General features: G+C 39.7%; 2 long non-coding RNA genes across 2 annotated transcripts; one reads left to right on the top strand and one right to left on the bottom strand.

Annotated features, from left to right (window-relative positions):
- Nucleotides 1-19407: 19407 nt before the first annotated feature.
- LOC143156572 (uncharacterized) lies at nucleotides 19408-102289 on the top strand. The gene is made up of 3 exons (XR_012994653.1): nucleotides 19408-19525; nucleotides 101675-101789; nucleotides 102246-102289. It is a non-coding gene; the product is annotated as an uncharacterized LOC143156572 (long non-coding RNA).
- LOC143156569 (uncharacterized) lies at nucleotides 22260-29288 on the bottom strand. Its single transcript, XR_012994648.1, has 2 exons — nucleotides 28553-29288; nucleotides 22260-24151 (listed from the first exon to the last, which is right to left on the bottom strand). It is a non-coding gene; the product is annotated as an uncharacterized LOC143156569 (long non-coding RNA).
- Nucleotides 102290-106070: the final 3781 nt, after the last annotated feature.

The following is a 106070-nucleotide window of genomic DNA, read 5'->3' on the forward strand; positions in this document are numbered from 1 at the left end:
TGACTCCTGTAAAGTCAGGTACACTCTGGTGGTAATTTTCCTGGAAGAAAACCCTGCTGTTTTCATTCAAGCAAAAATAAAGGCTAGGGAGGAAAGATTTTTTTTCTGTGGGGGTGAGAGTGAATTGCATTTACTTGCTTGTCAGGGTTGGAGGAAGGAATAGAAATTTGAAGGACTAATCTCATGGCAATTCTCTGCCTTATGCTAATCCCATGAAAATCTGGCTAAGACTAATCGAACCTTTTATTTTGGGTTCAGCTGAAGGTGAATTCCCAGACATCTTCCACTTTGCATAAAGTTGATCAATGCTGCATTGTTGTATAAACAGGATAGTTCCTTCAAGCATGATGGCGTTCATTTTTTTTTTTTAGAACTTCATTTCATCAATGTAAACAGCTTAATTTTTTCTATTTTCTCACCCAGTGGTCATTCCAGAATGGAAGGCCACCAGAAGAACTGTTTCACCATTTCTGGAAAACACAACCATCTTAATTCTGAGGTTCTAAACAGCTGTTCTGTCCACGGCCTGGAAACAGGGAACCAAGTACGGACCAGCATAGCTGTGGTTTTACCGATTTCAGTTTTACAGAAGCATTAAAATTGAATGCTTTGTCATGGATCCTTAGACCATCTACTTAACAAGAGTGATAGATTTGCTGAAATTACTGCCTGTTTCTTTTCCATTTAATGAGTTCCATAACCTGATATACGTTCCTACTATGACACCTCTTCCTCGTATGAATGTCTGGCTTGCAATGAACCCTGAAGATTTGGGTTCTGTATATTAACTCGCATTCTAAAAACAATAGCTCTTGATGGAATGTCTCACAAGCCAATGGCATGGCTAATTAGCGATAATGAACTACTTATATTCCTGTGAGTGTTACTTAGGCCCTTTGACAAAGACATAAGATAGCTGTCAGAAACTCCTTAGGAGAGTAGCATCAGTTTAGTAAACAACGCTGTTGGTTATTTGAAACAGTTAATTATTAGGAAGCCTGGGTATTTCCCTCCCACTCCCATATCCATCTTCTACTTTTCCGTGTGGTTAGTTTGCTTTGCAAAGAAATTGCATGAAGAAGCATTAAAGGCTAAGTCTACTTTAAATTAGCATATTCTGTTAAATATTATCCTGGCATCTCTTGGTTGCGGAGTAAAAGAAATGATGGGTCTATATTAAGTGAACTCTCCTGCCAATAACTGTCTACAAATACTGAAAGATTCTCAGGGGAAAGTGAGATGGAAAGGTGCATTTTAGGGATGAGTTCAGTGTTTCCTTTCCCTAGCAAGAAGTAAGAAACATAGTTTCTGCAGGATTAGGTGCTGCTTAATTGAAGTCAAAACTGAGGAAGCACCTATACTTGAAAAAAAACAGTAGACTAGGCAAGTTGCATAGAAAATTGATTATGAGTTAATTGGAATTAACAGGACAGTTTGACTGCCTCCTCCTGTTTGTTCAGGAATAGACTTACTCTGGAACTGTGGGTGTATATGATAAAACTTTTTTTAAAAAGCATACCCCACTGAAATTCATAGCTCTAAGCTGAATCATGGATTTCTGATTATCACTGGCATGGATTTATGAATTCATTATCTGCATTTAATCATGCACAAAGAAACCTTGATCTGTGTGATTCACAACTTCAGCTTTTCATCATAAATTAAGACTGATACCAAGAGTGCAAAGCTAAAATTCTTGAAATAATCATCTTTTGAGTTTTTGCCAATGACAATAGTTTCCACTCAGATTATCAGCTTTGCCAAACATGCTGATGTGTTAGGTTAATATTTAGTAAAAAGAGAATGCTTCTTGATATGTTATTTTATTAGAAAATGAGTTGCTTTGAAACATGATTTTGGTTGATACCTGTTCTTTTTATAGTATTTCCCCCGATTTTATTATAAAATTTAAAGATGCTCTATCTAATCGGATGGCTATTTCTAGCTGTGCTTTTGGAAATAGTTCTGTTTTCACATCTATTTCTTCTTTTATCTCCGAACGCACACAGTTGCTGTCTAAAGTTCTCATGCATGCTACAGGGAAGGTGTGTATTTTCTTATAAGTCTGTATCTGAAAGATATATTTATGAGTCTAAATAGGATATATTTGGGGCCTAATAACCTTCAGAATTTCCCTAGCAAAAATTAAATTATTTACATGCATTTATTTATATACATTTTATATTTACCATTGCTCCAATTCTCTCTTTTCCTTTCTACAGCATAAGGGAGATGTCTGTAGTTCCTCACTGCACGAAAGAACAGAGGTACTTAATCTTTTCTACAGTCCAGCTGTGGTGGCAGTAGATATCTGCCTAGGCTGTGGGGACCTCTGCACAGAATAGCAGAGAACCAAACCGAGCTAGACCAAAGATCTGTTTGGTCCATCATCCCGTCTCTGACAGTGCTAAAATGTCAGAGAACAAGAGCAGAACAAGCTCAGATGTATTCTCAACCTTCAAACATTTTACAAGCACCAACGCTGAATACAGCGGGATGATCACCCCTTCTGACCGGCTGGTTATACTGTGTTTGATGCACCCCAGGATGCGGTTTGCCCTCTTGGCTGCCAGGGCACACTGCTGACTCATACTGAGCCTGCTGTCAACCAGCACCCCCAGATCCCTTTCTGCAGGGCTGCCCTCCAGCCACTCCTCTCCCAATTTATACTCATGCCTGGCATTACTCTGTCCTAGGTGCAGGATCTGGCATTTGGACTTGTTAAATTTCATCCCATTAGTCATAGCCCAATGCCCCAATCTATCTAGATCCCTCTGCAAGCCAGTCAAGAGGTGATTATCCCGCTGTATTCGATGTTGGTGAGGCCTCACCTTGAATACTGTGTGCAGTTCTGGGCCCCGCAATTTAAGAATGATGTGAAGGTCCTTGAAAGTGTCCAGAGGAGGGCAGCAAAGCTGGTGAAGGCCCTGGAAGGCATGTCCTGCGAGGAGTGGCTAAGGACTTTGGGCTTGTCTAGTTTGGAGAAAAGGAGGCTGAGGGGCGACCTCATTGCTCTCTACAGCTGCCTGAGGAGGGGAAGTGGAGAGGGAGGTGCTGATCTCTTCTCCCTGGGATCCAGGACGCGTGGGAACAGTTCAAAGCTGCGCCAGGGGAGGTTTAGATTGGACATGAGGAAGCACTTCTTTACCAAGAAGGTGGTCAAACACTGGAACAGGCTTCCTAGAGAGGTGGTCGATGCCCCAAGCCTGTCAGTGTTCAAGGGGCTTTTGGACAATGCCCTTAATAACTGCTGATAATAACTGACTTTTGGTCAGCCCTGAATTGGTCAGGCAGTTGGACTAGATGTTCCTTGTAGGTCCCTTTCAACTGAAATAGTCTATTCTATTCTAGTCTAGTCTAACATTTTAGCTTAGGGGTTCTATGCATTTATAATGTCTCAATGGATTTACCCATGAACTTACCCAGACATTTTTTTAACATTTGGTGCAAAATTTTAACATCCACCACACACCATGGTAAATTCTATAGCTTAACTGCACTTTGTGTGAACAATCAGGCCCTTCTGCTTATTCTGAACCAGGCAACTGGTAGCTCTATTGAAGGCCTGCAGCCCTTACATTGGGAGGAGCAGGGAGCAATTGATTCCTATCTATTCCTATCACTATACACAGATTTTACAGACCTCTGTCATGTCCAACTTTTCCCAGTTGAAAAGTCCTAATTTGTTCTGGTTTTTCTTTTGGAAGCCATTGCATGTTTTAAACCATTATCGTTGTCCTTCTCTGAACCCTCTCTGAAGGGAAAAGGAAGGCCAGTGTTGTATACGGTGTTCAGTCATGATCATGCAGAATTTGAGAATGATAGTATCCGTTTTGCTATTTAATCCCTTCCTATACCTAGATCTACCGAATACCTAGCATTTGGTTTGCTTTTCTGACATTGAGCATTGAGTTGATAGTAACCCCAAGAGCACATTCTGATGGCTGGAAACCCTTTGTTCTATATGTGAATACAGGACTGTTTTCCCCATGTTGCTTTAACTGTAATAAAGCTACTTTATTTCTCAGCAACTTCACGAGAAAGCTCAGACATGCTTGCTTTTGTTTCAAAGGCTCAAAGTCAACTGTAGGAGAAAATCAGAGAGGAATCCTTAAGGGCACAAGAACTGAGTTTAAGCTGGTTTTATATTCTATAATCTCAAGGGGTGTCATATTAGAAAGTTTGTTTTTTCTTTTTGTTTTTTTTTTCTCCCCTCAAAACTTTGAACTTTTGTTATACATCCATGATACTAAATGGTGCCTATGGGCAGCTGTCAATCTCTTGCTGCATGTTGATGCATTAAATTTCATGTACTGTTAGAGGTGAAATGGTGTCATTAAGAGTAAGCAGTCTTCCTTTCTAGCGTATTGGATATAAAACACTGAAAAACAAGGAAGGAAGATGAATATTTGAAAAAGATGCAGGATTTAGGCTGTGTTAGCAAAACCTCTGCTGAGCATTCAACCTTGTCCACCTCCGTCTCTGCTCTTTTATAATGGCTAGGCCTTCAGAAGTGAACTCCATTTTGTGTTGAGCCTTGCTTTGCAGTACAGCTCTTGTGTAAATGACAGATTTTGTGCCTGTAATGTCAACAAATCTGGAAAAGAAGCTATCATTTTGAGGCAGACAGACAGATAAAGTTGCCAGGTGTGTTACTGGGACTATTCCTTCACTCCTAAAAGTTGGTCTGCTTTATCAAAGCCCCATCCATGTTACAGATGTGTATTTTTAAAGTGTGGGGAAGAAGTAGAAAAGATAAGGGAAGACAAAATGTTTTATTGGCTTCTGGAAGCAGACAGATTTTTATAAAATCTCATAAATAGCTCTGTTCCCAGCATACGGACTTACAGAAAGATTTTTTTTTTTTCTATTTCTGCTTACAGACATCTGTTCACATTTCCTGGTGGGAATTCTGGGATTTAAACAGCCATCTGCTTCCTACTGTAGCAGCTCAACAACAAAGGGAATTTTCTCAACTAAGAATCTTTGACTAATATAAAGGCACTGTTAGGAACATATGCTACCTTTTAACCTTAGTCAATATATTTTTCAGTCCATTTAGATTACACCAATTTACCAAAACAAACTGAATAAAGTGTCCAGCATCTCATGCAAGGAGTCGAAACTCTAAATAAAGATTCAGGTGTGCTGCCATTGTGTACTTCTGCATGAGCATGTTGCTAAATTCCGCAACCTAGTAAAGATGAAGAAATTCAGTGGGGTTGTACCACAGGCTTATTTGTTTGAACAAGACGGGGAAAAAAGTACATGGCTTTTACAGTAGAAAGCAAACCAGGCCCAACCTGCCTAGGAAGCAGAAGGCATCTGGAAGCTGTATAGCTGTCTGTGTGTACTGTTCCACTTAAGCCTAACTGGTCAGCATGAAATATGAGGCTAACGGGGCTAGACAGTTTCTGACATGTGAGCTTGTCTCCACAATAATCAGAGTAGACATCCTTTATGATAGGCTTATGGGCACTGTGTTGTGTATTAACATCCTATAACTGGTACGTACTAAATATAATGTTAAAAGGGTCAGTCTTCCCCCCTTCGCCCCGAGGGCATTCAGAGTATTATCGACAGTGCTTTGTATTATGTGAATAATCACATTACACTTCCAAGATACAATCTTTCCCTGAGCACTAAAGATCTTCAAGGATTAATTCTGGGACTGATCTCCATTTAAAGTATGTAACATATGCATTATATATATATATTTAATGAACCAAAATGAAGTGATAGTTACTGTCAATACAGAGGAGATTAAAACAGATGTCCTAGTTTCGGCTGCGATAGAGTTAATTTTCTTCCTAGTAGCTGGTACAGTGCTGGGTTTTGGATTTAGGATGAGAATAATGTTGATAACACACCGACGTTTTAGTTGTTGCTAAGTAGTGCTTACACTAGTCAAGGACTTTTCAGCTTCTCATGCCCTGCCAGCGAGAGGCTGGGAAGGGGCACAGCCAGGACAGCTGACCCAAACTGGCCAAAGGGATATTCCATACCATATGACATCATGCTCAGTATATAAATTGAGGGGAGTTGGCCGGGGGAGGGGTGACCGCTGCTCAGGAACTGGCTGGGCATTGGTCAGCAGGTGGCGAGCAATTGCATTGTGCATCACTTATTTTGTATATTCTTTTACCATTATTATTATTATTATTATCATTCCCTTCCTTTTCTGTCCTATTAAGCTGTCTTTATCTCAACCCACAAATTTTACTTTTTTTTTTCTGATTCTCTCCCCCATCCCACTGGGGAGGGGCCATGAGCAAACGGCTGTGTGGTGTTTAGCTGCCTGCCGGCTTAAACCACAACAACAGAGAAGAGATAAGATGACCTAGAAGAACTTAAAGTGATAAAAAGGGGATATAATACAAGGTCATGAACAAGAATTTCTGCCATGCAGTAGGCATTTATTAAATAGAAGCTATGTATATACTCATTAAATGATTCTGATTCTTGGATGCAATTTTAAGTTGTACCCAGACATGTATTTCCACTGGTCACATACAGGACATCTGTGAGCCTTGTAATGTAGTGTATATTGGTTTTGTTACTGCACTCGGGAAAGATATATTCCAAACAAACTAGAGAAGAGATAGAAGGCTAGTCAGAAGAGTGGAGCCTTGGACTTACAGGCGAGACTTTAAGTTTGCACTGGCTAAAAGGAGGTTAAGAAGAGATGGGTATGCTGTCCATAAATTCAGCAGGAAACAAGCAGCAGGGAGAGTAAACTGTGAAGTAGTCTGGAAAGTGATTTTGGCACAAGAACAATAGGTATAAGGTAGCTATGAAAATAATTTATAAAGGATATTAGATTCTGGAATAGCTTTTCAGTGGGAGCAGTAAGAACAAAGAACAACAACCTTCAGAGAGACTTCAATCAGTTTACGAATGGGATTAAATAATGTATTTTATGACAATGACCCACAGTGGTTTCCCATAAGAATTTGGGGGAGGTCTCACTCCTGCTCTACTCTGCTCTGGAGAAAGACTGGGAAATTCTTTGTGATGGACTTGCTTTCAGGCCATAAAGATGTGTAAGTTGTCTGTTGTTAAGTTCTCTATCATAGTTTTCAACCTTTCTCTCCTCATCTTTTCTTTTTTTTTTTTAACCTTTTTGCAGGCTCCATTTGATGCTTATTGCTCCATTTGCAGTTACATCTCTTCTCTCCAGCAAACATTACAAGGTTTGTTTGGCATGTATCTCCTCTCTTCACTGTACCTGTTCTTCTTATCCAACTTAGCAAAACTATTAATGTGACTGGTATGAGTTTGCCCATCGCGAGATGTGTCCAGCTCTGGATGTGCAGTTGAATTGTTTGAAGATATCCTCTGCAAATGTCTTTTGCCTATGCTCCCTAGGGGACATCCTGAATCTTCTGGGCACAGGAGCCCATCTTTTGAGAGATCTATGGTGTCTCTATATCTCTTCCACTTCTGAACTGCATACTTTTAAAGCTACCTGTGGGAAAATAACGGAAGATTGACGAGGAGGATTGTAAACACGCTCAAGTGACTTGCAGCTGGGGTGTCAAAAACCACATATATCATACTAACTGTTGTTTGGCCTTGTGTGTTGGACAAGTAGAACATCTGTGTTTAGACAACATAGGCCTGTGACAGGCTTAGAGGCACCCTATTGAACATGCTTGAGATTCCTGCCCTGCTGTGGGAAAGATCAAAGCACAGTGGTAAACTACACCTGCGCGAATCCCTGATATACAGGCGAAAACAGCAGGTTCAGTGATCCTCTAGCATGGACCGAGCTCCGCGGTGCCTACATCCCCACTTCTGTGCCTTTGCCTGGGTGCTGCTTCAGGGATCCCCCGGTTTGCGAGGTAATGAAAGTAAATTTACTCTTTGCATTTCATCCATGTTTTTGTGGTTGTTCCTGCATCTTGCCTGTGCCAGCTCACACACTGCTTTATTAGCCACCTGGGGGCCAGTTTAACATCTAGCCAGATGACAATTATCCAGATAAATTCTTGGCTTTAAAAGGGCTTATAAGGGCCAGCAAAAAAAAAAAGAAAAAACCCCCCAACCACCAAAAAAACCTTGTGAATATGCTGTTTATCATTTTGCTATGGATTTAGTATAATCTGCAGATCGTCTATGTCCAGAATTCTTACAAGGCTGTTGATATTCTTACGCCATGTGTCCTGTTATCACGAGAGACCAAGTCTCCTGGTGCTTCTCATTGCATGTCCATAATGGATTTTTCTCTGGGTAATTCTGGCTAGGGCATTTGGGGGACCAAGGTTCCTACCATATTAAGTCTTATACTCACGCTGTTGTGGGTAAGTTTCTGTGATACAGATCCATACTTCATCTTACCTATACTCGCTGTTGGTCCAAAAAAATGAAATGAAGCCCATCTTAGTACACCAAATTTTAAAAAGTGTCAATTTGTGTAATTATTGAGGATAAAACCTCCACAGTCCACCCATTTGCTGGACTTGAGCTTGGCAAACATAATCCAATTCAGAATCTTGAAACACAGTGAATGCTATCTAAATAAAGTATTTTTCATGACAAATTCCAGTAAGTCTGTTGCTACGGACTACTAGCGGGGCACAAAGATTAAAGCGTCATGGCCAGCCTCATGTGAAAGGTCAATGGAAGAAAAGTCATTTTCTTTGCTCTCAAATTCTCTATAGGCAGGTCATACCATAACCTTTATGCTGCTTTTACATCTGTATGCCCAGGTGGGATTTGGTTGAGATTTATGTTATCACTCCAAAGCATCCCATTGCTAGAAATTTCTACATATGGTCCTCTTTCCAGATCTACTTCAGTTATGAGTGACACTAGTTCTACCACAATTAGAGGACCACCTTAGAGAAGGGATATGCCTATTCTACTTGGAAATGGGCATATAACCTAGAGTTTTGGAAGTAGCTATTGACTTCTGAGGAGTTAGCTGGGGTTTTTTAAAAGCACTGACTCCTTCAATGATCTGCTGTTTTCTTACCCACAAGACCACCCAGAAATCATTACTCATTTTTAAATCTTGGCCACTGTTATTCATAGACTATCTTCCTCTCTGTCCACACAAAACCTTATTAAGGTACTGAATTATGGCAACTGGCACAGCTTGTCGGTCAGAAGACTGTTCAGTCTGGAGTCACTTAAAATCAGTGGATGTTGGCCAGAGGGTCTCCAGAATACACGGGAGCCCCCTCCCACTGGTACTAGAGCTAGAAGATTAGGTACATCTCTGGTCTAAGCTCTCTGGTGTTGGGCCTAGGGAGGAAATAGGAAAAGTGACCTTTTTACTGCATATACAACAAACAAAAATATTTAGGAGGGAAATGGTATGCATCTGTTTCAATAAGCAAAACAAGACAATTAAAAAGGAAAAAAAAGGCCCAAAAGAATTGAAAGTATCATTAGATGAGACAAGTCCAAGATGCTGCTGGGATCCACGTACATGCACACAGACCCTGACACTGAATTCTGAGTGGTTACTAGAGATTAACTGTCATTTCAAAACCACTAAAGTTGTCCATGCAAATCCACATTTAATATCCTACTGAGATGCATTTAAAACCCATTAGCAAGATAATATTCATATGCCTCATAGAAAGGACATGAAAAGAGTAGATTTTTAAAGAGATGAATCCTCACTGGTTTTGCTGGAAGCTTGCCTAAGGAAGGACAGAGAAAAGATTTCACCATCTCTGTCAGTACTGGTGAACGGGGCCAAAGGGCCAATCTTTTTTGGCAGCCAAGACTTGGCAAAGAAGCAAGCCCTTGAATTCCTTCCTCTCAGGGGGGGCCTAGAAAGCTGCTGCCCCTACCCAGTTAAGCAGCTTTTTCAGTGGAAACCCATGTACCTAGCCTTCCAATGCTGGAACAGTCTATTCAAGGTCTGTCTCAGGAACAGGTCAGAATATGAGGTCACACATCTTCACCTAGTTGTGCCTGAATGCTTCCTAGTATGTTTTGCTGAAATGTCTAGGGCCTGATCCCTTGTTGGTGATCAAAATCTTTTCATTAGTCTAAGCAAGGGAGGTTTGACTCTCTCTTACTGGTTTGTTTTTGATGCACCAACTCAGCAGAAGAGGGAGGGTCTCTTATACTTTAACCAATTTATTTGCTATCACAGTAAGGCTTACTTGTCTCCCTAAACCAGAAGACAACTTGCCCTCTGTTTTGTGTGTGTGTTTCTCAGTACATCACTTGTTATCCTCTGTTCCTAACTACAGCAGTCAATTTCTATGGGAAACACATTTTTGTAACTGATTTCCCTATTTTGTCCTTAGATTCCTTCAGTGCTCTTAAGCATGGTGTTATCTCAACGTTATGGTCTCACTTACTTTATATAACCAGCATCGTTGCCCCACCACTGTTTTAACACTTCTCTGACAGAGACTTATTTTATCCATTCGGATACCTTTCTTCCAATTATTCTTGCCCGCATGAGTTTCTGACATAAGAAACAAAACAACCTTCCTTCCCTCAACCAAACTAAGAACAACTTTAGGAGCAATCTGGACTTTAATTTTACAAAAGTGCAAAGAGAAAATTTAGTGTTATAACTGTTGGACTGCAAAATATACTTGGGCTGCTACAGAAACATGCCCTTGACACTAGAGCTGCATGAAAAATTGTTTATGTGGCTGTTTTTCTGTTTGACCATTCAACTCAAAACCAACAATGGAACCCTACAAGACAAAACTGAAATTTCATTTTGTTTAGAAATGTACCATTCCAATCCAGAGAGTTGAAAAAAAAAATCAAAAGAGAAACAGGATAACTTCTTGGAATCTGGGGTGGGGAGGGGGTTCTCTCTCCACTTTTTCCTGTAGTCCAGGACTACAGGAGTTGTGCAGGATTTGGGATGAACACCATTGCTGTGGGCAAGACAGTCTTGACTTCAGGAGTTTCACTTAATGCCAATTAACAAACTTTAAGTTACTGATTTGGGTATTGAAAAAAAACAAGATGATAAACAATTAAACACTTAGAGAAACATCTTTCTTCTCCCTTCCCCAGGCTCAGTTTCAGTCCAGTACCTGTCCTCCTCCCTTTCTAGTCTCAATTCCTCGTTTTCACCGTGAGTTATGTTCAGTTCCCTCTCGATTCCTTCTGTGAGGGAACGGGCGGTGCTGGAGGCTGGGGTCAGTGCATAATGGTTTCCTTCAGCTACTTCTTGCTTCTTACTCTTTTTCACCTCCACTGCTCCATGCATCTTACTTACAAAACACAGAACCCAGAAGATTACAATAGTTTGCATAACTATCCATTACAAACTCCACCCCTTATTTCTACACACTAGACTACATAATAATCCAAATTTGCATTACAAACATCTGGCCTTCTCCGTGCAAGACTCACAGCCAAGAACACTACAGCAGTTTGATTACACATGCATTACAAATTCCACACTTTGTCACTGCAGTGGGGTATCTCCCTTGCAGGAGCAGCAGGATCAGGCCATCACTGATCCCAAGGTCATCTTGCGTTCTGCAGGGCAGTGTTTACAAGGGGCACAGCCCCCAAGTTACGCAGATGGATGCTTTCTTAAAGCCATCACCTGTATCCCAGCAGCATCAGTTCTCCAACATTGCCACTGCAACAGCATCTCCCTGGGATGGTGGCCATATATCCTGCATTTTTGTAATTTCACTTTGAGCAAAGGACCGATGCATAGTTGCACCCTGGGAAGCAGTTTCCCATAGGTCTGCTCAATCACTGTAAGCAGGGCAGCCTGAAAAGGCTCAATTTTCAAGCCTGTCGCTGCCCTCTGTTTCCCCACCAGAGATGTCGTGGTGCTCCTTGGGGCGAGTCCTTATTTCCCTCCCTCCCAGCTTTCCGGCCGCCCCGGCAGGAACCCGGGGACGCTCAGCGCCCATCCGCAACTGTTCCCGACTGGCTCCCCCGGCTCAACTTCAGTACGACACCCCCCCTCTCTCCCTCCAGGCCTCCACCCCCTGGTTGTCGCAGCGCCTCCTCCAGCCCCTTCGGTGAGAAGACGAGCGGCGGTTTCCGTCTGCCACGTCCTGCTTCTTACTCATTTTTGTTTTTTTCCTCTCCCCTACTGCTGCTTTGCTGCTCCTCCGCCTGGGCGTGGGTCCTCCACGGCCACGGTCCCCTCACGGCTTCCCCTGCCCCGGCGCGCAGCGCCCGCTCTCCTCGCGCGCCTCTCCGCGCGCCCCAGCCGGCTCCTCTGATTGGCGGAGGTTCTAAAGCGCGGCGGTGGGCTTCGTCAGCCGCGGCGTCGGCGGCTGCGGCGGGCGCGAGGCCTCCCCCGGCCCCCGCGTACCCCCGTCGGGACCGGGGAGAGCTGAACTGAAATCCCCGGGGCCATTCTGTGGTCCCTGCAACGGGGACTTCCGTTGTGGGGCTCTGGCTATGGGCGCTGTTCTACCTGCGGTGAACACTGACATACTGGTCGCCCGAGGGACGGTGAGCCAAATGGGGCGACCTTAGTCGCTAGAGTCAGGGGAGTCTCTTCCTCCATGGTCCAGGGAATATTCATGTGATCTGAGAGAAACAGGGGGTCGACGAGGGAAACGGGGAGCCCTCGGTCAGTACTGGTGCAGAGTGAGGTACAGAAGACCCTCACAGGAACAGAAAGGTAAAGCCCAATACAGAGAATCGTGCATACAGCGAGTTCATTTCAAAGGTCCAGTGGAGTGAAATGGGAACAGTTAGCCAGCAGTAAAAGGAATGGGGGAACATTAATATTTTTTTCTCAAAAAAAAAAAAAATCTTTAGGAACAATCTGTACTTGTGTTTTCCTCTTGAAGTTTTGTAAAACTATTTTTGTTACAGTTTTTAGATGGCAAGATACTTTTATCTCACTAGACCTATGTATTGTGGTAGCTCCTAAGTGATTCCTGCTACTACAGACTACAATACAGACTGCAGAGTAGTTCTGTGCAATCTCATTCCCTGTCTTGACTCTTTGAGAGGCAAGGACAAACTTTTCTTGACTTGGCTGGCAACAGAATTGGATCCTTACTTAGCAAGAGTGATGTAGTCTTTTAGGTTTCACTCTTATTGATCCTATTAGCTTTCTTAGCAATTCGTGAATATTTATGCCAACATACAAGCTACACAGTTCACTCAGTTCCCTTAGAAAGTTGTATTAAATTGGATATAGTTCAGTGATTTGCAGACATCAAATATGGCATGTTTTTAACCTCATGTATTTATGCTGAGTAAGTCTCCAAGTAAATATACAAGTGGTATGCTTTAGCATCTCCCCCTTTCTGTTTTCAGTTGAGCCTAGAAGAGGACTTGAATTTTGACCTTAGTCAAATTCTGATTTGCTTAATGAAAAAATCTATGCTGTCCCATAGGGAGCCTCCAAGGGTTGGAAATAGCTTTTTTGCTACTGTTGGAATAGATTACTTCTTTAATCCTGGTGTTTTCTTTTGAGAAGGATTTCAGTTGTTTGAAGTCTCATGGCAATATCCAAACTGGGAGCTAGATTCTTAAGCACATAAGGAAATGCCACATGTAGCTGACTGAGGGTAAGGATTGTGAATGTGACTCTAAACCGTTCCTGTACACTCCTCATCCTTGTGCATTTTGGAGTTTAAGTCGTCAGCACTAAACTGAAGGGTTCCCCATATATGCAGCACTTGGGTTAATACACCCTTCTCACTATCAGTACCTTGCTTGATTTGCATGCAGCTTTAGAAAAGAATGTAACTTCTCATACCTGTGAGCTGCAGACTGAAGCTTGTGAAGTGTGTCAAACAGACTTCAAGCTATGTTGCAGATGTCATTTCTGGTACTGAAGGTACCACTCCGCATACATACTGCAAAAATAGCAACAGCAATTCCCGGCATCTACACTGTAGTGGCCTTTCTGCTGTTAGACATGCCCTTTTGTCTACCTGAACACCTCTCCCATCAGTAATTTTTGCTGGGGTGTGCTCTCACAGACAGGATTCTGCCACATATGGTGCTGAGTCATTGCCGTATGAGTTGTACTTTGGAGGTTTTAATTTGGTGTAGGAATCTTGTGCTTAACTACTGGGGCTGAGCTGAAGCGATTAAAACTGCACAATTAAAAAGAAGGGATAGCTGGGAATGCAACCCACAGAAACTAGCCTGCTACTGCAGCGGTTTCACAGCTGACTGCGTGAGTGGATATCTGAAACAACAAATGTTGCTTTGAGCTCTGTTCTCTGCTGAGCCATGGCAGTGATTCCATGGAGGCTTGCTTGTGGGTCTTTATTATTAAAGACTTCTGATTAGAAAAATTAAAACAGTAATGTTCTGACTACTCGGTATCTGCCTTTGCAGAAATGAAGGAAATAATGAGGTGAAGACTAACAGGGAGGGGTAAGATACTGGGGACTGCTGTGGTGATGGTTTCTCAGCAGGCTCATGAACTCCGTCAGTCTCCTGCTCTGTAAGAGGCGTGAAATTGTAAAATGCAGGGAATTTTGAGAGTGTTTTTCAAGTCTGTGGTTCACAGATTAAAAGTGATCTTCAGGGGTGGAACTATGAAATGGTTATCCAAAGGGGGGGTGGGCAGAAATGGACAACTCGCCTCTTTCCAGGAACCCAAACTTGCAAACTCTAAGATGGCTGGTAAATTTTCCAAAGTCTGTCCGTTAAAATTAAATTTTGCAAAATCTCTGTGTAACTATACAGAAGGTTTAGGCCAGGCCAGGCTGATAGAAGGGAATTCAGCACAGAGGCTGGAGGAAGCATCTGCCAGGGAAGATGAAGAAGCGAGAAGCGACGGTGTATGTTGAGGTTCTGAAAGATAAGAAGCAGGCACTGCAGATCAGTTCAAAAGGGAACAGAAAAACATGAAAATTGTTCAATTTATTTTACTTACTTTTACCTCAGTGTTATTGGAAATAAATTTTAATCTCACCCTTTTCAAGGTCACAGTGTATCATTCGCCTTGATGAGAATCCAGGTCCAGGCATTGAAATGTTTTCTACTTGTCCTATCACAGATGTTATGGGATGACTTTCCTATGGACCGTTTCAGAGAGTGTAGTGGTGCCAGTTAAAATAATCTCCTACTATATCACAACAGATGAAAAACCCGGAAGACTTTCTGACCCTAATAGATAGTAGCTTACATGCATTATTGTCTGAGATACTGCAGCAGTGTTTTGATATTAAGGTGAGAAATAATGGGGCTATTAACCTAAGAAGAGAAAAGACTTCTTGTCAGCCTAGTGCAGAAAAGTACATTATAGACAGGAAAACAAAAGCTGTCATTTTACAGGGAGAGGATTGCTGGAAACAATCCAATGTTGTTCTTATTTCTTTTGTAGTGAAGTAGATAATGGTAATCAGTTTGCCCCTTTTTAAGTCTTTATTGCCTTTGCACTTATTCTTAATTATGTAGTTGGAACCTGTGAATCTATCTGATGAATATTGAAACTGTCACTTCCATTAGTGGCAGCTGGAACTTACGCCACTTTCACAGTAAGCCTACTTCAATATTAATTCAAAAAGGATTTTGCACTTTTAGCAGGGGAGATATGGAGATATTTGTCTGAAGGCAGAGTTTTAGTAGCTTAGTGTGTCTGGGTTGTCAGATGGTAGCTTGCTCCTAACCTGTCAGTACAGTGAGGACCCGAAAGTGTAATGTAGTTTCTCCCCTCACCCACACATATATTCACAAAAGGACATATGGGCAAAATGGTGTGAGGAAAAGCAGTAGAAAGCTATTTCAAAGTCATACCATAGACAGTCCATCAGTTGCTAGAGTTATTTAAGGAAGTGATTACATAAATGCTGCAGTTGGCTTCTGATCTTTTAATGCAAGCTCCTTTAGACAGACTTTAACCTTCTTCCTTTCCTTTTCAGTGTGTGTACTTATGTGTGTTTTGCTCTTCTACAGTGTCTTAGAGAGTTTTTTCCTCCCAGGAATGGCAGTCACCACTTCATTCCAAAAAGCCTAAAGGAAGATCCATTGCCATGAGTTTTTGGACCCGGATACATGATGGGAGAAAAATCAGATTGTAGGAGGGGAGAGAGGACTTAGAACTAATTAGCTTTCTTGAAAAAGTGTCTTCCAGGGATTCTTAAATTAGATGTACAAAATGATCCATTTTATGAAAAATGAGGCTTCTGTGAATACTTATGGCTAGCCAGGCTCTCTGAGCAGTATTGGTCACACTCTTTGATCTTAGAGATGGAGCAGCTGGGAAGCCTTGCCAGCTGGAACACAGGGTGGGTGAAGTCCTCCTTTTCCCTGTACTGGGAAATGGACTGAGGCAGCAGAGAAGAGCACTTTGGTTAGACAAAGAGAGCCTTGGCACTGCACTTAAGATAGCTTTTTTCTGTCAGTTTTCCTGGCAAAACCAAATACAGCACAGCAAAATAATATTTTCTGACAGTTTTTGGGCTAAGTTCACAACTGTAACTCCAGTCTTATGGCAGTGTAACTTAACTGATGATTTCCAGCAGTGTGATAGTGGAAAGTCAAAGCAGTTAAGTGATGTGCTAATAGCATACAATTATGTAACTTTTAAGTTTTTAAAAATGTAGATCTTTCAGGTAGACGGAGATTCTGGAGTGAGGGTTGCCTGAAAGTTTTGTCCTTTTGTTGTGGATGGTATGATGTATAGATGAATAATGTGGTCCACCTACTCTGGTTTGTTTATTATAGGTTTCTTTCCCCAGACATTGCTGTTTTTAATGCAGTCTCGAGAATGACTGATTTTTCTCAGTGTTGTGTTCCTTAGCTTACCTACTTTGAGTAACCTGCTTATATCCCTGATCTAGGTGTTCTTTGATGTAGATGTTTGAATTTAAATTTCCTTGAAGGTAGAGGGTATGGAGAGCAATGGGAAGGAGGAGAGCCCCGAGGAATTACATCATGGAGAACGATAAGACTGGCACAAGCTCAGGGTGCCTTGGTGTACTGCAGACCTTGGTCGTGTGACCCCGTGTAGAGCAGGAAGGATGTGATGTGTTGCTTGACAGTGTTTCAAGTCTGTCCTATGTGATTCTGATTTTTTTGGAAGACACTGAAATGTTAGCTAATGTTCTCTTATTTTTGAAGCAGGGATGTGAATATAGATGTCTGACATTGTTTCTTTCAGGTTTTCTATTCTCTCCAATCTTCTACCATTTTCAGACTGTTTTGGTTATGCAATCTGGATAGGTTTTCTGGATAGGTTTTCTCTTGCTGATTGAAAGCTGAGGAAAACGCTTTAAAATGGCCAGCAATTCTGTGGGGCTTTGAGGGGAATCGAGGCCCTTTTGCTTCTGTTGGGAGGATTTAGTATCTCCTGTCAATTGGACTAGAAGCCCCGGGATATCCTAGCAAGGGTTGTCCTTGGCAATAGCAAGCTGGTTGATATCCTTGTTCCTTCAGCTCTTCCTTAGGGCGCTCTCTTTGTGAGAAAACAGCCTGTTGGAAAACAATTAGCCAAAGTAGCTCATTCTAATAACATGCTATGTGTGGACAGGACCACAATCTACTGGAGATTTTAGTTTTGCTCTTGGGGAGATGTAAACCATTCTTTCCTAAGGAAGCTTATGCTTTCACCTGACTATTACCAGGGATAATTAAGCTAATGATGGATTGTACCTTAATGGCAGCCATATTTCTGTCATGAAGCACTCCCCTCAGACACCTTAAGAGATCTGGTATCTTTTGTAATCCCTTCATTTTTGTCTCCTTTTGAAACAATTTATTACACCCTTCACAGCACAACTATCTCATTATGGAGTCTAGTCTAGTTTTTCACTCACTATTTTGTTAATATAAACCCTGGAAAACATGGATTTTCTTTTAAGGCCAGCAGTTTGGTTGTTCTCCCCACCCCCAGCCTAAGTTTTATAATGTTATAATGCTTTTAACTGCTTCAGACTTCACAGATGATGGTAGCAACAAGGCTTGGAAAGTAGCTGGTGAAAAAGCACCCTTCTCCTCGTGACCCCCCTTTCCTCCCTTCCTTCACTGCAGCCTTTACTATATACAGTTTGTGTACATCTTTGTATCCATCTTCTGTGTCTAGGGAAGTGGTTTTTGAATAAATACAAGCTGATGTAGCAATATTTTTAGAGAGCAATTATTAGCTACTGGATGGAGCACTAGACTGAAATTCAAGAAATCTACACTGCCTTAGACTATGCAAAGTGGTTTACAGTGAAGCTTTATAATGAAAGTGGTAAAAATGATTATGCATTCCTTATTGTGTTTGATTTTAGACAAAGTGTGCTCAGTTTTAAAGTAGAAAGGAAATGTGTGAATCAGTCACCCCAAGAACTCCCTTTGGGACCCAGAGGTCAAACTGGTGCATTGATTTACACATCATTGCCAACACCAGAAATTTCCACTGGCAAAGTTATATAGTTATCCCATGTCTTCCACCTATACAGCCCTGATTATACAAATGAAAGCTTCGTCTGTGTGGTATACGTGGCTTTATCCATGATGTTTATTTATTCTGTGTACTATGCTTTCATGTTTTGAAGAATTAGCTGCCTATAGCCCTGGGCAAAGAAAGACGGAGATCAAAGAGAATCGGAGGCACACTCTGTTCCTGAACAGGGACTTCTGATGCCTTAAGTAGCTGCTGTGGGTACTTACCATGTTTAAATTACTGCTGAAAGGCTAACTTGAATGCAGTTGGGGTGTCATTAAAATGTACTAATGGATTATGGTTTTCATTGTGTTGCACCAAGGTGGATGACTACAACTCCTATGACCTGCGTTATGTCCTGTGCCAGTCCAGAGGAGACAGAAGAACTTTTTATTTTAGCATAATTTATTTGAGCTAGAGCTTAGGGTAAGGCCTTAAAAATACCTAAGTGGTCTCTGTCTGTAAAAGACATCTTGTGAAGAGCAGCTGTTCACTTTTCACAGGTGGGAAGGCCTGGCAGGGTGGAATAACCTGTTTTGAAATTGTGCCCTGTTACACCTGTGACTATGACTGTGAGTCTGCATAGATGCACTTAATTGTCTTCAGTGGGACTGGGGTTTATGGAGAGTAATTGGCTCAGCAGGTGAAATTGAGGCAATGCGGTGACGTGTCAGAATTTATATATTCAAACAAACAAACCATACTTTCCTCATCTGTAGCTATGTTGGCTTTGCAGCGCGTGCATGAGTAGAAAGCACTTCAATGAGTCAATTCAGCAAAGATGATTCTGAATGTTCTTGGAAAGTAGGTATGCACAGTGAGCAGATGCCATCTTTACATAGTGTAATTGTCTTGCATGGAGATTGAAGGTAGGCTTGCTGATGGGGAAGGTATAGCTAAATGTTCAGACTGCTTCAGTATTTGTACCTACACTGTTTGCAGCTGCAGGCATGGGAATGTGCAGCCTGCTGGTGCTTCAAGAGGGTGGGAAGTCCCATCCAGTTAACGCCAGGCACTCCAGGTCTTGGTGCTTGCACAGGTGGAGTTGGATTAGTTCAGAGCAAAAGCTTGTGTGGTGTTGCTTGTTGTGACTGCAGAAAGGCAGGTAATGTGTTTGTGCTTAACATTAAAGGCTCTTTTGGGTGGAGATCTAAGGTGGATTTAGAATGGAGCCTGGCTGGAAGGACTGTTTGGGAGCTTACCTTGGAGGAGGTAGGAGGCTGATGTTTTTGACCTATTTTCATGAGGAATATATTAATAAATAAAGGTTAAAATGATGGTTTGCAGTAGAAAGCAAATAATCTGTTGCTGTTACAAAGTCTCCGAACTACTATATCTGGAAACATAAGCATAATTGAGTACTTGATGTTTTTTATGTTTGTTAATAAAGAAATTTCACTCAAGAATGTCCTTTTTTTGACCTCTCTTTTGAAAGTCCTATCAGCTGGCTTGATGCAGAATCCATTTGCATGGATTGTTGCTATTTCTTGAAAGCTGTCGTTGTAGCAGGAAAGACTTCTCTGCTAGAGATGGTAGAACAGCTGATGGCTGTAGAGATGAGAGGATGTGGTTTGCTAACAGCGATTTCTGTAGTATAAGAAGAGTGGTATTTTGAGGGAAAAAGAATAGGGACAGACAGTTCTTTGCCTTCTTTTTTAAGAATGTTATTTCACAAATATTCTGTTCACTCAAAAACACTCTGAAAACATTGTAAGTGAAATAATGATTCCTTTTTTCCTTTCCTCAGTTAAGTAATAAACCCTAGACTGAGAAACTACATGGGAGCAGGGTCACAGGGCTTACCTGGTAGATCTGGCACCAGAAATAGTAATCACTTTGTGACTGGGCCCGCTAGATGAAAGAAGCAATGGTAGGAGCAGCCTTTCTGTGTCAAAGTCCTGGCATGTCTGGAGGGGAAGGTACTCCTCCTGCTCTGAGGAACGGGCTGGCTAGTTGGAAATGGCAAAGAAGGAATATACCGTCTTAGGATGCATAGCCCTTCAAGACATTGATGGTGAGACTGACTTGGTAGCCTAATAGTTGGGGCATTCACTTGAAAGAACAAAAATGAGTGCCTAATGTTTGAGAGCTTGAGAGATCCCCTTGTTTAAATGGCATAGATCAGAATCTGTAGAGCTGATTGACTCTTTCTGGTCTGACAATAAGTCATACTGACTATTCCTGTATTAAAGGAGAATAGGTGTTGCTTACTAATTCTACAGAATGCATAGAGGAAAACAAATTTGCTGTGGTTAAGCTTCAGACTTGCTTTTATTGAGTCAGATGTCTGTAAACTAGCATCACATTTGTTTTAGACTATTGCTGATAATTTCTGTGTATTTTCAATTAACTGGTATGTACCTGTCTCCTCCCAGTCTATACTGAAGATCACTTGTTTTCTTTTGCACTGAAACAGCAGAGGAGTGCTCAGGCAAGCACAGAGAGCAATTCACCGAGTCCCTTGCCAAAGTATCTGTACAGTTCACAGCTCCTGCTGCATAAAGGGAGAGCTCAGTCTTCCCTGGCAACCTGACACACCCTTGGTGTTCTGTTTCAAGAAGGCTTCCAGATACTGGAAGAGAACAGAAACTCTGGAAATGCTGGGAGGAATGGTCTGAAAATTAAGGCTGAGATTCTAACTTAAATGGAAATTTGTCTTGCAGAGTGAATATGCCTGATGTTAGTTTAGAGTCCTACTGCGTGTATATACTCCTGAACTATTGAGTTCAGTGTAGATGAATGGTAAATGAATGTAAGCATGTTGAATTTAGAGGTTAATTTAAACAGTATTACGTGCGTTGCTGAGGGCAGAAAAAATGCATGTAAGTTTATATTCAGCAAAACTGTGATGGAGTTGTTTTATATGAACCCTCAGCACTTGTCAATGTTTAACTTAGATGGTGCTCTTGCATACTATACTCCCTCTAATTTTGTTGTACTGGGCCTGAGTTAAATGGAGTCTGAAGTGTGGGGGTTTTTATAGATAAATGTATTGGTGGATAGCTTTTGTGAAACTCAGTAGGACAAAAACCCAAAGTTTAAGAGCTCAGCAGTACAAGGGACAGGAAATCTGTAATGTTGCTGAATAAAACTGCTAAAAAGGCCTCAAGAGATACTAAGGAACAAAATAGCGAATACTAGAGGCTACTAAGAAGTGATCTTGATGACACGGCCTCTGTGGAACATGAATGCCACTACCAAAAGCGTCTGTCTAGGCTTTTTTTTTTTAATTTTTTTTATTCCTGTTCTGTTAATGTTTTACAAGGGCACGATTGTCAAATTTCCCAAGTCATTGCCTGTAATGAGAGGGCTTTGGATCCCACCCAAATCTTATATTTTATTTAGTAAGTGAGCAAGCAAGATTCTCACTTCTTGGACTTGATGGCTGTATGAATAACTGAAGAATGTTTCTGCTGTTAGTATGTGTTTTGCTTGATGATGTTTTGAAGATACGGGCAATTGTAACTCTGAGACCTTACTCTCATTATGCTATGGAACAGATGACCTGTGTGGTGTAGCAGTTTGGGTACCGAAGGCAAACGTAATGCAAACATAGTACAAACATAATACTTTTGGAGACTAAAAATACGTGAAATTTGACTGGGATTGCAGTCTTGTCTTTCGGACTCAAATTAAATGTGGATTTTCAGAGATGAGTTGGACGATCCTACCTATTTAATAACTCGGACTTCTTCCCTTCCCAAATAGTGATGGCGAGGAATAAATAAAAAAGAAATTGATTAATTTTTTTATTACAGAGAGAGAGCACACGCGCTCTGTATGGAGTATTTTCAAGCTTTTCCTTGCAATTGGAAACTTTATACTGAAAGAAGAGTTGCTTACCTAACAGTTGGGCTCCAAAGTCTGGAGCTTTCAAAAAATATACACGTACCACCAAATGTAGTGTTACCGTAAGTCGGCAGATGAAAAACTCTCTAAGACTCAATTTGGAGTTTTAGAAAGCAGGCATTCTTTATTGCGGCGCCGGACGCACAGGGGATCACTCCACCTAATGTGCGCGCCGAGCTGCTTAACTATAGGAGTTAAGTACAGTCAAAATATACATATTCATTAGTTTTCCGAGGCATGATTAACATATTAATGTTAGTTCATTAACATATGTAAAAGTCTTTACACATGCGCTCTTATGTCCATTGGTGGTCTTTCAGGGTCCTCTGGTGGTCGTCGATAGTCTTCCTCACCATGACTGCTAGTTGAACTCAGTTCTTGCGCATGCACAGTTCGTTCTTTGGCTCGGTTTGCACACTTTTACCTTCACAAACTAGCTGTCTTCAGCATCACTTTCTTATCTACAAAGTTTCAAGGTCTTCTGTCCTACTGAATGTTTAGCTTATCTATCCAGAGAGTATACCCCTACTGCACAGAGTAAACCCCTACTGAATGTTTGGCTTATCTATTCAGAGAATATGTCAAGCTTGGCTACATTATGTCCAGTGAAGAGAACCAGATGTCTCTTCAATATTCCTTTGTACTCGGTATCAATCCCTCCTTTTCTTTTGAGGATTCGTAGCTAGCAAGCTACAATCCTCATCTCATTAAGAGAGTTGACAAAGCTATAGTAGACAGGGTTAGTATATGTCAAGTTGGGTTATTCGTTTCATCATGTACCAAACCTTTGTATACAATATAACTACAAGTAACAGGCATACTACAGTTAGAGTTAGTAAGACTATAATTGGATGAAGCATAAGGTTAAACACTCCCGTTGCAGTCGGTGACCATCCAAGAAGAGTTTCCCACCAGTGGTGTTCTCCATCCTTCTTTACTCTTTCCAAGACATGGTGTATCTCTTCTGTATCATGGTGAACGGTGATTAGAGTTTTGCGTCCATTGTCTTGGGCCCGTTCTAGTAATTGACACAGGTCATTATGTTGCAGTAGTTTCTTCACCAATGTGAGATCCATTCCGATGGGGGTAGGTAATAAATCTTCACTCAATGTATAATTAGATTGCAGTAATTGATAAGATGTAACAGGAGCTGAATAATTAAAGTCGCATCCTATAATGTTAGTAAAGTTACAGACACAAATATTTGAGTGATTGCTTGTATCTACAGTAACGCTATCCACAAATATACAGTCACAAGGGGTTCTCATACAAACACATCCTTTTCCAATATATATGAGTATAGTGTTAGGTGTCTCATCAGGATGTATTTCAAAGTGACAAACACTTTGTTCAGTGTCAAGACAAATGTCTTGGGCTTTATTGGTGTTACTCTCACAAATAAATCCTTGCTGTTCCCGTACAACACATGCGTTAACATCAACAGTTTGCCATTTGTTTCCATTCTGTTGGGCTCATACTCTATGTTCTGATGGATAGAGTATAGTTCCATTGTGATTTAATCCTAATGCAATGATTGGGTATATGGTGTATACTGAAGCATTGTGAATTGTTAAGACAAAAGCTGTGGCCTTATTGTTGATGGGATCAAAAGTGAAATTAACTAAGTACCACCAGGATTGGAATTCTTTCTCAAATTTAGTTGCATTATCCCAAATTACCTTTCGAATTTCGGTGGGTAAGGTGCCCTCTTCCCCTTCTCTTATAACTGCTGCTACCATAGATTGAATTAAGTTCTATTACTCCCAGATATTCTCTTAACTACTAGTCGAAGAGGTGATCTTGATTCCACTTTCCATTCTACAGGAGCTTTCTTAATTCGAGAGTAGTGAATCCACGGTCCTTTTCCTTCTAGTTTAACTGCTGTATGTGTAGTTAACAAGATTTGAAATGGTCCTTTCCATTTTTCTTGTAGTGGTTCAGAAGTCCATGATTTAATGTATACCCAATCTCCGGGCTGGAATGGATGCGCTGTAGGTGTAACTGTCCATCCGTCTTCTCGCCTTTCTGCTTGTAAAGTTTCGATTAATCTTTTATCTTGTTTATCGTAAATAGGGTTTTCTTGAAGGGAGATTCTTTTTCCTGGCACTATTGCTAATACATTTTCTTCTATGCCTTTTTCTGCAGCCCGCTTTGCGGCCAAATCAGCCAGCTTATTTCCTCGGTCCTGAGCGGTTTGTCCCGACTGATGAGCTTTACAATGCATAACAGCTACAGCAGCCGGAGCCTTTATGCTCTCCAGTAGGCTCAAGATCTCTTCTTTATGCTTTATCTCCGTACCTTGTGAGGATAACAATCCTCTTTCCTTCCAAATTGCTCCATGTGCATGTACTACTCCAAAAGCATATTTAGAATCTGTCCAAATATTCACACACTTATTTGCACTTAACTGTAGAGCTCGGGTGAGAGCTATCAGTTCGGCCTTCTGAGCTGACGTCTTGGTGGGCAGCGCTTGTGCTTCCACCACCATTTCGATGGTGGTGATTGCATATCCTGATACCCGCTTTCCTTCTTTCATAAAGCTGCTGCCGTCCGTGTATAGCTCCCAATCTGGATTCTGCAAGGGAACATCCTTTAAATCGGGTCTGCTTGAATAGACTTCCTCAATGGTCTGCAGACAGTCATGTTCCGGTTTGCCGCCTTCTTGTCGAGTTGAGAGAAACATGGCAGGATTAATCACAGTAGTAGTCTTTAAGGTCACATCATCTAGTTCTATTAGTACTACTTAATATTTTAGCATTCTACTAGGAGACAACCAATGTCCACCCTTCTGGTCCAATACTGTGGTCACCATGTGTGGAACATAAACAGTTATCTTTTGTCCCATAGTAAGTTTTCGAGCCTCCTGTATTAATAACACTGTTACAGCTACTGCTCTTAGGCAACTCGGCCATCCTTGGCTCACCGGATCAAGTTGTTTAGAAAAGTAGGCCACAGCCCTTTTATATTCCCCCAACCGCTGGGTTAAAACTCCAAGGGCTATTGCTTGTCTTTCATGAGTAAATAATTCAAATGGCTTTTCTAAATTAGGCAGTCCCAAAGCTGGGGCCTTCATCAGAGCTCTTTTGAGTTGAATGTATGCATTTCGATCTTCATTTGACCATTGCAGGGAACCTTTTGATGACTTCAATAATTCATACAAGGGTTTTACCATCAGTCCATAGTTAGCAATCCATAAACGACACCATCCCACCATTCCTAAAAAGGTTCTCAACTCATGAACATTTCGAGGTTCTGGAAGCTGACAAATAGCTTCTTTCCTTTCATTACTTAATTGTCTCTGTCCCCTCAGAATTTCAAAGCCCAAATATATTACAGTTTCCTGTGCAATTTGGGCCTTTCCTTTTGACACTCGGTAACCACTAAGTCCGAGGAAATTTAATAAACTGACTGTCAATTCCAAGCATTCCTCTCGGGAGTTCCCAGCTATTAGTATATCGTCGACATACTGTAGCATTACTCCATTTCTGTTTTCTTGTCTCCATAATTCTAATTCTTTTGCTAGTTGATTTCCAAAGATTGTCGGACTATTTTTGAATCCTTGCGGTAATACAGTCCAAGTGTACTGGGTTTTCCTTCCAGTCTCAGGATTCTCCCATTCAAAGGCAAACAATTCCTGGCTTCCGGAATCAAGTGGGACACAGAAAAAGGCATCTTTTAAATCTAAAACTGTAAACCACCCCTGTTCCTCGGTGAGTGCGGTTAATAGTGTATATGGATTTGCCACTACTGGATATATATCTTGGACAATTTGGTTTACTGCTCTCAAATCCTGGACTAATCTGTAAGATTTTCCATCGGCCTTCTTAACAGGTAAAATCGGAGTATTATACTTAGATTCACATTCTCTTAATAACCCATATTTCAAAAACTTTTGTATAATAGGTACCAAACCAAGTTTAGCTTCTAATTTTAAGGGATACTGTTTCAATCTTACCGGTGTTGATCCTGGTATAAGGTCTATTCTTACGGGTTCAGCCCTCTTTGATTTTCCAGGTATTTCTCCTGCCCAGACAATAGGGATCACTGCATCTTCAACTTCAGTCGGGATTTTCCTTTTCATTTGCTCAATTTCCTGCAATAATAATATTGAAGCTTGGACAAATTTAGATTCAGGTATTGACACTTCTACTTCTCCATTCTTAAACTTTATTTCAGCTTCTAGTTTTTCTAGTAGATCTCGGCCTATTAAAGGTTTTGGTGCACCTGGTAGATACAAAAACTGATGCGTTACCCATTGTTTTCCAATTTTAAATTTTAGAGGTTTAAAGAAGGGCCGCATCTCCGGCTTTCCTGTCGCACCAATAATTCTTACAGTATCATATCCTAACTCATGTTTCTTTGTATTCAAAACCGAATAAGTAGCTCCTGTATCGATTAAACATTCTATTTCAGTTTCATCTTCCCCCAGCTTAATTTTAACCAGAGGCTCTGCTGGGGAAGATTCCTCCGGTTTCCTTCAGTCTTCCATTTCTATGTTTAATATAGAGGTTTCAGACTTTCCATTTTTTTGTAACAACGGACATTCTTGTTTCCAATGTCCCTCCTTCCTACAATAAGCACATTGAGTTTTTCCTAATGGGGGTCTAGAGTATCCCCTACTGCGACCTTCCCGATGTCGACCCCCCCCAAATCCGTCTCTTCTTTGGCCTCCTTGTGAACCACGAACTCCTTCCAATGCTGCGATTAGCCTAGCATTCCCTTTTTCTTTTTGCTGGTCTCTGTTTCTATATATTAACCAAGCCCGATCTAAAAGCTTTCCCAAATCTCTAGCATCTGCCCCTTGTAGTTTCTGTAATTTCCTGCGAATGTCGTCTGCAGATTGTCCAATAAATAAAGTTGCCAATTGACTCTTTCCCTCTTCTGATTCAGGATCTAGTGTTGTATATTTTCGGGCTGCTTCTTTTAACTTATTTAAGAAGTCTGTGGGTGACTCCTTCTTGTCTTGTTTAATTTCATATAATTTTGACCAGTTTATTGCTTTAGGTATAGCATTCCTTATCCCAAATAGGACCCATTTTTGATATTGAGTCAGTAATAATTTTTCTCCATTATCATTTGGATCCCATGCAGGATCAGCTGAAGGGAAATGATGCTCCATTTGTCCCTGCAGTGTTCCCGCAGCTATTTGAGCTTCTACCTGAGTTCTAGCTGTTTTACGAATCATTTCCCTTTCTGTACTATCAAACAATACTTGCATGATAACTTCAATATCTTTCCAATCTGGATCCTGAGTTTTTATCATCATTTCAAAGGCACTGGCCACTCGATCGGAATCATCTCTATAATTGCCGGCAGCTATTTTCCAGTTGTTTAAATCTGTGATCGAAAAAGGCACTTTTACTACAACCGGACCCTCATTCCCTACTGCTTGCCTTAACGGAGCTTGCAACACGGTTCCCTGTCGGTTACGAGTTCTCCTTGCCACCGGCGTGGCCCTTGTAGCGCCTCTCTCAGACTCATCGTCCGATTCGCCCTCCACCCTGAAGGGCTCAAATCCATGATTTTGGGATCTCTGCCTCAATCCCGGAGCCACTAACATCTCTAAATCCTCTTCCTGCTCTTTCTGAGTCAACTTCAAACATCTCTGTCCAATACTACATGCCGAACAACACCTTTTTAACACTTTCCCTTTTTCTCTCTCTCGTTCATCCTTTTCCAATGCCAATACCAAAGGATCAGTTGGGGCCAAATTAATTCCACACTTCTTTTGCCACTCAGGATGCTGCCTCAATGTAAAGAACATATCAGCATACAATATCTCATCCCATTTTCCTTCTCTCCTCAGAAACAGCATTAGTTGTAACAGGGTATTATAATTCAAAGTACCATTCCTTGGCCACTTTTCTCCATCTTCTAGTTTATATAGTGGCCACCATTGATTACAATACTTAATTAGATCATCCCTTCTTGTGACCCCACCAGGGGATCCTGCAATTTGTTTCCAATGTATTAAAATACAACCCAAAGGTGATTTCTTTAAAATTCCCTCACCCGTGGATGGTCCGGCACCCATTTTATACACAGGGAATCACACACACAGACAAGTCTTTCATACAACAACACAAATAACCAATCACTATAACAAACAGATGAACTATAACAAACAGACAATACTTGCAATAATAGACAAGTTCTTACAATATTTGTTACCGCGGTTGCTAGCAGGAATTCTAATCCCTTTTAAATCAAACGGGGACTTTAACCCCTTCCAAACCAAACGGGGACATTTAACCCCTACCAAACGGGGACATTTAACCCCTACCAAATGGGGACTAGCCCCTACCCGGGTCCTAAACCCAACCCTGCGGAGCTTTCGCTGCGTCTGACGGGCAGGTAACCAAATTTCCGAAAGAATGCCTTATTACTCACAAAGCAGTAGTCTTCGCTCAGGGGCTCTTCGGTCCGGGGATCGGGAGAAGTCCTCTCCGAGAATCCCTCGGTGCCGGCTGAGGTTCCGCGATCCCAGGATCCGTCGAGGCTCAAGAGCTGTGTCCCATCTGGGTCGCCAAAACTGTTACCGTAAGTCGGCAGATGAAAAACTCTCTAAGACTCAATTTGGAGTTTTAGAAAGCAGGCATTCTTTATTGCGGCGCCGGACGCACAGGGGATCACTCCACCTAATGTGCGCGCCGAGCTGCTTAACTATAGGAGTTAAGTACAGTCAAAATATACATATTCATTAGTTTTCCGAGGCATGATTAACATATTAATGTTAGTTCATTAACATATGTAAAAGTCTTTACACATGCGCTCTTATGTCCATTGGTGGTCTTTCAGGGTCCTCTGGTGGTCGTCGATAGTCTTCCTCACCATGACTGCTAGTTGAACTCAGTTCTTGCGCATGCACAGTTCGTTCTTTGGCTCGGTTTGCACACTTTTACCTTCACAAACTAGCTGTCTTCAGCATCACTTTCTTATCTACAAAGTTTCAAGGTCTTCTGTCCTACTGAATGTTTAGCTTATCTATCCAGAGAGTATACCCCTACTGCACAGAGTAAACCCCTACTGAATGTTTGGCTTATCTATTCAGAGAATATGTCAAGCTTGGCTACATTATGTCCAGTGAAGAGAACCAGATGTCTCTTCAATATTCCTTTGTACTCGGTATCAGTAGGAAGTGTCATGATAAAAGCAATGTAACATCCAACATTAAATAATCCCTTTCTCTGCAGCTGTTATGCACTCAACCTCCTTCCTTTGAAGTTTGTAGAGAAACTTTGGTTTGGATAGAGGCATGAGAGGAGCACATCATCCTGAGCAGGACTGAGACTTATTCACAAAAAACCTAATCCTTGCCCTGCCAATTCTGTATGTTTTTGTTCTTTCAACTGAAATCAGACCAGTATTCACTTTTTTTTAATCATTGCTTTTCTATATATCTAGTAAGATTTCTAATACATCCATTTGTTATTATGCAGACTTTAAATATTACATGTTTGATTAGGCCTCTAGTTACTATCTCCTGTTGTTTGAGATGAGGTTGTCTTCTGGGCTTGTGTTTTTTGTTGTCTGCAGCTTACAAAGCTGTGGCTAAAATAATTCTGCATTCTTCCAAGGTGTTTCATAGTCAGAGTAGTCACATATATCAGAGACAAGATACTAATTCATTTAGTAAGTGGCTGTTACTGTGAGATGGCAGTGAAATCACGTGTCTCTTAAGAGTAAATAAAGAAAAAATCCTTCTTCCTGTCTCCTCCAAGCTATCCAGCTCTCCCCTGCTTCCACAAAATGTTTAGAGCTAATATATACTATTAGAGAGACACACTGACAAACTTGTCAACTGTAGAGTGGAAAGGAAGGGTATCTAATGTGGTGGACTTGGCAAAATTAAATTAAAAAAATTAATAATATTTTTGGGGGATAGCAAAAAGGTTTTTTTGTACTGCTAATAAGTAAAATAAAAATTAGTGTTTATTTCATCTTTCATCCTTTTTAATTTGTATTTTTTCTGTGTGTTTTAAAATGTACATAATGTATTAGTACAGTAGTACATGTACGTAATTTTTAAAGAAATCAATACACATATATTGGGGGTGCACGCTCAAATTTTTTTACCGATAGGTGTACATGATCAAGAAATTTGGAGACCACTGATCCAGAGAATAGACACTTAAAACAGTAAATAACAGATTAGATCATTTGCCTTCATTCATTTGGTGTCCTACAACGCTCTAGACTGTTGGTGTTCTGGGGAAATTGAAATTTTCCTGTGGTTACCAGTTTGTTTTACATGGGATGTTTCAGAGTTGAATCAGTTCTGTCATGTACAGAATGCAGTGTCCTGTGAGGCTGCTGTTACTCTGAGGCACACGTTGTGCAGTGTCTGAGTAATGAATTCGGCTAAAGAGCCTATGTATTAACTGCTGGTATTTTGTCGAGTTCATTAACAGCCTTTTTTAGGTTTTAGCTTTTCAAAGTTAATGGCTTTGACTGGAGTGATTAGCACTAACCTTGGTGCCTGTGGCAAGGTTAAAATGACATAAAATGTTTTGGAACACAAACTTTGTCATGGTCCTTATTATGTGAAATACCACTGTATAAGTCGGCCAAGGACACCTTGATTAGTCTGTAATGTCCTTCTATTAACAGTTTCTTTTTTCCCCCCAATGATAGATATTTATTAATACAAGGTACATAATGAAGATTTATTCCTTCTAGAGAGCTATATACGTGCTCATGTATTTCTGATTATATAGCAATTTTAGAACCAATGGTAAAAGACTAATGACCTGAGGAAAGACATGTGGAGATTCAAAACTTTGCCAACTCTGAATGTATAACATGGTGCTTTTTATGTTCATTCTATAGGAATGAATGAATGTATAATCATGTATTTACATGTGAATATCAAACATTACTCTGTGATAATGAGTTAGCACATTACATTTTGAAAGTGTTGCCCAGAGAAATGCAATCAATGATATTTCATGTTCATTTCAGCTAACGTCCCTGGTTTTATAGGGACTTCTCTCTAGAAGTCTAATACTATTTTTGTGTGTGTGTGTGAAGTAAACCTAAACCCACATTTATTAAGGGCACAACTTACATGCGCCCACACTAATTCTAAAATTTGAACTATAGGTATGCAAGTTAGGGCCTGAGATACTAGATTTCCTTGATGCAATTATAATTTCTGGGCAATGAAATGCCTTTACCATGAATAATAACGACGAGAGTAGAAAATACTGTATTTAGTGGGTTTTTTTTCCTTTTTTTTTTTTTCTTAAATGCTTTTTCTAGTAGTTTCCATCATACTTGGTATGCTCTATTCAGAGGAAGTGGGAACAACTCATATCCATAGATAACCAATACTTCAAAAGGAGCTTGCTCTAATTAGCATGAACTGAAATTGGGGTAATAGACTGAGACAGAATTATGCAAAAAGTGTTCTGTACATCAAGTTTTCCATCTTTTTTCCTCTGTGGGCAAAAGACACTGTGTAACTTCTGGAGTTACTTTTCCTTATTTGGAGTTTTATCTTTTTGTGGTCTTCCTGTGCAGTTTTTGTTCTGGTTCACTGTAAAGGCAGCCCCTTTCCCCTTGGTTAGTTATAAACCTGGAATACCTTTCTCTGTATCACCTTTATCTGTGCCTGTGCACCATTTTTCTATGCTTAGGCAATCGCTTTGCCCTGCAAAACAACTGTAAGGATCATACGGACCAAGCCTCTCCTCCTGTGGATCCACCACCCCCTGCACTGATTAAAAATGTGGTGCTGCGCACAAAACAGAACTTCTAGGATGGGCTGTATCCATTTCTTCCGTGCAGGTGACCTCTCTAATGCTAATCTCCAATCATGGGGTGTGTGTGTGTGTGTGTGTCTAGAACATGTTGCATTGCTGGACTCACTCAGCTTGTCCTAAAAAGAATTCAGGTCTTTTTCTGAAAGTAGGAGGAGACCAGAAGAAAAATTGTTACTGTAGTTTACTCGCATATCGTGGAGATAACTGGTGTGCCCCTGCTGATTCTGTTTTCTAGAAAATGCACTGCCAAAATCTTCATAAAGATCTACTGGTGGGTGGAAGGAGAGTGAGAATGAGTCTTAGAGGATGTAGTTCAACAGAAACCTGGAAGGTTATTTACTTGCCACTCAAACACTGATTATGTCAAACTAATAGGAAGTTTTTCTACCTTCTTGTTACAAAAACCACTGTTTCCAGGTTTTTAAAAATAGTTGTGTATTTTTCAAAGCTCTAGTGTAGTTTAATTTTTTTTTTCTGTTGTTGTATGGAAGAAATTGTATCCATTCTTTATTTCAAGACTCATTCTTACCTCACAATGGCTTAGTTTTAATAAGAAAGTTTGGTTCTACTCTTCTGTGGGGTAACTTTCCAACAACTTTTTTACACTTGTATGTTTTCTTCTGTTTTGATTCAGTTCCTGAAACCCTATCTACTTCAAATTTAATTGTGATTCTGAGAGGGGTTTTTCCTAGTTCTGTTGTGTTAAATATTTGTGTCTAATAAAGGGAAATAGTGGAAGAAACAGAGAAAGCTGGGATCAGTTACCATTGTTACCAAATGGTACCCTGGAGATGCAATGAGTAAGTCAGATGTTTACTATGAAAGAGTGATCAGTTTCATTTCTGCATCCTTAGAATCTGTGTATAATCATGTAATTTATCAGTAGTTAGCATAAAATGACAGTGGTGACAATGTATTTGTTATAAACAAATTTTAATTTACAGATAAATGTTAAAATATTGAATGTTGAGGAAGGAAATTAAACTCCTTTTTCTATCTGCTTCTGTGAATTCCCACAGTTATGCTGGGAGTGCAGAAGCATGAACATAAATTATGAGTAAAATGTGTTTTTTAGTAACATATAGTGCTCAGCTTTTAAGGGAGAGGAGAGTATCTGATTCTGCTCTTCAATTTAAAATTCAGTTTTTAAAATCATGGAGATTTAACTTTGGGTTTAAAAGCGAAACAAATCTAGGGTCTGTCCTGTATTTCATCCTAATCTTGTGAGCCCTAATTTTTATTCAGAATAAAGCGCCACTGAACTATAATACTGAGTCCTTCACTCTTGCTGTTTCTCTCAACCTTATTTTCTCCAATTCCTTCTCCTGTTCTAAAGTAACTGGGTGTGTCTTTTTAAGTTGTTTGAGATGAAGCAGCAGAATAAGTGCAGATTATCTTTCTTTCCTTAGGTTCCAGTCTGCTGGTGTGATTCTTGAACTGAAATAATATGAAAATTGGAATGAGAGCAGGAGTGGTACCTTGTGAAGAAAATTAAGTCTGGTTTTCTATAGCTTTTGGTTTAGCGAAAAAGAGCTTCCCCAGTAATGGTGAAACAACATAAAAATTGGGCAGGAAACCATCTTGACACAGATTTCTGGGGATCTGGTTTTACTAAGTCCCACCTTCCATTGTCTTTCTGTCTTGCCTGGTCAAACAGGAGAAGGTTCTGCCTCAAGGATTAATGTTCCAAGGTTTGCGTTGATTTCCATTCCCTGAAACTCTTTTCAGCAGTCAAGATTCCAGGCTGCTTCTTGAGAAGCTTTTTGATTAGGCTTTCTCTGAAGAGCTAGTTGTAAATATGTAAATATTACATATAAATAAAAAATGCCTCAATTGGAAAAAAAAAGTCTGGTTTTGTGGGTAGCTATGGACAACTTCATGTATCAAGCTTTTCAATTGACCCTGATAAGCTGCGAAGGAAAAATTCTTCTGCCAACTAGATGCCAAATTTCTGCCTATAGTACCTTTCTCCTGCTCTGATGACACAGTTTAGTGGTGTTGTAACTGAGTGGCTGTAAGCAATATCTTTGCCGTAGTTCTTTACTTTATCCTTGGTGTATGGAAAAGCACCATATGAACTATAGCTCAAAGAGAAAAAAGTCGCTGTATGTTTTTGCATTTTTAGGGGTTTTAATGTTTTAACATATGTAAGTGTAGAGCATGAAGTGTAGACCAACTTCTATGAAAATGGTCTTGCAGAGTGGCAAGAATGTATTTCTGGACTGTCACAGTTCATAAATGTTTTGTGGCTGATGAATTCCACAATACATAGCCACCTCATACTCTGTATTTCCTACTGTGGATGGAGAAACTTCCTGAGTCCTCTGAGGTTTTATTTATTGGCTTTTCTCACTTCTGAGTTTTGTAGGCAAGGGACCAAAATACTTCTTGTCATATAACAACAAACCCAGACTTTTTCCTAAGTTATTCAAGCATCTGGGAAATGCTGTTTGCTCTATCACGGAGAAAAAAAAGAAATAAAACACTATTTAGTTTCCATGCAGTTGAGGAAACTTGAAAGACAGGTTTTAATGTATAAATGTCGTTATAAGAAGTATCTCTCCTATAGCGCAAATTAGCTTTGAATAGCAAGTCAGACTACATGCTGTGACTTGGAAGTGTCCTTGTCCTTCATGTCTACCAAAGGATCTTACCCTAAATTGAATCATGTGATACTGTAGCTTTACTAACATCACAATTCTGACCAATACAATTGTCCACATTTCTTCTTGTCTACACCACAACAGATTCATTTGAAATCTCTACCTGTTTATATTTAAGAATGCTGCCAAGAAAAATGGAGTGCAAGCAGCAGCAGTGACTACATCTAAAAGCTGAATAATGGCTTGTTAGCAGAGCACTTGTTCTCAGTTTTACATCTTTTGTAAACCTTCTATTTTAAGCTTTGTTTCTACTCAACTTGAAAGACATTAAAAGTAGAACTGTACCAGAGAATATGGGGAAACGGGAGGATTGAAAGTGTGGGACTGTGAGAGTCTAATCTTTTTAGAAAAACTCACAAAAGAAGCTTTTGTCATTAAAAGCAGATATTATTTGAAGTGCCTTAGTCAGTGAACGAGTCCTAAACCCTTATCTTTTTTTAATGACAAATAAGCCTTCTAAGGGATTTGGATGCTTTTGAAAATGAAGTTGTGCTCCTAAATTGCTTGACGCTTGATGTAAATCAATATAATTGGACACAGATTATGCGTAGTTGCAGATCTTCATCATGCAAGAAGTAGGAACATGGAGAGCAGCATCTCTGCTACATAAAATCTTGTGGAAGAGATGCCAAAGCTAGGCCAGAACAACTACATGTGTGCATAAAATAACTATACTTAAATACATGCATGAAGGCAGCACCTTCTACAGAGACTTTTTTACAAACGATGGACTTGGACAATGAGTGGAAGTGCTGTCTTTCTAAATACTCAGACCTGTATAACTTTCTGGCAGAATTCCTTAGTACCTAATAACTGTCTTTTGAAGCTTTTTCCTTTCCTTCCCCTTCCCTCTCTCTATCACTTAGAATGCATTTTGCAGTCATTATGCCATGAAAGTGTTTTTACTGTCTGTCACCAAACGTGTTTAAAAAAAAAAAAAAGGCACTTTTAATGATGTATAATAGACAACATTTTTCTCTTGCCTAACTAGCTTATGTAGGAAGCTCCTTTTTGTATTTTGAATGGAAAAGAGGAAAGGCTAATGTATTACAAAAAGGTTACAGCTAATACTGCATTAACTTATTTTTTTAAGACTAAAACGATGATGGTCATACCACTTTTTTTTACTATGGAAAAAAGTCTGCTCTTTGTTCTCTCATTACTTTGTCCAGATGTTTCATGTTGGGTTCTGTGTGATTATGTCTTGAAAGGTTACTGCAGAAGTAAAATGACTGTCTTCTTGCAGAAACCCTAGGGAAACCTATGGGCAAGAAATAAAAGTTGAAAGCATATACTGATGCTCTGCCATTAAGAAGAAAAATGTAGAGTGCTACTGAAAATGTTAAGAAAATGAAAGAGGCTTTTCTGTTCCACCAATAGTGAAACTATCGTGTCTGTGCATATATTTTTAAAAATAAAATAAATTTTGAGAAAAATAGTCTCAGTAAATGCAGAACATCTTCTCTAGGTAGGGGGCTGGAAAGATCAAGAGCCTCAAACCTTTGTATAAACTTGGGAGGAAGAGGAAATGCTTTTTTTTTTTTTTTTTTTTGTCAAGGGCAGTGACTTAGCCCTCTATAAGGTTTAATCTTAAGTGCATCTCTGAAAGTACTTTTTCATTATGATTTTCTATGTCTCCATATAAAATCTACTTACTTCCCTTGCCTCCTTTTCCAGTGGCTTGCTATGGTTGCTGCATTGTTAGTGTGATGTCAGAAGGGAGGAAAATCTGATTAAATGCCTTCTTACAGTTAGATGTCATGTTTTTGAAAGCAGAGGAAAGAGTGTATGTGGAAACTTCCAAAGGAAAAGTTACGGCAGCATTGCCTATGAACTCACAGAATTGAAGGCCCTCACTTTTTTAAACTGTAGTTTGTGTGGGTTTTTTATTGGCAAATCCACAAATATTGTCAAAAAACTGTTTGGTTGGTTTGCTGCCTCCCCCCGTGGGATTCTGTGCATGTGACTGCTTAGTGTGTTTCTTCCATAGCAGTATCACTTTAGGGCAGTTTATTTTAGCAAATGAGACCAAGCCCTTAAAAAATACTGGACAGCTCACCTTACGCTTATCGTACGCTTAAATGGATGTTGAAACTCTGATCCAGATGGAATCTATTACAAGGGTCCTATTCAGTCCAATGAGGCCAAGACTTTTGCCTATATTACCTAAGTCCAGAAGGTGCATGGAGCAAAATTTGCAAGGTGTGGCCCATGAGAGGTCTGCAGTCTGAGGAGGGAATGTCAGTGTAATGAGAGAGCCAACAGGTGCAGTAGTTTGTGAAGAGGGGGGCCAAGTAAGGGGGACTCAGTTGAAACAGTGCCGCAGTAACAGTCTTGGATGTGGTGATAACACACCACAGAGCGGTTTCCCCAGTAGATGTTAGAGCAGCTGTCCCTGCTAGGGTAGAGGCTTTGACGTGGACTGAGCTTCAGATGGTGGATGCAGCCCTCCAAGTCCCAGGCTGCAGGGAGTGCCTGGGGCCTGCCTCTGATACCAGGAGAGATAGACGTGTCCTGCAGGAGGTATGCTGTCTTGGAGAAGCTGTGCCACCAAGGGGAGGAGTTACAGGAGGAAGTGAGCAGGCTGTGCAGCATCAGAGAAGATGAAAGGGAGATAGACGGGATCAGCTCTGAGACTCAACATCTTGATAAGCCTCAGCCCCCATCCGCCATAGAGATGCAGGCAGTGTCTGCTCCCGGTATCAAGGTAAGTAAAAACCCTGGAGAAGGGGAAGGATGGAAGCTGGTGACTTCTGGCACCAAGAGGAAGTCTCCTGCCCCACCTAACAATTTACAACTGCAAAATGTTTCACTACACTCAAAGTTCAAGAGGAGCCAGAAGTGCCCACAAGCAAAGGAGCTGGTCCACCTGATCCTAAACTATGCAAGACTACAAGGGAGAAACAGTGGCTGCAGTGGCCATGAGATGGTGGAGCTCAGGATCCTGAGGACAGGGAGGAGGGTGAAAAGCAAGCTCGCTACCCTGGACTTCAGGAGAGCAGGCTTTGGCCTCTTCAAAGATCCACTTGGAAGAGTCCCATGGGATAAGGGCCTGGAGGGAAGGGAGAGCCCAGAAAGCAGGTTAATATTCAAGGATCACCTCCTCCAGAATCGAGAGTTCCATCCCAGTGAATATGAAGTCAGGCAAAAATGCCAGGAGGCCTGCGTGGGTGAACAAGGAGCTCCTAGCCAAACTTAAACACAAAAAGGAAGCATACAGAGGGTGGAAGCAAGGAACGGGTAGCCTGGGAGGAATACAGAGACCCTATCCAAGCATCCAGGGATTAAGTTAGGAAAGCTAAAGCCCAAATGGAATTGGATCTGGCCAGGGATGTGAAAGACAACAAGAAGGGCTTCTATAAGTACATAGGCAACAAAAGGAAGACTAGGGAAAATGTGGGCCCATTGCTCAAAGACATGGGGCATCTGATTACGTAGGACATGGAAAAGACTGAGGTACTGAATTCCTTTTTTGCCTCAGTCTTTACTAGCAAGACTAGCCTTCAGGGGTCCTACAGACCAGGAGGAAAGTCTGGAGAAAGGAAGACATACCCTTGGTGGAAGAGAATCAGGTCAGGGAGTACTTTAGCAAACTGGACATAAGCCCATGGGCTCTGATGGGATGCACTCACGATTGCTGAGAGAGCTGGCAGGTGTCATTGCAAGGACACTCTCAATAATCTTTGAGCAATGGCAACTGGGAGAAGTGCCTGAAGACTGGAAGAAAGCAAATGCCACCCTTGTCTTCAAGGAGGAGGACCCTGGGAACTACAGGCTGGTCAGCCTCGCGTTGATTCCTGGGAAGGTGATGGAGCAGCTATTCTGGAAACCATTTCCAGGCACATTAAGGACAAGAAAATCATCAGGAGTAGTCAGCATGGCTTCACCAAGGGAAAGTCATGCTTGACCAACTTGATAATCTTCTACAATGAAATGAGTGGCCTGGCAGATGAGGGGAGAGCAGTGGATATTGTCTACCTGGATTTCAGTAGGGCCTTTGACACTGTCTCCTGTAAGACCCTCGTAGACAAGCTGTTGATGTATGGGCTGGATAAACAGACAGTGAGGTGGGTTGAAAACTGGCTGAATGGCTGGGCCCGGAGCGTGTCCATCCTTGGAAATATTCAGAAGCTGTCTGGACATGGTCCTGGGCAGCTGGCTGTAGGTGGCCCTGCTTGAGCAGGGCATTGGACCAGATTACCTCCAGAGGTCCCTTCCAACCTCAACCCTTCTGTGATTCTGTAATGCTTGTGCATATCAAAAATGGAAGTTGTACTCTGAGGCTTACTGAAAGGTCAAAAAAGATAAATGTGGATGAAGCAGAGAGTCTGAAAGAGCCACAGAACAATCAGGTTAACTCAAAATCGGAGAGAAATCAGAGTTCATGGCAGGATTCCAGAAATAAGACTCTTTATTATGATCTCCAAGACTTGCTCTTTTCTGTGTTCAACTGGGAGTCCTCCCTACTATTTGCTGTCTGGTGCAGAAGCTAAGTATTGAAATCTGTCATTGTAAACTTGCTTTGCTCAGTTCTTAACTTTGACCTTCTGGTGTTTAAAAGTAGTAGACATAATGGTTTACATGAGATAATAACAAAAATATGGACTGGGCATAGTTTTACGCATGAAGTTAGAAATCCACAAGCTCTGTAGACTAGTGGAGAATCTTGCGTGAGTGCATTTAATGCCTCCCCCCCCCCCACAAAACCAAAATCCCAAACCCCACACCCTAACAATTACCTCTGCTCTTTTCCGTAAATTATCTAGCATACAGAAAACTGGGTTGGAAGCCAATGGCAATACAGTCTCTTCTTTCAGTAGTGTCACTCTTAACTGCGGGAAGAATACAGGAGGTTTATACTTGGAAATCATATGTCATTTCAATTCATCTTTGCAATATTCTGAATAGTTGAATCCCTTAAAAGTTGCATTGCATAAAATAATTGCTGATACTCAGACACTAACACTTCAGGATTATATTGCAAGCAAAGGAATGCTTTGGCTGCACACAAACGGGTAAGTCTTCAATACACCCGAGAGCGCCGTATAATCTGTAATTACAAAGAGATTTTTGAGATAAAGACTTCCAGTGTCAAACTCTGGATTTATCAGATGTATTATATGTAGCAGGACAGAGTAATTATTTTATGCTTTTGGCTGAAATTATTTATACGAGATGTTTTCAGATGGTACAATCTCAGGTGTTCCAGTCTGTGGACAAGTGTTCTGTGGAGCATTGCCAGCTGTTCTGCAGGGCTGCTCCCTTCCATGAGGAAAGCATCTGTCAAACTACAAATGCATCACTTTCTGCTACTAAAAGCTATGTTTTGGACATGTGTGTGCATGCATATGCACTTCTCTGTCCCTCACCCCTATGACCACAAAAATTGAGAGAGAACACAGGTTGAGAAACCTGCAGATTATTGGAATTCTAAACACAAGAAGAGTGTCAGAGTAGACTTGGTGGGAATGAGTTTTAAAGAATGTTTAGGCAGTAAACTGAATGAGGATAAGGATGTCTTAGAAGTACTTAAATTCTCCTTGTGGTGAGCACTTGCATCTGGTTACAGGTATCTGAACAGATGCACAGAAATGTGCTTTGAATGGACTGACTGACTTGGTTTCTATTTTTGAATGGATATGCAAACAAACCAGCACGCTTAACCTGGTTTAAGATAACAGTGAGGTGAAGGTGGAATAGGTCAAAAGTAGAATGTAAATCTAGTTGTCCTTGTAGGTTTTAACTATTGATATACATTGAAAACATAATTTCCTTAATCTTTACTGTTGCAATCTGAGTTAGTGCAGAAAAGTGTTTCCTCTGTTTTTATATATTGCCTCAAGAGCATCTAATCCAAGGATAGTTTTGGACCTCATTGCAATGACACGGATGATGAACAGTGTTTTCAGGCTTAGCAGAAACATGAGGGAGCTAGAGATGGTAGGTATTGCCAGCAGCTGTGCTTGACTGGATGGCTAGGAGTGATGGGCAGATTTATTACAGGTACGTTCATAAAGGTCTCCATGGTTCCAACAGCAGTGCGATATATTGGTTGTAGGTGCTGTATTTCAGAGGCACAAAGTCAAAGAAGAAAGGCTGTGCTCCCAGAAGGGATTAGAGAACCATAATGTCATATGCAGAGAGTGACTGTCATTCGCAAACAAGCTAGGCATATGTCTTACTAATGGACTTACTCAGATATTGAGTGAAACAGTACTGCAGACAACATGTGAACCACAGCTGACCATGTTATTAGTTTCAGTGATCATTAGAGCTGAAGGAAAAACAGGAACTGACAGGTGTATGTTTGGAGAAGTCATGTGCAAGTTTAACTCCATTAATTTGAGATGACGCGGGCAGAAACTTTTGGGATGCTGTCTTTGGGAAAAACCTTTCTCGGGCATTTGTTTATTGGATTAATTGAGAAAATAAACTGTACTCTTAAAGCAATAGAGAACACTGCTTTTTAAACTCTTTATGGATTGCAGTGCCACTATTTTTTTTTTTTAAGTGTCAAATTGTACTGGCTACTAACCAACAGCTGATGCTGATGTCTAGAAGTCTAATTCTTAGCCATTACAAAGATACTAGTTATTTGAACTGGCCAGTTGCAAGGAAATAAGATTTTTTCCATGTCAAGAGGCCTGGAGAATCTACACCACAGGAGCATATGTACTGGGTCAAACCAAATCATTGTGTACTAATATCCTATCTCTGGTAAATGGCTAGGAGGTTATAAATAAGCTAAGAGTGGGTAGCTACAAAGAGTAAAAGAGCAGGGCAAGCGTCTACAATACATATTCCTAATTCTTGTCCAGTTTTGACTGGTCTTTTCTCAGGGAATTCCAGAGCCACCTGTGGTTTCTCCATACTTAAGTAACCCTTAGTGGATTTCCTTGCGTGAATGTGTCCAGCCTCTTCTTGAACTTGTGTAAATTTTTATTATGCAGTATATCCTTGGCAAGGAGTTCCACAACTTGTCTCCAAGGCAGTAGTAAGTGTTCGAGGGACAGAGCCCAAATCTAAATTAGGAAAGCATGCTTTTTCTATTGTCCTGTTACAGTGGGAGTGCTCACCTTGGTTTTTTTTTTTTTTAGTAGTCTCTCTAGTTTGATGAAACAGATAGTATTTTATTGTGGCTATAAAATCAGAATTTAAACTTGAAATGTCCTGGGATGATTTTTTTGTTTGTTTGTAAGTAATGGGTCATGATTATATCTGAAACACAAAGATGTAAATGTGTCTGAAGCTTTTCTTTGTGACAAAAGCAGACTCTTCTTTCAAATGGGGATGAACTGCTAAGTACTACATCTATAATAATAAAAAAGCCTCTTTAAACAGTTCTGTGTTATTCAACAAGAGCACTTGCATGAGGGTGTTATTTTAGGAAAAATAAAATATACTGAAATATGCAATGAAACTATATACTTAGGATTGCTGTAGGAATTCGCATTCAGCTCTGCAACTCATTTTTCTGTAGACTGGAAGAAACTTTATGATGGTCTCTTCCTTCCAGTGAATCTGTTGTGAATGCATGTGTGTGGTGTCTTTTTTAATTCATTAGAAATTCTGATTTTTCATGAGGCTTCTTCATTTTCATGAAGAGTCAAGGAAGTACAGTCACGTTAATGTGAATGCCTGCAGTTGAGCCTAACAGTGTAATGCAGGAATGATGTAACGTGAACCCTCAGAAACCTCAAACCTGTTTTTGTGCCCATGCTAATGTAGCAAATAATAAAAAATTAATATAATCTCCATTGGTATTTCAGCATGTCTCCTCTTTGGGTATTTCAAAGTACAGTACAAGACCTGTGATACATTTGTGGCAGCAAGTTGTCACTTGTTAACCCCGCAGTCAAATTTATTCTTCTGATTTAGTAAATACTTGAGAGCCTGTTCAGATGGCCTCCTCTTTCCGAAGAGAAGGCTAACGACTCAACATTTCTTAACTGAACGGACATTAAGCCTTTGGTTTAGTTCTTTTGTAGTATGGAGCATAACGGAGTTGGACTTGCATTACTCAAATCCATTCTGAAGTGTGTGTTTTAGGACCTTGCTTCTAACAGTTTGTTTTACACGGAAACTCCCGTATATTTCCTCAAGGTGTTCTAGGAATGATAACGGAAAGAGTGTGTGTGTGCTCTCATGCACACGCCCGCTCGGGGCAGATATTGCCTTAGTCATCCACTGCTGGGGGTTACCTGAGTCCTCAGATGCACAAGGAAAGCTGGCTTCTCAGTTTGAACAGTTTTCAGTCTTAAATGAGGCTTGTTCAGTAGTTCAGCGGGGGGGGGGCTGCTGCTCGGGGACTGGCTGGGCATCGGTCAGCTGGTGGTGAGGAATTGCATTGTGCATCACTTGCTTTGTATATTATTATTATTATTATATTTCAATTATTAAACTGTTTTTATCTCAACCCATGAGTTTTCTCACTTCTACTCTTCCGATTCTCTCCCCCATCCCACCGGGGGAGGGGAGAGTGAGCGAGCGAGCGGCTGTGTGGTGCTCAGTTGCTGGCTGAGGTTAAGCTACGGCACTCATGCTTAGTGATACTGGTTTCTGGAAAAACAGTTGAAACTCAAAGTAGGTAATTGCAGAAATATGTTTACATACAATGTAGCAACACTAAAGTTGACACAGGGAAGGGTTACAAGGGGATTTTGTCAGTTTTTACAGCTTATGGATACCTAACTGTCATTAAACTGTAATTAACTCCTTGAGCTGCTTTCCCACCAGCAGCTTCCGAAGTGAGGATCAGTTAGATCCTTTCAGTCTGTGAGTTAGTTAAGAAATGGTTATTTAGTTTATTTTTATTTGCAAAGGCCTCCTTTCTTCCTTGTGAATAACTTGGTGATTGGACTGGGTAGGCTGTCCGTACCTCTAAAATTGTCAGCATTTCAGCAGAAATTCCTTCTGGGAAGGAGTTTTGAGGCTTCCTGCTATGACAGAATTCATGTCCAAGATGCATAGGAATTACGATCTATAGACTGCAAGGTTTACCTGCTTTTGGGTTTCCTTTGCCAGCCACCTCTGCTAGAATAAGGCTGTGTCTATCTTTGCAAGTAGTGCAGCAGATAACATCATGGACCAAGGAGGGCTTTGCTCTTGCCGCTAAGAAGAATTAAAAAAGGTGGTTTTCTCAAAAATTTGTTATTCAAATAATTTCAGACCAACTGACCAACCCAATGAATCTATTGTAGGATGAACAATACATGTTGCCTACAACAGTATGACTGGATGCTTCATGAGCTTTGGAAGTCACCTCAGTTTTACATTTCTTCTTTTCTAAGTGTTCTTTGGTAGCATTTCTGACTGTTTAGCTGCTTTCCTGTTTTAGAGATTTATTCCCTTCTGTATTATGGAAGTTCTTTTTTGACTATTAATATATATTTGCTCTGTATTTGTATTTGGGAATAAATGATCAAAGCATATTCCTTTAAGGACACAAGTGAACTTTTGTCATTTTTCTTTCTTGGGATGTGTGTGTGATGAGGAAAAATCTCTTCTGATCCTGCTGTGTTACTTTACACAAACCATCTTCTCTCCTGCTAATAGTTGTTGTCTCAACAGATGTTTTAGTGAGAAATCACTTGAAATAAAATCTGAACCATATTTTTTGAACGGAATAATCTGCGTGTATTCCTAGGTTACGCCTTTATATCCACTACTTAGATGATTACCTTCAGGCATATGTCTTCTCTATGCACAGCTGATAAATACCTTTCCATATGGAGGGTCTTTCAGACATGAGGCTGCTTCAGAGCAGAATAGCACAGTGCTTCAGCTGTATGTGTTTCTCGTGTGGTTACCTGTTTTGTGTTTGTTTTTTTTTTTTAAACTTTCCTTTCTGTCTCACTCTAAAATGATTTGTTGAAAGCTTTGTCTGACCTTTTTCCAGGACAAAAAGGTTGTGTTTTTTCAGTGTCCCTAGGTTACAATGCTTGGTATGTTGTGTACAGTAAAAAGTGAAACAAGGTGTTGTCTTCAAATTGCTTTTCCTTAGTTTGAATTGGCTTCTATGAGGCTTTTAGATTTCTCTTTACTTCTGGAGATTTGTTCTTACTGCTGTAAAGGATCGCGAAGAACCAGGTGAGCAGATGACTGATGAATTTGTGATCTGCAGTCATCTGAAGAGCTCCGCTTCTTAGCACTGTGTTGTGATCCTAGAGAGATGGATTATTTTCTTTTTTCTTTCTTTGTCCCTTTCCTTTCCTTTCTGTCAAAGCACAGGTTTCTCTTAAAATAGAAAGGAATAATATAGCTGTAAGCTCACACAGTGTCTATTCCAGAGAATAGGAAAATATTAACACTTCTAATTTTAGCTCTGGTCATCATAGATGCTTAATCCAAATTTCTAAGACAGAAAGTGCTATCAACATTAAAACACTGATACTACTCAGTGAACTTATTAGCTAGATTGCTCTGGGTTATAAAAAGTGAACAGCATTGCTTCATGTTGGGATAATAAGTATAAACTGCACTGTGGGTCTGAGAGTTCATTGTTAAGGACACACTGGACAGTTGAAGCTGCTCATGTGAGCACTCAGTTTCTTGTATTCTTAAACTGAAAAGCATTTATTGCATTGTGAGTGTTGACCTAGAAAATCAATGCTGTTTTCTGTCGTCTGTTGCTACTATTTTTCTAATATGAGAGCCTCTCTCTTTGTTTTCAAGATAATTCACAGGACTGCAGAAGCACAAGCCCCTAGGGTTCCAGGAGGCACTGAAATCCTCAAACAGGTATTCCTTGCTTTGCTCTGGGGCAGTAGCTGGTAAAATAAATGGCTATTGTGCTTTCAGTTACAGCCTTTCAAAATGCTGTAGTTGTGAACAATTAACATGCAAGGTCAGGGGAAATTTAGTGGAAATATTTCAGAATTCAGCTGACCTGGAGAACCAGGGCTCTGAACAACATGAACTACTCCAGCTGCTCAATGGAGTTCCTCTGGTGACCAAAGGCATTATCGACCTAATTAAGGGTGGTGCTGGGAGGGAGCTGGGTTTGAGTGAGCTCTCCATTCCCATGGGTTTCTCTGGGGTGGGAGGTTGCTCTCTTTCCTCAGGCGCTTTCTAGATCTTGGAGAAAACTGCTATATCAGACCATAATTCTACCAGAAAGGAGATATAGGGAAGTAACTGAACAGTAACCTGATGTTCAAGGAGTGAAGCTGATATGTCTGACGATCTGTTTGGATGTGGTAGTATAACAGGGATAAGGGCAAGATGTTCACCAGCAATGCACCTCTTTGCCAGAAGAACATCCCTAAACAAATTGTCTTTTCCAACTCAAGAACTTTTCTTAATTCCAAAGCAGATGTAGGGGGCTTAACTAGAACACTTACACTTACTTTTAGGTACACTGAAGTAGTAGCATAGGTTGAAGGTGTGTATTATGACACTTTTTAATACTTGTTGAACTACAACTTGAGGAATGCAGGATGATTGTGAAGGTCTACAGAGAGGTAATAAAGGTGGTAGGATGTCTGAGGGAGATGTGAGGGAGAACAAGATAAAGATACTTAAGCTGGAGAAAGCTCAAAATTCAAATCAGGTAAAAACACAGTAAAATAAATGACTTTAACCCTTACAGTTATATAACACTGCATGTGAAATATCACAAGGAAGAAGATGATCCTGCTAATCTGGAGACAACAAATAAATTTATTTAGAACAGATAAAAATTAGAATGTTCCAAGTAGTATCAGTAGTCCTTGTGGAAACATCAGTCCACCTGAATGACATTACATTCTTTAATACTTGAAAGTGAACTAAATTCCCACAGCAGAAATATGTTTATATTCTCTAGGATAGGATTTTAGAAGTTCTGTCAAACTTTATTTTCATCCTAATTCAAAACTGAAGTTAAGAAATATTTCCTAACCTCAAGATTTTGATAAACACCCTTGTCATCTGCTTACATAGAAAATACTTAATATTTTGTGTTTATATTCCTGTGGTTATATTGCCACAGCATTTTATTATCATCTGCTATTGTTGCTGTAAAAAGGAGAAAGTTAAGATCATTCTAAAAGTATTTGCACAGGGAAGAAAACCTCAGTAACAGAAGAGTATTTCAGTAAGCTCTTAGAAGTGTAACAAGAGCCAGTGTCTCAAAACTGAAACTGAAAAAAAAAAAAATCAGGCAAAAAGCAAATAAACAACAAAACAGTGAACTCTTGGAGAAAATAGTTATGAAAGTTTTGTGTCATCCTGATTTACTGTTATTTCCTAAACAAACAAACAAGAACAAAGTACTGATTAGAATAAAAAATAATTCAGGGGAATCTTTTCACCTAGTTGTGCAGGATATGTGTGTATCCACCTAGCTGGATGGGAGGAAATCTATCCCAGTGATGGTATTTGAGATTTGGAAAACTGATTATATTCCTAGTCCTAACATGTGCAAAGCAGGGTGAGGAGAAGGAAAACCAGAGTGAATCTTTGTCATGGTTGACAGAGATCCTACTTTTTAACCGTCAGCGCACAGATGAAAGATAGTAACTCAGGGTAGCTGAAGCCACCCATTTGGCTACTGTTTTATATTGCTGTATTTCTTCAGTGATGTTTGCTATCGCTGCTAGGTTAAGACTGATCACTCTGCCCATAGGATGTTAGTAAATCTTGTGGCTGGAATGAAGTCTTAGCTCCATCTCCCCTGCCCCCCTTCCTGTAAGAAGCACTATAAACATTGTTCTTGTGCAGTTCTGTTGAGCTGCTCTCCAGAGAAAGGTGTAAATTCAAACAAAACACTTTTGTGTTTTTTTTTTTGTTATGTTTGATCTGTAATAAAGAAATACTGGTTATATGCAACATGACTAAAATAATGCAACTGTATTGTCGTCATTGGAGTTGAAACAACACAAATTTAAATGCAATAGCTATGTTTAGATTGCAGAAATGCTTTGTGCTTATTAATATTAAGAACTTTAATAATACTTGGGGTGTGTGGGGTTTTTTATTTCTACCTTTACTCCTCCATTTTTGTTTAACACATCAGTTGGTTGGACATGCTAACCTCAAATCCAGTTCAAGGTTTGAACGCAATAGTGAACAATCTTATTTCTGTGGGAAGCAATGAGCTATGCAAAACTACCATTAATGTTTATCCAAGTATAAAGGAATATTTATCTGGAAAAATACTATCCTATCTACAGCACTAACTAATACTCAGGTAGTTCAAGGCTGTGGTCTGAGATCTTCAAGGATCTAAGAAAATAATGGCTTTTTGGTCTCTGAAGTTCTGCAACTGATGTATGGCCCTGCTGTTTGGGAGTGAGGTGATCACAGGTTGCATGTTCTGACTTGAATTGTGGATTTTCTCCCTTCTCCTCTCCTCTCAGATCAAATCCTGCCATGAATTTTTGGTGATGTCATTAGTTCTGGTATCACTTTTTAAAACCTTCATGAATGGTAAACTTTCACTTAAGTTTGAATTATCCAAATGTATATAGATTCCTACCAAAAGGCTATTCCCTACTAAATATTTTTCCCTCTGAATGCTCAATTCACCAATTTAGGATGCTACGAGGCAGGGATCACAGGTCCCTTTCTCACCATCTTTTATTGCATACCCACCTCTACTCTGGTCCTTCCCCTCTCCTTTGGACTCGGGTGTCTCCCTATAAAAATGAGCTTCAGTGCAGTAGCTTTGTAGCCTACTGTGGAACCTGCCCTGAACAGGAGCAGTAGTGCCCTTCTTGACAAAGGGACTACACAAACCTCAGAAACATGCAGTTAGGAAACTTCATACCCCATTGATATGCTATCCTAATTCCAAAGTTATCTCAACGTTAGAGCTTTTTTGGAATTGAGATATGCATCTGCCATGTGTTGAACAGTTTTAAAAAAAAAAAATTGTGTGGCAGGGGAGAAAAAAAAGGAGGGGATATGGATAGTTTATACAGAGCACTGTTACTTGAATATATGTTGGATGGGACAAAATATTTTGAAACGTGGGTAACATGTTTATCAGATTCTCAGAAAAGATTCATTGTCTGAGAATGCTGTGTCTTTCTGGATAACTTGTTTTTTTAAGTTGTTGACACTGGACATAGGGTTTTGGCACCTTTCACTCGCTCATTGAAATGCATTTCACATTTGGAGTACCTAGTGGCAAGGGTTACTATTTTTGGCACTTCTTTTACTGTACTGTCTTCCTGTGCTTGCTCTGCACTAAGATGATACTGGCTCATTTCTATGCTTTCCTGGACCATTCAATTTACATTAAAGTTGAAACTGAACCTGAGGTTTTTAGTTGCTACCTCTGGTTTTAGGGAGTCTAATGGTTACTTGTTTTTCCTTTTCTCTAAGCAAGTTAACAGCAGCCCTATGCTTTGAATTTATTTTTCTTCAAGAAGAATAGCTGAATTTAATGAACTTGTATTTTGACAAGAATGTAAGTAGGACTAAAACAACTGAACTGGTTTATGAGCTTTACTATGAGTAATAAGTCTGACTTGATAGTTTAGTTAACCCAACCATATCCTTTTTGAAGACCAAGGTGTTAGGCTCACCTTCCCCCACCCACCCCTTTTCTTTTAGCTCTCTCTGACCATGTTCCTTCATATTTTTTCCCACTTGTTACCACGTAGCAGCCAGCAAATGGGGCTTGTCTTAAACAGGAGGATGCTGGGTATTGTTTGGCTGAAGATGTTTCCTTTTTTTAGTTTCCTTCTTGCTACTTGACTCTCTTGAAGGTAGCAGTAATGTCTACTTATTTCTATTAGGAATTCGAGATATGCTGGAAGGAATTCTTGCTTCTGCAGTTCACTGTGCAAGTTGTTTCTTTAATTGACCATTAGCCTCTGTTCCAGTGAGCTTTTTCTTCTCACCTCTTCATACAGTAGGGCATTCAGTCTTTGCAGACTGCTTTGAAGATCTCTTTTGTGCTTGTGGGTTTTTTTATTTATTAAATTAAATGAACAATTCTTCCTCACTGATTCTTCACACTGGCACAGACTGCTCTGTGCTCTACTGCATCTGCAACATTCAATGGGGGGAGGTGCTGGGAAGTGGTGTAATGCTTTTTTTTTTTTCAATCTTGTTTTCTTGTTGTTCTTTTTTCCTTTACAGGGGCAATCCCAGTGTCTGAGATCCTTAAACATAAAACCCCCAAACCAACCCTCCCACCGTGTTGTACACAGTCGCCTCTGTTCCTGTAGAAATTCCAGCTGCTGTAACCCAAAGGGTATCTATAAGCCTTCCCACAAGCAACTATTACCATATTGTTAAAAGTCTTAGTCTTCCACTTGCCCATCATCCCTTTTTACCCACAAAGTCTTTGAAGTTCAGGTGTCTTAGTTTAATCTAACAGTTATGGTGCCCCAGGAAACTCTGCCAACTTCTAAAATGAATTTCAAAATCAAAGGCTCTTTCTACATCAGCTTTTTCAATTGTAGTATTGCAATGTCAGTAAGTCCTACCTTGCATTATCACTGTGGTGATCTTGTGAAGAGATTGGCGTGACAACACAAGCCTGTAGGCTAGAGGGGCCAAGACCATGGCTGGAAAGTGGTAATATTTTGGATAGAGCACTTCATTTAATACCTCTGTGCCAGGATCTGTCCTACTTGTGCTGTGCCAATATCTCATAAAATGGCAGAGCGTTTAGGATTTTATAGGTCAAAAATCAACACTGTAAAGTCAATCTGGAATCTAATATGAAACAATTCTAGACTTTGTGGCATTATGGGGAGATTCAGCATAAAGCTGTTATAAAGCTTTGAAACAGACGTAAATTTGCACTACATCTTCAAATCTATATTATAGGGTTCTCCTTGTCTTGGGAGTTGCTCTGTAGGGACATGTAAATAATGCCACAGAAGAAATTCTCTTTCTGTTAAACGCATAATGGAAGAGTGCAGTCTTAGTAACAGTGGTTTGCTGACTGAGACAGATGAGGACTGAAGCAGATCCTTCAGTTCAGTAGCCACAACTGGGATTATCTCTCAGTGAATGCTGTGGAAGTGATAAAACCTGTAGTATCTCAGGAAACCTTTTCCTTTTTTATCAAAATCTCTTTAGCTTTGAAGGAGACTTGGGGAGTCTCCTTCAATTAAACTGTACTTAGTTTGTGCAGTTAGCGTGTACTTAGATATGTGCTTATAAATGTATACCTAGTAAGGAATATTTAGTGGGGTTGTGCCAGGTAGAAATTCAGATCAAGCCAAAATTAGTGACTAGTGAGCTGCTTTCATGGGCAGGTCTCTGTTTCAGACATGCTTTTTCAAGAGTAGTAGGCTATGTGTGTTGCCCTCATCTCTGAAAGAATGAGTCAACTCTGCTGAACCGAGTGCTATCTTTGCCGCTGCTCTGAAGGTTTTGACAGGAAGATCTATGTCTTGACTAAGCTTGACTGATTTTTCACTCTTGTATAAAAATTTACTTTCCTTATCTATCTTTTTGATAGTTGTCTCAGAGTATTTAAGCAATGTGGCTCTACTGGTTTTGGCTGGGGTAGAGTTAATATTCTTCACAGTAGCTTGTATGGTGCTATGGTTTGGATGTTTTGGTTAGTGCTGAGCAGTGCTTACACAGCGTCGAGGCCTTTTCTGCTTTTCACCTCACCCCACCAGCGAGTAGGCTGGGGGGGCACAAGAAGTTGGGAGGGGACACAGCTGGGACAGCTGACCCCAACTGACCAAAGGGATAACATGTAACATTGTGCCCAGCAAGAAAAGCTGGGAAAGAAGGAGGAGGAGGCGGGAACATTAGGAGGAGGGGGTGACATTGGGAGTGATGGTGTTTATCTTCCCAAGTCACTGTTATGTGTGATGGAGCCCTGCTTTCCTGGAGATGGCTGAACACCTGCCCGCCAGTGGGAAGCAGTGAATGAATTCCTTGTTTTGCTTTGCTTGCGTGCGTGGCTTTTGCTTTGTCTATTAAACTGTCTTTATGTCAACCCACGAGTTCTTGCACTTTCATCCTTCTGATTCCCTCTCCCATCCCACTGGGGGGGAGTGAGCAAGCGGCTGTGTGGTGCTTAGTTGCCCGCTGGGGTTAAACTACAATAGTGGCAAATTCTTAAAATGGGTTGGTCTGACTTGCAGTGGCAGTACTTTAAATACTGTTTTCCATGGAGAATGCAGACCAGCACCAGGACCCCAACGTGAGCCAATGCATTCTTGAGGGTTTCACCTTCCTCTTGTGTGTAAGTTTCTTTCAAGTGAGCAGGTGTTAGGGTCTAGCACAAGTATTATTTTTAATTCAGCCTTTATTCTAATAAAGTGGGTGCAGTATCCCTATTCAAGCAATGCATGAAAATGGAGCAAGACTTTTGGATGTGGACTTAACATTGTCCATGCTAGAGCATACATGCAATAATGTGCCTGTTTTTTACTGCCCTGCATATCGGTTTCATAGGCAGAACAGTTTGCTGTATATTGTCTGCTGACCTTTTTATGGGGAGTTATATTGGATGACTGTGGGAACTATGTTATGACATTGTATTACCTTCTGAAAGTGGTACTATTACTTATGTCAGTGTAGCTTACTTTGTAGTCTGGACACGTTCCTTAGTGGCTAGAGAGCTAATGATTTAAAGATCATTTTATGTTTTAAAAGGAACCTGTGTGTATGCCATCAGGAAAGTAGTGGTGGTCTTTTTGCCATCTGGTCTTGTCTCAGGCCTTCATTGAAAGGCCCGAGACACTAAATCACGTCTATGCCAAAGAACTGAGTACCTAATCTTACTTTCTTGAGGTCTTACATGAAAATGATTCATTTTTAATGATTTGAAAAAGGAGGCATGTGAATCTGCAGTTAAAAGGTACTGGCCCAGTCTACCTGAACATTAGTTGACTTTGTAACTAGCCAGCCATAAATAGCAGGCTAAACATAGTGTTGCAGCTACTGCTGTTGCTAGTTCTGGAAGATGTTCTGTAGTCAGCCTGGAATTTATTATTAAAAATCACTTAATCTTTGATTTGTTAATCTTCGTGTCTTCAGAATAACTGCACTAAAAGCATACAACGGACATGGTATTAAGGCCAGCTGATGATTGTTTTTCTTGCATCTGTCCCCATCTGTACTAACCCTTGCTTTCAGACTTTAGGAGCCTGAGAGTATTTCACCTGTGTGGGGGAAAAAAAATCCCACAAAAACCCCCATGCTGTAATCGGACTTTCAAATAAGTGTGCAGACACCTGCTGGTTGGGTTCATTCCAAGGTGCAGAAGTAGCTTTTGATGTGTCTGGTAGTACCTGGGGAGGGGACGAAGGTGACACATCTCGCCCACTGTGAGTATGAGCAAATAAGGTGTATAAGTATGGCATACACATATGTGCATGTTCTTCAAATTCATGGCTGCCACCTGGAAAATTGTAAATCTGGTCGTGACATTTGCTTGAGAGATGGATCTCAGGTCTGTAGGAAGACTGTGGTGACATTTCTCACAAATCTTTTGACACAAGAGACAGAACTGAGGTCTGGTTAGGAACAACACAAGCACTGTGCTCTGTCTCCCAAAATGTGTAGGTATGGCTGAATGAGATGGTGACATTGCTACTCTCTGTACCGTTCAAAGTCGTTTGACAGCATCTTGGGAGTCTGGTTGGCCGTAGAGATGGGCAGAACCCAGGGGTATTATTTTGATACTAGTTTGCCTAATCCTTACCTACTCTGACTGTCTTTTTTCACCTATGCAGTAAATTTTCCTCTAGACACGTCGAAGGCTGAAATCCTACTTCTATAACTTTTGAACTTGTGTAATAAAACTTTTGAAGGCTTAGCCTGGAAATGTCACTTTTCTGCTTGAGAAACCTTGTTTTTGGAATATCCAACTCTGGTGTGTAGTAGAAGGATTTATGCTTGGTGACAGAGGCAATTACTGAGGCATGGCAAAGCACCTTCACTTAAAAATTCAGCATTTTTTCCAGGTAAAGAAAAGAAATAGTACAAGTAAATGAAGTGAGGAATGTTTATGAATTAGATGTGATAGAAAGAAATGAATTTCTGATTCAGCAGCCTGAATTGCTGTAAATGTTTCTATATTAGAACTGAACATCATGGATGCCCTTGTCAATATTAAATCCTAGCTATAAACACTATTTCTTGTATATATGTTTGGAACATGGTAGATTCTTCAAAGGAATTGAACTAATCTGTAAGCAAGCATGCTCCTTTGAAGATTACATGTGGTAGTGTAGGCTATTATTCTTAAAGGGAAGAAGCAAATAATGGGTGGCTTCTTGTAGAATTTTAAGAGTGAACTAGTTATTTGTTGTTTATTTGCTTTTCTGCTTCATGAATACTTACGTTGTCTTTGCCACATGTCTGTGACATATTAATCCCATTAGTCTTACTAGTTGACTCAAAAGGCAAAATCGCTTGCACTCTTGGCCAGCCGTCCTAGAGGGGAAAGCACTGGGAAGGTTATGAACCATGTCTGACTCTTAGTCTGTTGTCCAATTCTAACTGTGTTTTTGGATAGAGCATTATCACTTGTTTAGTGTTTGTATAAACTCTGGGTACAATGCCATTACAACAGCAATGCCATTTAGCACTTTTCAGTTCTTCTGAAACCGTAACTGGAATCAATAATAGCAGTTATTCTTCTGTATTCTTGGAAGAGATTTGGACAAATTGGTTCACAATAAATGTACTAATGGTGAAGTTTAGCTGGTCCTCTAATCTATTTGCCACTTAAAATTGTAAGTGAGGGAAGACGTAAATTTTCACTGGCAGATTTAAAATGAGCACAACTTTTTTGTTATCTGAAGGAAAAAATTCCTTTTACTACTTTGTTCTATTTTGTGTCTAAATGTAAGAAAATGGGTACTTGATCAGCTCTGCTTTTTTTTTTTTTAATAAAATGATAGGCAATAAAATTTAATACCACTTAACTGATGTTATTTTTTTCCTCAACTTGTTTCAGTGCACTCTCAATTTCTAAGTTGTTCTTCTCACTCCCCAAATTCAGTGTTATTGCTCAAATCATTGGTGCTGTTGGATGGAATCAATAACTCATTATTCTTCTGTTTTTAGTGCACCTATGTCTTGCTGAGAGATCAATTTTTCAAATATGAAATCCAAGTGGAAATGATGATTGGTGTGTTAAATGTGTCAGGTTGGCGGGGAAGATTTTGATAAGAAAAAATCGCTTCCAAATGTGAGGAGATGCTTGGGCAGAGCCGCTCCTGAATGATGCAAGTAGAAGGTATGTGCTATGATCTGTCATATTATGGTCAAGCACAAGAAATCCACTGGTGTCCTATTCTTTTTGTTTTGAAGTGGATCATGTTATATGGTAATTGTTGGGGGGGGAGTTTAACTTTCTCTTCAGGAGTTAAGAAAACTGTATCTCAACTTCCCTTACTTATTGCTACAGTATATTGGTGCTGTCTTCCATTTATGCTAATTTGTTGGCAAGATGATATGTGAACACTTAACAAACCAAACTTACAAAAACCTTTATTGAAAGAATAGCTTGATTCAGGAAGGAGAGGTGGAATTACAAGCCATTAGAAGAGAATTTATTTTTAACTGCCATCTCTGTAACTAAGGCTTTGTAGTATCTGGAGCTGTGGTTTTCCGCTTCTCTTAATTTGTGGACCCTTATGTGTCTTTTTTTTTTTATGAGGATGATCAACTACAAGTTGATGAGTCTGAAAGCAGTGTTTTGGCCATGTGTATATTTCTCCTTATGTTCACCCTGAATGACTGAAAACTGGGAAGTGGTTAAGGAGGAAGGAGTGTTGTAAAAGCTATCAGCACAGCGCTCTTAGTTGCAATTTATAGTCCTCTGTAAGTACATGCCCAATGGTCTTATGAAAATATAACAGTCACGTATGGCTGAGCAGTTTTTAAGATAAAGCAAATGAACATGAAAAATAAAAATCAGAATATTATTAAGTGAGGCCTTAAATAGAATTAAATCTAAGTGTGTTCCAAATTTGAGGTAAGAAGAGGCAATAGTGGCTTACCTGTTGTTCTAGTAGTGATCTTACTACCCTTTTGGGAAGGAGCAAGACTTAGCAATAAGGGTTTGTGGGTAACAGGAGAGCGAATGCAAATAACTTTTAGATAATATTTGTGAATTTTACCTCTTCTCAGGCTCAGTTGTATTCGTAAGTATAAATATTGGAGATGTTTCAGTCAATTGGCAAAATTACTTAAACCAAAAACTTACCTTTTTTTTCCTGCTTCCCCACTGTTTTTATATGCCATTATTTCTTTGACTTTTGTAGGAGCAAAATGTGGGATATAAGTAAGGTGGCTCTATGAAGATCTTGGACATTTTTTTGCCTTCCGAATGCAGTATGAAACAGCTGAATAGCACTTCAGTATCTTAATACTCTGCTCTACCATCTCCGAAGAACAAATCCTGTCTTGCTTTCTTGCTAGAAAGAAGAATTTGTGTCTTAGGACTTTAACCAGTAGAAGATTTACCTTAAGGTTGTACAAAACTCGAGGGTTAATTAGAAGTATTGACTTGAGTCACTGGTCCTTTGAGCTGTACCTTACTCCTCATTAAATAGTCAACATCTGAATTTAAAGATGGGGTTTGTTTGTTTGTTTACTGCCTAGTTTGTACCCGTGTAAGTCAGTTAAATACTCTTATGTGTGTACTTCAAAGTTGTCGTTAGGGTGTGCTTTTTATCTTCTGTATAGTTTAGCTGAGAAGGCACTTTAAAGAACTTGTGTTATATTTTACAACTGGTTACAGAACTTACCACTTGTTTCTGTGTCATACGAAGACAAATTGGGATGAATTCATTCACTTCACACAGTGAATAATCCTATATGATTCATATAGTCTTTCTAACAACTCAGTCTTGATTTCAGTGTAGGCAGTTATTGGTAGATATCTCCAACATAATCAGCGTGAGTCATTATCAGTCTCTGGTTTGGTTGGTGGTGTTTTTTTCTGATTCTCTGTGCTATTTTTGTTGTTATGTTGCCATTTTGTCTCTTGCAGAAAAAAGGAATGTTACACTATCCTACTAATGAGAGTAAATAAGCATTCATTCTAAAAATTCATAAGACTTTTGGGATTTGCAAGTGTTGTTTATATACAACTTGCTACTACAATGCTCCTAACTAACAACAAACAAACAGCTCCGTGAATCACACAATAAAAATGCCAGGTAATACTTTGTGGCTTGGAACTCTGTTCCGAGGTCCATAGCTTTGGACGGCTCACTTTGACTCTTTTAACAGTTGTAACTTGCTGTCTTCTGCAAGGACAAGATACTGAAACACCTTAAGGGAAAGTGGCTGTTTACTTCCAAAATGTATTTCTGGCAATGCATCCAGGCAATGCTTTTTCCATTCACCCATGCTTCTCTATTCCTTTGTATCCATGGATTTTTTTAGAACAGCAGCTGCTTGTATTGTACCAGTGCTGCCAAAAGTCTCAGTTAAACACTCCTGTGTAACACAGAAACTTCCAGAAAGCTTATTCAGAAGTGCTGTAGCATATTTTAACCTACAACTTGAACATCTTTGTATCTTCCCACTAGTCCACACTGAATTAACTGTGAAGTATGTTATCTGTGAGTGTGTTGGATGTTGCAGCCTTGCAGCTTCCTCTTCCCCCTTCTTTTCACTTACCTTACATATTTCAACCCATGCACGTGATTCTGAATCCTGTTTTAACATCATGCAGTTGGCCATCTTGAGCATTCTTCCCAAAACATTGAGAATCACTCTGATTGGTAACTCTGCTCCTAGATAGGGAGAGTAGAGCAGTTCCTCCTAACAACTTTTGTTTGTATTTGAGAGCTGGGGGACATAGGGAGTGAGTGAGTTCATGGTAGGGAGAGTAATACTTGCCTTGGATGTGCATTATGGTGGAGAGAAAGAAGGAATTTCTTATTTTAGGGAAAGCTTGTTATACCGTTGTCTGGAGGAAACACTGTTCTCTGTCACCCTGCAATATTGGTATCAGCATAGCTTTGGAAAAAAAGCTCTCCTCAAGGTAATAATCAACTGCAAGTATGGCACTGCTCTGACCACCTCTGCCCCAGGCACAGCAAACAAGATTGTATCCCCTGTAGGTGGCAGTAAGTGAACTGTTACCATCATGAGAGAATTTGGTAAAAGAACGATTTCTCCTTTTTGTCTACATGACATAATTGTTCCAAACATATATAAGCATTACCCTCAGCCCCGTAGCAGACCAGGGCTCAGATTAGGGTGGAGTGGGGAACCAAGGAGACAATTCATGTCAGAGCAATCACAGAGGGTTTGATTTGCTGTTCCAGCCCAACTGAGGCCCTGTGGCTACCTCTGTGCTCTGCACGAGACATGCAATAGGACTGCAGTGCAGCCAGCTGCGTTTTGTATTTCTGCTAGCCCAGCAAGTGCAACAGTAAGCTCAGTCCAGAAAGACACTTGCACACTGGCCTGATTGATGATTGTCTAGGAAAGGTGCAGCCTCTCCTGCAGCAAACAATTCTGGGAGAATTTTTCATTCTACGCAGTCTGAGAACAGGACCTGTTCTCTTTTGTATGTGTCCTGCATTGAAAGTACTTTAAATTTAGCTGTTGAAGTAGAATGCTTTTTAAGGGTGCATTTTAAGTAACAAACGTTAGAGTAAGTGCAGTAGGTGCCTAGCAAACACAGGCACTGCAGGCTTCTCTGAAGGTTTTCCTTCAAATTTTATGAAGTTTGCAGTAATGTGTACTTGTTTCCTAAAATTCAGAGACAACACTGCATCCACTTTGCTTTTACTTGGGTGTGTCAATTTGTTGGGTTTTGTTTTGGGTTTGTTGTTTTTTTTTCCTTCCTTGATAACTAAAAATGTTTTGATGGTGGTAACTGATTCTAAACTACACTGGACTGCTCCGTAAAAAAAATTATATATTTTTGAACTTAGTAGCCCTGTGATCATAAGATCAATGACAGCTCTCTAACTACTTGTATAAAATTTAGTTTGTTTAAAAAGTACTCTTCCCATTGCCACAGCTGCCTCTGCAACCCCTTTAAAGAGTATTTAAGGCAGCCTTGTAAAAGGCAGCCTTGTAAATAGCTGTAACTGACTGTATTTGACCACTTTTTTTTTCCTGAGACATGATTCTGCAGAATGTTGAGGTAGTTCTTCCAGGTAGCTCTCCCGAGGACCAGTTCTGTGTCATTCTGGTTTAGGCAGCTACTATTTGGGCAAGGGTTTTATGTATTACAGGGAGGCTGGTGAGGGGTCTGGAGAACAAGTCTTATGAGGAGCGGCTGAGGGAACTGGGGTTGTTCAGCCTGGAGAAAAGGAGGCTGAGGGGAGACCTCATCGCTCTCTACAACTACCTGAAAGGAGGTTGTAGCGAGGTGGGTGTTGGTCTTTTCTCCGAAGTAACAAGCGATAGGACGAGAGGAAATGGCCTCAAGTTGCGGCAGGGGAGGTTTAGATTGGATGTAAGGAAAAATTTCTTTACTGAAAGAGTGGTGAAACATTGGCACAGGCTGCCCAGGGAAGTGGTGGAGTCCCCATCCCTGGAGGTATTTAAAAGACGTGTAGATGAGGCGCTTAGGGACATGGTTTAGTGGGCATGGTGGTGTTGGGTTGACGGTTGGACTCGATGGTCTTAGAGGTCTTTTCCAACCTCAATGATTCTATGATTCTATGATTCTATTCTGTGTGTAGGCCAACGGAACATACAGATGTTGCCATTAAGGAGTGCATTTCTATAGAATTTACCTCCAAAATGTTTAAACAAATCTAACGGCACTTTTCCATCTTAAAAAGAATGGAGTAAGTTTTCTCTTCTTGGCAATGGGACAACTTGACATTTAAAAGGATTATTATTTTTTTCCTTTTGTGGTAGAACACAATTATATGTTTAAATGTGATGTCTGTTTTAATAAATTTGTTTTGGAAGCTGGGCAGAGGCATGGTGAGAGAAGAGCACAGAACACAGGAGCAGGTATTTAATATGCAAATACACTGAAGCCCACTGTCTTAAGGACCAGAACAACACTGTGGTGGATGGTGAGCCACAGAGCAAAAGGTCTCTGAAAGAGATAACTGCTCCATCAGTAGTTGATCAAATCTTGTTAGATACTTATATGTGGTAGTTTACTGAAGACTTGAAAGCATAAGAACTCAGCTTACGCTTTGCTGTGTTGACTCCAGACACAGCAAAGTTGCAAAGTAGGTTGACATTTCCCTTCCTTATCATTCTGTGCTAATTCTCTAATCCCTGCGAAAGATTGACTCTCCAATTTAGGCTTCTTGAGATACTTCTGAGGATAAGTGTTTTAGTTTTCAAAAGATGTGATTGCCCCAAATCTTAAGTATTTAAGAAACCAACGCCTCTGGAAATGAAAGGCCTTCTACCCCATGTTGAATAACAGAAACTGAATATCAGGGAGTTTTATCAACGTGCTGCGTTTATTTTTAGAGAACAGAATGTTTGTTTCCAGCAACATGCAGTTATGGACTCAGTACTAGTAACCTTCCTTATTATATATAAGGAAGGTTATTTGGTTTGATGACAGATTTCATCAGACCCTTGCCTTTTGCTTTTGTCAGTATGATTTGTGCTGTCCAAGGGGAAGGCGTTGTGGAGGCACTAGCCAAAACATGACAGCAGATGCTTCTGCAAATTAGGTTTTTCCAAAGTAATGGGACAGGATGAATCTGCTCACAAAAGTCTTAAAGTAAAAAAGCGAAACTTTAATCAAGTATGTGTACCAATATAACGTGTGCCATAAAAGATGATAGCTTTGGCTTTATATTGCTATAATTCGCTCACTGGTGAGTAGTACCTTTTTGTGGAAGTGGCATCATAAGAGTAGGCAGTAACTGATTGGAAAGGCCATTTGATAAACAGATGCCTGAAGATCTTGGTTTATTATTGACATTCTCCTTTCCTCTCTCAAATAGAAAACCATTTTCTTTCTGTCATTCTCAAATGTCCATATATATTGCTGAGGGTAGCCAAATACCTTGGCTTCAAGACCCAGAGGTATTCCTCCCCTCTTCGTGTGCTAGATGTTTCCAGATCCTGTGAGGCTGAGCATGTGCTTCCAATTGGTGCACCCACACAATACAGACACAACTGGTTGTACAGAGATGGAAACAGACAGGAGAAAAACACTTTTAGGGACATCCACAGAAACACAAACAGCATCCACATTAAACATGAACAAAACTACTGGCCTGACCTGATCCTCCTCTGTAGGTAATTGGGTTTAAAGTATGCTCGTGGAATACACAAATACTCCCACTCAGCTCATAAGCATGGTATTACTAATGGGATTACCTGGGTACTGCCAGTCTTGGAAGATCTGCCTCCCAAAAGATCTTCCAAGATCTCTCCCCTCCAACTACCAACTGAATTTTGCCATTTCTCACATAACTCCCCCTTAACCATCTATGAAATCCGGCTATCCCTTATGGTGCTTTCAGTAACGTGTTAGCTGCTTGATGTTATCCATTTATGTCAAGCAATTTCTTATGTCGCCTCCAGTAGTTTCCCATGTACTGTTCAGTTAAACGCTAACACTTGGGACAGGGAGTAGTCATCTGCCTGCAACCTTAACAGCTTTTTTCCCCTTTTTTTTGTGCTCGCTTTTAGTATGATACTGAAGCTTTTTGGCTTAATTCCAGGCAGTTGTTGAGGAATATCTCCCATGTGAGACTATCTGATCTGCACTATTATGTATCAAGTAAATACCATATGCATTACTCTCAAATTTTTGATATATTAAATTATTTCATGTCCACATACGAGGTTTATTGTTTCAGACTGCCTGTCACTCTTAACTGAAGCATTTAACTGGATGTGAAAGAATGTCATGATTACAAACGTAGTAAAGATCAATTGCGAATCATTGGATGGATCATTGTAACCAGGTGTAGTACCTGTATTATTGACAAACTGCTGGTCTTAATGCATCTGAACTCTTCCCATTCCCTACTCCCTTTCCATTTGTCAGCTTAGCTATAACAGCAGCATTGAAACAGATTCTCCAAATTACATTTCTTAGGATAGTGTCCAATATCAGCATTTTAGCTTTAGTTTATGGGATCTGGATTTCAGAGAGAGAATTATTTAGTACGTTGAGAAATCCAGGTGATTTCTCAACCAAGTACTATGTAGGCCTTAAAACTGTTGTTTCCTATATCACAAATTTAGGCTGGGCAGAACAGAATTTAAGAAAATGAATATCAGAGCAAATAATGGAATTTTTTATACTTTTTTTTGGTTGTGAAGGGAAGGCTTAGGAGGGAGGATAGAGAGAGAACAATAGGAGTAAATAGTCAAAAAATCAGTATTTTGTTTAAAAATAGTACATAATTATGTAGTTATTCTAAAAATATGAAAAATCTACATGACATTTGGTAAGTAAGCAAATTTCTTTCAACAGATGTGAGGATGCTCTTCATCTAAATTGTATAGCATTGTATGATATTGCTTGGCATTCTGTATTTTCCTGTAATTATTATTGAGATTTGTACTTCCTTCCTTGTTTAGAGAAATTTTGTAGTTTATTTGTAAAACTTATAATATTCTCGTGATCTTTTTAATGACCTTATTTATCTTCATGTAAGCTTTATGTACCAGATGACAGAAACCGTTTCTTAACATCCAGTTTTGCCTTTTTTTTTTTTAATGGTAATTCTGGATCTTGACTATAGAAGATTCCCGCTGATGTATTACTGAGTATATGTAGCTTGCACAAAAAAGCATGATGTAGAAATGTTGAGCTTAATGGAGAATACACCGGTTCCTCAGATTTTGAAAAGAGCATTAATTTTTCAGTATGGCTATGCATTTCCATATATACCTACTCAGCAGCAGGTGGTTTCTCTCTCTCTCTCTCTCTCTCTCTCTCTCTCTCTCATCCACTTTCTTAAATTCAAGTATCTGAAACTACCAGAAAGACAAAAGAAGATAATACTATTTAAAAACAGCTTTGCAGCAGCAAAATGGGATGAGGTAAAATCTTCCCTGAGTTTGGTTTAATCTAGATTTGCTTAACCTAGCTTAAGCTGGCTTTGGCTGAGGTTGGCGGTAGAACAAATACACAGCTATTGCCTGGGAACTTACGTTAGACTTGACTCAGTTTCTAGCAAAAAGAGCTGCTTCATATGGCATTTCCTGTCAAATTATTAATTTACACAAAATCAACAATCAATATTTTTTTTCACTCTTAATGAGGTAACAAAAATTAAATGTGCACGCTTTCTCACTGACTAATTGTATGTTTCTAACACTTTAGTTTTCAACCCTTGAATTATTCTGTTCAAATATGTCAGTTCTCTTAAGGCTTTACTTCCACTTTATGATCTTTTTGGAATATTGTCAACTTGGGAATGCTGGCTACATGATGTAATAATGATAAATCTTTAAATATTAAATAAATATAACTATTAAAACTTAGCACTCATTTCACGGAGCTTTGACTGTCTACTTGTAAGCAGTAAAATACAATCTGATACTGCAGATGCAAAAAATAATGGATTTTTTTTTTAAAAATAAGTTTTTAATAAGTATAGGTTAGTTACTGTATTGGTTAAAAAGATTACCTAGCAGCTCTAAACAGAAATTTATTTATTTATATATTTATTTTTAAATAGACACCATATCTATTTGCTAATGCTATGTGAGATCAGGGAAGATCCAGAAAAAAGAGAACATATGTTTTAGAGAAATATGTCACTTTTCATAACATGAACAAGGCTTAATTTTGATAGGCTTGAGAAAATTTCTGCTGAGAGAGGTAAATAATTCATTTAAATGGTTCTAAGAATATTTAGATGCAAGGATCCGATATGCAACCTCCACTCTCCATCAAGTCAATGCAAACTGACCACTAAAAAGTGCAAGGTCCCTATGGGGCACGGATGAAATACTGCAATATGAACCTGCTCCTTCATTCAGTAGGAACATTTCAATCTCTCATCTCAGAGGGAGCACTCTATTTCTCAGTGGTCAGGAATGTATAATACATGGGAATATTCGTATTCATTTTTCAGGGAAAGAATGTTCATTGCATTATGGGGAAGTCTGAGTTACATCACCGTGTGGTTCAAGATAGACGTATGCTTGATGAGTTTTTTCAGGACATATATTTTTGAGAGAGCTACCCATTAAAAGTACTTCTGCAATGAAGGTAAGTGTATTTGTGGAGACACAGACACTAATAAATAAACTAAGATTTCCATTTGCACTTTTAAGTAGGGTAAGTGTAATTCTGGGAAGTCTTATAAACAAAAAAACTATAAGAAGTATCTTCAGGTGAGAGATCCTTTCTGCTGGGTTTCTGTCATATGATACCTGTCAGATTTCCTCCTTCCTCGAGGAAGAACAGCTAGAAAATAAATTTATTCTGTACCACCATCTGGTTGTCAAAACCTCTTGTTGTCCTTTAGCTCTCCAAGAAATAGTTTCTGATGGGTTTAGTGGACCAGTTTCTTTTCCAATTGATGCATCAGATTGGAGTTCCTTGGGCTCCTTTGCACCTTACGGCTCTAGGTTTGCACTTTCCATCATTTGTTTCTCCTATTGTTCCACTGTTCTTGAGTTCCTGTGATTATCGTATAGGTTCTTGTGCAAGACTGGTCTTTTCTTACTGCAGACAGGCTGTTTATAGAGAAGGTGCAGTTTCAGACTTTCCTTCTGCTTCCTTGGTTATCTGATCTGCCTACTCATACAGGACCAGAAGCACCCTTGCCACTTTCTGCCTGGAAAGAATGGCTTTTGATGTGCTCTCTAATCACAGAAATCTGATGCAGTGTTGGTTATTGGTGTCTTCTGCTTCCATACTTTCTACTTTCTTTCTGCAATAATTTCTTGGACCAACTGAAGATCCATGATATGGTGTATTGAAGATGTCATGTAAGAGAGGAATTTGTCATAACAGACACTTTTTGCATCGGTAGGATCAAACAGATATTCTTGCGAAGCTATTCAGAGATGACTTACAGATTGGGGGCCAGCTGCCTGGAAAGCAGCTCTGCAGAGAAGGACCTTGGGGTCCCAGTGGACAAGAAGCTGACCATAACCCAGTAATGCACCCTTGCAGCAAAGAAGGCCAACAGCATCCTGGGCTGCATTAGAAAGAGCACTGACAGCAGGTCAAGGGAGGTGATCCCCTCCCTTCAGCCTGAGAAGGCTCAGGGGGGATCTTAACACATATAAGTACCTGATGGGAGGGAATGAAGAAGACGGAGCCAGGCTTTTTTCAGTGGTGCCAGTGACAGGACAAGGGGCAATGGGCACAAGTTTACACATATGAAATTCCATCTGAACACAAGAAAACACTGTTTTACTGTGAGGGGGATCAAGCAGAGGAACAGGTTGTGCAGAGAGGTTGTGGAGTCTCCATCCTTGGAGATACTCAAAACTTGACTGGACACAGTCCTGGGCAACCTACCCTAGCTGACTCTGCTTGAGCAGGGGGCTGGGACTGTATTATCTTGAGGCCGCTTTCCAACCTCAGTGATTCTGAGATCCATGATCATAGCCATCACAATTATTTTCATTTATTTTTTTTTTACCTAGTACATCTTAAATTACAGTTCAATTAACACATGCATTTAAAGGCAATGGTTCTTTTTGTACTTGATGAGAAAGATTTCATTATTAAGCAGAAGTCACCTGGAACCTGCAGACAATTCGCAAGAGAAATGCATATTCTTTTTTTACCAGCTACATGCTGTGTTCTGAAAATGTAAATGATTACAGTGTTTCTACAATCTACAATTTCTAGGACTTTACTCAAGGTGTTTTCATCTACTAGCTAGTTAGAAAAAATTAAGGTGCATTCTTTGTCTGAATTTGTTACCTTATTTACATGTCAATATGTAGACTGGGTACCTACATGCAAAATACCTGCAGTAGCTTGAACATTTTTCTGGTCTTAATATTGTTCTGCATGGAAAAAAAAAAAAAGAAAAAAATCAGATGATGATACCTCATATTCCTTCTTAAGAAGAAACAACATTAATCAAAATGGTGTGAAGTGCAAAACACTTCTACAAAGATGGGGAATATCTCTTATTTCTTCTCTACTCTGAAGTCAAAGGGTTATTTTCTTGGTACAGATAGGATGAGCTAGAAGAGTGCATTTGAGCCAAAAGCTAGAAAGTTTGCTTAATAGTAGCTTTATTATTTATGTATTTAGCATTTCAATAGAGCCTGGAGGCTCACACATTTGTTGTGTAGACTTGTGTCAAAGAGATGATTCCTTTCTGGCAGCTCATAATTACTACTGCAAAGGTGTTAACCTCAGTGCTCTACTTATTCCTGTTCTACACACTGTTTGTGCCACTTTTCTTTTTCTTGCCAGTATGAAGGCAATCAAAAATTAAAATGCATCTACAGGAAATATCAACTCTGCTGTACTCCTGAAATGCTAGGTAAAACTTTGAGAGGGCAAAGAGAGCAAAGGGCTGTTTATGGCAGGTTTACTGGTGAGATGCAAACACTTCTTTGATGCTTGTTTATAAAGCAACTGTCAAAGTTGTCTGGGAAGATGATATAGTAGAGAGTGGATTAGATTTCAGTTCTAGCCTTTTCTGCTAGACATCCAGAGCCCTTCTTTACTTGGTGGTGTGAACCTAAGTCTTTCTAACGTTTTTGGAATATTGCAAATTAGCAAGACGAATTACAAGTCCAGCCTTGGACTCCTTTCCTGTGTTGTTGTTTTGTGGCCTGACGTTTTTCTTAACAATGATTCTGAAACAGGGAGAGCTATTTTGTTCTTGGCACAGCACTGATGTGTTCCAGGTTACTGTATGAGTGCAGCTAGGAAGGCTGCAGTAGACTTTGGTGTCTTACTTTCCAGGATTATTATAAGCAGATGATAAGCATATTGAACTACTGTAGAGCCAAAAAGGACTTTTTCTTTTAGTGACTCTTCATGTGTAGAAGGTTTCATATTTCTGGATTGAAAACGAATTGAAGAATTGTGAAATCAGTGATTGATATGAACAGTGTTTGAAGTATGTTCACTGGTGATAATACAGGGCCAAAGAATGTGCTTTGTGAAAAGACAGATACTACCAGTGTAGTAACTCTATGCACCGTGCTACTATATGAGCAAAACTTTTAACAATTAGCTGTATGTCCAAAAACTTTTTATCTTGGACAAACAGAATATGAGTGTGTTGAGGTCAAAACATAGATTGGTTGAAAGAGAGAAGGGAACAGGACTGTTCTTAATGCATCTGCAAAAAGAATGATGGTGCATAGCAGGGGTGACTGGATGTAATGTCATCTACAGAAACTGTGAAAGCAGTTCGACCCTTGGCTGCTGAGTGTACACAAGCAGGTTTGCTGCAAACGTTCATATCTAGCCACCTCTGAAGCAACGGGCGTATTTTATGAGGTGCTAAATAATACATGTTTGTTTGAGAGGTAAGGTGAACACCAAAACCAATGAATGAATTTATATCCTTGATTTAGGATGGACTGACCTACTCTCATAAATGTAAACATGTTGAAAAAACAATCAAGAATGTAAACTTTCCAAAGTTTCTGGACTTGTGAAATAAATGGCTGTGAATGCTATATAAGCCTTAAGTAGGATTTAATGAGGAGAAATCTGACATACTTTCACATAGTGATTATGTATAATACTAAAAAATAATGAAATCTTTTCCAAGGAGTTTCTAGGAACTGCTTGATTTTTTCCAAGAATGAAAAGCCAGTCTTACTAAAAGCTTTGTAATATTCTTATGGGAACAACTGTTTGCAGTCAAGGGCATGGATTATGGGTGAAACTTTCTTCCCTTCAGCAGCCAATACAAAGTTTAGATAACACTCAAATCATTAGAGTTGGTGGTCTTTTAGAGTAGCGTGCTAATTTTCTCTTCTGTTGTTTCTATGGTAGAGATGAAATAGTGTGAGTAAGATAACAGCACCAGCCCCTTGAAGGCAAGATGTTATCAGTAACCCGTTTGGTTCTTTATGATGCGTCAGTCCCCTGCTATGTGTGGCATTCAAAATCGATGGATACGGCCTCTTTGGAATATGTATGTGCAGAGCTGACAAAGTACTAAAACTATAGGTTAAGCTTTAAGAACAACATCAGTAGTTCACGGCCACTGGATCTGCCACTTAAGCAGAGATGGAAATTTCACTTTTCCTTTTTGAGTACAGTCTCTTACATTTTCATATTCTTATTTCTATCAGTCCTTCTCAACTCTGTGCAGCTGACTCTTCTGTGGGGCAGCAAGAAAATACCTTTCACTGTGGATTACTCAAAAAGCCAGGTGCTAGTTTGCAAGGTGGCAGATGTCTTTAATGCTGAATTGAGAGCAGGTGTTTTTAGAGGAGACATAAATAATAGAAATACTGTATTGTTTTAAAAGGACAAGAAGAAACTGGAGTATTTCTTAAGAAATTTATTGGTCAAGAAGAACCTATTGTCAAGAAGAACCTACTGGTCAAACATCCAGGTTATTTTCTAAGATTTAGCTTAATTAAAATGGACATACTGCAATTAAAGCTTTTCCAGTTGTTTTTTAGTATTAGATCACTATATTCTAGGTATGTGAGTCATAAACAGCATTACTTTGACCCAATTACCAATTAACTGGGCAATAAAAGTAGCTAAAGAGAGGAGGAGAATGTCTTTTTCTGAAAAAATAAGTACACAGTGACAAGCACATGAAGAATGCAATACCTCGCTACTGGTATTGCAGTTAATACTGATGTTTTAATTTGTTGTATTAATAGCTAAAATGTATCGTACTTATTCCAGGGTCTAATTTAACTTGCAGTTATAATGAATGGGAGAGTTCTTGAAAATTATTTTAGCTGAAGGCTTCAATGTAGACACCTTTATATCATGTAAGTTGATCAACAGGACAGTCACTGAGTAGAGTTTAGCATTAAGTCCCTTCTCTCCAGCTATATGAAATGAATTATTATACTGTTGTGTTTGACTGTTGTCTCTAAATGGAAATAAGTTTCTTGGTATCTGCATGGTTTAAGCAAAATTATGAAAATAAATTGCGCATAGAGCTCATGCCTTTTCAGAGGTAAAACAAAAACCAAAGAAAACAAACAAAAAACGGAAGTGGAGAGAAAAACAAAGCCTCGGGGAAATAATAATTCACTAGCAGATAATCTGCCCGAAGTTTTCACAAAAGTTTGAAAGGTGAAGTGCATTTACCATTAGGTTATTAGCAGAGTAATTTTTTTCTTATTGTACTGCATATATATAAAATATGCTAAAATCCATTCGCGTTAATAGTTGTGTGCATTGTTTTTTGACTGAAGTATGTAATGGCTGCCTTACTCTTGATGGGTCAATATATGATTGTATAGGTCTTGTCTAGTAAATGAACCTAAAACTATTTTGGCATGATTATTCTCTATATGTTTAATCTTTCAGAAGAGCGTTTGCATAGTTGTAAAAGGCTTTATTGATGTTTGCATTTTTGCTTTGTTTTTGCAAATTGTCCAGGCCATCCAGATGCATGTGGGTGTGTGCGCATGTGTGTATGTATACAAAGACACCTGTTCATATGGTAAGCATAGTATCCATCATTAGATCTCCAGAATTTCAGGCTTTTATATTTGAACAGCCCAAAACATTTCAAAAATCCTAAAAATGCTCATAAAAACTCATTGGTTTCCTGAATAAGGTGTACCTTTGTTCTGAATAGCAACTAGTTCCAAATCTGTCCTCAGAAAAAGCTTTAGGATCTGTGAAGCCATAGCATCGGCTCCAGTGACTAAAATGCTCCTGCTTTCTACTCTGACATGATGCTGTCTTTTCTTATGACTTGCTGGCTTAATAAAAATTGTATCTTGTCCTTTAAAACTATTGTGATGATGCAAGTACAGAATTTCTATAAGTGCAATTTAACATCTTTAGCCTCATCTACCTTAACTTTTGAAGTTATCATCTGTTATTGAAGCTGTGTGTGATCAGGAAAAGCTGAGCTGAAACCCTGTTCTCTAACTTAGTCCTGCCTAAAGTAAACTAGTGATGTTACTACTAGGCTTTTCATTTTATTCTGATCCCGCAACATTGGAGGAAATGGAAGAGAATGATCATTCTGGTACACAGGCCTTGATTTGGAGACGTTGCCATCATTAGCCACAAAGCTCACCATTTTCTGTGTAATGTAGCTGGGAAGAAATAAGTGGTGAGAAGACGTTCTTCCACAAAGTCATACTAGTACTTGCATTGCCTGTGCATCTTAACATTTGAAACTAAGGTTCTTTTTTTTTTTTTTTTTTTAAACTTGGATTTTTTTAATCAGAAGAATGGAATGAATTGTGAGCACATTGCTTATGTTATTACTTACCCAATGCGCTGAATGTTTGATCTTTCTTGCGTAAGTGTGATAAAATTGATATATAATTGTGGAAGAGAAGTAAAAAAAAAAAAAAAAAAAAAAAAAAGAAAATCAAGGGTTTGTTTTTTAATTTTTTTTTAACTTATCAAGAAGAAAGTTTTGACATAACAGAGAAATTTGAAGTTAGTGGGCCCGTAGGGTTTTAAAGTAATACAGTGTAAAACTTGAAAGCTGGAGCCTGAAATGCAGAAGTTCAGTTTGCCTTCTGTTTCTCCACTAGCGTTTGCATGGATTGAATTAATGTTGCTGCTGAATTTACTCTGCAGTTCTTACTCCTTGTAGTAGTCATATGTAAGTGTTACGTGCTATCTGGGCAGCATAGATAATTTAGTGTCTTAGTTTAAGCCATAATAGAGCAGCATCTCTTTAATCCCTACCAAGGGGGTCAGCAATATGCAATTGGACCCAAGGAGATTATATTCATTTATTAAACTAGGTTTTATGAATGTTAAGACTGTGTAGAGTAGCTTCAGAAACTTGTCAGTTAGCCATTAGAAATTAGTGTTAGTTGTTGAGATGATTTATTGATTAAGAATGTAGTGAACTGTTAAGTTCATTGGATTCAAACACCTTTGACTTTGTCCTGCAGTCTCCAAGGGGAGCAAAATGAAACCAAGTAAAACGGTGAGACACCGGTGGTGTTATAAAGCAGTCCAACAGGCATGGAGAATGCTGTTTGTGCCATGTGACATAAAATAAGTTATATTGTTTGCCCCAGGAGATCAGACAATAAGATCAAGAGAGTTATCAATCTCTTGATCAATCAATCTGTAATAAATTTATTTGCAGGCCTCAGTCTCTGAATTGGCAAAATCTGTTACTGCCAAAGCATTTTGTTTGCCTCGTTGGAATGCTCAATATTAATTTCCTTGTCCCATTTTGGTGTTTGAAGAGCATTTCAGCCAGCAGTACTTCTACAAAACATCTGAGTGTCTATTTTATGGATGATCCTGAATTTGCAGAGTATTTAAGTTGCAAGCTGGTGGAGGGGTAGAAAATCTGCTGGTTTATTTTATTGCTGGCAGAGAGAACTTATCCAGACATTTGTAACTGTGTTAACCACTTCTTATTACATTTCAATAGTAGGGAATTTATTGTAATAATTGAGACAGGTGAAAGTCAGATTTGACATGATAGTTTTCAAGGTAAGGTGTTTGTTCTCGCATCTTGTTTTGAAAAGGGATAGGCTGTTTGTCAGGAGGGAAGATGACGTGGTATGTAATGGGGGGAAGGTGAGACGCATGACTTGTCTAGCACTGTCTCTACATGCAGATCAAAAGATAAACAACTGAATCTCAAAGTTTGAAATTGCAACAAGATTCAAAATAGTCACTACAAGCAAACCTCAGTGTTAAATCTGGAAATGTCATCTAGGGGATTTTTCTAGCTGTTTTCCGAAAACCTGTGAAGAGATATAGAATGGAGTATCATGGGTTGGTGTGAAACTGTCTCTCAGGCTTGATGCAGCTTTGTAGAAGCGCAGCAGAATATGTACGCACAGAGCAGTGATTTCCATAACTGTCTGTAACAGGGTGTAGAATGCTGAAAGAGTGTAGGGCACTCAGTGGTTAGCATCAAGTTATGCAAGAATGAAGGACAAAGATATTTTGGGGCCACTGAGTACTTCAGCAGTGACTGAACAGGCACATGACCTTGGGTTAACAAGATAATGCAAGAGAAGCCAGACAGCCATTTCAGTATTCCATAGGCGTGTAGCTGTCTTCCGTACCGCTCTCCCTCGGTACCAATGTAAGTAAGGCTAATACATTAAAAAGTTTGACATGAGAGTAATATAGTTAACATTAGGAGAAATTAATTATTTATTTGGGTTACATTGTTGTGTTTATTTTAATTTACTCTAATGTGAAAACAAAATAACCTAAATAAAACTGAAAGAAAGAATGGCATTTAAATACCTGAGTCCAGGATTTAAATCACTTTTTCAAGGAACAGGGAAGATCTAGGATTTACAACAGACAGTTATTAAAAGGGAATGTAGAGAGAGGCAAGCAGAGAGATAAAGTACTAAGTCAGCCAGAGGGAAATGCTGCAGAAAGATGCCTGGACTTCAGGTTTTGCTCTGAGGGGAAAACTTGGCGCAGGTGGGCACTGCAGTTGCCTATGCTGAGGCATTTACAGCCCCAAACTATTTTTTGTGAGTATCTCAGTCATGCCTTTGGGGATAGGCAGCTAGTTTATCCTTGCCTTGTGGAGCCTACTTGAAGGACGGCTTCACAAGCCACGTGATGGCCCTGGCTCTCTTCCTCTCTCTAGTGCATGGAGCATGAGTTCGAGATGCAGGAGTCTAAGCTTTGCTTGGTTTTTCCCTGCACCTGTGTACAAAATGAATTGGCGGCCTGTGCTCTCCAGCCCTTTGACTTCAGTCTGAATAAAATGCTTGAAAACATAGCTATAAACTAGTTTGGGGAAGAATCTGTCTCTCCTGTTAAAGCTGTGCTGGTTTTCAGCCATGAAATCAAGGTTTACGGACCAGAGGTAACATGAGAGAGAGAACGCTACTTGTAGCCTGCTCATGAGGGCATCCACGCTCTGGAATGAAACTGTGGATACCAGCATGGCTTCTGGGATTTTTTGCGGCAAATGTATGGACTTCCTGAAATATGGCACCCCTTCTTACCTTCTTCCTCCCTCTGTCACCCTCTCGCCCTGGGCCTCAACATCATAAAATGCCACACATCTTGCCAGCCATTGGAAGGAGAAAGAAAACAGAATAATTTTGTGAAGTTGCTGATAAATACCAGTGTATTTTTTTTGTTGTATTGCATTGTATCAGTAACTCAAGATTTTCATATTCCTCTCCTGTGTTTAATAAGGAAGGTATATTGTAGCCTTAGACGCTGATGTTGGAAACCGCTTAAATAGGGGATTATATCTGCCTTTTGTTGAGGCAGTACCACGTACGTGCCTAACTATAAGTTTAAACATAAAATTAAGAATGTTCTTGTGTGCTGTCCTCGCTAAGGGGATGCTCTCCTGAACAGATGTGTTTCTACTGATGACAAGTCATGCTGTTCTGATGTAGAAATCTTCTTACTAATTGCCAATGAAAATGTGTTTTGATCTTTTTTTTAACTTAGTTACCTCCTTGTTTACTATGATTCTAAATAAATAACAAGTCTAAAAAATTGAAGCTACAACTATTCAGAAAAGTATGGAAGGCTTATGTCTGTGTGGTGCTGTAGTGCATAGTTCGGGATTAAAGCAAAATACCAGGTTAAACTTCCAGTTTAAAACCAGTTCTACTGATGAATAACGCTGTCAAGCATCACTTCACCCATGCGTATGGGAACGGCTCTTCTGCAAAGTTCAGAGCTGTTTCTCTATTCTTGAGTTTTCATTCACAATTTTTAAATGAACCTGTGACTACTCTAACAATGTTTGAACTGAAAGTTTCCCGCAAACTCTGAAATATATAGTACTGGTTCATACAGTTTTTCCTCTCTCCTCTTCCATGCTTCTTTCCCTTCCTCCCTTCTCGCTCCCTGCCAGCCTTTAAGTTGCAGGTTGTTCACAAAGTTAAATTTGAATTTAATGGTTTGGGCTTCTCTTCTTATTAGCAGAACAGTGCACAACAGAGATTAATACCTACCTGTTTTTTCAAGGGTTCATGCCTTGTACACCATGGCAATTTGGAGGCATAGGACTTTTTCCAGCTGTTGAGGGTAAAGATAACATCTTACTTGTGTCTTACTGTGACTGCTACAGAAGACTGTATTCAGCATTTCTTATTGCAGTACCATTCAGTGCTTGTCCCTTTGTTCTTTTGAAGTCTAGGATGTGTGTGCTCTTTTCTAAGTGCAGCAGATTTGTTTGGTTTTGAATTGCAAGTATTTCTAATGGGGACATTGGATGCCATCTATCTCTGTCCTTGTAATTTTTTTTTTCTGTATGCGTGTTGCGTTTTTCCTCTGTGCGTTGCCCATATCTAACACTAATCAACTGACTTTAGAGAGATGTAGGAGTGAAACAAAAAGTATGTGCAATAAACTTTTAATGCAAACTATTTTAAAAGAGCCGAATCATAAAATTCAATTCGTTTAAAACAATGAGCTTTCCTGAAGACGAGATTCTAAAAACAAAGCAGTAGATCAACAAGGTTCCTAAATTTCAAGTAGCACACTGAAACATCTAAATCACAATTATTTCTACTGTGTGTGTTGAACAGATTGGTGGCGATCATTGCTGCTGGGTAAATGCCTGCCTCCAGAAATTGATGAGCATTTTGCATCTGATGCCAAAAGGAGTTGAGATTTTACTGTTTTGTGGGTGTAGGAAGTAAACAGCAAGAAGTTTGACTTGTCTGTCCAGGGAATAGGGGATAAGACTCTGGACTATTCTCCATCCTGGTGTCTGTCATAACAATATCCTTCCTTAATGTTTACCAAATGCTTTCCTCCCCTTGCTGCATCTTATCAAAAAGAGATGTTGCAGTCAGAGAGCACTGCGCAAAGGACTATTTTGTAGTCTCCTGCTGGCAAGGCCCCCGTGAAGGGACATGTGTTACGTGGAGAGGAAAGGAGGACTATTTGTGGGCAGTTTTGCTGGGTTCCTGCAAAAGTAAGGATGCAAGGGGGCCTAGAGAAATTCAGAACTAACCGTTATACCAGCTTCCTTTGGCTGTTTTGCTGCTGTCCGCTCAGATGGTGCAGCAGCAGTGTCCCAGAAACCTCTCTGGACGTTATTTTCCAGAGGCATGAATCAGCTCTAGGTGGCCCTGTTTGCTGACACTGAAGTCTGCAAATGGAAACAAGTTGTTGATGCTTTTTGTTTCTTTCAAAAAAGATGAAAAAAAGAAGTGGGGCGAGAAGAAAATGGAAAAAAGCCATTGTGTATGGCTCCCTGTTCTATGAACACCCATATAATGCTGAGCAATGTCCCCTACTAGAATTTGAACAGGGGCTGGGAGTGGTATTAACGGTCCATACAGGATATTTGAATGTTTAACAGTTGATGCTGAATATCAATTTTGTTTCAATTATACCAAGAATGTTTTTCAGTTTTTCTTTCACAAGATAAGTCATACATCTTCCATTATCCTGGCACTAAATAATTTTGCTACACATTGGGTTGTCATTTTACAGTTGCCCCCGTGGAATTTATTTACTTTTTAAGTTGGCACCTTTCTTGTGAATGTAATTGAGTCATTTGTTTGGAGTGAGTGAAATTTTAGTTTCACCCATGTCTCATAAGTAAAGTATATATGTATTCAGGGAGATAAAAACCTCTAATTTAAAGCTTGCCACATAAAAAGTCATATTCAGTCTCTATGTTTCTGTTGAATTCTACTAGCATAGTACAGCAGTACAGTGTAAGCTGTGAGACGTTATCTAGTTCTCTATACACGTCTGTATAGGTAGATGATACTAACGAGCTCCATTTACCAAAGGGAAGAAATAACAGAATAATCCTCCCTAATATGTAGAAACTCAGACTTAACTCCCAGTCGAATAAATTCACAGCTATATGGTACTAAGGAGGATGATATTTTAGACTTAGGTGGCAGACTGGTCTGTTAAAATAATATATTGTACTAAAACCAGTAAATGCAAGATGTCCATTAAAGTAATTGAATATTAATATGTCTCAGTGCTGCTGAAGGTGAAGGACAAAAATGAATGTAGAAACATATCAAGAATGAGACAAAAAGACAAGCTAGGAATGCCATAGCATGTGTTGCTTTATTTATTGCAAATACTGGCCAACGAAGAGATACAGAAAGTGACACAAAGACAGTTACCTATGAGATCTTTTAAACTGTCTATGGAACCGTCTCAACAAATGCCTGTTCAACAGTTTGCAAACCAATCTTTTTTGTCAGGTATTAGCATAGGCGATTCTGTTAAGATTACCACCAGAAAATACATATGTTTTATCTTCCCTTAGCTCCTTTCATTTGCAGCATCTATTCACAGAAGTGGAACTACAGATGGAGAACTTCTGAGGTCATTTAGTCTAGTCAGTGCTATTTAGGGTTTGTTGCTTACACAGCCAGGGAGTATAAACCCATTGGTGTTCGAGATTTCCCAGTAGTGGGCTGCTTCATGATAGATACCTAAACTGAAAATGTGCTCCTTAATAATGCCTGCTTCCAAAGAGTTAGCATCTGAGGAATACTTCTGGGTTTCCAACAGCCCTGAGCACAGAACCTGACAGTATATAACTTTTATTTCTGTTGGTTTACTTGAGTCAATACAGTTGGGAGTTACAGAGGGGCCACAGCTAACTAAAACCAGTTCTTTCCTACTATCCTAATTTTGTAGTCTCACACTCCACAACTGGTTGATTGTTGCCCGTAGATATGGTGTAACTTTACTCTTTGATCTGAACCAAAGGTCATAGCACGCTTTCAGCTATCATAAACTAAATTAAGAACAGTCACAGTTTTCCGGTGAATTAGGAAGCACTGCGGAATGCATTGTTGGTGATTAAAAGTTGCTATGCTGGAAGCAGATTAGTATCACTTTGCATTTCTCCTATGGCAGCAAGGATATTGTGCTGACAATATGAGCAGAGTCCCCCCCCCGCCCATGAGTGCCGTTTGGCTCAGTGGTGGTGTATTTCAGTGGCTGGAGCAGACTTAATTTCCCTACCTTTCTCATCGGTAGGTGGGTGGAGAGATCCCTTTCTGCAACAGAGTTGCTGCAAAACTACAGCAACAGTTAATCTGGCTTTGAAAAGCAGACTATTCATCCTGAGGTAACTGGTGTTTGGTCCAATTTTAAACTATTTAATGCTTGCATTTCCCTTTGGGGAAAATTGGAAAACTTCTCATTCCATTTTCACTTAAAAGATTGTACTTCCTTTGTGTGTGTGTGTGTTTGTATACAAGTTTTAATAGAAATACTTGGCAGGAATTACAGGAAAATTGAAATTTCTGGTTTCAGAATGAAATATATCTTGCTGTATTGCATGTAGGTGGTAAGGTTTTGGTAGTGGTAGTGGTGGGGGCTGCGGGGGTGGCCTCGGTGGGGAGACATCAGGGGCTGCTCCGTGCTGGACACAGCCGGTTCCAGCCATCTCTGCAATGGACCCACTGCAGGACACAGCTGAGACCATCAGCCATGTGTGGGTGCCTCTGGGAAAACTTATGTGAGAAACGTCAAGAGCAAGCGGAAGATTTGAGGGTGGAGCTGAGATACAGCTTTTATGCTGAGAATATTTTAACATGGATGTGCTGGGAGTTTGGGAGGGTAGAGGACAAGGCTGAATGCATGTTTGCCAAGAGATTTTTAATTAAATCTATTTTATGGAGGATGTATCAGCTTTGCTCCTCTTCGATGTGGCATTTCTTTGGTAAAGACTAAACACAACCTTGTATAGATTGTGAATAAAGCTAATTAGAGTGGGTTTTTTAATGCTTGCCCTCCTACCAAAGAGAATTAACTATTTGTCACTCACCATGCAAAAATCAGAGCATTAGATGACGGGGCTGGTAAATGGATTCTGAAGTTTCCATGTTTTCTGTGATACTGCATTATTTTAAATTAAAATAAATCTCCAAGCCCAACAACCACTAGCAAGGCAATTTTTTAACAAGCTGTGGAACCACCATGTAGACTAATTTTGTTATCCCCGTTTTTGTCTATGTCTTATTTAAATTGAGCTCTCAACATTAGGCATATGACTGGGCCTCTTCACTAGTACATATGTTGCCTCCCCTTAGCAGTGAACTGAAGAACTGAGCCTAATGACCTTCAGCTTGCAAGAAGACTCTTCACTGTGTATAAAGAGAAAGGTGTAAAGAGTTGCTTGAGGACCGAGCATGAAGAGTTTAAGGCCTTCTGGGACAGTGCTTGAGTGAGAAATGTGATTGTTTTCCCTTAGTCCCCTTGGAAGCTTGTTTACTTCTTCAGTATATTCTGGTATTATGTCTTGCCCCCCCAGAAAGTCCCTTTGAATTCCATGGACATCTGAATGGAGTCCCAGCTGATGGACCCTGAAGCAGGATTGATGCCTGATAGTATAATTTTTAACTTCATTTTTTTTCTTGCATTTCCCCAGTTTGGTGAGGCAAAAAGGCTAGAAATCATTGTTGATGTCTCTAAAGTTCTCTGAGACTCGGGCACAAATGGTGTTATGCTGAGTACAAAATATTGTGATTAAATATCTTGCAGATAAAAGCTCTTATGCATAATTTTCATAACATGTAAGATATTGTATGTAAAATGATATAGCTTTAATTTACAAAGAGAAAGTGATAAGTAATGGGACATAGAAGGGACAGGTCAAAGTGAATAAGGAGGTGAATATGAGGATGGGAATTTGAGTTGAATAGTTTATTGGTGATGTATAACTAGAGTATAATGACTTGAATTTATAATCCTATTTTACATGTTTAGGTTGTATACTAATCTTTTTGGCTTTCAGAATGAGACAATATAGCAATGTTGATACATAAAAACAACTGAATCACACCAAATAATACTCTGAGCTTGACTGGGAGCAATAACTGAATAGCAGACCTGTGGGAGTAAGCTTCATGCTGCTAAAATGTGAATTTATACAATATGTTGCTGCTGGGCTTGCCTGGCATTCAGACAACTTTGCAGATGTCAATTTACCTGTGTAATCATATGATAATTTAGTACAATTAGCATGTGAAATACTTCAGTGTCTCCATATAGTTAGCTCATAATTATAAAGCAAATGTGTACTTACCAAGATGTTTCCTTGCCCTGTGGTCACATAGTGACTTCATCTACTGTGTCATTATGTGTATGTGGAAGGTGTTGAAGTAAAGGTGCCACAGAAGTTTTAGCTCAAAATACTGAGAAAGGCAAAATAATATATTGTGGAAGGAGGAGGAAAAAAAAAAAAAAAGGCGGGAATAATCCTTATACCTTCCTGTGCTGTAGTAAATGAACAGTGTCAGATGATAGACCTGAACGTCAATGTGGGCATTTGCAAAGGACTTCTGCTAGTTGCTCCCATGCAGTCAAAAAATGCAATCTCGATGTGTCTGAGGAAGGAGGTAGAATACAGCAAAGGCAATAAGCACAGTGGATAAGCCAAAAAAGAAAATGCTATAAATTTCTAGAAGTATAAATGTAGTTTCATCTGGAATACTGTTTATACTGCCAGCTACCTCCCCTGATGCTACTGATTGAGTTTTGCAGAAAGTGATGCAAATCATTTAAGACATAATTATCCTTGTTAAAGGATGTGAATGAGAATAGGCTTACCTATTTTAGAAGAGAGATTAATGAAAGGGGATGCATTAAGGATTACACAGGGCAATGAAAAAGGTAAACCCCATGCTGGAATAACTTTCTGTTCTAGGCTGTTGATTAGAGGAGCTACTTGTCCAGCTGTAGCTAGAAGAGCACAGTGTGTGAAGGTCAAGAGAAATTGGGAGGGTCTCAGACTTTTCAGAGGACGTCTGATAAGAAACCACCTGCAGATTCAAGTATGGTTTAATTTCCACCCCTTGAAAGTGGAAAGAGGACTCGTTATCAATTGAAAAGGATAAAAGGAATACTGACTTCATAGGCAAGAGAATGAAGTTAATCACTCTTAAAGCTCCTTTGGACCTCCTGAGAACAGAAAGTGAGAGACTGAAACCAATAATAAACAAGAAAAAGATGCTTTGTTGATGCTCTTTTAGTGAAACATCAAAGGAGGATGATGTTTAAATGTTAAAAGGAAATACTGCTCATGCTGTAAGGCTTTAGGTAACTTTGCACAATCAAATTCATTGCCATGGGCTGTTACTAAAGCCAGGAAGTTACCAATATTCAAATGAGGTCTTGAAAAATGTTTGTACAGATAAAAGGCCAAAAAAACCCACAAACCCCCCCCCCCAAAACAAAAAAAAAAAAGAAAGAAAAAGAGGGGGAACTTGAATATCAAAAGACAGGAGGCAAAACAAGGCAATATTTGGAAGTATGGTTCAAGACCACTTTTAGATTTAGTACAGCTGTTTGTCAACAGTCTTTAAGCTAAATGGCTGTATTCTGAACAGTGCAACCTGATTCAGTCTACCCTGGCAGAGCCAGCTCTCCCCGGGGAATGATGCTTGCTCCTCTGCTCAAGTGCTAGAGAAGTGCTGGAGGACTGTGTATAGGGAGCAGAATGCTAAACCTGTAATGGCGTCTGTCTTGCCTGGGGGGAGCAGCCTGCCCCGTGGGGGTTGATGGCAACTCACTGATCTCCAGGAGGCTGGTATGATACCTTTACTTTATTTTCCCCACCTTGGAAGTGTTAGAAGGCATCAACAGCCTCAAGCAGGAAGTCTCTGATCAGTAATTTCTGGAAGGAGATTTTTGGGGATGCTTGGGAAGAGATAGGTTTGTAGTTTTCCCACATGTACCTAGTGCAGGATGTTTTATTTTGACAACAGGTTATTCAGCAGAAAGCTCTGGAAGAAGTTGGATCGTGGACTTGATGTTCTGCGCGCAGTTCTGGTGTTTCTTAGCTGCTTGCTGTTCTGCATGGGAGAGGTGCAGGGATCTTTCTGGATCTCGGGAAGAAAGGCACAACAGCAAACAGTATAAAAATAAAATTGCTTTAATAATAAGATAGAAATAGGAAGAGAAACGTAGCCAGCGAGCAGATCTTAAGCCTTTTCAGATGCTGGGAACCCTGCTTTTTGTGCAGCATCGGATGGACTGCTGGTGGACAGCCATGGCACGCTGCTCAGATCCCATCCGTGGAGAGATTCACTCTCGCCCCAGTGCTGTGGCTCCTTATATCTAGTGTAAAAAACCAAAACTGTGCGTCTTGTTTTGACAGGTAGGAATGCTCTCTCTTTCTCCATGCCCACCAAAGCATACTTAGCTACATGTATCTAGGAACTGTATCTAGGATCAGTACATATCCAGAACCTTCCTGCATTGTTCCCTTACATTTTTAAATACCTTGGGGTTATACAGCAGTCATTTATGCTAACGTACAGGTATCTCAGGCCTTAGGCACAAGGCCCAATATAGCTTACAGAGCTTGCTCAAAGTAGCTGACTACTCAAATACATCTTCCACAAGTCTCCCAATACATTGCTTATGTCTACACAATGTTTCTGTTTTGGAGTTAGCCTCCTGATAGGAGTTTCACTGCTGTTAGCCATATAGGACTATAGGTTTTGTGCTGCTTAGTAAAGGTTTGTGGATAAACAGGTTATGGAAGGTGAACATGGCTGATGTTGACCGCTTCCACCACGGATTTTGTATTCAAATAGGCTACACAACTGAGGTGTACCACTCAAACATGGACCTGCTGAAACACAAATGAATGAAAACTGTAAACTGTTTTTCTTCCCATGTGTATTGTCACTGGCAGTTGCTTTAAGTGCATGTCTGCTGTTTCTTTGAACATCTAAACCAAAGTGTCTCATTGCAGTGGGCTGGCTGGAAGACATTTCCAGCCACCAGCTCTCAGACATGACTGGCAGGGAGATAATTTTCTCTTTCTAGGGGAAAGTGGCTGTGCTGGTGTCTCAGTGTAATGCATTCAGTAACTGCATGTGCAGAAGCATAGTGAGGCGTAAAGCTCTGTTGGAATGAGAGATGTCTTAAATTATTGATGAGTCCATGAACAAAGGCCCTCTCAAATGGAGTTTTGGCATCAAGTCTGATGCCCACTATCCTTCATCATTCCTTGTTAAGGGTTCCTCTCAGTAACTTGGTGATTGCCAATTTGATGCATCTGGTCCTCACTCAGGATAAATTTGTTTTTCCCAGACCTGCTAGTCTGGGAGAACACTTTACCTGTACAGAATAGCTGCTTTGCATGGAAGGGTCTCAGATGATTTCAGTATTTGTATTGGAAATGAAGAGGGGTAAGATAGGAAGGAGGGACTTGCTTTGACCAGTGAAAGAACAGTGATACTGCTTCCAGTGAATCCAGCAGAGAGCATCTGGTAGACCCAGCTGGACTGCTATGTTGTGCCCAGATGGAGTAGTTGATACTTTGGCACGGTCTGCTCTGTTTATTCAGTATGGCCTGTAATGATTTGTTACAGTCCCATTACTTATATTGGTATGCTGCAGAGTTTTCATACCTCACAGACGTTACACACTCCTTCAGTGTCACGCTGGTGATTCAGGATCAATATGTCAACTGATCAGAAATTTCCAGAGGGGGGAGAAAAAGGGAGTGAACAATATTCCCAAATAAATCTTTGCAATTTTTGATGAAAGCTTCTGCACAGTTGAAAGGGCAACTTGGTTTTTGTTTGTTTCCATGATAATCTTGGATTCTGTAATGAAGCACAGCAGGCAGGAGGATTCTGTACAGATTTCAGAAGAAAATGTTCAACTGTACAATAAAGCATATTTTTAAGCAATGGTGCTTTGTATAATGTGATTGCCTTCATAAATAAAACTGCTAAATGCCTATTTTGGAAGTCATTCAACTTTAAAAGAGGTTGAACGAGATATACTTGTCAATTAAAAGTACATTTGCAGGAGACCATACATCGCAAGAAGGCACGCATGTATAATTCCCCACAAGGTCTAAATAATAATATTTAAAGAAACTTGTAAGATGAAATGAAACAACAGAGGAACATGTGCATCAGTATCCCAATTTGGCTCCAGAATTTTTATGGTCTGTTTGTTGACTCTTCAGGATATTTGAATGATGATTCGTAGTTGCAGTAGGAAAGCTGTTTGATTGTGATTTCAGACATTTGCTGACATGGGGGCTGAATATCATCTACAATTCTAGTTCAGCTGGGCCTAAGTCTTCCAACTTGTTTTCAGAACACTGAATCTGTTGCTGCATTCAAATTGGAAAGAATACAAATTTTAGCACATGAAAGAAAGATCTGTGATTCCAGGATATGTAAGGGGTTTTTTTCTGCACATCAGTTAAATATCTTAATACTTACCTGTTATCTGTCAGCAAGGTATGCATGCAGTAATTAGGAAGCAATTTCTAATTAATTAGGAGGACTTGTACTGTACACAAAATGTGAAAAAGAAGGAAAGATTGGAAAGAAGGAATTACCTCAATGTGCAACATTCTGCTTCTAGTTCTACAGTTCTTATCCATCACTTATAAAAGTAAAAAAGACCAGCTTCTTCAAAGGTTTTATTCTGTAACTGACAGAAGTTTTGTCTCCAAATTGTTAATATAGTTAATCTACAGTTTAGAAATTAAAGATAACTACAGTTCTAAGTCCTACTTACTTAATGATCCATTTCCACTGCTGCCTTTCTCTCCATTGCAACTTTGCCACCCTGCTGTCTGCATTTCCTGCTCCCATACTGAATGCCTACTGCACTCCCAGTTGGCTGTTGATTGCCTATCCCTCCTTTTGCTTTGTCCTTGCCATAATTTCATTACTGACTTTTTTTTTAATTTTTGGGTATAATTTCCTTCGATGGTCATTGAGTTGTGACAGTATAAGAATTTTCATTGATCCTGTTGCCACTTCAGTCCGATTTCCTTTTGTTCTTTGTTAGTCTCCTAATGTACAGTTTTGCATTTTTGCTTTAAGTAGTCCCAGCTGGTGTGGTCTTCCCACTTTAGGCTATTTTTCTGTTTAATATGTTGGTCACTTTTCTGACTTGATGTTTGGAGCACTCCTCTGACTCTAATTTTACTCTTCCTGCACAGATTCCAGCAGCTGTCATCATGTCTTATGGTTCTTGTCTTCCATCTCCATTGTTCATTCCTTTTGTGATACTCAGTCAGTAACAATGCTCAGGTGTTAAAACTGATTGATGTTGAAAGTCCACAGGTGTATCCCTAGGATACTGCAGCTCAATGACATATCTTTGAATACCTCATTAATTAATTGGCTTAAGTAAATTAAAGCAGCCCTGTAGAGGTAAGATGAGTTAGCTGAGAAGACACTTCCTGTTTCACTCACATTTTTCACTCAGAAGTATGTTTCCTTTGGGAACGATGAGGAGTGCCTAAATTTTTCTCCTTCCTTTGCCGGTTGAGTAGCAGTGTATAGAATTGAAAAAGCCAGCATTGATTCTGGGTGTCATCATTTTCAACGTGGTGAAGAGGAGTCTTTGCTTTGCTCTCATCACCTGCCACTGCAATTTGAAATTACATCTTTTAAAAATTCATCTGTCCAGCCTCAATCTGTGGCTAGTTGAAACCTCCTTCTATTTGTTTGTTACTGTTTTGTTGGGTGTTTAACCACATCCTTCCTTTTGTCTCCTCTGCATCCGTTCACTTTTTTGTCCTTTTCCAAGTCTCTAAGTTTAGAAACTCCCTATTCTAAAGCATAAGATGTTAACAGAAGAAAGAGCATAACATGAAGAACTAGATGACCCTTTTGAATTTAACATCCATGAATTGTATATAAAATGTGTTCAGGGAGGGAGGGAAACTAGCAAGATGCCTTACTTCTCACCTGGCTATTTTTCATGTACATGTGGACTTCCTTTCTGAAATGATGCAAGAGAGTAGAGCAAACGTTGGAAGGGTGAAGAGGTTCTGCACACAGATTCTAGCACCTTACAAATGGTGCTAAGGGCTAGCCAGTCTTGGCCAAGGCCCAAATTTGTTTGTCTGCTCTACCGGTAGCATAATAAAAGGATAAAATAATAAAATGTCATGCCATTTTTGTTAAATGCCATTAAAAAAGGCAGCATCTAGCTGCAACATGTCCTTTCTCATTAACTGCATTTCATTAGCAAACCCATGAGCAGGGTTAATACTTCTGCTAATAGCGATCTCGCTCATGACAAATACTGCATCTCAGAACTCTGAAGCTGCAACAACTACTCAAGTCCATGCAGTAGTCAGCTGCACGAATGCACAGTGTCTTGCACCTGGAAGATTATCCTGCCATAAGCACAGCATCAGACAGTTCAAAAAATGGATAACAGAACATGTTAGATTTGCTTTTAGGCAGCACAACGGTGAAACATGCACCAACAATGTCCAACAGTATAAATATCCAGTTTGGTTTTATTGTTTCTTTCCAACAGAGCTAGTGTTATGTATCAAATTATTTCTTAGCTCTTTGTTTAATCACCTTTATTAACAAAATAACTGAGGCAGGTTTGCTGCACGGGTAATAAAAATATAAATTAAATGAATACAAATAGATTTAATTTGAGGAATTACAAAGCAAGTATTTGATCAAATGGCTAAAACTGTAATGTTGAGGTTTGCAGCATGTGAGCTGAGCAGAAGCGTTGACATGTTCCACTCTCTACTGAAAAGATCTAGGCTCAATGTCTAGGGTAAAATTACACCATTTAATTGTTACTCTTTGGACTCCCTGGGTTCTAAAAGCTCAAAAGACAACTGCAGTGTAGAGGAAAAATTAAGTCGCATTTGTGCTCCTGCTTTTTGGAAACATCTGAGGCTGTTGCTGAGCTGCAGTGGGATTCCATAGAGAGATACCCAAGGTAGGTCCATCCCATCAAGTGTTTTCATAGTACACAAAGCCACGTCACTAGGCTACAGCTCTGTAGCCACGTTAGTGTAGCACCAAACCCAAGATAATAACCCTCAGGGTGTAATTAGCTCAAGTGCAGTGTGGTAGAGGCAGAGCTATACTGCTGCTGGCTCTGGAGTTGCTGTGATTTTTCTCTCCCTTTGCTATGTCTTCACTACAATCAATGAACTTGCCCCCTTTCTTTTTTGCTTAAAGGGAAACGTTGGTTAGTTGGCCTCAATCACATTTTTCAAGGAGAGCTTTATATTTGTACCTGTAGGTGGTGCTCCAAACTCATCTTCTACTAAGACAGCTGCACTTGTGTTAAAGAAAAACCAAAAAGGAAAACCTTAAAAGACCACTTCTAAATACAATATCCAAACTGTAAAATTTTACAGAAGAAGATGCTTAAAATTTTATAACAGAATGCTTTCAGTTTTCGAAATAATGAGAACTGATAGCAGTTTTATGGTTAAAAAATCATGTTTGTTTCCTTTAGTTGCTCAGTCATCTCAGTGGAAGCAATTTCTTCCTGTTCAGGCACCTTATTTAGCCTTATAAAATTTTAAATCTTACTCAGGAAAAGGTAATTAAAAAAAAAGGTATTTTTCCTTCTTTTTAATGGCTGCTCTATTATGAATGTTTAGTGTATTAAACATGAAGCTATGGCTTGCTTCCTGATAAAACGGTGTGTCTGGGATCTGTTTTTGCCTGTGAAACTGATCTGACTTTTTGCTGTGAAATATTATAGACGTCGCAGACATCAAAGCCTGGATCGGCCCTTTCCGTTGTAGTCCGTCATTCAGCAGGAAGTAATTTCAGAATCACCACTGTCCCAGCGAGCAGTGTGAACTACCTCAGGTTTAATGGAGGGATTTGAATTCTGTCATGAGAAGAACTAATGCAACCGTGCTATAGAATGGCTATTGTTAGCCATTCTTGTGATTAACTTAATTATTTCTTTCTGTGGGGGCTGGGAGAGTTTGAATGTTGTTATACTGAGAGAATGGAATTTGCATCATAACATGGGAGTTTTCAGGTGATTCCTCACCTATGTGTGTTGTAGGTGCTCACTGAATGCTTCCATGGCCTTTTTTTTGTTATTGTTTAATCAGAGGAAATAAAAAGAAATCTCTCTTCCTAATGGGTGTTACTGGGAGAACTGTGATTTTGCCTTGTCTGTTTTCCAGTGACATCATTTTTTCCGTTCAAATACAAAGAGACAAATGCTGCAGTTGAAAGAAATCCCCTCCCCATACTGACTTTATCCATTCTTTTCCAGAAGAGTAATGGTGAAAAGTAGCTGTTAGTGTGCTTGGAAGAATGGAGGTGAGTAAATCACTGGTATTCATGAAGACAAACTAACAGAACACCCCAGGTATAGACTCGACAGTGTAGGTACTGTGCAGAAAGATGCATTATTGGCTCCTCTAAATGTACTGTCAGTCCATTTTCATGTTATACTACAAAACAATTTCTTCTGGGACAAATAGATTTTTAAGAACAGGCACAGGATGTATTTTGAAGCAATCAGGTTTCATTTTGCAGTGCCTTTTATAGAGTATGTTGATACTGTCCGTTGACTGAATCATGCTGTCAAAAAAGTGCATTCTTTTCAGAATCTGTTTTGTTTAATTCCTTACAGAAATGTCCTTACAGTATATGGTACTACATTTATCTGGGTTGAAGGACTACTTGTGTGTACGGAAAAAAGATTTGTTGGAAGAAAAGGAAGCTGTCCACTGGGCTTAGCTATGTGGCAAGGAAGGGCTAGCTTGAAAATAATGAGCTAAAAATAGAAAAAAGTGTAGTCAAAGTGGTAACTGAGAGAGATAGGATAAAGGCCGGAATAGCTGCAAATGAAGGGAGAAGTGGAAAAAGACTTAAAGCTCCATGAGATCTAGGAAGGAAAATTTGTCCTATTTTGCAGTGCCAAATTAGATTAGCAAATAAAGTAGGTTTTGTTCTGTGATATGTATGTAGTATGAGCATTAGGCTCATACATGTTTGGACAATAAACAACAAGACTGCTAAGAGAGCCATTAGTACTGATAATCTTGGTAGGGGGTTTTTTTGTTGTTTAAAGTACCAAGCATTCAGATGATAACTGTTTACTGCTGCCTGTGAGCCATTTTTATTTATTGAGACAGTGAGATTGTTCAATGTCAGTGAAACAGTTTTCATCAATTACGAAAGAGTAAAATGGCTGGAATAAAAAAAACCACAACTATTCTTGTTCTGTCACGTGTCTTGCCTCTATATATGAGCTAAAGGTTTAATCAAAACCCTCTGTGGTAAGGTTCAACCCCTACCTTGTGGATTAGGGCTCTTTAATAGACTTTCCCAAGTTCCTGCGTCTGTCCTGAAGTCAGGCAAACTCTTTCAATTGCTTGCAGAAATTGTGGAGTTGCCTGGAGATTGCAGAGATGACTACCAAAATATATGAGGGAAGGTTAAGAGCTTGAATTGTTGAGAGACTGGAAAGACAATTGAGGACTTGACTTTTCAAGCAGAGGAAAGGTGGGTAAAATGTCAGATAATACAAAAAACCCCACTACCCTCTCTAGCATTACAGTTTTATTTACAGTGGTTGTTCCAGTCTTTTGAACATCTGAAATAGAGCCTATAATCCTGCTAGAAAGATGACAAAGAACTCTTGCTGTTTGAAGCTTTGAAGGGCACTAAGATTTCCTGAATGTCAATATGACATAAATTGACAGTGTAGTGAACAAAACTTAGACTCTTAGAATACAAAAAAAAAAAAAGCTGCTTATGAAATTAGTGGCTAGCCTGGTTTTGAGAAAAGGAGGGAGAACTTGAGATAGTAAGAATAGGAGGGAATGGCTTTTCCCAACTAACGAGCAACAGCTTGACCACATAGCTGAAATGCAGTGTGATATTTGTTTTCACAGGTATGCAGACTTGTTGCTGACATGGTTTTGACATTAAAGAAAAAAAATGGCACCCTGGTGCCACTAATGTGGTTTTGGTTTTGTGGGTTTTTTGATACTTGATATATATAAAATGCACAGAAATGTGTATTTCATGTTGAATTGATGTAGGCAAAAACTTTCCATGATGCGTGTCTGCCCAAGGCTGTAATTTTAGAGAAGGTTTTGGCCAAAACAGTTCTGGTACTAGCATGGAGACTAGGAGTAATGCTTGCCATCTCAGCTCTGTTCTATTTTCTTTTCCCTTTCTTTCTTACCCTGTTATTGTCTTTAAGGAGTTCTCTTGTACCATGCTCCACTTCAAAAGGAAATAAAAAAACAAGGCTCCTTGTACTTCTAGGCAGAAGATACAGTATCTCCCCTTTTACCATCTCTGGACCACAGGTTACCTGATTCTTTCTTCGCTTTCTTCTGGTCTAAAGTTCAGGCTGCAAAGCCTCATGATTGTTGTCAAAAACGTGCTGCCGTCTAGATACAAGATTCACCTAGCCTGTCTACTCCACCAAATTCTTGATTTTGGTCTGTATCTTATATTAAAGATACGGATATTAGCGATTTATGACCTGTATTTAAATCCTAGAGACTGATTAGGTCTGTTCTAATCTGTTCGTGTTCATTTGTAGCTTTTCAAAAGGGCTAGGACAGGCAAATAGATCATGCCAGTGTGTTTCACGCTGATAATGCCTGGAAGCAAATGAATGCCCTGGGTGCAAAGCCACGTCAAATCTGTCTTATGGGACTGATGCTAGACTGTTAAAATGGCAGTTTTACTCGTCCCTTGCAGAATGGATATTTCTGAGGCACTTTAGGGAATGGATGTATTGATATATGGATAACGTGGGAAAAGAACAAGAGCTCCAGAAGTGCCATAAAATCAAAAGGAGAAAGAAACACAAAAGAGTGGGGAGATCCTGGAAACTGAACATACAAATCAGATGGGGAAAAAAAAAAAAGGAGATTTATTAAAAGCATATTGGAGATTTTCGCGCTCTCAAATAAATGTCCCCTTAGTTTCAGAGTATGTGATAGAGTGGTTACAGGAATCTTCACTCTGAATGTTTTTCCCCAAAAGTAGTTACAAACCCCAAGGTTACACAGTATAGCTAGTTTGTCTTTTTCAATTACTTTTTTTGACCAAATTCAGTTAAGTGACATGCTGGTGATATTCTGCAGACTTACTGTACGAGTAAGCTTAAAGTGTGCAATTTTGACTGTGTAGTATTGATCATGTTGTAGAAACAGAAATTGAAGGGTTTATTTCCCCCTCTCAATCTCTAATTATTGAGTATTGTAGTTTGTCAATACTGCTTCTTGAAAAGTGAGATTCTGTTATTGACTTGACATGTTTTGAATTGAACACTTAACTGTGGTTATTGTTTGTGTCTGTTTGCATTGTGGTGTAGTTCCATGTATACATTCTTAATGTGCTTGGCCCATAGCAATGCCACGTTGAATAAAAGTCACAATGATAACAGCAAAACAATTAAGGATCTATTCCAAAGTCCATAGAAGTCAGCCAAAAGACTCCCGTTCAGCACAGCTGCCAATGAATTATGCACCACCAAGATAAATACTTGTTAAAATAATTTCCCTTTAGAAGTCCTTATTCTATGATATGAAGTTAGGATTATGAACAAAATCCTAGAAAATTTAGTATATATGCAGTTCCTTCATAAAGTTTATGAACTACTCTTTAAAATTCTATAACAAGGAGATAGGTTATTCGCTATTCATCTCTACAGTCTGTAAAATAGTCACTACTGGAATCCTGTCGCAGGGTCTAAACCCTATGAAATTCTGTGAAACTTTTCCATTCCTTGTATGCTTAATACAAGATGACAGTCATTTTTGCTGATAACTTCCTGTTAAAACTTGTAGCCATAGACCATTGTTTTCTAATGACAAAAGTAATTAGCACTAAGACATGTTAATAGCTGTGTTATCAGGTAATGATGTCTTCATTAATGCATGGCTCTAATCTCTGAAATAGCTTTGTCAGTAGCTGCGGGTGGAAGGAATGCTTAGGGAGGAGGGAATGCTTTGATGTACCAACTGTCCAAATTCATTAACTGCATAAAACTCAATCCTGTCTACTTGATGGTGAGGCTACATCACAGGTCTTTAAAGGCCAGACTTGAATTCCCATGAATTTACACTAGAAACTCTCAGTCATATCTGTTTCAGTTTTGTATGTGCATGCATTTGTTGAATTCAAATGCCATATAGCTGATCAGTGAGGTGTATTCAAATATCTAAGGATTATGGAGACTAATGTGCTAGAAGAAGTCTTTGGATTCTGAATTGAATTTTGTGTCAGCACCTTGTCTCTGCAGTGGACTGAACCAGATTGTTATATCCTGGGCCCGAGAGACGAGGAGAAAGAATGAAACCTGGTTATGGATTCCAAATGGCTTGGAACAACTTTTTTTTTTAATTATTATTATTGTTATCATGGAGACTGGGATGAGAACTTTGAGGGATTCAGAGAAATGACTAATGTTGTCAATGTACCAGTGGCTTTTAGCAAGTTGATATTGTTTATGACCTTTACAAATACATACATATGTGAGGATGTAGGTGTGTGTTTCTCCTAAAGAGAACAAACTTGTTGTTGAAGATACTGTGGCTAGGAAAGCAACAGTATCCTGTAAATCGTAATACAAATAAGCCTGTAAATCGCATGCTATTAATTCCATAGTTGACAGAGGGAAACAAAACAGGGAAATCCTCATGTAACTAGTTTTGCTATTCTTTGTTTAGATCAATTTTTTGTTTTAGGACAAGGGCCTAAACTTTTGCTCCTTTTCCTATTTAACTTCCAGCTCTTGGCCATTCTTCTGCAAACTCTAATTGTACTTTAAACACTAAAATAAGAGGGAATTTTTGTTTGCAGTTGCCTACAAAGTAGGTATTTACTAAGCTGGAGCTACGTGACAGAATTTGTATAACTTTTCTCTAGCTGTAGGAACTTGTTTTCTAAATAAAATAGTCGCAGCTTGCTATTTATAAATAACCAGATTTCTGTTTCTGATGCTTAAACTGAATAGGTTTCCATTCTAAATACCTTTTTAATTGCAATGTGAAAAATACGTATTGGCTCCTAATAAATTTATACTTTTTGAGCATTTCATTGGAGGTGTGATATTCTGAAGGAATGGCTTAATTTGAAAGCAACAGTTTTTTGTTTTGGGGTTGGGGTTTTTTTGTCAATCTGCAGCCTCCCTGCCTTAAGTAAGGAAATGGTTAGATATTTAAGTATTCTGTCCTTTTACCCTCTGTGCCTAAATGCTTTCCCCCCAAGCTCTGAAGAAAACCCAACCTGAAAGCCTAGCATCCAAGGCCAAAAAGTAGAAGCAGCTTGCCAGAAAACAGATCTAGGTGTGAAGCTTTGTTATGTATTTTTTCCAGCAGTAACATCTGTCTTGGCTAGTTTCCTCGTAGTTATATGGAAAACCAGTGATCTGTCATTGTTTTTGTTCATGGAAGTGAATGCTACCACTTACTTCTGTGAATTCTAGACTGTTGTTTTTCTCTCATATTGTCAAGTGAAGCATACATCACTTTAAAAACAACTCTGTTATTTTTAATGTAAATCTAGTGCTGCTTTTAAAAGATTGGGGTGTTCTAAGACTTATCCATCTGTGGATACTTATAAAAATATTTATGGATTTGTAAAAAATTATCACTAACTCTTGAGAATGTGCTGGTTCCCTGTTCAGAAATGTTGATTTATGAATGGTTCTGAAAATATAAAACAGTGTTTCAGTACTGACGATTATTGTTTTTGCCATCTGGCTGAAGTAGAACACTTAATTTTCTGAAAAGTGGGGCAAGCTTCTATTGTTTCTCTTTCATAGCAACATCACCATTTCAATACTTCTCTAATGAAATAAAAAATGCGCCCTTATATCTCAGCTATCCTGTGTCTGATGATGATAAAGAAATGGAGTCCTATGTTTTCTTTCCTGTACCTTGTATAGTTGATATTTCCAGAGGTAGCCTTGGGGCTGTTTCAGCTCTTCATACTTTGGAGCGTTGCTTGTATTTGACCAAGTAAACACACGGGAAATGGAGATTTCTGAAGGCTTAAATGATTCACTGGGAAGGCAATGAAGGCTGATGGCTACAGCAATGTTATACTGGATTGGGAGATTTTTTCCCCGATTTGTTAACTTCCCTTCCTCTAAAAATTAATAATGATACCTAGGCCACTGTGGAGGTAGTGTGACCCACTGAGGCATTCCATTTATGACAAAATACAAAGTCAGTCACACTGGAACTTAGAAATTCCAGTTTTACAACTCTCTTCATGGCTAGTAAGTGATATGAGGATAAGAATAACTAAAAGCGTATTGTGGTGAAAGTTAATTAAGACAGGTTATAAGTCATGCCTGTTAACGTACTGTGAGAACAGCCATAAAGGTGAGAGAGAGTAAAGAAGAAACCCAGTCTGGAAGAGGAATTATGCCAGGTTTGTGCTTTAGTAATTGTTGTGAAGCACCTCTCGCACTTTGTGGACTTCCTTAAAAAATATGGTTCTACTGGGTGAAAGTTTTATATGAAAAGAGCTTGTTTCTGGTTTGTTCACTCTCATAAAGTTAAAATTGTGCAGTCCCTTGAAATAACTGAAGCTGGGGGTTGGGGTTTAATATCTTGTGAAACTTACTGAAGAAGATGTTTGCACATAGTCTGCTGAGAATCCTTTCATCAGTTTCATAATGTTCTAACCTTATAAAAGAGATTTGTTTATGGCTTGTTGACTAATTCACAGTTGAGAGAGACTCCTTAAAATACCGTTTCCAGGATCATTAGATCATTTATGGACCGTACTTTTGTTCATTGGAATCAGTGGGAAAAATCATGCTGTTCAATGCAACATTATCAATCCGTTGGAAAAGGTTTTTGTAACGTAAAATGGCTGTGGTTTAAAACAGCAGAGACAATCTGCACTATGTATTCAGCACACGAATTGTTCTCCCTGTCCTGGAAAATGATAATTATTAATGAAAATAGAAGAGTGAATGAGAAAAAAAGATTTTGGGAAAATTGGGAGAATAACTCAATACCTTAAAAGTGTAATTACATTGAATGATTTGCCATCAGTTCCTGATCGCCATATAGATTTTTTACACCTTTGTTTTGCATGTATTGTGTTTGACTGGGAAACAAAGAACAGTTCTGTCATTTTTGTCCTTTGAAAGCTTTTTACCTTCAGAGAGAAAGAAAACACTCCGTACAACACCGTTGTGCTATGTGGTTTTTGTAAAGTTCTTCTGTCTGGCAAAGATTGACTGTTTCATGAAAGGCTCTCTTTCCTTTAGAAAGCTTGTCACTTACATTTTTCTTAATCATTCACAGGCTTTTGGGCAGCACCTTGCTGTACTGTTGCACATGGACTTAAACATTTAAAGTTCTCTGAAGACAGCCAAATTTATTTTGCCAAAGTATTATTAGCTAAAAGTATTATTAGGCAAATGCTCAATTTACTCTTTGTGGCTACGGAAGCATATGTTGGCTCAGTTCCTTCTGAAATTTTGCTGCGAAATGCCATTTTCTTCTGGTGAATGACCTGTCTCCATATGATGTTTTTAACTAATCTTGTTTGGTGTTAGTTAGAAGAGAAACCAAAAAGAGTGAAGTCCTGCTCCTATTTCAGCCAATATTTTCCTGGTATTTAGAGACTTTAAACCCAGAGATTAGTTTCATAAAGTCTAAGGTCTAATTATTTTGTGTTTTGCCCTTCCAATTGTGTAGTTGGTGATTGGAGCAAATGTGGTGGTGTTTGTGGTCTGTCATTAGATGACCTAAAGCTTCTGAATGGAAGGAATGCCAGAGAAGAGCCGTTAAGATCATAATTCTGAAGAGAGTACGAGGTGATGGTTTTTTCCAAGTCATTTAAGTAAATTTTTAAGTAAATTTTTAAGTAAACTCTAAATCTTTTCTCCCTTTTTGAAGAAGCAGAAGTATATCCAGCAATGCCTACAGAGAGATCCAGGCTGTTTAGCAGGCTTCACGCTTCATTCTCTGTGGTCAGTTCACACAAAATAACAATAGGATGCATGAGCATCTTCGCACGCTTGGTTGTTGAGGTAATGGCAATGTTTTTGTCATCTTAAATTTCTTTTGTTCTAGGGTCCTGGTGGAGGTTTGTATATCACTTCCCTTATAAGCATCTTTCTGAATAGCTTTGCCTTTTGCGAGAGCTAAATGTGCAGGTCTTCATTGAGCTACTATTGCTCGTTTCTAAAAGCACAAATCTGGCTGAGCAACAACTGGTAGTGCATTGTTTTGTGTATACAGGGTATTGAGGAAGTACTACTCTTCATAAAAGCTTGTCAACAGGCTTTGTAGAAATAAAAACGTTTGCACAGATGTGGACAAGGGATCAGAAAGGGATAGGAGTGTACCAAGCCTAAATTGCTACATGGAAATTGCTAATTGATAGCGGGAGACTAATCCATCAGCCCAATAGAGATGAGGCGGCTCCATGTCCCCAGGTCATAGAATCATAGAATCATAGAATCACTGAGGTTGGAAAAGACCTCTAAGATCATCGAGTCCAACCGTCGACCCAACACCACTGTGTCCACTAAACCATGTCCCTAAGTGCCTCATCTACTCGTCTTTTAAATACCTCCAGGGATGGGGACTCCACCACTTCCCTGGGCAGCCTGTTCCAATGTTTAACCACTCTTTCAGTAAAGAAATTTTAGTGGTCCAACCACTAGCAAGGCTGAGAATGTATTGCACACACACAAACATATGTATACACTACGTACATGCATGTAATGCTCTTCCCCTGTATCTCATTATGTGTCCTGTACCCCTAGGCAGTGACTCCCTCAGTCCAAAAGGCAATCCAGAGAGCTGCCTCCCCTTGGTTCATCTTGGGTTTCACACCTGGGTGCTGGGGCTGGAGGCTCTCCTGGGACAGCCCTAGGGCAGGGCGGACACTCTGGATAGGGTGTCCATTTAATTTGGATTCCTGACTGCGCTTGTTCCTCTGTGTGTACCTGGGCTTGTGGAGATGGATCACTGATGAGCTGATGGCTCCTGTGATGGGCCTGGGAGGAGCCAGGGCAGGGTATTATCCGGGCTCCCCCACCTGCCATTGTCTCTCTGTGCATGTACAGATGAGCTTTTTATCACATAACGTAACACTAAGCTGATCACCAACACTAGTCTAGAACATACTTGACATAAGACCATCAATGACAAATAAGCTATGCAGTCTACTGCCAAATTATTTTCTGCCATGATGTGTATTGCAAGCAAAAATACTATGGTATTCTGCTGTCAGTATCGTGTTGATATGAGCCTGTCTATTGTTAAGCTAAAAATTGGAGATTGGTGTGGGCAGTTCCCACATTGTAATCGCTGATGGCAGTTTGTTAGCTAACAGAATAAACAGAGCTGACCTTCAGCTCCTCTACTGGAAAGCCTACTTTTCTGTAATGGGCATAATCCACAGGCTTTTGATATCAGTGGAAATAATCCCATTGACCTATAGGGAGCTGGAGCACACCTATTATGTGTATAAGGACCCTTGAAACTTGAGTTTACAAACAGCTCTTGCTGGTTCTTGACTGATGGTTTAAACACGTGTTATAAACTTCCCTCTTTTTTGGCCAGTGATAGGCTTGTGTATGCTAACTTTAAAGTCTTAATTCTATAGAGACCTTGGTGTCATTCTCAATCAAGGCAACGTAGCTGCTGGGCCTGTGGGTGAGGGCTGCTTAGTTTCTTTGACCAGCTTGCGTTTATTATTTCATGTTGAGCTACTCCATTCACCTTTCGTTGCCCATGTTTCTTTTCTCTTTCTTGGTCTGCCTGCTTTCTTTAGCTTGAAAGTCTCTCAGGAGCTGAGGCTGTTATGAGTTTGTGTAGCCAGATCTCTCCCCAAAAGCAGCTAGTATCTACTTAGACTGTAAAGGACTAGTTTAATGTAAACAACAAAAAGAATATAAACTAGACAACAAGTACCTTGTTACAAATGCCTTTATCTTTGAATATGGTTTATGTACACGATTACTGTATTTTTGTGGTTTTAGCATGTTTGTTGCCTGTATTGTTACACGTGCCTTTTTTTTTTTTCTACACAAGGAGAGAGACAGAAAAGAGAGGTTCTGTCAATGCACCTGTCTCTCTCTAGTGTGATCACCAGGCTGCACCTTTTAGGCAAACTCACAAAAGTAGCACTGTTTCAATTTTTCTCCCCTTTAAGCCAGGCAGTGCTAGTAACAATTGTCCTGTAGGAAAGCGCTATAATGTCAGGCATGCTTAATGGTTTAAACATGACCTGAAACTCTCCATGTAAACATCTCTTGTTGACTGAAATAGAAAACAAAAGGGATGACAATCCAAGTGGTTGTGCATGTTCTATGCATGCATAGACACGCAATCTGTCCTTTGGTCAGCCCAGTGCACTTTCCTCTACTTCTAATTTAAGGCACACGAATGAAAAGAGAGAGATGCTAACAGAAAAACAAAACTTTTCCTTAAAAGCCTGCTTGCAGGCACCATGACACTGCATAGATCACGTGCTTCTCCCTGAGTTCCCAACATACTTGCCACTGCTACCACTGGAGTGGCTATATGTATCCCTGGACCAGGGTACATATCACTGCGTAGTCCTTATGGCTGAGCCAGTGTCTCTGCCAGGAGATGGCAGGAACTCATCCTCAATTCCCGTAATTAAGATGGATAACTGTCTGAGTGAACCACAAAGGCAAGTTGATAATATACAGAGAAAGCAAGCTAGTAGCATTAATCAGACTTAAAGGGCATGAAATCAAGAGGAGAAACATGACAATCTTGAGATGAGAAACTGTTGTAGCAGCAGATAAATACTTGCAGCTAATCCTCTAATGGACAACATGACAGGAAGACTACATGATGGCTTTCTCTGTGTACAACCTCTGTGCTTACCAAGTTCCACATCTTATACTTCACAGTTGTACCACATGTAACACTCCAGTGCCTTTGTTAGCCTGCTATGTAGGGAGTCACTGGAGATTTATCTTTATTTGCAGCCTGACATTCAAATATTTTTAGATGTCTTTTCAAGTCTTTTCCTGGTTTCCAAATGCTCAAAACTGTTGATTTCAGTATGTATGTGCAACTATATAGTTGTATTTGCTGGTTCTGCCGACATTTTAGAAAACAGTATCCGAGTTGGTTTTTTTCCCCCCTTACTGCTTTATACTAAAAGAGATTATTAATGCTTCATTAATCAACTGTTCAAAATGTGATTGCTCCTGAATAGCTCTCAAAATCTGACTTTTTACTACTTACTTTCATTAGTGCTTAATTAAAAGAGGAGATGAAAACTAAAATCATCAGCCCACTCAAGGATGAGATACTGCTTTTCAGAAGAGGGGTTCAGAACATGGTCTGTGTTTTGCCAAGTGAGTTGCAAAAATGCTGTAAATTTAGACTAACATTTTCTGTATAGACTAAAAATACCACTGCTTTGTGCCAAGAGGAAGAGTGGTAAAATTGGGCCATCACTTTAATTTGTAATCTATAACTTTGCTGGATGCAGAACAATAGCAAATGCCTGAGAAAACCATTAGTAGATTTGGAAGCAAGGATTGCCCAGTTAAAATCTTCTTCCCTCTGTGCCCAGTCTTCTCAGCTAATATAGTACTGCTCTGGCTCTCTACTTGGTGTGGCATGGTTACCTAATGCAATGCTATGGAAAGGATGAAAATACTTGTGGTGGAAAAGAAGCTTGAGAACAATGCAGTTTCCTGAGCATCTTGCTTTGTTGGTGCTATTTGTTGGTAAGTAGCTTGAGAGAGCCAGGCTTTGTGTGACAAATGTACCAGCCTTAAATAACTGACATCATATTACAGTTACCCTTATTTGTCTTCTCTTTAATCAACATCTCAGGCTTTGACACCTTATCTGATTTCCTGTAATAGAATTAAAGGAATTTAGGGAAGCAACAAGGACTTAAGGTAAATGTCCTATGGGGGAATCAGCTGTCACACTCTTAATGATTTAAAAGGCTCAGAATTTGATTTCCTAGTTCAGGATGGTTGATTATTTTAGTGCCTGATCCAAATTTAGTCAGTAACACTGAAATTGTAAGTTGTTGTTGTGCTTATCCAACTAAGTGACTGGGCATCATGGCCTTCGTTGCTTGCAAAAGAATATATGGTCTTAATGTTCCATGGAAAAAACAGATGTTATGGATTGAGGTGAAATGGGACTCAGAACGATAATGAAAGAGCTGCCTATGATGGATCTAGGGTATAGACTCAGAACTATATTCATCCACATTTAAAATTTGAAAAGGAGGATCTTTATAAAGGATGTATAAACAAGGTGGACGTGTGAACTGCTGGAAACGGGTACTATTTTAGATTTGAGAAGGAAATAGGAGAATAGCTCAGTAAATCACTTTCAATTTTAGATCCTTGAATTACTTCAAGAAGGATATAATATTTGAGATTAGCATCTGGCATCTAGCTTGCTTAATGTATTGTATGCTTATTACCCTTTGAAAGACGAGATCTACCTACAATGTATAGTTTAAAACTACAAGAACACAACTAAGATATTTGAAACACTGATGCTGGAGTTTGTGCATAAGTCGTAAGGTATCAACCTATTGTGGAGATAATGAGTTGGGTAGAAGTTTCCTGATTGTTCTTCAGCAAAAAAGAACTTTGAGTTGCCTCTGATGCAACATACGTGTATATTTTTCTCGAATGCTTTTGTTCATACAGCATCACCATAATGACTGAAGTCCCTGTAGATCACTAAATATAGTGAAATTGAGGTAAAATCTATATCAAACCAATTACAAACTAGTTAGTCACACAGTTTATTTTCCCATAAATGGAGTTTTGGTTATCCTGGTTGATTACCTCATTGATATACCATAGTCTTTTTAACATGGATAATGTCTTTAAGTATTAGGGAACAGAATATTTATTTCACCATTTTCATAGTTGCTTGACATTATGTAACTGTTTAATTTAATGAAGAAAACCACAGGTACTGTATCTAAAAATGTTGCCAGACATTAGAATATGCATGTGTGTTTAGGACTGACCTTTGCGTTCTTGCTCCAGACATTCAAGTTAAAATAAGTACTCAGGTTTCAAATACTTGAACGTTTTGCCTATGGGTGCACATTAGGAAGTATTCTTAAATGTGGCTTGTTAGTGTATTTTATGAGAACACATTTTGAATTTTTCTACTCCGCTGTAGGTACATACACAAATATATTGTTTTCCTCTTGCCATAGTGTTCTGAGGATTACTTTAGCAAGTGCTCTACCATGATGCTAATAAGGTTTTTTTGGTCCTGTTCTAGTTCCCATTATTCAATATTCTATCGCTTTAGAGATGCGTTCAGGAGAGAATGTGAAAAACTCTAAGGTATTGGACTATTATAAAATTTACAATAAGCATACAATAGCCTGACTGCAAATAACTCCAGTTTTCAGAAGCAAATTGAAGATAATGCTTTAACTTACCTACAAATATCAGAACTGGTTAGGGCCTCAGATCACTGAATCTGTAGGTGTTTAACTTCCTTGAAACCTGTGACAATTAGATGTGAAAACACCTTTAAAGATTTAGCCTGAAATTTGGAAGAGCCGATTCTCCAAAGGTAACCTGGCACATGCATTAGCTGTATGCATGAGCATGTGCTCTCCCTGCCCCCCTCTGCCCCCTGTAGTTCTGTTAGGCAGGCATTTTTATTGTAAGTAACAAGAAATCCTCAGGTGAGGGTAATTTTTGAGAGAGGTGAAGACAGATTGGAGAAATGGGCTGACAGGAACCTCGTGAAGTTCAACAAGGGTAAGTGCAAAGTCCTGCACCTAGGGAGGAGTAACCCCATGCATCAGTACATGCTGGGGGGCGCCCAGCTGGAAAGCAGCTTTGCAGAAAAGGACTTGGGGGCACCAAGTGGAACATGAGCCAGCAATGTGCCCTTGCCGCAAAGAAGGCTGATGATATCCTGGGCTGCCTTAGGCAAAGCATTGCCAGCAGGTCAAGGAAGATAATCCTTCCCCTTTATTCAGTCCTGGTGAGGCCACACCTGGAGTACTGGGTGCAGTTCTGGGCTCCCCAGTACAAGAGAGACATGGACATACTGGAGAGAGTCCAGAGAAGGGCCACAAAGATGATTAAGGGACTGGAGCATCTTACGTATGAGGAAAGGCTGAGAGGGCTGGGACTGTTCAGCCTGGAGAAGAGAAGGCTCAGGGGAATCTTGTCAATGTATATAAATACCTGAAGGGAGGGTGCAAGGAGGACAGAGCCAGGCTCTTTTCAGTGGTGCCCAGTGACAGGACCAGAGGCAATGGGCACAAACTGAAACACAGGCGGTTCCATCTGAACATCAGGAAACATCCATGTTTCCATCAGGAAATGCTTTTTCACTGTGTGGATGACTGAGCACTGACACAGGTTGCCTGAGGAGGTTGTGGAGTCTCCATCTTTGGAGATATTCCAAAGCTATCTGAACATGGTCTTGGGCAACTGGCTCTAGGTGGCCCTGCTTGAGCAGGGATTTGGAGCAGATGGCCTCCAGAGGTCCCTTCCAGCCTCAACCCTTCCGTGATTTTGCGAAAATTCATGTAGAATCCATTAGCTGTTTATTCTTGAGAGACTTGCTGCGTCTTTACAAATTCCCCATCAGTAACCTTTATGAATGGTACTATGGATCAGATGCTCTTTTTGACCTTCCTGTGTGATTTTTCTTCTCTGAAATTCTTGTGATTTAAAGCTGCATAGCTGTTGGAAATGATTGACATTCATAAAGCAACCTTCTGTTGCTTCTGGTTGCAGAAGAAACAAGTGTTTTTAAAGTCACTAGAGGTCAGATAATGTAGCACATCTTGGCTAAGCCCTTTCTCACTTTAAATGAGTTGAACATATTTTTCTGTACTTAATTGATACTGGGAGGTTTTATGGGAAATTTAATCAGTCAGGCTTTGCCAGTTTTCAAAAACAACCCTGTGGAACAGTATTTATGTGATATTAAACCACTAGGAGTTACCAGAAAGGCTAATTAAAGCAGAATTATTTGCTAGTTTAAAGCTATATTACACTTTTATATTTCATTAATGTCTGAGTAGTTAAATAAATGTATAGAGGAACATCAAAACAACAACCTATGTATATATTCTATATATTTAACCTGTGCAGTGTTATCATGAACCAGAATTAATTTGATATGTGAATTTTTTGTAAATAAAGGATGAAGTATGTGCACCAAACAGGATCTGCTTGGCTTGTTTATCCCCAGTGCCAGAAATAGTTCCATATCAGCTGATAAAAGATGGAATATAGTTCATTATGTATGTTTGTTTCAATCAAACACTTTAAAATACAAAATTAATTTTTACATAGCTCAGTAGTATTAATGCTTTTATTACAGAATGGGAGTACATACTTTGCAAAAGATGACAAGGGGCTAATGTAATTTATGGCATTTAAAGTGTGACTTCCAATCCTCAGGATTTTTGGGGTTGTTTTACAGGAAGGGATGTTTTTATTGACCTAGAGATGGAGCAATAGGAAGATCAATCTCTGCACTGTGGACAAGTGTAGAAATGGTGATGGATGGTCTGGCAAGATGGATTTGGCTTTCTGGGGTAAATATACCTATAACTGCCAAATAAGTCCTTTCCTCATGCTGTAGATGTGTCATTCAGTAAACCATATATTCCTGTCAAGCATTCTCATTTGGCAGCAGACTAAAAGCTTGGTGTTTGATGAAGAAAAGCAAGCTTATTCTTAAACCTTTCCCATCATCGATAACACAGTTATAAAAATATAAGTAAAAAGCTGCCTGTAATATATTTTTATGTATGTGTTGCTGTTTAAAACAAACAAACAAAACCCGATGTTGCTACAAGAGATTCCTCAGGTGAGGGTTGGTGTGTGTATGCCTATAAATCCAAAAAGCTCCTGAACTCTTCACTGCCCAAAGGAATGCAGTTTTTGATGGAAAACCTGTTAAGTTTTACATTAAGAATGCGAAGACAGTGAAGTCAAAAATAAGTCATGGTGACTTACCTGGCAATTATGGGATTTGTCTCTTTTTTCAGAACACATGCTGATATCCTGTTTTGATCCCTTTTCTTGGAAACATTGTAAGTAAAGTAAGCACTGCATGTAATAGTCATCCTTTTATTGAAGTAAAGTCTGTATGAATAATGTATGCTAACTTGAAAACAGTATTGATATTGATATAATCACCCTAATGCTCTGTATGTTTTTGATGTTTTAAAGAATGACATAGCAAATGTTTTTCAAATATTCACATTTGAAGTGAGGAGATGTCATACTGCAGAAAACATGGAAAATATTTTATTAATCACGGCCTCAGATAGGTAGTCTTGAACTGGTTTCTTTATCTAGCTTAAGTCTTTTCAGTGACAGTGTTGCATGTCATGACTTCAGGTGAGAAGTCCTTTCATGAAATTGATTAAATTCAACCTGGGTTTAAGCAGGAGAAACTCCAAAGGTTAGAGCTGGTGTTATGCCCCACTTATTCCAGGGCTTGATGTCTATTTGCTAACTTTGTCACAGCAGTAGTTCGAGTAATTTACAGTAGACAGCTGTGCAGATCAGGATCAGATGTCTGCTAAAATAAACATTTACATTTTTACCCTAAATCTGTGCCAGGGTGTTACAGAAAAATGTACACCAACAAATACTGACTTATGCATTATTACTGTCTGTTAAGCTGATATTTCCATGAAGCCTTAAAGGTTTGATCTCCGGAAAAAATACACTCTCCGTTTGAAAATGTGGTGGATTGACCCTGGCCAACAGCTAAGCCCCCACCCAGGCACTTGCTTATTCCCCCACAGCAGGATGGGCAAAAGCAAGAAAAACTTGTGGGTTGAGATAAAGACAGTTTAATTAATGAAGGAAAACCACCAGCAAACCAAGTGATGTAAAGGCAGTCACTCACCACCTCCCACCAGCAGACCGATGCCCAGCCAGTCTCTGAGCAATGGCTACCTTGGAAAAACTGGCCCCCGCCAGTTTTATAGCTGAGCATGACTTTATATGGTATGGAACATCTCTTCGGTCAATTTGAGTCAGCTGTCCTGGCTGTGTCCCCTCACAACCTCTTGCCCAAACCTAGCCTGCTCCCTGGAGGTGGCAGAGTGGGAAACTGAGATGGCCTTGGTGCTGTGCAAGCACTGTTAAGCAGCAGCTAAAACACTGGTGTGTTACCAACATTTTTTTGATCACATATGTAAAACACAGTTCCACATGGGCTGCTACTGAAGAAAGTTAACTCCGTCCTAGCCAGACCAAATACAGAAAACAACGCAGTTTGTGGAAATGAGAAAAACAAGTCACTTGGGAAACTCCTGAAATGTCATTAATTTGTCCGGTAGAAACAAGCTTGAGAACCAAAAATTGCCACAGAAGCTGTCTTTCCTAAAAACAGCGGGACACATATGAAAACATTCTGGACTTCCCCCCAAAAAGACAGAAGTAGCAACTTTGGTTTTGGGAGACTTTCATATAACCCTAAATAAGGACCTGGCTCTTGGGGTGTGTACTCATGGAGTGACCAGACTGTTAGTGAATAGGTCGGAGGGTTGGAGGGATGGGTTCCAGGTATTTGACAGTTGCTGTGGATCATACATGCATAGATATTGTGGAAGGGCCCCAAGCTTTTGCTGTTAGATGACTGAACTCACAGTAACAGCTGTTTGCGTTGTAACTGAGGTGGGGAAAGAAAAGTTGGAAATGAGAGATGGGATCAATCAAATATTTGTTTGAAGGCCTTCTCTGAGCTGGTTGTTCATGAAGACGTAGATGGAAAGGAGGGAAGAGAACTGATGCTTTTCTTGCAAGGTCACGAGTTCTGTCTTACTACTGTGGTGGGAGAGCACTCCTGTACGTGGCTTGAACTCCTGCCAAGCCAAACTGCTTTTCTCTAAAAACAGTGGTTTTGCCACCACCTCTGCTCCCTTCACAGAACTAACACAGGTGAAAACATAGCTACAATTACAGAAATATTTGCTTCCCTTTTTGCTTAGTGCACTACTCACTCTTCACCTGTAATTGTGCTTTATAAAATAAGCTATATGGAACAATTACGCCAGATATCCAGGCTCTACAGGTAATGATAACAGCAGTGACCTCTGGCATAAAAATAAGTATCTATAAAAATGAGGAAAAACTAAAGTGGGAGTAACTGTCCCCCTGGAACAACGTACCACTTTATACAAAAACACAGTAATAAGTCTCATCGTGGCAGGTTTGGCGTTGTTTTTGAAACATAAGGAACAGCTGGCACCTCAGTATAAAACAAGCCATGTCAGCATCTGTTGTCCAAAGCAAATTTGCCACTGAATTTATTTTTAATAATAACGGGGAGACAGATGTCCTGGGAAAGACCTTAATACTGTGTGCATTCTTAACACCTTGACTTGGGTGTTACTTTGAATTTCTAAGTAGATACAACTACTCCCTTCTGTTGCTATGCAAGTACAGACTATGGGTCATATTTGCTTTTCACAAAATTTCCTCTGAAATAGGCATGCTGGTGATCGTCTGAAGTGAGGGCCTGCATGGTGGTGGGACAGAGGCTACCCTCCACAAGGTTGTGGGTGACTCCAACATGAGGAAGGCAGAAAGCATACAGAGGTTGAGAGACACCCTTGGAGGTCTCCAATCCAATCTCCTGCTCAGAGCAGCCCCAGTTGGATCTGGTTGCTTGGGACCTTGTTCAGTCATGTTTGGACACCCTCAAGGATGGAGACTCTGCAGCCTCTCTGGGCACCGGTTCCATGTATGAGCACCCTTATGGTGATAATCTTTTCCTTTTATCTAGCTGGGATTTCTCCTGGGTCTGATGCTGCTCATCCTTCTGCCACAGAGCACCTCTGAAAAGAATCAAGCTTCATCTTACCTACAGACTCCCAGTAGGCAGCTGAAGTCACCAGTCAAGTCCACCCCTGAGCCTTTTCTTCTTGGTGCTGACCAGAGGTAGCTCTCTCGGCCTGCCCTCATGTGCCGTGTGCCCCGGGCCCTCATCATCCCAAAGGCCCTGGACTGGGCCCACACCCCACCCATCAGTGACTTTCCTGGACTGGGGAGACAAGGAGGGCACGCAGGAGTCCAGATGCAGTCACCAACAGCAACTGTGTTTCAGAAAGCACAGGCAGAGCTCTCTGGGTGTGTCTGAAGAATTACGAAGCTTCTGAATTGGAGCCTGCAGGCAGGTTTCCAGCGTGAAGCTCGTGCCCTTCCAGGACTTTAGGCACACAGAGAGTAGGGAGGGATGGGAGAAACACCATTATTTTTCTTTCAGTAGCTGCCTGAGGTAGAGTAAGAACAAGGAATTAGAAAGGTGAGTAATGAGATCAGTTGAAGAAGGTGTAGAGATATGAGTTCGTTAAGGTTTGTTATCATTGCTTAATTAGGAGTTCTTTTCAGGATCAGGCTCAGTTGTTAAAATAGTCACAAGACTTTCCTGCCTGTTTGACACTGGATGGTTGGCAGCACTCTCTCTCAGGATTAAAGTAGCAATTTTTTTCTACTTTAGTAGATATGCTGTACCACGTCCCTTCCTTTCTTCATTCCTCTATGTTCAGTCTTGTGATACATATATAAAAATAAAGCTTTTAAGAAAGTAAAAAGATAAATTATCCCTTAAAACTTACTGCTGTGTTATTTTGGTACATCTCCTGAGAGATCTGGGAGACTTGGTCAACAAAAAGAGGTTGAAGACACTGTCCTTAATGAATGTCAAGGAACACATAAAGAAATGGATACTATTTCAAATGCTCTTGTTTAAATGCATAATATACCTTTGTCATATGCACATGCAATTCATATTCTTGTCTTGACTTGTTTTTATTGTACATTTATTCATTTTAAATTTTAAGCAGCTGAAGTGG

The sequence above is a fragment of the Aptenodytes patagonicus genome, chromosome 2 (genome assembly GCF_965638725.1).
Source record: "Aptenodytes patagonicus chromosome 2, bAptPat1.pri.cur, whole genome shotgun sequence".
NCBI classification, from domain to species: domain Eukaryota; kingdom Metazoa; phylum Chordata; class Aves; order Sphenisciformes; family Spheniscidae; genus Aptenodytes; species Aptenodytes patagonicus.